Here is a 144,179-nt window from a genome sequence, read left to right as displayed (position 1 = left end):
GGTTGAAATCAAATTTTCTTATTAATAAACCAAATTTTCTGGTTAATAAACAGGCTAAATATCTTAATGGTAATCTAAGATGCAAAAAAAAAAAAAAAAAAAATTACAAAACACGTTTATATGATGGTTAAGTTTAAGGATAGGGGTGGCTATACACTACCATTAGCTCAGAATAAAAACAATATAGGCCTAAATCATGTTCCCACCGTGATAGAAAAACAATCGTGCGTGTGTGGGGGAGAGAGGGAGAGGGGGAAGGGGTCTTCTAATTATATTGTCTAAAACATTTAATAAAACTGCATGTATTAAGCTTTATCCATATACTTATTCTGCGTGAGGGAGCGTTATTTCTACCATCCCTTTTAAGTACGCATCCTTCAATTAGAATGCTGTTCCCGTCGCCTCCCACTACTGCCGTATAATTAGACTTGAGAGATTCAGCTAATTTCTCTCTCTCTCTCTCTCTCTCTCTCTCTCTCGGTTCCATTCTGATCGTCTAATTTCACCTCAAAGGCATATTTTCACGGTGTAACTCGCTGGTTAAACAAGGCCATATCCATTTGTTAATTGATGCAATTACGCATTTCTCGTAATGGTCGCGTAGGTCCCGAGATACGCATCAATCAGTTTTCTGTTGACCTGCCAGAGGTTCTCTTCACGTCTGCCGGGACTGGCCCTCTCTCTAATAGAGAGAGATGGAAACATCATCGTAATTAACATCAGGTCGGACCTCTGATCGGTCAGACAGATGCGAGCAAGGGTCCTGCAGATCCCTCCTTCAGTTCATTTGCTCATCATCAGGGTAGTGTCTGAAATGTAATAATAATAAGAGAGGAACCGAAAACATAATTTTATAGATAAAACAGATAAAAGACAAATATATTATTATTTATATAGATAAAAAATAAATTATAGTTATGATTAAATCTGATATATTGTGATATATTAACTTAATAAACCTGAAAATATTTTGCATGACTAAAATATTGATATGGACGGAATTAAGGAGAGCACGGATATCTAACAGGTAATAAAGCGTTATTTGACATTACAACCTAATTTGTATATGAATATCCAAAATAATCTTGGTTGATTGCGTCTTACAATTAATTTGACAAAAATTCATTATCAAAAAAAAAAAAAAGTTTATATTAATTCTATTGCTTTTAGCAAGCCCAGTGATACTTTTTGCTCTCAAATTCTTAAAATACACCACTGTTTAAAAAGAAAAGGAAAAAAAAAAAAAAAAAACAGAGGGGACAGGGGTGTGCAAAACACACCTCAAGAAAAGCGCGAAGCATGACGTGATTGGCAAAGACATCATTCTATCCTCGCCGTCCCGGGATTAGAATGACGTCACACTGATACCCGTGCATGGATGAATTCTAAAGAACTATAGAGGCACAAATAATAGCACAACCACAAGTTCATATCTTGCAAGTCTTACGTTATCCTTTAAGCTTTCTACAGCTGTTTAACAACAATATTTTTGTACTTGATGAAGCTTAACTCTAATTTCTCATTTCCTTAAGGGGATTATCTTATACATATAAAACTAGGGCTGGCGTAAACATCCTCAGTGCTTCCCAGTTAAGTGCAGTCATCTATTATTGAGCGAAAGGCCGAGTGTGGAAATGTGTGTAAGACGGTGGATTTGAAGTAGATTTGGTTTCAATCGATCAGCAGGAGAAGAATATTGCTTATGGTAACAAAAGAAGCAGCTATGTCTTTCTCTCAGTTTGGATATCCTTACAATGCAACTTCTCAGGTAAGCATGAAAATAAGATATTTTTCTCATGTAGACACTTAATGAGCGCGCATGCATAGGCTGTTTTTTCCACATTCTGTCACAGTCTCTGTACTCGGTAACTAACATTAGGCAGCAGCAGCAGCAGCAGCAGAAGATTGTTCTGTCACTAAGTCCTAAACTAAAGTTAGGCGATATCGTGGGGTTTGTCAATATTTATAGTAATAGGTTATTTGAATTATAAATGACCTCACGTGTTGTTGTAAACGTGTAAATTACCTTTACGGTGTAATTGTTTAGAGTGAAAGCGAGACTCCTCCCTTTGCCGGTTGCCTTTGCAAGTCTGTGTGTCTAAACTAATTAGACATTTACAGATAACTGATGGATAATTTCGACATCATGACTTACAACCAATTATAGTTTTATTTTAATGTAAAAAGACGGCTATATTGGCAAAAGAATCCGGGCTTGCTGGTGGATAGCCTAACTTTCCTTCCCTGAAGCAAAACTTAACAGAAAGTTTTACTTTCAGCTTTAACAAAACACTAATGTTGTTGATTTTTTTTATTTTTATTTTATTTTTTTTACACTGAACAAGTAAATCAGCTGGCAAAAAATAAGGTTCGCCCTTTTTTTGTTTTTTAAAGGTATGTTTATATGGATATGTCAAAAAAAAAAAAAATCACAATAAAGTCTTAAATCAAATGAAAGTACACTTCTTATCTTTATGAATAAAACGCATGAACGAGAATAAAATTGAAAACTGTTTCAAAAGGAAGAGTGCAGTTCTACACAAAGCTTCTTAACGTAATCTTACCTTACTTTTGTTTTACTAAGGAAACTGTGCGCATGATTTGTAACGCAAATATAAAATGACATGTCTATCCACAATTTTCTTCATGCAGTTCTTCGTGTCGGCAAACCCCAGTACGACTTGCTGCGATTCGATTTCCAGGTCGGTGACGGAAGGATCGAGCGCGTCTCAGACCGCAGCCTCCTTCTGCTGTCCCTCCTATGAGAACCGGCTGCTGGCGAGCACGCGGACCGAGCTCAACGCCGCGCTCGGGATGTACGGCTCTCCCTACGCAGCAGCGGCGGCGGCAGCAGGGCAGAACTACGCCAACTACTTTCCGTACAGCGCCGACCCCTCTGCCATCTACTCCAGCCTGGTACGTGTAGCACTCTCATCAGATATAGCGCGGGTCCTCCGTTCAATCGATTGACTCATTCAAGTCACGGCTTGTTATTGATTATTTTGGCTTGGTAAGGGGATCAAGCTGTCAAGCTGTCTGGTGAAATAACTTTGAATAATCAGAAGAAATAAACAAATGAATGAAGCGACACTGCATGTCATGTGCTTGATGTAATAGGGCCTATAGTTTAAAGGGGAAACACTAAAAAGAAAAGTTTTTATAGTTTATCATGCAAGTTATATAATTTAGAGACAGTAAGAATGTAAAAGTGCTGTTTCCATTCTAAATAATAAATGTCTTTTGCTAAGTACAGTACCAGTAATATCACATATTAAAGTTTTTTTTCTTTTTAATCTCTAGAACCCACAATATGAAATCAAAGAGGGGTCAGGCAGTCTTCATGGTACTATAACCCAACCTGCCGCCTACTATCCATATGACCACTCACTTGGCCAGTACCAGTACGACAGGTGAGATTTGCATCTGTCCCACCTCTAATATGACAAATTTAAACATGCTGAAAATACAAATGGTGTTAAAAATTCTAAACATGCTGCTTTTTAACTTGATCCAGGTATGGGACGGTTGATTTTAATGGGTCAACACGGAGAAAGAATGCCACGCGTGAGACAACGAGCACTCTCAAAACATGGCTTTATGAACACCGGAAGAACCCATATCCTACAAAGGGTGAGAAGATCATGCTGGCCATTATCACCAAAATGACTCTCACGCAAGTGTCTACCTGGTTTGCCAATGCTAGAAGGAGACTCAAAAAAGAAAACAAAATGACCTGGTCCCCCAAAAACAAAGCAGGCGATGACAGGAAGGAAGACCTTAATAAGAGTGACCCAGACAGCATTACCAAAGGTACTCTTGTCAGCTAATAAATTAAATGAACAATCTGTAAATAAAAACAAAAAGCATTAAACTGTGTTTGCTGTTTGCAAATCCTCTTGCATAGATTCCAAAGACAGTAAAGATGAGCGGGACCTGCAGTTCAGTGACCTGGATGACATAGAGGACGAGGACTGTGACAAGCTGGACAGTGACTGTGAGAAATCAGGTCAGGATGACCTCCCGACTTCCTCCCCTCTAAAGAGAGACTGTAACCCTGACCTCCCTCTCCACTCGAACTTCCCATCTTTTCCCTGTGGTCTAAAGGGTTTGGGGCCTCTGAACCCCGATTACCTGGATCCTTTGGGATCCAAACAACAGCAGCAACAGCCCTCACCTCAGTCCACCTCCATAAACACTGTGACACTATCTCACTTTGAGTCGTCGGAAAAACCTCGGATCTGGTCGCTCGCACGTACGGCTGTCGCAGGGGTTGTATTAGGCACGCAGAATGGTGGGGATGTACGAACTGGGCCCGTGGACTGTCCGATGCAGGGAGTCAGGCTGCCCACAGTCGGAGGAGTGCAGTGTGGGGAGCTGAAGGGCCTTCAGGACCCTACAAACCTCAGCAATACTGAAAGCCTTTACGAAGAAGGACTGCAGGGGATACACAAGGCATACAGTAGCGGGAGCTACAAAACCCTTCAACTTCATTCTTCATCCTATCCTGGACTGACAGAATCCTGCCAGTACTCCTCAATGGAAGGTACAGCGTTTCTGTGTTTACGGTTCATTACAGAGATATAGAAATTAACGAGTTATTAGCTTTCGTAATTCTAAATTATCATGTAATATTTCAATTATTCAAAAAACCGGTAACACTTTATGTTAAGGCGATGTAGTTACTGAAGTTACATACACTTACTATAGTAATAACAATAATTGATGCATAATTACAATCAACCCAAACCCTATAGTACATGTAGTTAATTAATACTACTCAGTACTTATTTGTGTAATTACACTGTAATAACATCACCTTAAAATAAAGTAACCAAAATACCTAACTAAATATGCAAAATAAAACAAATAAAACATCTGTGTACATGCTAAGTCTGTTTATTGACAGTTGTTGTGATCTTGTGTGTTTGTATGTACTACAGGCTTCCCCAGTGCAGGAAAGACAGAGATAGAATCCAATGAGCTCAATGACACGTGTCCAACAATCCAGAATACTAAGACCACTGCATTCAGACCTGTGATGAAGAGGTGAGGCAGGTGAGCATGAGTGAATACACACGTTAACACATGTACCTATTATGGGGGGGTACTTATATAACTGATATGCCTCACATAATAACAAGAAGGAAAATGATCAACACACTGCATAAACTTAATATGTACTAGGCTTTAAGAAAGATCTGCAAAGAACATGCATGTAAATGTATCTGCAAACTATTGTTTGGCTACAGTTTTTTTTTTTTTTTTTTTTTTTTTTTAAAAGAATCCAATCATCTAGGATTACATAATGTGTCACCCCACAGCCTGCACTCAAGTAATGCCATTACACATACTCACTATAGTAAAGCATCTCTGATAACAGTAAACATTTGCGCTGCGCAGTCATCGGCTAACTGATGAACATTATTGGATTGCTTTGGTTATTTCAACTATACTGCCCAACTAAAAAACAATGATGTATCTTTCCATTTAGTATCTGTGTGATTTGAGGAAATGAGATATAGATATAATTTCATCACACAGTTATCCAATATCACCTGTCATTTTCATCTAGCCTAACTTTCACAATATTGGCTCATACTTGTACATTTCCCTTCTCCCTCTGAATTAGGACTGCGGAAATGCCAATAAACATGGGGACATTTTTATGATCTACATTATGCACTATGGAATGGAGTCAATGAAGAACTATAAGCCCGTGGCAGCAGACACTTGAAATAGTAGCACGATGAGTATGTGTGCTCTTCCTGGAACTGTGAAAACTAGAGGCAGCCATAATTTTGCACAATATGATTTGATGGTGTCAATAACTTTATGCAATGTTTTGTGTATGAGGATAAATTGTGATTTCTTATGTTTGCATTGGCAATCGTAGTTTAGTAATTCTATTTATCTATTTATTGTTTGATTATCCATCAGCTTTATTTATCTGTTACCATGAGTCCTCTCAAGGTTTTGTTGTGTGTTACATTTATTTCTCTGTGGTCATGTATTTAATGTTATGTGATTTACTTTTTTGGAAGCTGGTGTAAACTTTACAGTCAGTCTTTTTACTTTTTATTTATTAATCAAAAATAAATGAGGTGCGATACTGTGCTCCTGAGGTAGTTTATACCAAGAAAACTGTGTATAAATGTCATGTTATTTATAAAATATTTTATAAGAACTAATTTTCTCATTTTTGTTTAATGATTTTTGATTATTAATCAGATATAGCTCTGTACTGTTCAGTTCATCCTCTTGACTCTATGCGTGAACCCGGGACGTTGTTGGAAGGTCATAAATTCAGAGGAGGACGTGAATGGACTCAGCAAGGGTGTGAAGAAAGGGTACATCCGTTTCTCATTGTCATTATTTAATCGGAATTGGCATCAAACACTTTGTTACTGTTCAGGCTCAGAGCGAGGCAGGAATTGGTTATGAATGCAGCTTTGTCTCCACTGCGCGCGAGCAGGTTCATCATCATCCAGTTCTTGTGTTAACAACGAGGTCACGCGGGAGCATCCATACCATGAAACGCGCATCAAGTGTTTTGATGTTGATCAGTCAATTGCTCGAACTAACATCCCTGGGGATTTTTAAGCACCCAATTAAACTTACAAAGCAATTGCTGGGCTGGTTCAAAACCACAGAGAAACACATTTAGACTTACTGTTTCCGTATAGTGTAGATAAATGACTGGGCGTATAAAACAGTGTGAATTTATTTATCTTATTTCGATTTAAATTTCCATCTGTCACGCTACTAACGCAAGATTTATACCGAGTATTAGTGAGAAAAATAAAGCTCGAGTCCTCAAACTTTTCTGTCAGAAAACACGAACATGAAAAATAAAAACTAGACTGGAGCGATGATCTGGTCATGGTCCAGTAAATTAAACCGTCGAAAGAGACATTATTTTTGGACGGATTTAAAGATTAAAGCATGTAATAAGAGTATTAGGTCTATTCAAAGGCGCTGTGGTCAATTTGTGGGCGAACTGAAAAAGGGGTCGCACAGACGGTCGGTGTCACTTGTTTGCGGTGCAGAATTCCTCATTGGAAATTTAGGGTGACAAAGATGGTCATAATATTATTATAAATAATAATTTAGTTAATAAGAGTTCAATTAGAAAAAAAAGAAAAGAAAAAAAAAATCAAATGTCAGTAAAAGATATGGCCATAATATAAAATGAGCCAGTCCTTGCGTTTTTAAAATATGCATAAAATAATAATAATAATAATAATAATAATAAAATAGGCATGTCAAATACGCCATAATGCGGCAACATAAATGTTTGCATTTCTTTCCTTGTACGAATACATTTTTTTAGGATTCTGAAATCTGTAGACTAGATTTGTTGCTAAAAAAACGAAATACAAAAACTGCATATCACAGGCCTGACACCATGCAGGTGCCATGCTTTCCCTCTTAGTCCAGTAGTTTTGTTTTATTAAAGGTCATCGGACTATCATATGGATTATCCCCCAGGATCTCCACTACCAAGCAATCTGTCCAACAGGCGAGATCTATTTCTATAAATCTCCCTAAATATAATCTCTCAAAATCATATTCTGAATACTGTTTTGATTAAAAAAGGGGGGGAGGAAAAAACAAGGACTGAGATTGGCATGATGGAGAGTAACTTGGAAGATTCAAAACACCGTTGTGTAACGCTTAATAGCAAAGACCAGCTTGCTGTCCTGCATTTACATGATCAAACATCTGACCTGCAACACAAATTCACATTGTAAGATACAAAGAAACAATGCAAAAAAGTGAATTCACAATAATGTGAATTATGCACCGTCTTTCCCAGTATAAAAGCTTATTTTGAATCGACAAGTACCACACAGCGTGCGAGCCGACCGCATAAAGACGTTTGCCGTGTTAAATATTTAAAGCAAAGGTAATTAAAATGGTAGCTGTAAAGAAGAGCTGCCAAACATTATTGAAGGTAATGATGCATGTGCAATGGGATTAGTGCGGTAGCGCTATACCTGAGGGAGCCGGCAATAATAGCATGGATTCCTGCCACAGAGCATCAGGCTCATACTGCAACTAATAGATCAATTAAGAGCCTGTCTTACAACAGGTTTACTCCATATTAAATCTAGACCAACGAGGGCAGAATAAGTCTAAGAGATAGCGTTGGTGCTTTCGCGTTAAAATGGTGACGGTGGAAATGTGTCCTGTATGTCCTACAATGTGTTATTCCCTTCAAAGAACTGGATCCCTGGGAACGTGGCTGTTGTTCAGACTGTGCATTAGTCTAATGGATGGGTGCATGGGGACACATGCTATGCATTATGCAGAGTGCATTGAATGTAAATGGCATTACAATAATGGTCCATAGGCCTACTGAAAATGCCGAATACACAAAACATTTAAACTGTTTATATGATCAAAATTAAATGATAGATAGATAGATAGATAGATAGATAGATAGATAGATAGATAGATAGATAGATAGATAGAATAAACACAAGGCAGTGTCATAGCTATCGTCATGTCATCTCACTGTGCTAGTGTGCTAGTTTAATTACGGGCTGTTGTAGCGATAGCGGCCTAATCCAAAACAGATTCCCGCTAATCTCCAATAATAAAGACGCAAGAAATAAACACCACTGCATGACGGATAAACAAAAAAGCGGAATGACTAGGCCATTAAGTGTCATTTTTAACGAGGCACTAAATCTTATCACTTGAACCGTGAAGATGAAATGTGTGTGGTTAAGGTTTTCCTTGGGCTACAACGTAGGCCTATCACCTTTACGGAGACCAGCCAACGTTCACAACGAAGAAAACTGCTTAATAAACATAAATGCCTTGCAGAGAGGTTTGTGTAAGGGTTAAGGAATAGAAACATATCAACAGTTCATTACAAATACAACAAGTCAATGGAATGTCCCACCAAGAAGTGTTTGTGGATGAGACGCGCCCCCTGTCATGACGGGGCACGACACAGCTATGATCCGCAAGTGTGCAGCCAAAGCTCCCGCTGACAGTCTTTCTTCTGCTCTTCAGCTCTTTTCCAGTCCCGTCGCCCTCGCGTCCAGTACACTGCGGCGAGCGACGCGACAAAACGACAACACTTCCATTCTAAACGATAAAGCTGTTAACACAATATAAAAGACTGCTTCGTTTATTATAATGTGAGCATAGTTTTTGTCGCAGTGAGTGTTTCCAGCTGAGATTAACTATTAGCCTAGCTTAATCCACCATGGTGTGTTTAGTTTTAATAAAACATTGAGATGACCAAATCGTTATTATATCATATAACCAATATCTAATAAGCCTTCATAGCCACCAACAGTTTAGACTTAACACTGTAACTGACACTTGTAAAAATAAACTTCTAAATAACTTCTATAGTTAGTCAATTACAGTTTATTTCCACCTCCATAGATCCAAGGTTGTCAGTGTACATCTTATGACCTGTGAATGACTCTTGCAAGATGCAATCAGTTTTATGGATTATGGAAATGTGGCATAAATGGTTTAGATTTTGATAAAGTGGACAGATGAGCCAGTATTAATCTTTATAATGTTAATTCAAAGAACAGAGTCAATTTGACTGCTTTTAGCTGGTGATATCCACAGCCAAGGTGGGATGTGGCAAAGATCTGTATCAGAGTATTTTTATTTGCGCATGACCAAAATTAATATATTTCATGACCAAGGGGCACGGCTGCTCTGCTGTAACCCACAGAAGAATATTTTTGGTTTACTGTGGGAGCAAGAGTTAAGTAAAATGTTTCTATGGTTTACCTGCCACAAACTTTATTTACCTGCTAGTTTTTTATACAGCAACATTCTCTGCACTTCATCAAAATGACACTTTATCACTAAAACCACCTCCTCAGACCATAACATAATACTTCATGTAAATAAAATAAATAAAATGTTAAAAAAAAAAAAACAGAAATATAAATATAATTAAAAAAGACATTGATACTATTTCATGACATAAGGAAGTTAATTTAAAAGAAATATATACCTTTTATGTTTCAGAAGCAGTCTGATATATGAAAACAATTTAAAAAATCCTGCAAAATCAAAGTCCTCCTGAAAGACATTTTAACTAAAAAAAAAAAAAAGAAAAAGAAAAAGTTTAGTTTAAATCATTTCTGTCACACAACTATGACATGTCAGCTCACACAATGTGGCAAAGAAATTGTTTTATAATTTCCCTCCTTTTATTAGGTCCTATGAGTAGCCAGAAACCCCAAAAAATGAAAACAAAAAGCTGTCAGCACTATCATTGATTCACTGAAATGACTGCTAAATTTGGAATTATATATATAACATTTGGGACACTATTATTGTATCCTGACTGACATTATACAAAGGAAAAAAAAAAAAACACTTTTTCTGTGAGAAAATGGAAGCAGTCGGAGATACCCAAACATAACTGACCATATTGAACAGATAAATCCCAACTAATTCCTTGGTACATAAACTTTCTATCAATCTATTTATTTATTTTAGTTCTTATCCTAGTACTCAAGAATCAATGATATATCATATTCTCTGCTGAACAGTGAGGAACCTCACTATAAATTGACAACGCCACAATTTAAATGTCAAAGGTCAGCGGAGGGTTAACTATTGAAAATTAGGTTCTGGAGTTTTTTCGCTCTCGCCACAGACTGCTTGCTCACAGAGCATATGATTGTGATGTAAAACCAGCTAACTGGTTCTGACAGAATAGCAATGGTCAATTCATACTAATAAGGCCCAGGATAACAACAACAACAACAACATCATCTCCTACAACAATTTGCCCGAATCCAGACAAAAGAGGTAAAGTGAAGGTGCCATTTGATGTGTCCCACACAGAGCCACAGAGGGCATATGAGAGGATCTCAGTAATGTTGGCTCAGGGTTCAAATGTTGATGAGGGGGACAATGAACACACTTCATTAAATTTTGTCAAAGGGCGCAGTGAAATGTGTGCAGGGCTTTGTTTCTGTGCATGTCTTTCCTCATGGAATTTCTGGTCGCCGATGTTGCTACAAGGTCCTTGCTAATGAGTTTTGTCAAAGATAATTACGGGCTCCTCTTGGTGGCCGAAGAGTTCAATGAAAAGATAGCTTTGTGTGCCTTGTGTGCGGACAGTGCATTTTCATCCCCTTGCACTCTGAGTGACCCGAATGACCTGACCCTGTCCTGGCTGAAGGCCATTGTCCTGCAAGATGGAGTCCTGCCTAATGTACAGGACATAACACAGATCTCAACTACCTGTACCTTGAACTAGACTAATCTTAAACTAGTAGTCTATTACTTCTGTCTATACCTTACGTTGACTTGGCATGAGACAACAGACACAATATTAAAATATGGAGTTCAGATCTTCTGTTGTTCTTTAGCTTAAGCATATAACAGAATACTTTCATCCTCACTGAAACGCTGACACAAAGAGACTTGCATCCTGCACACTTGCCAAGGTTCAGATGATCACATATGCCTAAACCATGTCTGAGATCTGATTTTTGTCAGGAAAGCGACTGTAGGCCCCAGTTTAGCCTCATGTTCTTCTTTTCCTTCTTTATACTTTAAGACCTACTGAACTTCATACAAAGTCCTGTCATCATGTCTGTTTAGTTATTCCTCTTCTGTTTTCTCTCCTTTCTGTTATCTGCCTGGGTTTCTAATCACCTTTCCACTTTTTCAACATCTTTCTGTTTGTTAAGGTTTGTCATAAGGCTCATTGCTCACTCAATACATATCACCTAAGATCTTTAGTCATTCTGTTTGAATGTAAAACCTCCTCTATTATGAGCACTACTCTTATCTCCCCATACACATACTCAAACACACACACACACATATACTGTATACATTGGTGTAACGCATTACAAGTAATGGGAGTTACTTTTATTTTTAAAAGTAAAGTTAAGAGTTGCATTACTTTTAAATTTACAATAAAATATCTGTTACACAAATACACAAGTTACTTTGTTTTCCCATTTTTTGACTGACACCTCTCCTGTCCCCATGTCGAGAGAAATCGTGAGTGAGGTGCAGAGGCGTTGTAAACGCTGTGTAAACATGATTATTGTAGGTCTAGACATAGACGAAATGTAAGCAGGCATTTACTCATCTCACTTTCACAAGAACAGATACATTATTCCTAAAAATTAATAAAAACAGTGAAATGCAAACTCAGAATATTACGCAAACCTGCAATAATTAAATATATTAAATGACACAAAATATACTTTATGTATTTAATCTCACTTTATTAGCCAATGTCTTTGCTGCCGACCTTCGATGATCTAATTCAACCATACTAATAAGCAAAAATGACTTATAAATACAAATATCACATTTGTATTTTGTTTTTATTGCAAGTTTTTGGCCATTACAGTTGCTAAAAACAGAACTTTTTTGTTATTAAGCCCAGGTGACAAAAAGTAACACAAAAGTAACATGACAAATTACTTTCCATAAAAAGTAACTAAGTAACGCAATTAGTTACTTTTTGGGATTAACACAATATTGTAACGCATTACTTTTAAAAGTAACTCCCCAACACTATATATACACTACCGTTCCAAAGTTTGGGAGCGGTTAAATTTTTTTTTTTTTTGAAAGAAGTTTCACCAAGGCTGCATTTATTTGATCAAAATACAGTGAAAACAGTAATATAATCTAAAAGAACTGTTTTCTATTGTTATATTTTTTTAAAATGCAATTTATTTCTGTGATGCAAAGCTGAATTTTCAGCATCATTACTCCAGTCTTCAGTGTCACATGATCCTTCAGAAATCATTCTAATATGCTGATTTGCTGATCAAGAAACATTTCTTATGTTGAAAACAATTGTGCTGCTTAATATTTTTGTTGAAATCATGATACTTTTTTCAAGGTTTGTTGTTAAAAAAGTTCAAAAGAACAGAATTTACTTGAAATAGAAATCTTTTGTTTATTTAAAAATGTCTTTACTGTCTCTAATATCTACTGCAGAATATATATGTCGTTTGAAGCATGTGAACTGTAATTGCTATAAATGTACTCTCTGACGTTTCTGCGAAACTGAATCTTATGTGTATATATGCCTGTACATATTATGTGATAAGAGAGAAAGAAAGCCACTCCCTCTCTTAAACCCCTAATTTAGCTGCCAAACAGCTGGGTGAGAGAGTAAAGAATTTATGGATGATATTCACAGAATGCTTTTTATTTCCCTTTAACCTTTCCCTGGAATATGTTACGTGCAGCATGCACATAACTTCCGAAAATAGCTAAAACCAGACTTTATTCTAGAAATGTGAAACCTCAAAATCCTACCATTGTAATTAGTTACAGTGTGTTCCAATTAGAAGCGACAATGTCTAACAGATAGGAACCCTTTAGAGTGAGGCTAGTTTAGGCCTAATCAATGGTAGTTCACAGCAGGTCTGTGCTACACATGCATCCCTTCCCTCTCCTTGCTAGGGGTCTGCAGCTCTGTGGGAATCTCTTCTGTTACATAAAACTCCACTGTGCAAGGTAGTCAAACACAAATTATCCTGACAGAGAGGAATCTCTGTCCTCCTTTACCATCCATCAACTTTTATTATTAGGAGAGGCTGAGAACGAAGGCAAATCTGTTCCATTAAAGAAATCCAAAACTTTTCAGTAATGATATTCAGTCTGTCTCGCTGCAGAAGTAACACTTCATGAAGTTATAAAACAGTTCTTGACATCCTCATTTCCATAAAACCTCTGGAAACTTTACCATAAACTCGTGACAATTATTTGCAACTCACAGCAAGGAAGGTTTCCAAAGGAGGCAGGTGAGAGTGAAGGGTTACCATGGTAGCACGGCAGTTATGACACTGCTTTAGAACCATGTATTCCAGAACATAGTGTAATCAACAGGGGCCGTTGCAACACGCCTACATACTGTTCTAGCTAGGTAAACAACATATTCCAGCAGCCTTGGGCACTGAATGCAGACCACACATTGTCACAGCTCACTTTTAGACTAGACTATCATAAAAAAGGCCCATTATGTGCGTGTGGGATTTTTCGCCCAGTTAAAAAGCCCTCTGGGCTGTGGCCAATGACAGAGCATCATAATTATGCATTTTATTGGCCATCTCATTCCAGCTATGACTGATTCAGCTCCCAACCCTAAACGTTTCCATTCGCCCTTTCATGTGGGGAGGCTGACAGCGCCACAGCTTGCCTGTTTCAAAGGTGGGCTGACAAATATTTACGACCTGATGTGAAGTCACATATAATCAGCTCTCATAAGCTGTTTGAGAGGAATCGGTTATTGGAACACACTTATCTTTTACATTATAAATGATTCTTCGTAGAAGCCCCAAGCCCTTGATGTGGCTGGCCAAAAATAATAAGTGACACATTTCTTTAGCATCATACATAATGAGGGGTTATCAGCAAAGGTTGCTCACTCTGAGAAAATGGTGGAAATAAACCAGTGACTCACTCCCTCTACTGGTTCAAGTTATAACTGCAACCACAGTAACCACTGTAAACAATCCTCTGCCTTCTACAGGTATTCATAATACTTTGGAACCAAAAAAATGGTGATTATGATGAAATTCTTGGGAGAGAATATTGTGAAAATGTGTGTAAGGTCAGTGACCAGCAAAGGCTGTCATGTATAGTAAATAATACTCATGTCATTTAACATGTTCAATTGTACAATAACAATGAAAATAGTATTAAAATATATTTAAAACTGTAAATTATATTTCTAAGACTGACAAACACAAGGCTGAGGGGAAAGCCCATATTTTAAAAGCTGTTAGATAGAAAGCAATGATGGCAGAGTGAAAATCAGATAACATCATCATAACACCATTAATAAAACAATATTTAAGTGCTCTAAAATAAAAGTTAGCGGCCTGATGTCAATATGTGTCAACTCTATTTCCTGAATTTCATTTTTCTTATTCCCAGTCATCCTTAATTCTAATATCTCCAAGTCTTCTCATGCAGCAGGTTAGAGATGTAGATTTATGACAGTAATATGTTCCTTCCCATGCTTTAACTGCCCATGAGGCCTTATGGCAGGGGTGCATTATCCAAAATACATATTTCCCTCTGTATTAGGAGTTATGGGGATAGCAATCCTCAAAATGAGAGCGATAAATCACTATTATGCCATTAACGCGAGCATGGTTCTGTCATTTAGGTCGCACCAAGTCTGAGAGCGGTGGAGTGGGAAGTGTTTAGGAGCAGCACGTATTTGGTGGTCCTGAGATCCAGCCGGTCTCCTCTCTTTAGATGCGTCTTGCATCTGTTATGCATTTCTCTCCGATTCTGCCTCTTTGTGGTCATTCATCAAGTCCCCACGACAAACTAGAAACGCATTTTCGCAATCTCTGTGGCAGGGGATGCTAGCGTAGAACATATTAAATTTGTTACTAATTTTAAAACTTGGCAGAGCAGGCCACGTTTCTGCCACCCGTTTTCTGTAGACACGTCAGTTGAACCCCAACGTGACCAAAACCACAATACAAACAGAGCAAGCGGAACAGCAGCTCCCTTTGTGCACCACACTGTAAATGTTTATAAAAAAGGGCTTTTTAAAACTAACGGGACATAATGACATTACGCTAAACCCGAGCTCTAAAGGGGTGGAGGTGCATTCGCCCTATTCTCCTCTTGTACCTCAACAGCAGATAAAAATGTGCTGCTTAAAAGCCACAGAAACGGAAGAGTGAGGTCCTGAGGAATGAGTGTCCAAACTCTTAATCTACAGTCAAATAGAAGTAGTGGAAATATCCACGCAATTTCAAAATTGCCAAATAGGATGTACACACACACACACACACACACACACACACACACACACATATATAATGTGTTATTGTTTTAGTATTAATTGGCTATATTTGTATTAGTGATTATTTATTAATAATAATTAGTATTATTATTACTAATACTACATTTAGAGACAAGAGACTCCAAGTTTAGAGATCTGTAAACAACAACAAAACAATAAAAAAAATATTGAACTAATATTATTCAAATATATAATATTCACAGACAGAGCAGTCCAGAGCTTTGAATCAACCACACAGCAGTCCTTTCATTTACATTCATTCATGAGCTCTACACCATCACACACAGCAACATTTCAAGAGACAAGGTCAGGGACCCTAGAGGGCTGTACTCCTCTGTGTGTTTGTGTATCTGTCTGTCTGTGTGTGAATGTGACTGCTTGTCGTGGAAACATATTTGATGCTTGCTTTAATTATTTTGCCCCCCATCCCTCCCCAGGATCATCTAGTGTCTAGGCAGCCATGTTGGCTCTACAGCAGGTCTGTGAGTGCAGCTGTCACTAGTGGAACTGCACTGACCTCTAGAGACCGATCTCTCCAGGCACAACATGGAGTTTCACTTACCTTGACAGCTCTGGCAACAGCCCATAAGAGTGACAGAGAGAACGTGCAGGTGAACCTGCAGTCCTGCACAGACCTGCTAGTCTCATTCATTATCCACACACACACACACACACATAGAGAGAGTCCTAACCACCCCAAAATCTCATTGCACTGAAATTCACCCCTGCACAAAGCCATCGCTGGTCTAATATGTTTAGCATCTTTTTTCTCTCCTCTACTCTGTGACACACCATATATTGTTATCCACGGTTCATCCTCAATGTGTGTTTGTGTGTACTTCTGTACATAATCATGTATATTTGTCTTCGTAAATGTATATGACAAAAGATTATTTTGTTTCCCTGGCAGTACATGAGAAATTAACCTGAAATTTATTCGCCCTATAGTGCAACCATGTTGGTTTTCTTAAAACATGACACATATAAAAACGCCCATCCAACTTAAAAAAATATGAGTCATGGAGAAACTCTTCCCTCTGAAACAAAATATTTTCATACTAAATATTAATGTCAGAAGGAGCCTGTTAAAATCAACGAAATCCTGTAGTATTCTAGGAGAGAAGCCAAATTACATATATATTACTTTTCCTTTGAGTAAACATGACATATTTGGATTAGCAGGCTGATAGATATACAGACATTTCCAGCTTTTTCCAACATGTAAACTTTTCTACTCATGCCCAGGGAAATGCTATTAAATTGCACAAAAATGTTAGTTCTGGTTGTTCAAGTATGTTAAATTATTATTTTAAGGCAGCCTTTTTCTTGATATATATATAATTGATTATGATATGCATTATACATACTGAATTCTTGGTAGGTTTGTGTATGTGCTTACCAGAATGCCTTCTAAAATCACATATCCCAAAGTCCTAGTTTGCAGACGAACATGTGGCATCTCATTCAAAACTATTCATCACTTTAAAGTTTTTCATTTTTTTTTTTTTTTTTTTTTTTTTTTTTTTTATAGAGTTTCACACCATTGCTGCTGCTATCATCATCATCATCAGTCCTTATATGTGATAAAACATGATGGGAAACATAAGTGTCTAGAGCCATAAAGGACAAATTTAGCTGGAGCAGTAAAGTCTTACCCCCCAGTGGAAACATAATAAAATACATTTAAATGAATTTACACACTCTGTGCTAAAGTACTGACTTATGCCTGTTTAAACCATATGGAGGAGGGCACAAGGACTCAGTAATCAATTTCACCAGGCCTGAAAATGTGAGCTTTACATTTTGTTGATATGAGATTAAGACATTTTGTGAGCTTTACATTTTGTTGATATGAGATTAAGACATTTTGGTAGACTAATAATAAAATATTATATATATATATATATATATACACACACACATACACTTATTTTATTATTAGTCTATAAAAATTGTAATTAGCCATAAAAACTAATCTATGGTACATCGTCATTTAGATGGCCAAGTAAATGTGTGTGTGTTAATGTAGAGATGTAGAGATGCACAGATGCACGGCACCATAAGGCAGTGTACTGATTAGGGCCGTGTGTAATGCATGAATCAAAGGGCACGGAAAGGAACCAATCAATCTAACTAATGGGAATCCCTGGTGAGGAGTGTGGGCAGAATTACCCAGCTGTACAATCTCAGCGACCTCCCAGCTTAAACACACACATATATATACAGTAGTTTCCCAAGCCTGTACCTAAATGCACCCACCCTGCCTAAATATACAAGTCCAAAAGTTCATTCTCGATGACATAACATATGCCTGCATAAATAAACACACACAAACATAGCTAATTACAGAAATTTACAAACACCAAATCACCCAATAACCATGTTTATGACCAAACTAGCCCCCTACGACATACCGCAAAACACTGCATGAACTAGACATCTCCGACAATGTTATCTAACCTCAAAAACAAAAAGACAAAAAACAAACAAACAAACAAACAAACAAAAAAAAAAAACAAAAAAAAAAAAAAAAAAACTTACAATTGCACAACAGACACACACATACTCAAAATATGTCCAGCAGCATAGCAGGACCTACTGTAACACATGCAACGTGTCAATGTTTCTGAGCATCAGTGTTTCAGCTAAGGTCTCCACATGTGTCTGCCACATTTATCCGGCCTAGAGGACTCTGACCAAGCAGGGGTCCATCAAACAGACAGATGAAAAAGCAGACGTATGTCATTTAGTTACAGAAAGCTGTGGTGTGTGTGTGCGAATGAGTCAGCGTAGAGTGAGTGGCAGTTAAGTCTTCATTTTTTTAACGGCAGACACCAATGAGATTGCAGTACACACACAGTGTCATTTGTGTATAGTATTCTGTAGTTTTATTTAATCACTATTAGCAAAATACATGTGCTGATTTAATTTGCAGTATCTGTGTGTTTTTTAGAAAAGTTAGTTTAAATGTTTAAAGTTTAAATCTAGATAGATATTATATAAATAATACATACATATTTAAAATAACAACATTTTTAAAACACACACACACACACACAAACCATGACTTGATTTAAACCAAGATGAAACCTTTGACCTCAAGTTGGAGGATAATGTCTAAGTCAAGGGGAATGCATTCATGATATCCAGCATGAATCAGAGCCTATGCCATCGTTTTGGACGTTAGTTTAAGATTGCTCGGTTGCATAGAGCTCCCTTTAGTGCTGAGCGGACTTTCATAAAATTGATTTTCTGAGTACACCCTTTTAGCGGCTATAAGCTTGAAATATGAACCCTTCATTGCTGAGAGCATTTCTTCTCAATTTTTACCCTCTCTCTCCTTTATTTCTTTTTCTCTTTTTATTATTTTTTTTTCACCGCACTCCATAACTAATGATCTGGGGAGGCAGTGTGTTTGAAATTCTCCACAGTAACCATTTTCATAATTAAACATTTCTAATTCTGGAGCTTTGGTTGGCTCTGAGCAAACAGGCAGCGGCAGCGAAGTGGGAAACGTTCGACGCCTTTCATTAGAGCTCTTTTTAAATCAGTGCTCTGGTTAATGCATGCGCTAATGAAGCAAGAGGACATTTAGCATCCCTGCTCATTAGGAGCTAAACTGCGGCCATTTGTTTGTACAGCAGAGGGAGAAGGTTATCAAAGCGTACGGTCAATCACATTTAATAATGGGGAGGTATTACTCTTTAATGAGTTATTTAAAATCTTCCGAAATGTAATTCATCTGAAAACGAGTGTCCTTTGAGGATGCTGCATGATAAAGTAAACACTTTTTTTGGCCTAGTAAAAATAAGGGCTTTATGCTTGGCACAAATTACAAAGCAAAAGCCAGACTGGTGAGCGCGGAGGTGTGGCTGTTCGCACACACTTTTGACAAATACATTCAAATAATTGACAACTTTCCTTTCAGCCTGAGAAAGTGGATGATATATTATAACACGGCTCTTTTAAATCACACGGTTCAGTGGCTTGACACTAGATGTCAATTCATCACTGCTGACAGCCAGCCACTATACAGCATTCCAGCTGAAAAATTATGCATACAAATGATGATAAACATCAACATATTTGTTATATGGCAGAAAATGAGGCAGCACAACACTCAATGCTTTAGGTACCATCGGTAACAGCACTGTTTACATTATTAACAGGACTGGAAATAATAATTGGCCATATATTTCTCATCTCCTGCCAGAGGTGCTTGACATTCTGCGACGGTTTGTAATGTAAATGACAAAAATGGTATTTATTCCATATCTTAAAAGTCAATGAAGTGATGGAGGAGAGAAAATAAGCCAGCTACAGGTGGGGGTCAATTATCATTTGAATAATCGAGGCAGCAGCGTGGCAGACCCGAGCCTCTCTGAAGTGTGACGCGTTTTTATCTTCATGCATTTCAATGAAGTCAGACCTGTACATAAAAGGTTATCACCTAGGAAACATATTTGCCTAAGCACAAGTTAAACAGGCGGGTGAGATCAGCATAGATATTCAATTTAGCCAGCCAACCTTGAACTATAAATATTTCAATAAAACCCAATGAGAGCGTTTTCTCTCTCTCTCTCTCTGTCTATCCCCCTTTCCTCCTCCCGTCTTTGATCCAATTCCATTTCAGCTGTGGGAGATAGGGAAGGAGGAAAGGGAGAGGGGGATGGGATTTATAAAGGAAAAGGAGAAAAGAGAAGAGGAGCAAAGGCAAGGAAGGGGTGAAAAAAACTCAGCGTACTGTAGTTTAGCTAAATGTGCTGTTAGATGCATCTGGCCCCTAAAGCCTGAGGGGGGAGAAAGAAGAATCGAGGGAGGGAGACAGACTGACAGCGAAAATATGAAAGAAAGAAAGAAAGAGAAACAGGGACATGAATTTAACAAGTGCGCTGCGGGCAATGGTGGGCCCTACATTCAGAAGATATTAAATAATCTATTATTTGTTGGTTTCTCTCTCTATCTGTCTTCAGGTTGATCATAATGTCACTGTAGCATGATTCACCACACGTTACAGACTCTTTTTCACAGGTATTCTCAAGCTATGTTGAGGTTCAAGTTTAAATAAAGATTACATTTGAGCACAACTGTCCAAAATTTCAGCTTTTGGCACAATAAAGTCTTAATCTTATCAAAATATCACTCTTATTCTTTCCGATGAAAACTCCAAAAAGGCATTTAAACACAAGTAGTAGTTTCTAGTAGGAGTGCTTTAAAAGTATGACATACAAAAGGCCCAAAATGTCATCGTCATTATGTTTTTATGTGGTAAAATGTACATGAAATTAAAATGCTAATTTGTTATTGTATTATTTTAATTTATTACAATAATCATAAACACACTGCTTTGTAGTGCAAATAGTTTTACAGTTCACTGCACTTAGTTTTTTTCTGGTTATTTACCTATAGTGGCTAATTAATCAGAAGTTTCATAGGTGTATACGGATAAGGTGGACACGGATTCCTGTGTGTCCTGTTTTGAAATGATAGTCAATAGTAGTATTCGGCTGATGGCTGATTTAAGGGCAATACAGTTTAACAATGAGATGTACACAAACATGCTGACATGAAAACCTACTTTTAAATTAAACTGAATACATATTGGCAGAATATGTAACTGACTAAGTGTGGAGATAAAAACTGTTATTAGCCCTAGTGGATATACAGTAGTGGAGGCCAATAATCTCAATCTGGCCTGGCTAATTTATAGGTCTGTCATTAGTCAATAGTAATGCTCTATGCCAGAGGTCTTCAACCCTGAAGACCTGGGGAACCCACTGTCCTGCAAAGTTTAGCTTCAACCCTAATCAAACACACCTGAACCAGCTAATCAAGCTCTTCAGGATCGCTTAAAAATCACAGGCAGGTGTGCTGAAGCAGGATGGAAATAAATTTTGCAGGACAGTGGGTCACCAGGAGCAGGGTTGAAGACCTCTGCTCTATGCTTAAAGTTGGCATGAAACGGAAGTTGCGATAATCTTCCCCATTTTGATGTATCTTAGTGAAACAGCTTCTTGAACAAGACAAAATGTAGGACGGAACGGGACTTAATTTTGTTCATTGGGAATTGATTGGATCATTGTCCTTGGCTATTAATGCAATCTCATGTGAGAATCAGAGAAGAAATTTTGATTAAATATTACAAGAGCACTTCAACATTCCATAAAAAGAGTTTTGATTTCCTGATGACTCATTTTTTCACAATTTAGGCTATTACATTCACTTCACATTTCTTGTCATTCTCTAGATATTTTATACAACCAGCGCACACCCACCCACAAACACAAACATGTTGACTTATCTACATATTAACTATATAAATTTACACCATATAAACATCTATTGTTATAGCACATAAAGCGAATTATAGTTATAGACAAACACAAACTCTACTCTAAAATAATTTTTAGGAGGGTTTTGTCAGATTTAACTAACTTCTGGGGATAATTTTCACAATTTTGTCCCAAAAGTGTAGCCAAGTAAACACACTCTCGCACACTTCCTCAATGCACCCACATCACGCTCTCTCTCTTTCTCACCTCCATTCTATGCCACACCAACTGACAAGCTGCTTAACTGACTCTCAGTGCATTATGAAGAGAAGAAAGAGCCCCCTCCTCTGCAGGACTAAGCCACCCATAGAGACCCCGATCAGTGCCGTGTTGTGACAGAGGACCTGTCAGTGGGGCCAGGCTACAGTATCACTGGGCTGATTTAGCACAGTCCAGACAGGGTGACAGAAGGTGAAAGCTCCAGCTATTTGTCACTGCTGTGCCCGTGTCAAAGTGTCAGGTGTGGGGACAGAGGGGGAGTGCAGCTGGGCTGATAGTGGAAGAGACAGGCCCGTATGGTCCGAGACCCAGCAGCCTGTCAAGCAGGAGTCAAAGTCTGGTGTCTTCTGGGGAGCTAAACCCCTCCTATATGCTTTCTTCCTTTCTAGCAAGCTGATCTTTTATTCTTCCCTGCCCGATTCTCACTATGCCTTCCTACATTTTCTCAGCATCTCTCTGGAGGAAATCTGCTTTTTTTTTTTTTTTTCTTCTCACTGTCTCTTAACACATCTTAAAAACATGCCCGCCTAAAACCTAATCTTACTCTCAGTTGTATTTCCCAAGACACAGATCAGAAGTGCAGGTTAGGACAGCTGTACAGATGCAAGTCCTTGCGAAAATATGTCAGAACACAGATAAAGACTCCATATTCTGAGTTTAGAGACCAAAAGAACAACACAGCGCTACAAAATATTTTTCACAGTTTAAGCTACTTTGTCTTTGGGAAAAACAACTGTAGTTTAAATAAGAAAAACAAGTGGAATAAAAGTGTAATATTGTGATTACACCACAACAAAGTATCCACAAAGTACTTTAGCCAAATAGTCACAGTAAAAAATACATTTATCCTCGAGACTTGAAATCCATGGAGATTAAGTGCAAAAATAACAACAGCAGCAAATCAAATCAAGCAGCATATGAGGACTAAAAAAACAACATTAAATGTGTTCATAAGTCACAAAGTAATTCATTTCTTTATTCTTTCTTAAGCCTCTTTACTTGGATATTTATTGGAGGGGGAGCATGAGCGGTGTTTATAGTTGGGTCAAACACAGGCTCTCGGGCTTAATAGGGGATTACGGCTCTCTCCCACAAAAGAACACTAACTGACTTTAGCACAAGTGTAACTGCCATTTCTTCCGCTGGATATCCAGATTCATCTGAACGAGTGTGATGACGTGATAAAGGATTAGAGGATGAGAGGAGATGGGAGGAGGGAGGAGGTGCATCCTGACAGTGATGCGCTCGGTTGTTTGTCCCCTCTACACTTCTTCTCAGTCTTTGCTTTTTTGTCTGGTTTTGTTGGCTTGTCTTAATGCCAGCCCCCCCTCCCCAAGTCCATCTGGTACCTTTGCTTGCCCTCAAAACAACCCACTGGACTAATTACGAAAATGCGCGCACACACACACACACACACACACACACACACACACACACACACACACACACTCACACTCTCTCTCTCTCTCTCTCTTTTGGAAAAAGAAAACATATTGAATTAGCCAGAAATTCATTTATAAGTTAACAAAAAATCCATATGTCAGCAGTCATTTAGAAGTGTTGGCATGTTGTTTAGGAAATGTCACAACTTGAGAAGGACCCTGTCACACAGCTAAACAAGCAAAACAAATCATACTGCCAGAATCTGTGTAGCAGGGTTAAAGTGTTTGTATTTCTAAACTCTTCATGAGGAACGCATTAGAAAAAAAACACTTTAAGCTGAATAACCGTAACAGTGATGTAAACTATCGTTAAAATTTTATACTCTACCATAAAAATGTTTTTGAATTAAGCCTCTTATGCTCACCAGGTCTGCATTTATTTGATCAAAAATACAGGAAAAAGGTATAATAAGGTATGAAATATTATTACAGTTTAAAATAACTGTTTTCTATTTTAATGTTTTAAAATGTCATTTATCCCTGTGATGGTAAAGCTGAATTTTCAGCATCATTACTCCAGTCTTCAGTGTCACATGATCCTTCAGAAATCATTATGCTGCTCAAGAAACATTTCTTAGTTAAAAACAGTTCTGCTGTATTTTTGTGGGAACCATGACATTTTTTTTTTTTTTTTAGGATTCTTTGATGAGTTGAAAGTTGAAAAGACATTTATTTGAAATAGAAATATTGTGTAACATTAGAAATGTCTTCACTGTCACTTTTGATCAATTTAATGCATCCTTGCTGAATAAAAGTTATAATATCTTTAAATCTTACTGACCCTAAACTTTTGAACGATTGTGTAGTTCTGCACAATTTTTAGACTTTCAAGTGTTTCGCAAACAGGCTACTTACAATGAGTTTTCACATCAAATTTTGCTTTATTTATTTTATTTCAAAACTTCTTCACTAGTGTTTTTCCCTAGCATGGGTGACTTCATTTCTTCCACAGACAGATGATGTGCTAACCAGAAAATCCACAAGTTCATTTCTCATATATTACACAAGTCTTCCAACCTTTCCTCACCTGATATTTTAACATACCATTAACAAGCTTACCCTGTTTAACTTCAAGAACAACATAGGAGCACATCCAAAAGTTCTTCATCCCAAGATAAGGACAGAGGAATTAAAAAGATTGATGGTGAGAAAACTGTTAAACAGCGAGAGAGAAGAGTGGAGTAGATGGACATGCAGGAACCCATTCAAGATACATATTGTAGTTGCCAGTGCATTAAGTGAAATGTTTTCAGAAATTTAGTTATGGCACTTCTCCAGACAGTTGGTCTTCTGGAAGCTCAATTTTTCATGTAAGGGCCGAGATAAACCGTCGGTGAGCATCTGTTGGACTAGTTTACGGTGTGTTCCACACGTCTGCGGCAGTTCGCCCGATCCAGCATGTTGAATCGGCGCTGGGGCCATCGGAGAGAGAGAGATCATTCTGATTGGCTCAGACAAAAGGCTGATCTAATTTTACACCATCTTACCTGTGCATTCCAATACACAAATATTTTCATAACAACATGAGCTGCCTGAAATGAAAAAAGTGATCAACATTGTAGTCAAACGCTGCTTTGTTTACGGTTTGTATGTCTGCAGTCCTAGCTTCTGTTTCTCTTTTTGAATGAAGAATATAGACTATTGAGACCTGCTGATATAGACAGTAAATTCCTTAATAAATTGCATTGTATTTCTGATGTTGTAGTGAAGTTTTACAGTATAGGGCTTGATAACAGGAATTGAGTCCTGTATGTAAAATTTCTTCTGGGAACTGTTTTTTGATGTGTATCTCTTGTGAGAAAAAAAAAGCACATTTTAATGGTCAACAACTGATTATGGAGAGACCACAGTTTGATCCTATCCAGTGGAACAAACAGATAGATTTGGGCTGAGGCCTGAACAAGCCGGGACACAGACTGCATGTTTGTGAGTCCTGGCATTCCATCAAGGAACATGGAACATGGAAGAAACATCCACGTATGGATCCAAAAACCAGGAGGCCAGAATCGAATAGGATCGTTGCCACGGGAACAGCCGGTTCTGTTCACACACACACACTCGTTTGACACACTTTTAATGGGGCCACCTCAAGAACAGTTTCCTCAGTATTCAACAAACATCCTGCCAGCATTTTGCTTGAGTGTCAAAGGGGAACAGAGGGTCTTAACAGGCAGCACAACAGGGTGCCAGGCAACTGAGCCTGGCATGGGATCAATATTCTCTTTCATTTTCCCTGTCAGAGTGCATTTGTGCACTCTGCATAAACACTTATAAACGCTTTCTGCATCACTGTATGCTAGTGTCATGTCAGTTCCTAGAATAGGAAGAGAAAAAAAGTAGGAAAGAACGGACAAGACTGGAACATTAAAGCTGCCACAGTCTTTCAATTAGCCAAGTTCATCAAAACTGTCAGCAAAACACACACACACACACACACACACATTAATAGATACAGAAAGAAAATGTGTTTGTTTTTTTTTGTTTGTTTTTTTTAACTAAAATTCTGGCCAATAACCCAATACTTGTTTTCATGTTTCTACAAGTGAATTTGGGCATCAAAAAATGATAATGTACAGTAATGAACAATGAATAATAATTTTAAGATTTGTTAAAGATTACATTTTGTTAAAGATTACAGTTGTTAATGATTCTCTAGGTAATCTAAAAGGTGATCTAAATGTGAAAATGAGCATAAACTGAAATAATAACGTACCGATATATAAAAATATCAATAATATTGGCTAAGAAACAAAGTATCATGCTTCCCCATATTTCAAGCATAATCATAACAATATGGTGTCACTCTTTATTTATTCTACTTTTTTACATTACATTGGATAAAACCATCTGCTAATTAAAAAAAACAACAACATAATTTCCTCCCAGTTTTAGTTATCCTTGTTTTCTCTTTCGTGCTGTTTGAGATTTAATAATTGTATTTCATGCTTTGCTTTCTTTTTATCTGGCAATTATGAAATAATATCACAGTGGGAACCCAGTGGTGAACAGAGAAGAAAAGGGGTACTCAGAGACAAACATATTTTAGATTTCTTTCAGTGTAATGTGTCAAACACATACACACACCAGGAAACAAGACAGGATGATTCTGCCTCAGGCCAAACAAACTTTTGTTTGTTCTATGCAGGGATAATCAGAGATAAAAAAGCTACTCTTTTTCACAGCTTCTAAAGTTACTCCCTCTCTCTACACAAAACTAACTACACAGTGAATAGAGTTGTGCTTCAATTAAACTTTTACAAGTACCCCTGACTGCTAAAAGTCCAAATGTAGTGGGTTTTTCTGCAAAACATGTACTTCACTTCTTTCTGAATTCCTCACTTTCCTTCTCCTCCCTTTCGTTCTTCTCTCTCCATCCACACGTCAGGTCATGCATGGACATCTGACCTGTATCCTGAACAAAGTGGGTAATTGGAGAGAGAGAGGGGGAAAAAAATCAAAGTGAAGGCGCAACAGAAACTCAAGGAGATCGAATGTTCATTTATTGCAGGTTGGAGCCCCACTCTGGGTGTGAATGAAAGGCTGTTCTGTCCTGGACTAGCCATCCACTACGACCAAACTCCACACGCAGGCAATGCTTCTCTAAAGAGGGGCTTCACACAGTCACCAAATCTCCTAAAGCACACACACATACACTTAGTGAAAGTATATCCACTCTACATACACAAACCGAACCACTGAAGCTTCTAAGACACACTTACACTGACTGGATCTCCAGTTTCCACACACACACACACACACACACACACACACTCCTGTCTTTATCAACACTGGATTCTATCAAACAGAGTCCGCTGGCATCAACACACTTGCATACAATGAATTTAGTGCAATCTTTCTACAACTAGTGTTGCTATAAAAGACAAAACTCAAAACTGCAAAATAGCCAATCAATGGCCAATCAATAATTAAGATCGACACAAAGCCACCCAGACACAGAAGGACACACAATAATAACAATCCGATCTTTTCTTCCAAAGCCTTCTTTTTTATGGAAAAAAAATGGCACTGCAGCTCAAAACTCCATGGCTACTGGGCTGTGCCAATTTCAAGTTTGCTTATTTTATTTTTTTATTACTACGAAATGCCAAGAAAAATTGTATTTACATGTTATGGTGGAACAGTAGCCAATGCCAGCAAAGCATCATTAGCAGAAAAAGGGATGTGGGAGCAGTGCTTCTTGAAAAGCTCACCTCAGCTGCATTTTTAAATAAGGTCCTTCATGAAACCATCGTCATGGGTGGGCCGAGAGCCTAAGGTGCTTGGCCATGAGACAGCTGATCACTAGAGTGGGTGTAAAGCAAGCCCAGGGAGGCCACTCAAATAACTGCTTTGTTGCGGAATAAAAGTCATTTGTAACTGGGCTTTCAAAGGGCCATTTGTCAACATGTTTACAGCGACAATTCCCGACAAACACTAAAGAGAGGCGGGTGTGCTGGAAGATGAGAAAGGGACTTAAAATAGGGAGGAAAGGATAATAAATGAGGGACAATGATTCTGATTAAACATTTACGAACAATTAAGAGCTTATTTGACAGAGGGCTGCTGGTACAGATGGAGATTTCTTGAGGCCTGAGTGAATATAATCTTCATATATGTATACATCTGCATAAAGTATAATGTGTGTGTGTGTGTGTGTGTGTGTGTGTGTGTGTGTGTGTGTGTGTGTGTGTGTGTGTGTGTGTGTGTGCAAGTATTTGCAGCCAAGATGGACTAACTGAGTGCAATTAAAATTCTCCAAACATATTCTTATGAGACATTTGTGTCATTGTTCAGTCAGCACACCATCAGATCCTCTTGAAATCCTCTTCATAATTTTATTTATGTAAACTGTTGCATGCACTGCTCATTCAGAGTCTGTCCTTGACTCATTCCCTATTCTGCACATATAATTCAGAGCCAAACCCTGGTCATTTTCATTTAGTCTTAAATTACATTACTTCACTCCTTATTTCATTTGCTCAGCAAACACATAAATCTGGACTAACTAACCTACAAACTGTGTGTGAGGTTATATTTTCCTTTCTCATGTCTATCCAAAGTATTCTTCTTGGATAAAAAACACATCAGGGTGTAATAATAGCAGCAGTTCATGGGGCATAATTTCTTATAATATCAAATTAACCAAGTTTCTTAAAAAAAATGGTGTGTCTGAAATCTAATGATTGGCAGCTTAAACCAGAAGGTCAGTTGTTAAAATGAAATTCAGCAAATCTTAAAAGGGGCCAAAACAACAGAGAATCTTAAGCCGGTCTTGGCCTTGATCTAGTCTACTGTGACCATTGACCATTTTGGCTGTAATTAGAAATAATTAAAACAGGGATTAGAAATATCTTAATGCTGGAACAAAGTACAAAGATGTCCCGATCAAGATAAATCCTTTTTAACAGCTGCTGTGGAGTATGTAAGATGATATTCGTGAAAATGAATTCAAGAAAAAGTGCTTAATTAAGCAGCAAGCCCTGCACAGCAGCTTTTACAAGGCTCGAGGGATAAATTGATTTATTTTGCTGGGCTCACACTCATGAAGTAGTCAAACTTATTTACTTCGACATATAGTGCAGCCATTCTTCAATCTAACAACAGATGTATTACTAAGACAAAGTCTGACTGATGCTTATCTTGGGGAGGACAACCTGCAGAGTTATGAACGTGGATTATATGATGTTTTCATGCATAAACAAGAGAGTGTGAAAAGTAAAAAAGTGCATCTTGCTGTGGGCCCTCCATATGAGTCTGTTCAAGGCCTGTTGCACGAAATCAGATGTAACTAAACAACAACAACAACAACAACAAGTATTAAAAACAAACTTGTGCGGATGAGCAGATTTTAAAATTCTGGCAGCTTATAATTACACTGATAATTATTTTCATGTTATGGCCAATAAAAATAAAACACTAAAATCAATAAATTTAAATACTATAAGTGGATTTAGGAATCACATTATAATATAGAGTATGAAATATATTAATTTTCAGATTTCCAAACTATTTCATTTAACTGTTATTAAATTATTAGTGTTTTTAAAAATTAAATGTAATTCTGCATCAGATGATAGCAAAGGTAATCTAAATGTAAAATAAACATAAGAGAAATTAACCTAAATGAACTGCTTAAAAATTGGTCTCAGAACAAAATGGCAGATTGTCAGTTATATATTTTGGATTTCATATGAAAAAGTGCTCAGGTGGCCCCACCTGCCTGATACTACAATGCTAATAGTTTAACTCTCTTCATTCCCACTTTCCTATCTTCTGAAAGGACTGCCTCAAAAAATCTATGCAAATGTAAAACGCAAACATACACATGCAAATACACACATGTACACACTGATTTGACTGACTGCAGTCAGAGCGCATGTGAAAGATGTCCTGTGATAGCACTGAACTCCCTCCTCCAGGTAAACAAGGACAAAGCTCTGCTAAACGCAACACTTCTCTTGGTAAATGGTTACTGAAAGACAAGACAGTGCAGTAGACAAAATGATTCCTCGGAGGAGGAAGAAAGGGAGTTTTCTCTGCGAGACGAGAACATGTCTCTTGATGTCTCTCAGTGCTCAGGTTTCCCATGCACACAGAGGTGGAGATGATGAATGACAAAGAATTAAATTAATATTTCACCCCAAAATGAAAGCTCTGTCATAATTTACTACTCACCCATATAACTTTCTTTCTTCAGTGAAACACAAAAGGTACAGTTTTGAAGAATATCATGGCCATTCTTTGGAAAGAGGGCAAACACCACACAAACACTTATAAATGCATATTATAAGGTGGTCCACATGAATTGAGAGCTATGTCTTCTGAAAATGTCACTTGAAATTTAAGTCTAAAAGTACACAACTGAAATAGTTTTAAAGGCACAATATATAAGATTTTTGTATCAAAATATCCAAAAGCCACTAGCAGTCTTATATATTTTGTTTGTTTACTTGTGTACATTATCCCAAATGTTTCCAACAATGTTTAAAATGAGAAATTAGCAATTTTAACCAGTGTAACATCCCTCTTCATTGTGTCACCTGTCAATGGCGTCATGTCCGCGTTATCCTTAAAAATTGCGGAAGTAGTATTTGTAGCATCTAGCATGCCACTCTTCGCACAGTCATCATGGCCCACAATTATTCATCATTGTTTGCAGAAGTTTCTAAGGTTCTGTACTATTTCTATGTTAGCCATTATGAAAATTTAAAATATGTTTATGTGTATTTATACATATGGGATGGTGGTGGCGGCATATGGGTTGTGGCACAGTGATTTAGAAACTTGGAAACTTGACACTTCATGACAAACAGGTTGCCAACCCCTGTTCTAGTTCAACATCCCAGGTTGGGTTAAGGTTTTGATAAACATTAAAGTGACAAACTTTGGTGGATCCTGAATGATTGTTAAGGCCTCAGGCATTTCTGTGGAACTGTCTGTCCTTCACCACAACGCATCTCAGCTGCTCTTTTACACGCTGACCCTAAAATAGCAGTCATCTCCACAATCTGCTGAGGCGAAGTGAAAGTGGCAAAGTAAAAGAAGAGGATGAAGAAAAGGAAAAGACACTCGCACAAGGATTAACAGTCCTGTCAAGGATTTGAAACTTTCCGTCTGGAGACACCAGACTGATGCTCCGTGAGTGTGTGTGGTGGGGGTCACAGGAGCCACTGGGAGAAAATGAGGGGCTCTCCCCTGGGCTTAGTGATCTGGTGTCCCCCTTCTCTTTTAATCAAAGTCACACAAACCCACAATCAGGGCAGATTACATAAAGGGGAAGAGCTTGGTATTATTGTGTGGTTAATATTCCTGATTAGTTTCAATAAGGATATCTTTCTATCCATCCTTCTCTCTCAGATTTTCCCCATTTGTTTAGAAATAGCTCCCCTTACAGGGACCACAGTGATAGGGAACATAACCCCCCAATAATTGAGACAAACAGGCCTGTGCATTTGTACATAATCTTAATTTGAAATGTTTCATTACATTTTGAATAAATATGACAGCACTGAAATAAGACTCCTTATTTGTCCCACAAATTAGGATGGGTGAATAGATGTAGGCCAATTCATGTTTTAATGCAAACACTGTCAATCCCAGTCCTTTTTCCAACAACACAAAAGTTACATAATTTCTTCTATTATACATTGTCCAAAAGCTATGAAAGCCCATTGTATATAATTGTGAGTATATAAACAGATAATTGTGAAAAACATAGTTGTAATTGTGATATACGCAGTCACATTGTGAAATGCAAAGTTAGAGATATACAGTAGAGATTGTAATTGATCATTTAGAGCGAAGTTGCAGATGTAAATTCCTCTAATACACACCTTTTTTTGACTCTGAGATGGAATCAGGCTTCCATGCAAAGACGGTAAAATATAATGTGCACAAATCTGAGAGCAGGAGTATACATTGTCCAATATAACCAAGATAACAGGAAAAAATCAGCAGACATCAAAGAGGCCTGCAGGCAATGCATAGTTGTTAATTTCGTAGAGTGAGAGAAAGACGAAGGGAAACCGAGGGAGAGAGAAAGTGATTCAATCACTTCAAAGCCGGCAGAGGCTTTAAAAGGACGGTTTGTTTTGGCGTATAGAGGTGAATGAGAATCAAGCGGTGAAGGCAAGACCACTTCAGATGTCAGATTCATTCTTACCCGCCTCCATTCCGCTCTTTCCCTCTAACACACACATGCACAAAACAAAAAAGAAAGAAGAGAATTCAATAATGCCTTGGAGAATCAGGATTATCTGACAAGAAACACAAAGAGAAAGAAAGTGAAAAGAGAAAAATTGAGAAATCTCCTATGCTATCAAACTTGAATATTAACAGCTTTCTTTGAGGAAATGGCAAGTAATTAACCCATATAGTTCCAATTCCAGAGATTTCTGTGGATATGACACTTTTTTGGCAAGAGACAAAGACTGATTCAAGGCGGTGTATGTGTGTGTGTGTGTGTGTGTGTGTGTGTGTGTGTGTGTTTGATGTGTGTGTTTGTATACCAACAGGCTATTCCATTCAATAGAGTAATGATGATAGTTCCCTTTTTGAAAGAGACAACCTATTTCTGTCAGTCTGAGGCTAAAGTAGGCTAAATCTCCAGAGAAGAGGGCAGCTGTGCAACGCTAGCAGGGTTAGTATAGCGCTGCTGGAGCCGCTCACTTCTGAGGAACAATACTGCTGTACTAAGGGAACAAAAGAGAGACGGTCTCTGTGTGAATTTTAATTAGGCCATGGGTGAGGCAGTACAATACTGAGGTCTTTCCCCATTTTGGATGTGTTTGTGTGTCACTCCTCCCATCTCAGTGCTTTGCATAAAAACAAAAACAGAAAGAGAAGAGAGGAGATCTCTCTCAAGACATCACAGAGCTAAGACGCTATTGTGCACTTTTCTAGACGGCTCCTCATTTTCTGAACCAGGACAGATCTCAGATCTACGCCAAAAGTTATTTAAGGTACTAATTAATTTACCGTGTTACCACATCAATATGACCAAATATCCTAGTATTCACATACATGTAGAGCGGCAACCAACAACACCAAGGTAATGGGCATGACTTATATACCCGTCTAACAAATAACTAAACTAAACTACAAATTAATGTTTTGAAAAATGAACAATACTTTTAATCAAAACTATTAAATTATGTAAAGTTATTTTCTACATGTCTGTACGTTGTAAAATTTAACATTAACATACACTGCTCAAAAAAATTAAAGGAACACTTTTTAATCACAGAATAGCATCAAGTCAGTTAAGCTTATGGGATATTGTCAGTTAAGTAGCAGAGAGGGTTGTTAATCAGTTTCAGCTTTAGTGTTATGAAATTAACAACAGGTGCACTAGATGGGCAACAATGAGACAACCCCCAAAACAGGAATGGTTTTACAGGTGGAGGCCACTGACATTTTTTTCCCTACTCATCTTTTCTGACTGTTTTTCACTAGTTTTGCATTTGGTTAGGGTCAGTGTCACCACTGGTAGCATGAGGTGATACCTGGACCCTACAGAGGTTGCAATACATGCCATTGCCAGAAGGTTTGCTGTGTCTCCGAGCACAGTCTCAAGAGATTCCAGGAGACAGGCAGTTACTCTAGGAGAGCTGGACAGGGCTGTAGAAGGTCCTTAACCCATCAGCAGGACCGGTATCTGCTTCTCTGTGCAAGGTGGAACAGGATGAGCACTGCCAGAGCCCTACAAAATGACTTCCAGCAGGCCACTGGTGTAAAGGTCTCTGATCAACAATCAGAAACAGACTTCATGAGGGTGGCCTGAGGGCCCGACATCCTCTAGTGGGCCCTGTCCTCACTGCCCCGCACCATGGAGCTCGATTGCCATTTGCCATTGAACACCAGAATTGGCAGGTCCGCCACTGGCGCCCTGTGCTTTTCACAGATGAGAGCAGGTTCACCCTGAGCACATGTGATAGACGTGAAAGGGTCTGGAGAAGCCGTGGAGAAAGTTATGCTGCCTGTAACATCGTTCAGCATGACCAGTTTGGTGGTGGGTCAGTGATATATAGCAAAAGTAACACAGTAATTAAAAAACTATATGGACTTGTGACAAGGCCCCTGAAATAATCAGGCCTTCATTTTAAGCTTCTTTTATTTTTATTTTTTGCTAGACAAAGAGCAGGAGAAATAACAAGCGATTGTCTCAGAGCCAGCAAAAGCTATGAAAAGAGTGACTGTTTATCTCACAGAGTAAGATGCAGCCTGCAGAAGTGACATGCATGGTTGTTGCTCACACTGGAACTACCCACTGTAGCCAAAGCACAATAAAGTCAATTAGCCTTTTCCAAGGTCCATATTTACAAAATATAGACTGGGAATCCACACTCTGGTGTCATGAGACTAAGTCAATCATTTTTTATCTAACAGTATCCAAAATGTTATGGTGTAGTTAGAGAAGGAGTACAGTAAGAAGTGCTTGGTTCCCACAGTGAAGTTCAGTGGTAGTAAAGCAGTTATATAGGGATGTATATGAGTGCTTAACGTGTGAGGGAGTTGTGCTTTATCAATGCTGTCATGAATTCACACACCACTGTGTGATGTAATACAAAAAACTGAAACAGAAGATGCTACTCTCTCCTCATTTTTTCAAAATGACAATGACAATATGCATTCTCCCAAGGTGAAAAACCTTCTGTGGACACGTATTTCACCCAATCTTAACATTCTCTTCTGTAGAGACGAGTTGAGCAACACTCTCCATTAAAGATAAGGGCATTTAAGGAGGTCATCATCTAGGAGTTAAACAGGACAGATGTGACAATTTGTCATGAACATGTACACTCCATGCCAAGAAGGGTCAGAGCAGTATACTTAAAATTATGGAGGACAAACTAAGTACTAGAATATTATACATTTGTTGAATTAAATCTAGGGTGTACTCATTTCCGCAATGCTGCATTTAAACAAAATTGGCTAATTTACTTATTTTATGGATATTAATGACATATATTTCTCTGTTTTTATTAGGTATACAGTGCTTCCTACACATAGACTTTACTTAGGCGGGCCGCCCAGGTATATTAACGGCCGCCCAAGTATATTTGGAGACACATTTATGCTTTTATTATTTTTATCCTCTTATACTTTTGTATCCGCCCAAGATAATGAAACAATCGATTAACGCGATCGATTAACTAGTGGAAAATCTCCCCTGGCCATACGCGTTTCATACCTGCTCGTTCTGTGCGCAAGAACTGTTTACTCCCGCTAATTGCCACGTGCGCTGCAGAGACATGGTGGATATTTCACAAAGAGCGTTGCATGTTGCAAAGTCAAAAGGCGGCGCTGTTGCGCGTTCTACACTTCTACAGGCTCGCGCAACAACGCTTCAGACTGCTTCAAAGTGATTCTCAATCAACAAAAAGCGCAGATGTATGCCAAACGATTGCTAATGAACTCAAGTCTACTTTATGGCCTTTATATAATATGTTTTAGACGGTTGTAAGAATCTGAAGGATCAGCCCGCAATTGTGTAGACATGTCAAAATAAGAGTCCTGGTGTATTTCAGGCTTGTTTATAAATAAAAGTCACACGCTAAGTTATTTTTTTTCTTCTTTTTCTTTTGGGTATTATTGGTATTTTGGTTACACAATAAATTGTATTTATTGTAGTCTGCACCACAGGAAGAAAAGACTAAGAACATTATTTGACCCATATATTATTCATTATATACATTTTACTTGTAAAATCTATGTCCCATTCACTGAGAGAGACACTATATGGCATAGCAAGGAGAACATAGGAAAAGGATAACCATTTAAATGCTGTAATTTGAAGAGAGTCGATTAAAAGCCGATCTCACACAATGCTCCGTTAAAGTCTCTGTAATGCTGTAACCTTTAACCTAAATTAATAAGCTCAATGTTAACAAATTTAACCTTACTGTAGTGTCACAAGCGTTACCTTTTCTCTTTAAACTGTTCTAATTAAATTGTATTTAAAGCCAAAACAGGTTATAAGAATAAATCCCTTGTGTTCATTTCATAAAATCATTATATCAAAATGAACACTTCTAGGGTGATACAATATGACCCGCTGACTGTACATGACCCCTTTCATAGTCTTCATATTTGATACACATTCCACCAACCCATGAAAGGCATCAATCCCAGTACAGAAAAGCTTCTTGCAACATCTTGAAATGGATGTTGGAAATAATACCCATCAGAAAACAGAGCTGTACCTAATCTGAGCTGGTGGGATCTTGCAATTACATTATAACAAAGCTAACACATATATATACTGTATATAAAAAATAAATAAAAAAATAAAAAAAAAAAAGGTTTGTCATTTTTTACAGAAAAATATTGTAAAAATGCTACAGTAACAACCTTTTAACTGTACGTTACCTTGTAAACGTAAAGGTAAACTGTAAATGGTTTAAAATCATATATGTCATTTTACTATAAAATCCATGTCAAATGTATGACTTTTGCTTGTAAAAACTCTAAATTGCCATATAATTTACAGTGAAAAACAGTAAAATGACTCTGCATGACATCACAAATGATTAGAGTTTATATATAGTTCTGCTTTTTATTTTTGCTCAGTAATGCACATTAGGGGGGGATTTCTGTTATTTAGTTAATATTTACTGCATTATTTTAGTCACACGTGTTACCCTGATGGTGTTTTATTTTTGTGTAAAACCCTGTGCACCTTCTAGGGTTGGTCTTGTTTTATGGACAGGCCACTTAAGATGAAATCTGATTCATCATGTGGTTTTCTATTGTACCACCTGTATAATAATGGTGGTTATAAGTACATTTTAAAGTAGAAAGCAGATTTTGGCTTTTTAAGCTTGGTATATTAACATTATACCACTGAATGAAAAATGAAATATATGGTTATAAGTTGTTAAATATACAGGCACCAGTATGCCATCCTGTAATATCTAAAACATTGTCACCACATTTTCTTCTGGCAACCACAGCTGCCAGTTTTTTATTATAAATTTAACAGGATATTTTTTACAGTGCCACTCCAGTGAGTAAAACCACCAGAAACATATATAATACATGGCTGAAACAAATGAATACGCAGCCTGTCCAACACACAAAAATCTCAAAAATAGACACACACACATACTCCTAAACTTCACCAGTCACATCAATGAAGTTTTCACAGATGTCAGAATGGCAAGAGACAAATGTGCAAAGTCGCTTCAAACAAAACCACAAACAAACATTATGATCACAACATCTAAATGGAGGAACTGTGCTCCAAACATCACACTTTCAATTCTGTGTCTTCATCTGCCCAAGAGCAATGGCTTGACATTCACAGAAGAATCTCACAGCTTTTCATTACCAAAGAGAGTAGAAAGAGTTTGTGATCTTGGCGTGATATTGTTGTATAAGGGGATTTCACTCCACCCTCCCCTGGCACACAGACAGATTACACAGTGATTATACGCAACTCAATATTGCATGACAACCTCCAGCGCGTGAGGGGTTTACCATCATGTTTCATTCATTTGGCTTGAATGAAGCCTCATTTGAAGCATCGGAAAGCTTAAGATTTATGTGAAATTCATAACGGAACAGATGTCCTCTCGAATTTGCTTCTCCAGAAGGAAAATTTCAGAAAATAAGCCTTGATTGCCTCAAAAACTTAAACATGTTTAGGTCTTAACCTCAGAGGGCTTAGAGGTTATTTAGTTGCACTAAGAAGCAAAGCACCATGGGGAATATCCAAATGACAGATTTATATCAATGCCCTTATTCTGCCCTGCCTCAGTACCTTAATCTGATTTTCATAGTGATTGTGTGTATCTCCATGTGTGTCTTTGACTACAAAGTAATAAAGAATGAGAATCAATTAGTCAGTGTATCTTCCTCCTCCCTGTTTCAACAAATGTTTTCTGTGTTCACTCTCTGCAAGAATCAAACTCGCTGCTGCCGAGGGCCAAAACCGAACATTAGTTCTTTTTATAGCATCTCCAGAATGTGCGTACTGAGAGTTTGACACTATGACATCAGACAGGATGAAGCCGAAACTAAAGACTGATTTTTCCTTCTCTTCCTTTATAACACATCTACACAAGGTGTCATATCTCTCTAATGATTATAGTAACTTTGAAAGAGTCAATCCCTTTGGTTGGATTTTGTTTCAGCTAAAATCCTTCTGTCCCCTTTTCTTCTTGCTAGTTAAGTGTGACTGGCATTTTAATTACCTGCACAGACTGTTTTGCTCATCAATCATCTCTCAGCAACCGAATTGCGATGACATCATTGACAAATCCCCAAGTATGAGATTTTCACTTCAAGCTTCATAAAGTCCTACATCAAAAGATGATATGGTCAGTGCAAAAAAAGGAAACAGCTTTGCTCGGGAAATAGATAAGAAACATCAATTTAACATGAAGAATGGTCAGTGACAAGTGTGACCACCCATACTGTACCTTCAGTTTAAAGCCCAACACGTAAACAATGAAAAAATGTGTGTGTGCACGTACGCCTGCTTATATATGTCTGTGTTTGGAAAACAGCGGAAGCTAGATTAGGAATTTGAAGGGCATATATTGTGTTGAAAAAATGACTAATACTTTAAATAAAGGCAGGCAGTGGAAGGGAACAGAATGTAATAAGCAGTAGAGATAGATTTATGCCTATTCCAAGAAAGGCTGAAGGCTCTTATTGAGCACATTAAAAGCCCTTTTAGCCTATATCTAATATGCAGTCTCTCCATAATTAATTTAATCCAATAAAGAAAATGATTTAATATTTTCTGCTGCTTTCCATGAAGTGAACTATGAATCCAATTTCAAGTCTTCTGATTGAGGATTCTCTGTATTGCAGCTAGCACACCGACCTCATTCTGGACGTCTTTGTTAACACTGACTGTGGAAAGAAATGCATCTTTCTCTGACTATTAAACAGCTAGCGTGCGCCTAAGCTCCGGAAAGGAGTAGAATGAAAATAGAAAAACAATAAAAGAAAATGTGAGTTATTAAAATCACATACTAAAGTAATGTATAATCTCCGCTTGTCTGGTTGGTTCCTGCCTGAATATCTTTGTTTAGCCAGTGTGTGGCTTGACTCCAGTAATTGAAAAACCAATTCAGTCTTTTATTTATTTATTTATCTATTTTCTAATGAAAGCCAAAGTCTGCTTGAATAGTGGGTGGATAAACGAATAAATGAAAGGTGATGAGGAGAACCAACATTAATCTTTGTAAAATTACAAAGAAAAATGAACTATTTATCTATGCAACACCATTAGGTCCTACATCCAGTTTGCACCCAGTTTTCAAAGAAAGAAAAAGAAGTGTTATCTTAAATGATATCTCCTTTGTGGACTTTAATAGTTTGTAATTCACAATGATCTCACAATCTTTCCACCTCCTTTTCTCGCTTTCTTTCTCACTCACTGGTTCTTTCATTCGCGGTGAAACACTTGAATGAACCCATTAGCCTGGTCGGCTCTAGTACTGAAAGGAGCCGGGTTGAATTTAACGGAGCATTGTGTGAGATCTGCCTTTAATCGACTCTCTTCAAATACGGCAGCTGTTTTCACTGTGTCTAATTCATAATTACATCTTCACAACAAGTGCTGCACATTCTCTTGCACTCGTTCATCTAAACTCTGAGCATCACATCCAGCAGAGGTCCACAAAAAATTAATTAAATCAGTCTTTCAAATACCTTGTAAATGGTTATTTTATTATTTCGCTCGCCCTTTTGCTAAACGAGGCAGCAGTCGAAGGTACAGCGACGCATAGTGATGAAGGTATGTGTGTGTTTCCCTTTAAGGGTGTTGATTTCCTAATAAATAGAAGTGGAGGCAGGGTCAGGAGCCGGGGCAGGGTGTGTCGGCTTGAGTTAGGCCCAAAGGGTGAGGTGAGAGGAAAGGAGACTACAGGCCTTGGCCCAGAGCCAGGGTTAACTGTACCTCTCCATTCTCTTCAGACCAAAAGTCATCCATCTCTCCCTCTCTCCGCTGACACCCTGTTTATTCCCTCATTCATTTGTCATGTCCCCAATCAGCTGGATGAATAGAGGCACTGCCTCGCTGATGTATGGTCTTTCTAATTAAGACCAAAAGAAAAGATGTGTGACTCAACTTCTCTTGTTTTTCCTCAGTCTCTTCTTTTCTAATCACCATGAGCAGGTTTTTTTTTTTTTTTTTTTTTTTTTTTTTTTTCCCTGACCAGGGAAATGTACTTTTCGGGCAGGATCGGGGCTGTAGGTCATTTACAAAGAGAAAAAGAAAGAGAGAGAAAGAAAGAGCGCAGTCTGGCATTCAGGATGCTTTTGTTTGCTTATTTGCGGTGTTTAAAACAAAGACGGCATGGCGTTGAGAATCTCATCAGCAGGAAACCCCCTTAGAGACAAGCAGCATATTCAAAGGCATGCAAATGACAGCGCTCAGAGCGGGGGCTGGGTTCATTTTGGAGCTGCTTAATTACCTCATTTCTAAAATAACTTGTGCCTTGTTTACGAATACAGTGCATGTAGGTAATGGCTCTGGAAATTTTAATTTTCTTTTTTTTTTTTTTTTTTTTTTTTTTTCACATGGTTACACTATACAGTCAACACCCACTTCTGCCCTGGCGCTGACACCAAAAAAAAAAAAAAAATTAACAAGGAGCTGGTGAGGGAAAACCATCATAGATAAAAATGAAATATTATTGTATTTGGGTAAGGGGATGGAAAGTTTAGGGAGCACTGACTGATGGAGAACTTACTCTAATTACACTTACTCTCATGATTCTTTTGTTAATAATATTTGTCCAGATCATTCACAGGATATACAATAACTCATAATAAATCTGCCAGTAAATGAAGATTCTTTAATTATTTACTCCCCCCTCATGTCATTCCAAGCCTGTATAACTTTCTTTCTTCTGTAAAATACAAACCAAACCAGCACTAGACCCCACTGATTGTTATTGCATAGACAAAAATACAAAATTACATTTTTCAAAATTTCTTCCTTTGTATTTTACAGGAGAAAGAAAGTTATACAGGTTTGAAATGACATGAGGGGGAGTAAATGAATACAGAATTTTCATTTTAACTAGCCATTAGGAGTCAAGACCTAAAGAAACAGGCAAATGTATAATATTAAATACTGTTACACTCCATTGCTTCTTAAAAATGCTCGAGAGAGAATGTGCGTGTGATATAGAGAGAGGGAGGGAGAGAGAGAGAGAGAGAGAGTGTTCGGCAGAGCGAGCAAGGTGGTGAAAAGTGAGAAGACACCTTTGAAAAGAATCAATTACAGTAAAACGCATCAGAATCACTCGTGCATTTAATACATCTCATATCTGAGCGTTTCAGCCCGTTCCCTCACGCCTGCTGCATCAGGCCGGCCCATCTGCGCTGCTTTGCAAAGTAGCAATATTTTAAACTAATATCAATGCATTATGAGCCAACAAATCCTTTAAACAGCACATTAGGATGAATTGTTGCAAGGCTGTGATATCAAATAACAGGTATCAGCAGCACAGAAAGCCCCTCATTTCTCATCTCTGCAGAACACAATAGCACATTTGGCAAGGTGAGTCAAAAAGACAGAGTGAGAGAGGCAAAAATCTGGCAGTGAAAGTAAAGTGATCCTTGTTTTTGCATTAGCAAAACCGACAGCACTTGTAAATGAGTCACATGGGTGCGGATTATCTTCCAGTGTCAGGATGTGTTTACAAAATATGTTGTGCTATCTGCTGTTTACAATACGTTTGATAGAAGGAAAAAATCCTTTCGACTACCAAATCGCCAACATTTGTGGAATTTTCCCCAACATCCCAAAATGACATCCACGGTGTCCACGGTGACCCCAATCGGCTGAAAAGACATGTTATTTAAACTAACATCTCTAATCCAATGTCAAAAAGAAATAACACATTCGAATAATAAAAAAATAAAACCCGCAGCTGCTGACTAAATCTTCCTTTCCATGTCATCTTTTAGTGAACAAGCCATGTTTATTACAGACTAACAAGGACGAAGACAGGGATCAGAACCGTGGCCTGAGAGCAGAACGACTGTTTTCATGCTGTATTCACACTGTAGACATGCTGTAAGCCTGTAGGGTCCCTCACCAAAGGCCTACAGGAACACTTGTTTGTTCTTACCCACGTCCCTAACGACACAAATATTTACCCTGATATACATTTCAGACACTTGCTAACAGACAATGTCGACACATGTACGACAACCATGCAAAAAAAGGGAAAATGTGATATAATAGCATCCCCTCTGTAAATTCCCTCTGTGATGGAGTGCACACGACATGAGACATACAATTGCAGTACAGAAAAAGGACGCTAGCAACTGCCGCCTAGCGTCCTAGCCGACTCACACCGCCTCAAAATTAAACTACCTGATCATTCGTTACCTGATTGCAGCTGTCAAAGCAAACAATGAATGTACAGCTGAGAATTGATGACTATTTGGAATGCATATAGGCAAAAAGGCTTCAATTTAGTGCTATGGTGTACGTGGATGAAATGACAGTTGTGATTGATTTGACACGACAGTCCAGATTTATCTTGCAAATGGAGAAATGGCTGCTGAACGGTAAGGACGGCGATCTGGCGCTGAGCTGATAGCGCACAGAAAGAACAGAAGAGCCGAGTCCCAGTGGCTCTGAGGCACATCATGAGGAATCTTCGCTAAGTGTCGTTGAACAGATTGTCTTGGTCAAGGTTATGATGCACTCATAAGTCTTAAGGAGTGTGTGTGGCACTTGGCTGCCTCCCCCCCCACACACTCACCCAACCGCCAGACGACCCTCCTTACAAGGTGACCTGAAGAAGGGGCTAGAAAGTAAAAGACTAATCAGCATTTTCCATGGGAGGCATTGAAATTGGGACGGAGAAAATTAAGTGGATGCACAGAAGTGTGGCTCGAAGCAGTAAGGAAAAAATGCATCCAATATAAACAAAAAAACACCAACCGTATTTCATTCACTGTTCACTGAACTAACTCTGCAGGGCTGAGGATTGTGACATGGGATGCCTTTTTTTTTGGATAGAAGAATTAACACAAACACACACTTTCAGACAAAAGCATCACATGCAAATGTACAGCATGTCGTCTCAAAAGAATGAATTTCCATCACACACCATCGCCCCCTAGTTCCGCTCAGTGAGTTGAACAGGCTTCTCTCAATACATTTATAATTGAGGGAGTGTTTCTTCACGAAACGGCACAACAAAAAATCTTCTCCTCGCTACATTTTAGCCTTCTTCCATGTTTTATTGAATAACGGGGGGTGGGGCAGAAATGGCAACACAAAAGAAAAAAACAGACGATGGCAATCCACGAGTGCAGCCATTGATAATGTTTTGTTTACGGCTTCAGCTCCTTGAGAATAATCTCAGGTGTCTGAAGCGAGAGTGAGTTTCACTGGTATCTGTCATTCAGGTGTCAATCCAACTGCCACATTTTACACTCCGCTGGAACACAGGACTCACCTGCTGAGACAAACACACACACACACAGCACCAAATGACTGGCAGCATTTACACAAGAGCATGCTCAATCCATAAAAAGAGCATAAGAGAAAATAAAGAAAATGAAATAAATCATAGGTGGGTTTTGGTTGAGAACATTTTCAAAAAAAAAAAAAAAAAAAAAAAAAACTCAATATCCTTTATTGAACTATCATGGTATAAATTATGTAGGCCTATTTGTTTAGAAATTATAATGTACCGTTCATTTTAAACTAGAGGATAGATGATCTGTAACAATCGGCCTGCAACATGTAAGGCAAAAGAGGCAAAAAGGCTTTTTTGCGGCTTTTTTGCACTGTTACACCAGTAGACGATGTAGGCGACAAGTGGCTGTTTTTATGAATTAATCATTGAACCATTTATTAAATTTATTCATTCAAACACAGTAAATCATTTAGAAACAAAACAACTAACTTTCTTTATCACTGAATCATTCAACCAATTCATTCAAAACACTGATTTATCAAGGAACCACAAACTACAACTGCATGTTGCTCAAAGACAATTGAAAAAAATAGACAACGTAACTGCCAATATTGTGTTTATAAATCTCATTTGTGCTGTTGTTCTGAATAGCTAACCCAATCTGATGAGAAAATGTAACTACAGTATTTTAAGAGCTTGCATATGAATATGTACAATGTGATACATACAGAAACTTACGATTTTTAGAAAAAAGTACGAATTAAGGTCCACCCATAAACGTCAATGGGGCGTGAGCAGATCGTACAAAAACGTAAGAATGAGTATGAATTTAAAGCATTTTCACAAGCTTTCAGAAACAAATAATTCATACTAAGAATATGAATCAGGTTAGTATAACACGTTGTTAACATATTAACGCGCATGATAATATGTCATGAGAATCATAAGGGTGATTAAAGGAAAGGTTCTCAAACAGACTCAAAGCTCTACAGCAGGCTGTGTCGTGATAGGTTATCCACTGATATGAGGCCCTGCATGTTGCCTGCTTCAGTCTTTCTATCTGTCTACCTGTCTACAGAAGCCTTTAATGCATAATATTCAGCCTCTCAATGAGGTGTGCAGGCTTGTCTCTCTCTGTCACACGAAGCGGGCACACAGCTTAACCAGGCCAACTTAAACCAGATTTACTCCTCCTTAAATTTCCAATGCAGGCACTCATCATGCCAGTGCTTTCAGTTTTCTCCTTGTCTTTCTCTCCTCTATACCTCCACACTTTCATTAGCTCTGTTTATGAGAAATACACCATCGGAGACCTTGCACGATCGCGGGTGTTCCTTAAAGCTCTACCGCGACCTGTGATTTTCTCGGTTGGATTTTCGAGTGAGTCAGGATATCTACTTCTGCATGAATTCTGTGTAGTACACTTAATTCCCCACGGAACACGGCGAGCAGGGGCGCTTCGTCAGGGGAACAGAAAGGCATTTGAGAGCAGATTAAGAATATGAACAGCAATATTCCCGTCGCAGCATCTGCATACGCCCAGGATTACAGGGTTCTGAGGAGATTACTGGCAGGGGAAGAGAGGTTACAGGTTCTGAAAACTTTTCATTTTCACCTATGGAGAACGCACCACGCACACAGACATCCACGAGTTTCATTTTCATATTCATTTGGGTTTGATTTTAATTATTGAGTTCGTGCACTCATTTTTCATACCTCATTCACATTATGATTTAGGCCCCATCCACAATACGATATTGGCCTCCCATCCACATATAAACAGTGTTTTAAGTCACAAAAAAAAACAAAGACTTTTCAAAACAGTTTTAGTCATGCTTGTAGGGTTGCAATGGATCACATTAATTGCTAAGTTTAACCATCAAAGAGTGAAAGTTTATCATTTGCACATGCTTTTTTCTTGACAGTTTACACATTCAAATGATTTCAAACCAGTGCAAGAAGAGGCTGTTATCTGAGTGTAAAGCTGCACACACCCGAAGCGTGCACACACACGGACACAAACACACAAAATTATGTTAAAATACCCGTCTCGGCAAGTATTCTCATACACATAGTTGGTTATGACTTAAATGAACGTAAACAGTTAAGAAAGAAACCGGATGCGTATCATTATATTGCATCCATTCATTAGGTATTAAAGTGACAACAGCCTAATAAATATCTGCTGCTTTTTATGTCATTAATGTTAATCAAACAACAAAACACATCTTTAACAAGATTAATCTATATTTAACTTATACGGTGAACACTATAGTGTTATTTTACATCTGAATACTGCTGTTAGCCCAGGTGAAAAAAATATTATCTTAGTACTTCTCAAGATAATATTAAGAACATCTAAGTGTACTCAACTGTGCTATTGTCAGACACCATGAAATATGAACTAAAATGTGCTTTTAATATACTATCTTTGTATTTAAAAAAAAAAAATGTATTTAGATACCACTTATAGTACATTTGAACCTATAGTGTGCTACAAGTGGTAACTAAATATATTTTTTAAATACAGAGATAGTATATTAAAAGCACATTTTAGTTCATATTTCATGGTGTCTCAAAATAGCACAGTTGAGTACACTTAGATGTTCTTAATATTATCTTAAGAAGTACTAAAGAAGAATTTTTAGTATATTAAGTACGAAATTAGTGCGCGAAAATAGAGCACTTTAAGTAGACTACAGAAGTGTACTTTTTTTCACCTGGGAGACCTTACGTTATTTGTAACTTTGTTATATTGTATTTATCTATGCTTGTATTTTGTGTATTTGTTCTTATTTATTACTGACTGTTCACTTGTCTGTAATAATGTTTAATTATTAAAAGCTAGATTTTTGCTGTGGTATTGAAGTACTTAAAGTGGGCTTTAAAAAATAAAAGAAAAGCAAAGTTACATTAACCCGCCTCCTTTTTTAATTTTTTTTTTACAATTTTTCCAAAAAATGATCCAATCCATGACTCATAACCCATAATATGACCCAAATGTTGAGTTTAGTGATCCGTTTCACTACTAGATGCTTGTGGACAAATGAAAAAGAGATTTTGGAATACAGTTATCATGAAAGCAATTTGCACAGAGCAACAGTTGTTTATAAGTAACGCTCCGGAGTTTGACAGGCAGGAATTTGTAAGTGACCGCGAACACTGGTTTGTTTTGTAGTGGTCAACTGTCATAGAAGCAATGACGTTTACGTGACATCACTACACAGACATGTAAATAACATAATAATAATGCTGGTTTTTGACATGAAAGCTTTAGGACACAATAATGCCAAATTCTGGTCTGGAATGGTTACGTGAGCGTTACTTGGAGGAACAAATTAATGTGGCCTTAAATTGTTGTGGAAATTAAAAATTGTGTGAATGAACTGTTAATTTGTGGCTTTTTAAATTACAAAGGTAAATATTAAACTATTCCTCAGTTTCTTTTCTTTTTACAGGTTTGCTATTATTTTGTAATTTCTTGGTTTATTACTAAAGATAAGTTTTCTACAGAACCATCACATTCATAGCTAATATGACTTCACCAAAAACATCTGTAAAAGTGGTGATATCTTTAGATAGTCACTTGACATACAGATTAGATGTGGTTTCAAAAGAACTCTAGAAGATCAAATTTCAGATGTGGCGATTACTTTCAGCCATCCGTCATCTCACAGACAACAAAGAGTTTGTGTACATCATGGCGTAATTGCATACACATGTCCAGAATGAGCAGTTAGCCGATCTGTCGGCCTCACTCTCTCTCTCTCTCCGAAAAGCCATTGTTCTTGTTTTTCACCTTTTCTACTTTTGCTTAAACTCATTTTATAGGTATGAAAAATTATGAGTAGATGGCAAGTGACAGCTTTCTCGTATTCTCTTATGTAGATGATGCCCATTTCTTCCATTAACTGTCAGCCTTGATTTTATCTTCTGGCATGTGGCATTTCCCTCACCACTGGCCCATCGCTTTGGCCAACAGCATGCCACGCGTGCAAAGCAAGCACAGGAAATCTGTCCCCCCAGGAGACGGCTAACAATGCTACGACCAGGCAATTCCCCTCCGCACCTTTCGTGTGAGGAACATACACATATCACATATTCAGCCGCCATGTGCAATCAATTACAAGCCTTAATGAATGCCAGCCGGGAGTCATGATCCGCGCAAAAGTGTGGGCGCTTGCCTTGTACTGTATATGTTTGAACAAACACTTTACCATGAAGTCTGTATGAAATTTAAGGCCCCAAAGGCTCATAATTAAAAACGTATTACAAGGAACAAAAAGAAAACTAGATTACGGTCTTTGCTCTGATTTCCAAACGATAGAGGCGAGAGAAAGAAACAAAGACACAAACATAGGATTTCAGCATGTATCAAGACAGAAAGCAAGCACTGCCACTCCCCAGACACAAGTGTTAACCTTATTGCTGGTAAGGAGGCCATATGCATGCTGGGAGGAAGGAAGGAGGGTGGGTGTAACCCAGCCACTTCATGCAGGGTTGAAGTGTCCCTGCCAGTCTTTAAGTGTTCAATGAGAGGCCCAAGAGACATACAAAAGGGACTTTCCCGAGGAGTTTCCGTGCCCTTGGCTTCCGAAATGCACCCAGTAGTCATCAATTAGCCTGACAGGCCAGATCTAATCTTAAACACAGACACAAACTATAACAGTGTTCAACTGTTCCTAATGAGGTTTGATAACCTTAATGGATATTATATATATATATATATATATATATATAAAAATTGTATAAATTGCTCTTAACAATTACAATACAATTCTGTGATGGTGACAGCCCCCCTCATTATCCGTAGGATTAGAGGGCAAAAGTGATCCAAAACCCTTCCTAAATAACAGCCAAAGCTCCATCAGCGGATACATCTCTACTCATAAGGCTACGAATTTATCATTATTGAGATAATACGGAGGATGAATTACCAAGCGTGCATGAGCCTTGTGGGGGCTGACCCGAGATCAGTCCCAGATGAAGGCAACTGGAGGGCTCAGGAATTCATTTTCATATTGCAAATGGCCATCCCAATCAGAATGCCTAAAGTGCCTCCAAAGAGATGTGTATATCTGAGAGCAGCACACTGCAATGAGAATATGTATTATATTAGTATACGCACAAGATACAAGAGACCAGACTTTAACAGATTTGACTGATGCCAGACTTATGCTGATACTCGATCACATTATGTTGTGAATGAGAAGCTGATTTGCTAATCACAAAGGATTATGTAGCAATAGATAGAGGTCACATTTGCATTGACCCTTGCATTCTCTCTTTAAACAGTTCCCTTCAGTTCCCCCATTTCTTACACATGCACACATATATGTATGCACACTTTCCTGTCAAGACGGATAACATTTCAAGGGGAAGGAGCTTTTAAATGATTTAGCACTATGATCCGGAGACATTCCAAGCAATTTCATACACCACTGATATTCACATGATGCTCTTAGGAAATGTCTGGGCATATGCTACCCCCACCGTTCACATACACATGCACACACAATAGAAATTGTGACATTGGCGTGAGATATAAAAAATAATGCAAGGGATTATGTCCTGATACTAGGCCTTATTTACTCATAGATGTATTAGGAAAAACACCTGCCTCCTACTCCAATAGGATCAAGAGATTAATCTTACTGAGACTTAATACATACAGATGGTCAGACAGGAAAAATTAGAAAAATATGAAATATGAATACATTCGTCTTGTATAATATGAAATATGATTCATCTATTGCAGAGATTATAGCTTGATGCATTGGTGTACTTAACAAGGAGACAAAGTTAATTTCTTTATAGGCCAAATGTTGCTGGCAAGATCCCTAGAATAATAATGATTCTTTGGGGAATATTATATAAATTAAACTTAAGCCGTCTTCCCTGTTTGCATATTAATAGCTGCTGGTGCAGGGCTGCTTTTGATTCATAGGCTGTCAGATCTTTGTGGAGCTGCCACACAAACATCTGACAGCTCACAACACAACATTTATTTATTCAACACAGAAACACACATACCTTTAATGCTGGAGAAACCCTACACAGCCTAATAACAGGGGTCTTTCTCAATCTTGGTCTTTATTGTAATTCTAACAGAAGATTACAGTTGAAGTACCAATCTCCTTTACTTTGCTGATATAAATATAAGATGCTGCAGTGACGCTGATCTACTGACATTGCTTACAGTGTCTTATCAGTGGAGACTCACTGAGAACTGAGATTTATTAAAGTACTTCTTCAATAGAGCACCTATAGTATTAGTAGTAGAGAATATTAAATTTATTAAGGCAGGCGTTTTCCAAGGACCCCAAAATATGATGACCACAGCTACAGTACATACTGTCATATAATGACCCATATATATTGAGTGAGAAAAAATATTAAGAGTTCAGAGATGCTCTTCTACATACCTTGGTTGTATCGAGTGGTTATTTGTGTTATTGTTGCCTTTCTCCAACCAGTCTGGCCATTCTCCTCTGATCTCTGGCATCACCAAGTCATTGTCGACAACAGAACTGCCGCTCACTGGATATTTTCTTCTTCTTTTTTTTTTTTTCCGAGACTATTCTCTGAAACACTAAAGGTGGTTGTGTTGTGTGAAAATCCCAGTAGATCTTGCACAATAAATACCCAGTAATCTAATATAATCTAATATAAAAATATTCCAAAATATTTTTTAAAAGAATAGTGAGCTTGCTGTGACAGTGGTGAGGAGAAAGTCTGCAAGTTACACAAATACAAACTTTTTTTGAATGTATTGTAAATAATAACGTCGCAAGAGAGATGAAGATTTTTTACCTCTAATACACCACTATGTCCAACTGCCTTGAGCATCCGGTGTGTGAGGTCTGAAAACGCGCTCTGATGACGGAAGTGATCTCTTGCGCTTATACTTCAATGAGTGCGAGAGATCACTTCCGTTGTCAGAGTGCGTTCAGACCTCACAAACCGGATGCTCAAGGCAGTTGGACATAGTGGTGTATTAGAGTTAAAAAATTATATAAATACTGTTCGGTTTCTCGCACAAACCGATCGTTTTGTGTCTTAGGACATCAATGTGTCGTCACGAGCCACAGGGTTTAATTTGGATTTGTCTGTGCATGTTTGTTTTTTTTACTCTTATAGACGAAGTTCCCATTGCCAAGCATTATACGACTGACAGACCGCAACGGTTGGAGTTAAAAATCATCATTTGTGTTCTACTGAAAAAACAAAGTCACCTACATCTTGGATGCCCTGGGGGTAAGCAGATAAACATCAAATTTTCATTTTTGGGTGAACTATCCCTTTAAGCAATCAATGATCATCTCACATAAATTATAATTTATACTTAAGGTTCTTAAAGGCACTGAACTTTCACATTTCATGTTTACATAAACACCATCAAAGTCACAATAAAATACCTCTCATTACAGTCATTACAAAGCCACTCTATCAGCACTCTTTCACCCAAAAGTCTCTGGTACCTGTGGTCTGAAAATTTAAGTGTGCATCTGTTTTACCTACATTCTGAAAGGTGATCCACTAGCCTTGCTTTGTGTCTCTCTACCGCCCCAACACCCCATGGGCCTCTACTTCCTGACAAAGGTCCTTCTAAATATCCTGAACAGAGAAGGAGAGGGGTATGAGTAAGTGAGAGAGACAGAGAGAAATCAAGAGAGAGAGAGACGGGGAGAGGAAAGGAGAGAGATGGCGTGCCAGGTAGTGCTTACAAAAAGAGAGGAGGCCATTTAGATCACAGGCAACAGGAATGAGGGGAGGCAAGACGTCTGTACCCGTATAATCAACATCCTAACTCCCTAAACACATGCACACATCACAACAGAGGTGCTAGTTTTATGCAGAAACACAGACGCCACACTGCTGTTTTCAGTCCACATATTCATGAGAAAACCCACTAGCGTGACTGACTCTGTCCTGTAATATAGAAGCCCCCAAACTACAGCCTGTGAGCTGGATATGGAACAAAAACTTAGTCTGGTCCTATTTAAAAAAATAAATAAAAAAAATTTGCCTAATAAAGTAATAACTAAGAAACTTCCAGGAAACAGAAACAAAAATATGATTGTCGCTAGGGGGCAGCACTCTCATTCAATGACCTTGACTTGCCAACCAAAGACCAACATGTTAAAGATCAAATGTGATGAAGAAAAACACATGGCACAAAAATCAAGTGTTAGAAGTCAAATATGTCAAACGAATTTTGTTAGGCCTCGTGTCTGTTCCTTCTTTCTATCACAAATATATATATTTTTTGTTTGTTAAATTAAATGTAGTTTGCATATCTCCATAGTTCTTACAAATCCATTTTTTTTTCCTTTAGTTGCATTGTTTATTTGTATGTGAGTTATGCGCAATGTCATGTAAATAGTTCTTTATAAGCAACTTAAAGGCAGGGTAATTCTGAAAACACTGTAATAAAGCTTAAGTGACAGTACGAACATGCAATTTTGTGTTTAATCCTGTCAATTTCCTGAAAAGTAAATAGTTACTGATTTAGGTAATAATGTAAAGAAAATAAATGCCATATGCAGTCAAATCCATATTTGTACACATTTATGAAAATCTGCTCTTTGGTGTAAGGCCATCTGTGTGACAGATACAAATATCAAATGAAATCCAGCTCTTACTGAAAGCACACAATCAAAGCTGATTAACTGTGTTTACCTGAACACATTACAACAGCACTCAATTAAGGACAGCAGGACTAAGCAGAAATAAGACATTTTAATCTGTGTGAGAGACAAATATGCTGCAAACTAATCTAATATCACACATAAACAGTAAAGACAGTTCATGTGTGAATACTTTAACATCAGGTAGGTATTAATGTCAGGTAGACATTAATGTAGTCATAGCCAAATACAAGTCCCTGTTAAGAGAATACACACCTCCAATTCATGCTTGGAGAAAGATTTCTGAGCACTGGAGCACATCCATCCCTGGTTACACACAGAGCTTCTAACACAGCTCTATCTGAATTAATATCTTTCACTGATTCTTGAGTACTAGAATACAAAACCATAAAATATAAAAATAAAAAATATATAAAGTTTGGGAATCAAGGAATTATATTCTATTTGTATAGTCAGACACCAAGATAATGTTAAATATTTATTATAAATACTCAAATATTTAGTATAAAATGACTATTTTCACCTGATATTTGGAGCCAATTTAAAGGGGTGTAAAAATGACTTTAGAAAGATGGCAGCATCATTTTATTTTTACACAGAGATTGGTTGGTCTATTAGTAAAATCTGTTGACTTTTGACTTTAATCTTTTTTCATTATATGCAAACGGTGACAGTTCAAAAATGGCAAAAAGCACTTCTTGTGTTTTTTTGCCTCAAGTTTGCATGCATGTAGCTCAAGAAGTTTTAAAGATATCTTAATATCCTTTTAGATTCTGGATCTTAACAAACTTTCCTTTTGTTATCTTCATTTTAAAGGCCCTCGATAATTTAATCCCAGAGATATGGAGATCTTAGTGTGGCTCCAAGAGTAAATTGGTGATTGTATGTTCAGTGGTCAAAAACCAAATGTGGGTCACTTTGCATACAGCTGATACTTTTTTTTTTTTTTTTTTAAAGAGGAATATCTAAAGAACAAATAATGTTAAAACTAGGAATGTATCTCCTGTTTTTTCTATCAACTCAATTTCATAGAACATACCTGTTTGAGTTCCATAAATATTCCTTTTCCAAAGTTTGCATGCCTGTTACTCTAAAGGTATATCTTAATATCCTTCTAGATTCTCATTCTTAATAAGCTTTCCTTTTGAAATCTTCATTTTCAAGGCCCTATCTAGTTCAGTCCCATAGATATGGGGATCTCAAAGCAGCTCCATATTCGAATAGTTGAATTTTACCCATTTTCAGTGATTGAAAACCAAATGTGTTTCCCTTTGCACACAGCTGATACTTATTGAATTTAAAGAGGAATGTCTGAAGAATAAATAATGTTTAAACTAGAAATGTATGTTTTTTCCCTCTATCAAAAGAACTGCATAAAACATAACTGAAAAAAATCCACTGAAATGGTCAAGTTGAGGCACATCAACTTGCTCTCAAAAGTGTATTTATAAGACTTTGTCCGTTTTAACAGCTTCTGAAGCAACCAAGAGTTCAAATGCAGTATCGTAACTACACTTTACCACAATGACATCCCTATATCTATACTGAACCACATAGGGCGTTAAAAAATAAAAGTTGCGCCCCAAATGACACACTATACACTATGTACTTATGCACTGTTCATCCATGTAGTGTGTGAATTTTATAAGGTTATTTTGTCAGTAAACAACAGAGTCTAATCCCCCCTACCCCTCCACAACGTAATTAAAGCTGAGACAGTTGAGTGCATGAAGCGTCCAACATTCCACACTTCATTTCTTCTGTCAATTTAGTGCATCATCCGGGTATTTAAAGTGCACTTCTTGACCATTGAAAATGTGTAAAATTCAACAATTTGGGCATGGAGTCACATTGGGGTCCCAAGATCTATGGGACTGAACTATATAGGGCCTTAAAAATGCCAAAAGAAAAGTTTATTAAGAATGAGAATCTAGAAGGATATTAAGATATCTCGAATACTTTTACAGTTACAGGCATGACAACTTTAGAAAAGGAATATTTATGGCACTCAAACAGGTATGTTCTATGCAATTGAGCTGATAGAAAAAAATGTGATACATTCCTAGTTTTAACATTATTTGTTCTTTAGATATTCCTCTTTAAAAGAAAAAAAAAAGTATCAGCTGTATGCAAAGTGACCCACATTTGGTTTTTGACCACTGAAAATGTGTACAATTTACCAATTTACTAATGGAGCCACATTAACGTGTCCATATCTCTGGGAATGAACCATCGAGGGCCTTTAAAATGAAGATACCAAACGGAAAGTTTGTTAAGATCCAGAATCTAAAAGGATATTAAGATATTTTTAATACTTCTTGAGTTACAGGTATGCAAACTTGAGGCAAAAAAACACAAGAAGTGCTTTTTGCCATTTTTGATCTGTCACCATTGGCATATAATGAAACAAAGACTGCTAAAGTCAACAGATTTTACTAACAGACTTACCAATCTCTGTGTTAAAATAAAATAATGATGCTGCCATCTTTCTAAAGTCATTTTACACCCCTCTAATTTGGCTCCAAATCTCAGGTGAAAATTGTCATTTTGACCCCCCTTTACAAAATAGTGGATTTACGCAGTAAATATACATCTGTGTCATTTAATATTTTTGGCTTTCATCACTATTTATGTTTGTCTTTCTACAGAAAGAAACATTAACAAAATCAAAAATTTGAGCTGGGGCTCCATCTGAATTGTCACAACTGAACTGTTTTTGTTTTTTGTTTTTTTTTTTTAATTAGATTCAAGAGAAAATCAAACAAAATTGTACATTTGTGTTAAACACATTAAAATTTTAGAACGGAAATGTTAACATTTGCTATTTAGTAAACTTGGGAGACACATTTTAATCGCCTTTCTCAAAACTATTATCTATGGCATAATAGTTTTCCCTTTACACAATTAATCTTCATAGGATATGATAAATGTATATGAACAGGTCACTCTGTCAGCCTCTGTCAGGGGGGAAAACAATAATATATGAATATTTTAAAGTAACTAAAAGCAATTCAAGGTTCTCATAAATATTTGACCTGAATGTTAACACACTTCTTGATATCTCTTAATTTGCTATTTCTACAAAGCTTGTGAAAACATCAATATTTCAAACTGGTAAAGTGTAAACAGTTTTTTCAAAGGTAGAGGTGATTTGGGATGGCAAACCCATTCACAGCACATTCCGCACCTAGTATGAATATGTTTAGATGAAGTGTTGCCTACTAATCTAAATGTCAGTTCCAGTCTGATTGCTCTGTAATGGATATGTATGTGTGCACGTTGTGTGTTCTGAGCAAATGCATTCACTGCAAACGCAAAGCAATCAATCGAACTTGTTTCCACATGCGCACGAGGAGCGCGCTTACACCAGTAGAGAAAACGCACACGCGTGTCCTATAAAAGACACAAATCATTTACATGCTGGTCTCATCAAAGACAGCACCGAGTCCGCTCATCTCCACCGAGAGTTTCCGCTGATCAGAGTGCTCTGGTTGCATCTCCAAACGCGACGGGCTAACCTTTGCGACTGCCAAGAAATGTGATTAATTTTTTAAATACAGCTGTTGACCTATTATTGAGACGGAGAGGCGCCACATGAGACACTCTGCACGCCCACTTCGTCTTTATGGAACGTGTTATTCCATCAGTGTTTACAAGATCACGGAAAAAAGTGGTAAATCAAAATAATACAACAAATGCTGTTCTGGGCCATTTTCATGAACAAAACGCCAATCAAACAAAAGCCCATGGAATCACCATTCTTTCAGAATTTGCTTTTGAGAGTAAAATAGCAACAACAATAGAGAAACAATCATTCCGAAGTGTTTGAGTCTTGTTAATGCGCTCATGAATAAATTATGCTAGAGATAATGGGTTTATGATCAATAATTCATCCTAGTATTTCCATCACCGCGCTATAATATGTGTCATGTAAATGTAGCAGCATATACTTCACGAAATGAGCTTGACAAAGGTAGTTAACAAAATAAGGCAATACTGTGTATATTAATTCAGAAAATTCATTCTCAAGTCATTCTTTTTTAGGCAACATACAGTATTTTCTTAATGAAAAGCATCTTTCACACAGACACAGCTCTTTGTTGGCTCCAAATTCTGTAAGACACATAAATGCCACATAAAAGCTGTACTGAAAGAGTTTCGTTCAAATGTATTGCTATAAACATACAAAATTTAACTTGCAAATATGTTCAGGCCAGTGGTTCTCAATCAAGGGGTTGGGCAAACTAGGGCCTACAACACTCTTCTGGGGTCTCAAGATGATTTAAAATAAGAAAAAAAAAAAAAAGAGGCTAAAACAGCTAAAAAAAAAATCAGTATTTTTAATATTTTAATTCACCTCTTAATGATTCCCACATTTTTGTAAAAATCTGAGGTATAGCCTAATTTTAAAAGTGCGATTTCTAGACTTGGAAAGTAAATAAAAATGTAAAACACCATGGACATTTTTATACATTTCATAAATATAAATTTTTCTAGTTATGCCAAGCTCTAAAATATTTTATTGGGTACACTGTAAAACCCAATGAGTTAAGATAATTTCAATTGAGGAAACTGACTGCCTAAATCCATTTAAGTTTAGAAACCAATAGCTATGAGTACACGGGAACTTATTTCATGTGAATTCACTAAAAAAAAAAAAAGAATATTTCTTAATATAGCCTACATATACTTTGTGTAACTGAAACTTCACTGTATTGATTAAAACCAATAAAATTACTAACATTAACTCAAAGTTCTTGCAATTAGCTAAAAAATAGCACGTGTTAATTTAACTATAGCAAACAGACTAACACCCATGACATAACAGAAACCCATTTAAATTCCAACAGAACATTAAACACTAGAAATTGTGTAATAAATATATTTTTTAAATTCTTATCTAGTTAAATCACAAATTACTAGAAAGGTATTCAAAGGGGTCTTTGAATAATGGGGGCCTTGCCATCAAAAATGTTAAGAGCTACTGCTTTACGTGTCCTCTGTCCAAGATGAAACAGTCTGTGTACATGACAGTATAACTGCGGTATATATGCAAATTTATATGCAAATTTACTGTAAAATGCTCATTGAAGTGAGGAAGTGTTCTAGTCCTTCGTAGTGCACAAAACCCTCTCAAAATCAACATGATTTGTGAGTGCACTGCCCTGAAATTCACTTTGTAGGTCAGACTTGTACACTTGCCCTTCATCGAAAAATTAATTCACTCTGTTGTGAGCACTTGTACACTTTTTCATCCAAATTGGAACAGGACCACAAGTGTCCAGTGTAGCAGGGACAGGTCATAGCTCAGTGGCACATATGAACACGGTCAAAACATGTCCCAAATGGACTGATGTGTTGACAGATCTTCTGACATGACCCAAATGAATCCCCAACACCCTGCAGTACCCAAACATACACTGGGCCTGTTGACTGGCCTGATTCAACCAGCTGGGAGTTCTGGAGTCAAGAATCACACTAGTGGTTCAAGAGGAGAAGCAAGGGCCAGCTGGATGTGAGAGAAAGAGGGGAAGAGGACAGTCACCAGCCTCATGTTGCATTCCCCTTACACTAGTGACAACATGGAGAATGTGAGAGGAAGAGAGAAGCGAGATGGCCCTGGAACAGACACACTGACTGGCCCAGAGGAACTAACTAGAGAGAACTGCCAGACAGAGTGAAATATGATGTTTTCACTTTGTCAAAGGATTTTCCGACTCCTACAGAGTCATCTTATGAATGTAGCCTATTTAGTTTTAAACTCTGCCAGGGATGTTGATTAAATGTTTTATCAACCAACAGATGAATCAGTTGTGCATTTGCATTCTGGTGGAGAAAGCGTGTTTGGGGGGGGGGTTGAAGAGCATCAGCGAGAGAGACACAGAAAAGGAGAACAAGCTATAAGTAAAAGATTTCTGGCAGCCAACAAATGCAGAACAAAAGAAACAATTTGCATACAAATCAAAGTTTATCATCTCAAGTCTCCCTATGCCTTATGTGCATTCATAAGCACAGATGCATTCAAAGCCCTGAGAGAACAGGACACCTCTTTTCGCTAATACAGGCCAAATATTCTCTCCTACAAGAGCAGGGAGAAAGAGGTGTGAGAGACAGAGCCAGGCAGACAGAGAGAAAAGAAGAGAGAACAAGACAAGTGAAAAAAATGCTTTTCTTTCTGTTTACGGTCCTGAGCGTGAAATGAGATGAACACTCGCACATCGTAGCCAAATGAACAACGCTCTCTTTCCATCTGCAAACACTCTGCGATAAAAAAAAAATTAACTCCTCTCAGTGCAAGGAGAACTGACAGGTGAGATATGCGGTAGAAATCTTTTTTGAGAGCGTTCAGCCTGTTCGATTTCAATGCTAAGTCTTCCAGCTTTCTCCTATAAAGAGCCCACATCAATACACTGTCGACTTTAATCCCTCCACTGGAGGAAAAGAGAGACGTCAAGAGGAGTTAGAGGAAATCCAGGGGCGAACTGTGGGCCTGCTGAAGCTCAATAAAGCCCACTGAGGACACATCAAAGTATGCAAAGGCTTATCTCTACCACCAGAGGGCACACTTACAAAGATTGACTTATTTCAAAGACGCAGACAGATGCTAACATATTTTCATCTGCTGTATTTACAGCAGATTTCTTATCTGTCCCGTCATATTTACAATATCAATGCAAAATATCTGCAAAGAGATTTTAATATATGACGCTGGCACATTTTTTTTTTTTAATTTAGCTATTTGTATGAGCTTCATGTATTTAAAAACAAATCCCTTGCACCACTATCTGGAAATATTGAAACTGATGTTTAAATCGTAAGATTACCATTATTTACTCAGTCAGTAAGAAACATTTGAATGCAATATATGGAGGACCACAAACTATGAATGTTGTACGAAGTGGTGCACTGCAGTATCAGAGAGACTGAAAATATATAGAAGATGCTATACACAAAAACTTGCAACAAATGGCTTAAAATTACAGCTCTTACACAGACTTAAAAGTCACAGAGAAAGAAGTTTGTTAGACTCTTAACTGTGTGAGAAGCAACTGAGAGGGCATAAGCCTGCTGTTGTGGTAAATTATACAATAGCTTTAACCAAGCTACACAAGTGCCAGCTACATCTACCAAAATTAATTAAAAATTTGTTAAAAATTACAGTCAATTACAACACCCAAGTTATGGAATTTTAAGTGTACTAGTGAAGGTTAAAAATGGGCTTAGGAAAATGAGATTAATTAAATAACACTGAAATGACAGTGTCCACCACATGTTTAGGAAACGAGGGAGTAAATGGTAGGTTTTCATAAAGACTGTCAACTGTGTGAGAGATACAGGCCCAAATTGGTTTAGTACAGCAGATGGGATAAAAACAGCAGGTGAGATGGAAGATCTTTTAACATCAGTCTTACAAATAAATACATTCTTAAAATATGAAAAAAAGGCTGTAAAATGTAGGCCATTTTAGAAAAGCGGTGTGAAACTTTTAATTTCATCATGTATTTTCATGACTACACCACTAGAGGGAAGACCTTTCCTTTTCTTTGAGTCATTAGACTGTCAAGGCTGTCAAAATCATGACATTGAAGTACACAAGACTACTACAAGTTACAGTTTACTAAAAAAAAAAAAAAAGATTATTTCTATATAGCAAACAAAAACAAATTTACTTGCATATACAAGGGAGAGCAGGGTAAGTTTTGCCATTTTACTTACTTTACTAAGCCTATTTGACCTCTAGGCTTAAAAAAGTAAAATGGACATAAAATACGAGTTCTGAAAACAACTTTTGTTGATAAGTCGAATCATTAATTTAAAATATGAACATTAATAATTAAAAACAGTTAGTTAGCAACTATAGGGCCCTTTGTAAACACATGGTTTCATTATAAAAACTATGCAAAGTGTACACATCTTATCCTACGATCCCCTGTGCCAATCAGAACATGAAAACAGAAGTCAACTTAAGGGTTAGTTCACCCAAAAATGAAAATTCAGTTGTAAGACTTTCGTTCATCTTCAGAACACAAATGAAGATCTTTTTAATGAAATCAGAGATTTCTGTCCCTCCATAGACAGTCTACACAACTGACACTTGTCTTTGACACTTCAAAACGTTCATAAAGAGATTGTAAAACTAATCAATGTGAATTAAGCAGTTTAGACCAAATTTTCTGAAGAGACACGATATGATGAACAGATTTAATTTAGGCTTTTATTCACATATAAACACTGATCAGCGAACATAAACAGAAGCTCAACCGAACCTGCTTGATGCGCGAGAACAAACCTCATTGGTTGTTGCAGAAGCTCAATCGTGCTGCGTAACACAAGCTAAAAAAGTGAGCCAATAATGCAGGGTGTCAATATCTATCTGAGATTTACTCTGGTTACCCAAATTTCCTTTTAAGAGCAATCTTTTCACATAATGTTTTAACCCACAGCTAGCTTAGCCCTGGGGCCAGTTGCATAAACGTAACCATTATGTTAAGGCTGTGTCTAAAGCCTGGGATACACTGCACGATTTTAGCAATCCTATAAGATCATTACTTTATCACACTGTGCGACATGGATCTGTTAAACTTGGGTACGACATGCATGTAGATTGTACGATGATGACACCTATTGACTCGTAGGCTATACGATGCAAGTTTCTATAGAAGAATAAAAATCAGCATGCGCTAGTGATAAACAAAAATACCATGTTGAATCACACTTTGGCAGTTGTAGTTTTTATGTGTGCGGAAAAAAAAGGAAGCGGCGAAAGAAGAAGGGAAAAGAGCTTGAGGTAAGCAGTTTTAAGTTTTAGCTTCATGTCGCGTTGATTTCATGTCGCATTTTTATTGGCTGGTAGGTAGACGTAGGTCGTAGCAGCAAACACACTGTGCGTTGATCATACTGAATTTCTGACACTGTCAGAAAATGATCGTAGGCTATCTTTGGGCGCAAGACTGGGAAAACAGCCGTCTTTGAACCTCTCTCACTGTACGACATAGGACCACCGATTAGGAGCCACGATCACAGAAATCGCCACGATTGTTTCACGATGGCAATCTTTCATCTGGGACAGCCAAAAATCGTGCAGAGTATCCCGGACTTTAAGGGCACAGCATGCTGGTTTCACCGCTAGAGGTCGCTTATTCAAAACAATAACAAAGGCGTAGCTTGATGATGCCATGAATGAGCATGGAATCATAGGAGTTCCCTTTCGATACTTCACTTGTACTGCGTATGGGGAAAGGTCTCCTTTTTCCCTGTTACTGAAGCTTTTTTCAATAACACAGTGTAACTGCATCATCATTGGTTCACTCATGGAAAGTTGTTGAACCAATGACGGCGTGGCATATCTGCGCGGCCTATGGCGACAAGGCGCGCGAAGAAGCCCGCCAAAAGAGGCGGGGCTTACGGCTATATAAGCAGGCATTTCGCCATAGGATTTCAGTTCTCTCTCCTTCAGCGACGACAACGCATTCCTTGCTGATCTCCGAGCTGAAGCCTTCGCCGCTCTGAAGAAGCTCTCGCCGCCATCGAAGAGGCTCCCGCAGCGGACTGAGCTGAGCTCGCTGGACGAAGACAGCGCCGGCGCCCTCGCAGACTGCCGCCTCGAGCGCCGCTCTCGAGCCGCCTGCTTCCCGCTTCCGGCCGCCTCTCAGCGCGTCTCCTGCCGCCATCCGGCGCGACTATTAGAGCTTTTTCCCGCGGTTTTTCGCCGCTCTAAAAGAGCTTTTTCTCGCGGCTCTCGCCGCTCTAAAAGAGCTTCCAGCGGCCCTCGCCGCTCTAAAAGAGCTTCCAGCGGTCCCACCGCTCACGCCCTCCCGTCTTCTTCCTCCCGCGAGCCGGCTAGGAAGAGACATGTCTCTCGCGGCCTCTGAAACGGAGGGATGGGCCGGTGACTCGGAGGACCCCGCCCACCTACCCTCGCTGGAGCCCACTGACTGCAAGCCGGGCATGGACGCCGAGCTTTTCCGCGTCCTCTCAAAGACAGTGGAGGAACTGGACCTCGAATGGGCCCCGCCAGAAGAGCCATCGCGGAGCAGGCTTGATGAGTGGTTCCTGCCGGGTCGTCGCCAGGCCCCTCGCCAACGCTCCGCCCCGTTTTTCCCAGAGGTGCACGACGAGCTGACGAAGTCGTGGCGCGCTCCCTATTCTGCCCACCTACGCACTACGCACCATTCAGCTCTCACCACTGTGGACGGCTCTGAAGAGAAGGGCTACGAGCACCTACCGCCCCTGGATGAAGCAGTGGCGGCTCACCTCTGTCCCCCCCGCGGCCGTGGGCTGGAAGACGAAGAGGGCCCTTCCATCCAAGCCCTGCAGGACCACCTCTGCCCTGGCTGGCAGAGCCTATGCGTCCGCAGGCCAGGCTGCCTCAGCGCTGCACACCATGGCAATCTTCCAGGTGTTCCAAGCGAAGCTCCTCCGCTCCCTGGACGAGTCCGGCATTGATGCACCTGCCTTTCGTGACCTCCGCAGCGCCACTGACTTAGCCCTGCGTGCCACAAAGGCCACAGCCCAGGCCATTGGACGATCCATGGCCAGCCTGGTCGTGCTCGAGCGCCATTTGTGGCTCAACCTGACCGAGATAAAGGACCTGGACAAGACGGCCTTCTTGCACGCCCCGGTCTCTCCCTCCGGTCTCTTCAGGCCAGCGGTAGAGGGCTTCACGGAACGCTTCATCGCAGCACAAAAGTCGTCCCAAGCCATGCGACACTTCCTGCCCAAGCGCTCCAGCTCTGCTTCTGCTTCCAGCCGCCCCAGGCCTGCGCCGGCTCAGCAGAGCAAGACTGCCCCCTCTACCTCTCAGGCAGCACCTCCCAAGGAACAGCGCCAGCGCTCACGCCCCGCAAAGCGCGCCTCCTTCCCGAGACGTCAGGGACCCCGGCCTAAGATTTCGCTGGACCCGATGCCTCCTAAGTCTTCCTGATCTGCCAGGAAGGAAGAGGATGGGGCTAAGTCTCGCCGAGGCCGGACCACCCCAAAAGCTCCTTCGTTCAGTCTCCCCTCCGCCCCGTTTAGTTCCGGGCGTGGGAGATATGTTCAGTGTTGCGCTAACTGGGCCCACAAATGTTGCGCCCATGCAAAACGCCGTTCTCATGGCGAACACTATAAATTTTTTACCTCCTCAAAAAAGGAGCAAACTTCCTCTTCCATTCTTTCCGGTGTACTGGCCCCCGACCGGCGGTCCGTCATCCGATGCCATACAACCCCTTGTCACGCGGGCCGAGGCCTGGCAAGCCATTCCCGGGGTGTCAAGTTGGGTCCTGGGATTCATAAGTCGGGGCTACTCGCTTCAGTTCGCCCGAAGGCCCCCGCGCTTCAGCGGGGTGCTTCAGACTTCAGTAAACACGGACGACGCTCATGTCCACCGAGCCGAAGTCATGACTCTACTGAAGAAAGGAGCTATAGAAACAGTCTCCCCCTCAGAGAGCGTATCGGGGTTCTACAGTCGTTATTTCCTGGTTCCCAAGAAAGATGGCGGTCTCAGACCCATCTTAGATCTCAGAGTCTTGAACCTCTCCCTCATGAGACGGAAGTTCTTCACTGGTTCTGCTCGCTGGACCTGAAAGATGCTTACTTTCACATCCAGATAGCCCCTCGTCACAGACGATTCTTGAGATTCGCATTCGAGGGCGTGGCTTACCAATATACAGTCCTTCCCTTCGGGCTGTCCCTAGCTCCTCGCACTTTTACCAAGTGCATGAACGTGGCGCTTTCCCCACTGAGACAGATGGGAATCTGTGTTCTGAATTATCTCGACGACTGGCTCATTCTGGCCCAGTCTAGAGCCGAGCTAGAACTCCACAGATCCGTGCTCCTCAGCCACTTGGAGTGCCTAGGACTCAGGGTCAACTTTGCCAAGAGCTTGCTGCTTCCCAGCCAACACATCACGTTCCTGGGTGCAGTTTTCGACTCAGTCCGTATGACTGCGGTAGTCTCGCCAGAGCGCGCCCTGGCCATTCAGCAGCTCGCGGTTTCAGTCACAAACAGAGCCTACCGCCCTCTGAAGTTCTTCCAGAGGATGCTAGGGCTGATGGCTTCCGCCTTCCCGGTTCTGCAGCTCGGCCTTCTCCGGATGCGGCCTCTGCAATACTGGTTGAAGTTTCGGGTCCCTCCTCACGCCTGGCGGCACGGCAGCCTGCGTCTCAGGGTCAATCAGGCCTGTTTGACAGCTCTGAAACCCTGGACGAACCCTGTATGGTTCAGTCTTGGAGTACCCCTACAGGTGGTGTCCAGAAGGACAGTGCTCTCGACAGATGCGTCCAACATGGGTTGGGGCGCTCTTTGCGAGGGCATACCGGCCTTCGGCTCGTGGTCTAGCGAGGAAAGCCATCTGCATATCAACTGCCTCGAGATGCTGGCAGTGTTCCGAGCCCTTCAGGCGTTTCAGGCATACCTGACGGGACGCCACGTCCTAGTCCAGTCGGACAGCATGACAGTGGTGTCATATATAAATCACCAGGGTGGCCTTTCGTCCAGCCGCTTATGCGCACTGGCAAAACGTCTTCTGGAGTGGGCATTTCCGAGGTTACAGTCGCTCAAAGCGACTCACATACCCGGGAGAACAAACTTGGGAGCAGATATGCTATCTCGGAGCAACGTCCCCTCAGACGAGTGGATGCTCCACCCCCAGACGGTTCTCACGATCTGGGAGTTCTTCGGGAGGGCAGAGATAGACCTCTTCGCCTCAGAAGACAACTCTCACTGCCCAATTTATTTCTCGAAGGAGGAAGATGCTCTGGCCCACGACTGGCCCTGCACCCTCCTTTACGCTTTTCCCCCGATCGCTCTGATCCCTCAGGTTATCAGACGAGTCAGGGAAGACAAGCACAGAGTCCTTCTAGTGGCCCCGCTCTGGAGGAGCCAAATCTGGTCCTCAGAGCTGTTCAGGCTTTCCACGGAAGCCCCGTGGCCGATCCCCCTGAGACAGGACCTCCTTTCTCAGGCGAACAGGACGATCTGGCATCCCCAGCCAGAACTCCGGGCTCTGCACCTCTGGTCCCTCGATGGGAGCCTCCAAACCTTCCAGGGGACGTGCTAGATACCATCTCTCAGGCGAGAGCCCCGTCCACAAGACGCCTCTACGCCCAGAAATGGTCGGTCTTTGTTGACTGGTGCTCTGCACGCAGCATAGACCCCGTGGAGTGTGACGTATCACAGATACTGTCGTTCCTCCAGGAGCGTTTAGATATGGGTCGCACCCCTTCCACGCTCAAGGTTTACGTAGCAGCCATCGCAACGTTTCACGCTCCTATCGCTGCCAAGTCAGTGGGACGAAACAGCCTTGTGGCGCGTTTCTTGAGAGGTTCTAGGCGATTGAATCCACCTCGTCCTCTCACCGTTCCCACCTGGGACCTCTCTTTGGTCCTCAGAGCTCTCAAAGGGCCCCCCTTTGAGCCACTGCGTTCAGCTGACCTCAGGCCCCTGACACTCAAAACCGCTCTGCTGCTTGCACTAGCATCGGTCAAACGAGTCGGCGACTTGCAGGCCCTCTCTGTGAGCCCTGCATGCCTTGAGTTCGGGCCCAACGACTCCAAAGTCGTTCTGAAACCTAGGCATGGCTACGTTCCTAAGGTGCTCTCGACTCCATTCAGAGCACAGGTAATTTCCCTCTCAGCGCTTCCTCCGCCGTCGGACAAGCGAGACCTGGAATTACTCTGCCCTGTCAGGGCATTGAGGACCTATGTTGAGCAATCACAGCCTTTCCGGCAATCCGATCAGCTCTTTATCTGCTTTGGCGGCCGCACCAAAGGGTCTTCGGTCTCAAAGCAACATCTTTCGCGTTGGATGGTCGACGCTATTGCTCTTTGCTACTCCTCTATGGGCCTCAACTGCCCCATAGGAGTTAGAGCCCACTCCACTAGAGGAATGGCTTCCTCTTGGGCATGGTCCAGTGGAGTTCCTATTAAAGACATCTGTGAGGCGGCCGGCTGGTCCTCACCGTCCACTTTTGTCAGATTTTATAACTTGGATATCCCGACCTTACAAGCTCAGGTCCTCTCGGTATGATACGGCGGCCTCTATCGAGCTCCGCCTCATGCCACCCCGGGAGTTAGCTCCCCTCTTGCAAGTGTAACACATGGGTTCGACGGCTCCGGCCCTCTCACTTGTCCACTGGTTCCCTCACTGTGTCCAAGACAAGTTCAGTCATTCCCTGCCGTGGCACGGCGCGGTTGAATTCGTTCCCCATACGCAGTACGAGTGAAGTATCGAAAGGGAACGTACTCGGTTACTAACGTAACCTCGGTTCCCTGAGATACGGAACGAGTACTGCGTTACATGCCGTGCCACGAGGCTGCGGCTTCAGTGTCGTCCCTTCAGTCGTATGACCTGAAATCCTGTGGCGAAATGCCTGCTTATATAGCCATAAGCCCCGCCTCTTTTGGCAGGCTTCTTCGCGCGCCTTGTCGCCATAGGCCGCACAGCTATGCCGCGCCGTCATTGGTTCAACAACTTTCCATGAGTGAACCAATGACGATGCAGTTACACTGCGTTATTGAAAAAGGCTTCAGTAACGGGGAAAAAGGAGACCTTTCCCCATACGCAGTACTCGTTCCGTATCTCAGGGAACCGAGGTTACGTTAGTAACCGAGTACGTTTTCATCTTCACCTCCAAAGCCAATGGAAAGCAATCCGACGGGACTCGGGCAGAAATAGTGTTCATGGATGAGCTAATGTATTAAAGTTTTATTAACGTTACTGTGGTATGAAGCAGGGCAGGGCAGGGCCGAGAGCCTGGGCCATTTTACGTTGCCCTTTTTATTATGCTTACAGAATATGCTGCAGTTGGCCACTGCCATTCCTTTCGTTTTGTTTATGCTATTAAAGTTATGATCAAAGTTATGTTTAAAGTTTGCCTCCATCATCCCTGAACTTGAACTTTGTTTCAGTTACGTTTGAACACTTAAATTCACATTATTTTATTTAATTCGAATGAAACAGCCGCAAGTGCTGAATTACTACTCAGGTTTATTTGACAAATTAAAATTTTGGGTAACGCAGAACAATCCTACTAAAAATACATTTGAGTGTGTTGAAAGTTATGTTAACGTTACTCTGTGCGTTAACCCAGTGGTAGCTAGCAGTAAGCTTGATCGATATTAGAATATAACATTAATAAAAGCTGGGTGACTTGTGTTGCTAAATGGCATGAAATTCTAACCGTGTTGAGCTATAACAATGATTCGTTTTCTGTCGATAAAGGTACCCAAACAGTTGCTCACCTGTCTAACAAAACATAATATATTAAAGCATCTTGGGTTTTCCATGGTTTCTACATAAGTTAAAGGGGGGGTATCACACACAGTTTCTGCCAATCTCATGTTAATCTTGAGTACCTATAGAGTAGTAGTGCATCCTTCATATCTCCAAAAAGTCTTTAGTCTAATCATATTTATAAACGATACATACGCTGTACCGAGTATTTCCGAAAACAGCCGAGCGCCTGGAGGCGTATCTTGTAAGTGGAGCTAGAGTCACGAGAACGCGCAGCTTTTGTGTAGAGATCGTCTGCAAGCTATCAATGGTCAGCTAAACAACTGTATTTAAACACGCAATACACCATCGCATTATCCATGGATAACTTTTGAATCACTATAATGAATATAGCGTATGAATGATGAATAATGAATTTACTCACTAATTTACTGAATTAATTCACTATGTTCCTGTTGTTTACATTATATGCACAAACAGACATTTGATAGTTTTACTCACCACCTGCTGTTCCGACTCATGACCGGGATCATTATCGCTGTGACCGCTCCATCTTTCAGTTTCAAACGATCTGTAAATCCAGCGTAGAACTGGGCCTTGTTTATGAAACCATAAGCGCCGATCCTAAGGGCTCGAGCAGCCACGGAAAAACAGAGATATTCTCCATTCATTTTAACCAATAAAAAGTTGATTGTAACTATCAGTTTCTATGGTTATTTTAATAACAAATATCGAGAGCGCATAAATGTATTGCGTGAGATCAAATCTCTAAACTCCACTGGGTTCTTTGGGAAGAAAGGTTATCTTTCCCTCACAACCAAAAACACACTTCTTTGGTGACATTGCTGATTTCGTGCAGTGCTGCCGACGACTTCCGTAAACCCGAACGCGCGTTGATAGGCGTGCTTTTGCTCTCTCGCTCTGGTCGACGTGTGCGCGCGCGCCCTTCCGGGAGAAGTGCCCGTACAAGGAATTCCGCCCCCGTTGACGTCACTCAGGCCGATACTCGAAAAAAAAAAAATCGAAACCTGTGACAATTTGGAAAATAATTTTTGGAACAGAAATACTCCGTCATACGTCCAACTCATGTTTTGAAACTTTGGCCATGTTTAGCATGAGAATCCAACTCTTTAACAGTGTAAATAAGTCAGAATACATGACATAGCATTATACCCCCCAATTAACCGGAAATCAAGTTTAACACTGATATGACATCGTTGACAGGCAACGCAATGACACAGGATGTTACACTGGTTAAAATAGCTGATTTCTCTGGATTTGAAAATTGTTAGAAACATTTGGGATAATGTAAGTACACAAGTCAACAAAATATATAACATTGTTCTGGTGGTTTTTGGATATTTTAATGCAAAAATCTTACGCAGACGTTGGAGATTATTATTTTGTTAATAAAGAAATAAATTATGTTTTTTGCGCAAACAAAGCACTCGCGTTGCTACATAAAATTGAGGTTAAACCACTGGAGTCACATGGATTACTTTTATGATGTCTTTACTACCTTTTCTGGGGCTTGAAAGTGGCAGTTGCGTTAGTGGTCAATGGAAGGACAGAGAGCTCTCAGATTTCATTAAAAAGACCTTCATTTGTGTTCCGAAGATGAATGAAAGTCTCACCGGTTTGAAAGACGTGGGTGAGTAATTAATGACAGAATTTTCTTTTTTTTTTAGGGGTGAACTAACCCTTTAAGGCCATGTTACAGCCCAGTTGTTGAGCAACAGACAACCATAAACGAAACAAAATCTTACCTCATTAAATGTTATTGTGCTTTGTACAATCAGGGGAACTTCTACGCGGTTTAGCATCTGACCAACAGTGAGGGAAAACGCGTTTACTGGAACCAGTAGACTAGGCCTATTATTTGGTTTTGCTTAGTATGTATGCATTTACAGCAATTAATGCTGTGTTCCAGACGAGGTTTGACGTGGGAATATCCCAAATTAAATGCCCCACCTCAGACCTCAGTGAGCAATCAGACGTTCACATGTTGACCATATGATGTCACCACGACACAACGGGAGCATATACAGCAAAAACAGAATAAAACAAAAAATCGCTTTGAAAACAGCTGATGAAAAGCAAAAACTAAGGTATTATTACCTAAAAGTAATATCTAATGTTACAGTGTGTTTTTACGTTTTTTGGCGTCATATGACGCGTCTCGCTGAGGTTAGGGTTGATCGATGCATAGACACAATGGACCAAGTTCACACACAGGTCGAATGTCTACTTTGAGTGGCGTTCCAGACGTCCAAGAACAAAGAAAAATCCTAATTCCGAGCTGTCTGGAACGCAGCATAAGTCGCTAGAAGTCGTTGTACTGTTTGTTTTCTAGCTGCTTTGTTTTTCAGACTGTATCCAATAGAGTACCTCAGGGATGACGTGTTTTTGTAGGCCAACCCGGAAGTTAGCGGCGCACGGGTTCCCTCGATCGAAAGCCTGTGCATTTTTCCCATAGACTTTTGGAAAATCGCAAAAAATAAGCTCTGTGTTTAACAAAGGGTTATGACACACGTTTTTTCTATCAAGATAATCTTTACAAGTTAACACAACATTTATACATTTTGAAGCCTAAATAAAGTCGTCAGATATAAAAAGCTAACAGTAAGCTATAAACGGACTACAGCACACCATAGTCGCGGATCAACGTCACCACCACCAAGCTTCCTCAAACTTTATTTAAAAAACAACTTTATTTAAAAACATGCTCGCTGATTATGATCTGCGCTGTGTATGAATACTTATCCACTTTTTCATGAGAAATGCTGTCCAAATGTCCTGTTTGTCATGATGACGTCTAAAGTCCCCGCCAAAGGAAGTAGTCCCTTTTAGCAATTTGTTAGCAACCGCCGTTTTTAAGACACAATAAAGGTTTAAAAAAATCACAAGCGGGTTATAACTGGTGTGTTTTATGTCATAGATCAAAACGTGAAAATATTTAGAGGCTTTGTTAACCACAGACCTTATTTCAGGCGATTTAGCAAAAACCCATTGACTTCGGGGCGATGGAACCGGAAGTCCTAAAATGCTAACTCTCTTCCGGGTTTTGCCTACAAAAACACATCATCCCTGAGGTACTCTATAGTATCAGGCGGTAAATCACTTTCTGTATTCCCATAGGCCTTTTTCACAGACTGTGATGACGTGTTTTAACGGCCATCAGCATCGTAAATCCTGCAAAGTTTTTATTATTTTCATTTTTAAAAATTATATGTACATTTATAACATTATACTTTGTATTATATTAGCTTTGCAACAAATTACAAAAAAACTTGTTAACGCTGCTGTGAGGGTGCATGTAATACAGCGGCTGTGGGAGTGACGGTCAAATTGACATTTTTCTCTCCTGACTGCCGTTATCAATCTCTCTCTATTTTTTCTTCTTTTAAAAGTTGTGAAAACACTATTGTGGAGTTTTTCCTTTTGCTATTTGAGCAAATGGGAACATAAAAAAATTTCATGTAGTCTCTTACAACAACACTTAAGTTTAGACGTCGCCGGAAGTAAATTTACCTTGCGATGCCGAGCGCCAGAAACACGAAACCCGGAAGTGTGAAAAAACCTAATTAGGCCCTGTCCCAAATGGCACACTTCATGTGCACTTTCGGTCTTGTGGACTTACAATGGCCGCTGCGTGTGCGTGTCCATTAAGTCCACAAGACCGTAGGGTGTCTCATTCGTCATTTAAGCTTAAAGAAGGGTGCTTGTGAGCGCCCTCTTTGCGGCTGCTATGCGCCCTTGAATTCTGCTGAGCCTGTAAGACTGTGAGGTACGCAGAGGACTTTACCCGGCAGTCAAAGCGGCAGTACGCCGTGAAAGTGAAGACTCAGAGGAAGACCGTGAGGGTTTAGGGTGCCATTTGGGACAGGGCCGTAGTTGTCCCAGTGTCATCACTGCTCATTTGCATACATTTAAGCGCCACTCATTAGCCTTGTTCAGATGCATCGGCGCTGCGCAGACCAATCGGCATATGACATCAAAGTACCGTGAGAGCGATTCAAAAGCATAAGGAGTCGTATGCTCTCCAATCGCTCTCACAGTACTTTGATGTCATAATCCCATCGGTCTGCACAGCGCCGATGCATCTCGAACAAGCCTTGTTAGGCTCGTTTGAGATGCGCCTCACCTGAAATGTAGGCGAGAGTAGGCTGCTGCAGTGAGGGGAGGAGTGAAAAAAGTGCAGCCAAGACGGAGGCTGCGGCCAAAACCGCATACTTCCCTACTATATAGTAGGCAAAAAACAGTAGGCGAACATATAAGTATGTCCGAATCCTAAGTATTCATAAAAGAGTAGGCGAGAATTACCTGAGTGATGTACAAATTCTCGCAAGATTCGGATGTGCGTATACTTAAGTTGCATCCAAATATTATATAGCCTACTATATAGTGGGCAAAAACAGTATGTGAAAAGAGTAGTATGTCCGAAACCTCAGTGTTCAAAAAAAAGTAGGCGAGAAATACCCCAACCTGGCCCACATCCAAGTGTGAAGTCAGAAGACTGTTCTCTCTTCTCAAATCCACCTTATTTTTCAACTCGAAAGTAAGGTGTTTTCTCTAATGTGCGAGACTTCTGATTTATTAGCCGCTATAGGAAAATAACGAGAAGAATTTTAAAGTGTAGTAAACTGCAAAACTGTTTGCGCTACAAACCAGCGTGTTTATAATTCAGACAATACATTAAAATAATATGGTAATAATTTTGTACAGCTAAAAATGACTGGAAGCCAATGACACCGGAAGCCAGGCACATTAAAGGGATAGTTCACCCAAAAGTGAAAATGATCCCATGATTTACTCACCCTCAAGCCATCATAGGTTTATATGACAATCTTCTTTCAGACGAACACAATCTGAGATATATTTAAAAATATCCTCAGTGGTTTATAATGGTTGTGAATGGTAACCAGATTCAGAAGACAGAAAAAAATGCATCCATCCATAAAAAAAAGTAATCCATACGGCTCCAGGGGGTTAATAAAGGCTTTTTGAAGTGAAGGGATGCGTTTTTGTAAGAAAAATATCCATATATAAAACTTTATAAATTCTTACTCCAAATGAGTAACCCGTGACGCGATGTATGACGCAGGATGTAGGAGTAGGGCAACAAACTCAAGCTCCTCTTCTCTTATATCGAAATCCTCTGACATTTCTCTTTAAAATTTCTCATTTTAGACTTCTAATTTGTGACCAGTGTTTTGTTTTGCTCTCTTTTGTTTGTTTTGTTTTGCGTCATTGCGTTTGGCTCAAAGGTTGCTCTTCCGCCCAAATTGACTTGCGCAATATGCGTACCGTTTTCTGCCAGAAGCTTGTATATTTTAATTTATAAAGTTTTATATATGGATATTTTTCTTACAAAAACACATCCCTTCCCTTCAAAAGGCCTTTATTAACCCCCTGGAACCGTATGGATTACTTTTTTTATGGATGGATGCATTTCTGTCTTCAGAATGCGAGTTACCATTCACAACCATTATAAACCTTGGAGGACTAAGGATATTTTTAAATATATCTCGGATTATGTTCGTCTGAAAGAAGATTGTCATAGGATGGCTTGAGGGTGAGTAAATCATTGGATAATTTTAATTTTTGGGTGAACTATCCCTTTAAATTTACAAATGGCCGCACCCGCTCAAAAAATAAGGTGGATACTAATTTGTCTTTCTGACGTTGAACCTGTAAGCGCTGAACTTAAGCAGCGTAGCAGAAAGACACGGGAGAGAAGATATTGTTGAATAAAGTCGTTATTTTTTGTTTTGTTTTTGCGCACAAAACGTATTCTCGTCATGAAGGTTGAACCACTGTAGTCACGTTGACTATTTTAACGAGGTTTTCTACTTTTCTGGACCTTGAATTGCGGTAATTACGTTGCTTTCTATGGGAGATAAAAAAAATATATATATATTTAATCAAAAATATCTTTATTTGTTTTCCAGTGATGAACGAAGGTCTTGCGGGTGTGGAACGACATCAGGGTGAGTACGTTAATTAATGACAGAAGTTTCATTTTGGGGTGAACTAACCCTTTAAAGAGTCGTATGCTCTCCAATCGCTTTCGCGGTAGGTCTACTTTGATGTCATACGCCGATCAGTCTGCGCAGCGCCATAAATCGCGTTCGGTATGAACGCCCCTCAACGATTAAGAACTGTAGGTGGCTTTTGAGAATGACCAAGGCTGAATTATTAACCCAGGGTAAAATGTGAACAGTGTATTTCATGGTTAAGGACCCAATTTGAAGTGTTTAAAACCCAATGGACAATCTTAAACTTAAATCTTCAACTTCAAGCCTCTCTGTGAATGTTTCCATGGTGCGCGCGCACACACCCTGCTCGCTCGTTCCCGCTGGCGTCTCCTATTTCACTGCTCTCCCAAATTCTTGGATCTGGAGGCTGCGCAGTCACAGCTCAAGCCCCAGCATCAGAAAAGTGCGTGTGCAAGCAGAAACCTTTTCCACAGACCACGAAAGCAGGATGTGTCGCTAAGGAAAAGAAAGAAAAATTGCAGTTCAGTCGGAGAAACTTGGAGCTTGGAGAACACGTCGTAAAGGCCTGTTCGCCACCTTATTTTCAACAAAAGGACATCAAGGAACCGGACCAAAATGACGTGCTTTAAGATTTTCAGCTGTAGGCATTTTGTCCTTAAAGTTTTCCTTGTGCAGTTTCTTGCTTCCCTGCAAACTTTTGCTGCGCCCTCACCCATCATAAAGTTCCCAGGCGATGATACTTCTCACACAGACAAAGAAGTGGCCCTGGTGAGTGTACTTTTATTTAACTGCAAGAATTAAATCAATTAGAATTTCGTTAGCAGTGACTGCCTAAGTTTATTGTTTGTTATGGATGGGCCTATAAAAATTATTTTCCTTAACAAAAGAAACATTTAAGAGATGTTTAAATAACATTGGAAATATTATTTGAAGTATTTGTGCAGTATTTAAATGTTAGCCTTTGTTCACTGTTGGAATACATGAAAAATTTAAAGCACAATAACATATGATGGATGTGGAATGTGGTAAACAGTCCAGTTAAGATCTCTCTCTCTCTCTCTCTCTCTCTCTCTCTCTCTCTCTCTCTCTCTCTCTCTCTCTATCTCTCTCTCTCTATCTCTCTCTCTATCTCTCTCTCTCTCTCTCTCTCTCTCTCTCTCTCTCTCTCTCTTTATCTCTCTCTCTCTCTCTTTATCTCTCTCTCTTTCATTGTATCCTTCTTCATCTTTTTCACAGCACTACTTAAATAAGTTCTATGGCTGCCCAAAAGACAGGTGTAATCTGATGGTGTTAAAGGACACACTGAAGAAAATGCAGAAGTTTTTTGCTTTACCAGAGACAGGGGAGATTGATCAGAAGACAGTAGAGATCATGAAGAAACCACGTTGTGGAGTTCCTGATGTGGCCAATTACAATTTCTTTCACAGAAAGCCCAAGTGGGGACAGAAAAACATTACATACAGGTGTGTTTACTTCAGACAGTGCAGAGCGAATGCTCCCCACTGTTTGTCAGTCACTCAACCCTTTTAAACATATTTCACAATTCTTTCAAGACCAGTTATTTAATGTTAAAAACACGATCTTTTATTAGCTTGAGAGTCAGCATGAGAGTGCTTACTAAACAAAAAAAAGATATGTTGATTTAAGTGAAGATTAAAAATGGAATCCGTTTTTTTTTTTTTTTGTACAGTAGAGCGCATTTTTTGGGAGTCAGTAAGCCAGTCAAAAATACAGAAAGAAAAATCAGCATATCTTTCAAAAATGTTTATTTAATGTGCAGGGACCTTTGTGGCTATGTTGGAGGTGGAACAACATATCTAAATTTATTTGATTATAAAGTTGTGCTGACTAACAAAAGTTTGGCCTTTGAACACTTGCTATCAGTAAAGGAATTGGCCAGTAATCAAACATAATACAAGTGGTCAGCAGTCCATTGTAACGAAAAGAAGGACTGAGTCGGGATCCTGAGGATATTTACTGGGCTACATGACCTGACAGTGTTTCTGTTTAATGAGTCATGACCACAACTATGTGGTTTTACCAGTATAAAAGTTTGCAGGGCCGATGCAGATTTATGGAAGAAATGGCTCAGCCTTAGATCTTCTGCCAATGTCAGCTTTTCTAATTTAACAGATATTTAGATTTAGTATTTTGTCATCATCTTAGAGAAATTTATTTAGGGGCTAGGCTTAATATAAACAATAATTAATATTAAGCAACACAATGTCAATAATAATTGTAATAAAAACTGTATCACAGTCATTAAATCTTTGCTGAATGGTGTGCTGTTCTATATATTATGTAAAGTGTTACAACTTACAACCTACTTGTGAAACTGTAACAGACTATGTCACGTTTTGTTTTTTTTGTTTTTTCAGTTTCAAAACTCAGGATGTTCCCTTCAGTATGTCAATGTTCAACATATTGTGCTGTATTAAGGTCACATCTATCTTTCATATCTCATGTTTTCCAGAGTTTGTTTTCAGCATCCACTGGAATTTTTTTGGAAAAACATATTTTCAGTGTTTCATCAGCTGAACAGACTGTACTATCTCTCACAGCTTCCTTTTCATTCATATAAAATGAAATAAGGCCTACTCTGACTTAGGTCCATAGCCGCACTATTTTTCCATTTGCTGTAGTGTCCTTGTAGATTGCGCTGTGGTTTGGCTCTAGAAAATAGAATAACTTTTACTGAATATGTCTGAGAAAATCGCTACAAGCACAGTTAGCATTTGCTAGTTGCTTTGATAAGTGTGCACCTCCAATTGTTTCATAAAGTTCTTTCATTTAAATATACAACATAGGCTGCCAAACTATGGCAAGAGTTCTGTTGATCATTCGTCCTTGTGGATTTTTTTTTTTTTTTTTTTTTTTTTTTTTTTTGTGATGAAGGCTGAGTGGAAGGTTCCTTGTCATTGTACAATGTAAATGGCTTTCTGTTGTCAGTTAGTACTATCACCAGCGTATTTCAGGGTGGTCAGCATAACAGTGTTTCACCCCATGCTGTTCTGGGACTATTGGAGAGCTTTGAAGCCTCTTTTACTGATTTTTAGTAGCTAGCCTTTTTAGGGTGTTTGTTTTTTTGTTTTTGTTTTTTTTTGCACTTGCCAGATTTGTTTGATGTTGCTCCATTTTTCTGTAGGGACCATTTCAAGCTGCCTTGTAATGCCAGAACGGGTTTGGATTTGACAGTCCTGGTTTTGGTTTGAAGCGGAGCTCCCTCCTTAAGAGAAAGAAACCAGACCATGCTGCAAACCAGCAGGTTATCAGTGTAACCAGCTGTCCTCTGATCGCTGTGTGTGAGTGATCTGTAATAGCTTGATGATTATTGGATTGAGCTGGCTCTAATGGTTGGACCCTCTGCATCCTCATGTCTCTTTGTGATGAAGAAAGAGGTGGTGGCAGACCATTTTTGACTATTTAATAATGGGGGAAAAAATAAGCATAGGAAGCATTTCTCTCTATGCATCCAAAGGCTTACCACATATCATACTTACCTGAGTTTGACAATGTCATTGTGGGACATGACATGACTTCTGAGAGTTTTTGTCTGGTCTTCTAATCCTAACCTGATGCATTCTTGAGCCACTCTAAAGACAAAAGGCAAATGCACAACCTCCCGACCAACTATAAAAATAATAATATGATAATTAGTTCTGTAAAAATTAATATCTTAAAATATTAAAATTTTACATAAATGAGCAATGATAAATACATATAGATTAATAAATGTATCTGTATTTCCAGAGAATATGGAATAGTCAATTGGGAAGTATAGTTAAACACATTTTCTTCTTCCACAGGATCTTAGGGCACACCCCGGATCTGGATGAAGAAACAATTGATGACGCTTTCTATCGTGCATTTAAAGTCTGGAGTGATGTCACACCTCTGAACTTCACCAGGATCATGGATGGAGAAGCTGACATCATGATTAACTTTGGCCGAAATGGTATTCAAAAAGTTTCTAAATTAATGTGTAAATTTTTGTAGTTTATTTTTTTCTTAATCACAGGATTGAAAGCTCTTAATTTTTGTTAAAATACTAAGTCTTATACTAACCACAGTCACTCTGGAAAATCTTTAGTATAAAGATTCTTAGACTGGAGATTGATTTACTTTGTGGTCTTTGGAAATGCTGTCATGACAAATGTTTTCTGAGCAGGCTGTAAATGACAAATTGCGGACAAAATCTCAAGAAAATTAAACTGAACTTTAGACCTCTATTAAAACTGTGCAATTATCAACCCAAAATACTAAGCCTGGTGCATTGGATTTAAACAGATATTTAAGTTAAAGGGTTAGTTTACCCAAAAATGGAAATTCTATCATTTATTCACCCTCATGTTGTTCGAAACCCGTAATCTTCGTTCGAATTCCATTCATCTTCAAAACACAAATAAAGATATTTTAATGAAATCTGAGAGATTTCTGTCCCTCCATTGACAGTCTACAGAATTACCACTTTGATGCTTCAAAAAGTTCATAAAGCGATTGTAAAACTAATCCAAATGAAATGAGCAGTTTAGTCCAAATTGTCTGAAGATACACAATCGCTTTATATGATTAACAGATTTAATTGGGAGGATTTTTTGGGAGGGGTGAGCTAACCCTTTAAATGTGTTGTATTTTCTGTAGAACATGGTGACGGTTACCCATTTGATGGGAAGGATGGTCTGCTGGCTCATGCCTTTGCCCCTGGACCTGGTATTGGAGGAGATTCTCACTTTGATGATGATGAGCTGTGGACATTAGGAGAAGGGCAAGGTATCTCAACTGAAAAAAAAGTACTGAATTTGTTCATCAAATGTCATAAGTATAATGAGCTCTTTTCTCTCTCTCCCTCTTGATGTAGTGGTAAAGGTGAAGTACGGTAATGCTGAAGGGGAGTTTTGTAAGTTTCCATTCTTGTTCATGGGTAAAGAGTACACCAGCTGCACCACTCAGGGTCGAGATGATGGGTTCCTTTGGTGCTCTACCACATACAACTTTGATGAAGATGGAAAGTATGGCTTCTGTCCTCATGAGCGTGAGTACCTTTTGTGCTGAGTTTTACAGTACAGTAGAATTTGAGACTGTTCCCATCCAAAGTGATGCAAAGTTCAGGCAGTTACTTCTCAGATATAATTTGGGGAAGAAATGGCACATGTCATGACTGTAATACTGTATGTCATAATCACGGACTCATTGTGTTCCTTCCTGTGTTGCAGTCTTGTTCACATTGGGTGGAAATGCAGATGGAGCGCCTTGTAAGTTCCCCTTCACTTTCCAGGGAGATAAATATGATAGTTGCACCACCTCAGGAAGGGATGATGGGTACCGTTGGTGTGCCACCACTGAAGATTATGACCGTGACAAGACTTATGGATTCTGTCCTGAGACAGGTCAGTCTATAAGTCTCCAATCCAGAGAATTATTTTATTTATTTATTTATTTATTTTCACTTCTTTGAAAAACAAAAATAAATCTAACTTACACTACCGTTTAAAGGTTTTGGGGTCTGTAAAAAAAAAAAAAAAAAAATGAACTTTTATTCAGCAAGGATGCTGTTACAAAAATACATTTCAAATGCAGTTCTTTTGAAATGTATATTCATCAAAGAATCCTGAAATTCTGAATATCATTGTTTCCAGAAAAAAGTTAAGCATAACAATTGTTTTCAACATAAATAATATTAATAAATGTTTCTTGAAAATGAAATCAGCATATTAAAATAATTTCTGATGGATCATGTGACACTGAAGACTGGAGTAAAGGCTGCTGAAAATTCAGCTTTTCAATCACAGGAATAAATTACATTAAAATAAAATGGATACAGGAATAAATTACATTAAAATAAAATGGATACTTTAAATTGTATTAATATTTCACAGTATTACTGGTTTTATTGTATGGAAGATCAAATAAAAGCAGACTTGGTTCAAAAACGTTTAAAAAAAATCTTACTGAACGGTAGTGTATTTTATGTCAGTAAAGTAGGCGACACTGTATATATGTGAAGATTTATAGTTGGCTGTCATATGTTCTAGTCAGGTTGTTTGTTTCTGTTGAAAAAAAATTGTATTGTACAATGAAATTTCATAATGAATACACTTCCTAATAGCTTGACAAAAAATAGAGCCTTATTAACTTTGCAATAAACAAGCCAAAGGGGACAGTGGCAAGGAAAAACCCTGATGTAAAACAGCAGATGTTTAGATGTTGCTCAAGATGTTGCTCAAGTCTTTGCAGTGGCTTCAAATCAGTGATGTATCTGTTTATGTATTTGGTTTTTAAGGTCAGTCAGAATTTAAAGCAGTGCTCCATTCACTCTTCAGTTTCCAGCAAACTAAAAGTTTCTCTTTTTATCACGGTGTACTGGCATAAGCAAGCCAGAAGCATAGAAATTCTCATCTGGTTGTAATTCCCTGGGAATGCAGCCCTCTCTTCCTATTTGTGAATGTGTGTGTGTGTGTGTGTGTGTGCTGAATAAAAGAGTCAGAAAAACAGTCCAGTGTGATGCAAGCCATCACTTTAAATTGGAGCTTTGGACCACAGTCCCATACTTTAGCTGAACTTTAACAAAACACAGCTCTGTTTATGCCATGAAACTGGTGTGACCTTCATTTTGAGCCTGTTGAGTCAGTGTGATTCAGACTGTTGAGTCTGTGTAATTGAGAAGTGCTCCTCCCTGATTATTCTCTCATCTCCAGTCCTTTAGTTTTTCTTTAGGTTCAAAAGCTATGATCTAATATATGGGTTTACCACTAATTGCAGCTTGTATTATAGCTTGGCATCATATTTGAAAAACAGATACACACTTAATGGCAACAGATCCATATCTTTACTTATTTTGCCTCTCTTGTTATTTCAGTTGTTGTTAGGCACTGTTGTTATTTCATTTAGTTAGTTAGTTCTAATCAAGAGCTGACACAAATCTCTGGCCCTTTTTAAATGTTTAGAATGCATCTAGAATGTTTAGAATCAACTGTTAATAATTTTTTTTTTAAACCCTCCATTTTGTATTTATTTTAAATGATGCAGCAATGTCAACGGTCGGAGGAAATTCAGATGGTGCACCCTGTGTCTTCCCCTTTAAATTTCTGGGCAACACATATGACTCCTGCACCATATCGGGACGCAGTGATGGAAAGATGTGGTGTGCCGTCACCAAAAGCTTTGATGACGACCGCAAGTGGGGTTTCTGTCCTGACCAAGGTGGCATAGAGATATTTTTGATCTTTGTGTGTCATTTTTTTTGTATAATGTGTTGCTCGCCAAAAATATTCTGTTCTTGTGATGGCACAAAGAAATCTTTATTTTTTGCTTTCTCACCCAGTCACTTCCTGCCTCTGTCTCTTTCTTTTCTCTGGCTTACTAAGTCATGTTGTGATGCTATACTTTTATGTAACTGGTCAGATTAATAAATCTGCTTTTTTTCCTCAGGCTACAGTCTATTCCTGGTGGCGGCCCATGAGTTTGGTCATGCCCTGGGTTTGGAGCACTCTGAGGACCCTGGAGCTCTTATGGCTCCTATCTACACATTCACCAAAACTTTAAGGTTGTCTGATGATGACATTAAAGGCATCCAGGAGCTGTATGGTAAGTGTCAAAGATGAAATTCAGATGATTAGCTTCAACTAATCATTTGTTTAATGCATTTTAGTAGTTGCATAATGTTCATAATATTTTTTTGTTCTGATGGTGTAAAAGTTATTATCATATTTAAAAGATTATCTTAGTCTTCTTTATTCATCTTATCACTTCTCTCTGTATAGGTGTGGCAACAGACAAACCATTGCCCCCTGATGTCCCACCGGTCACACCAATGGATGTATGTAATGAAAACATTATATTTGATGCTGTAGCCCAGATCAGAGGAGAGATCTTCTTCTTTAAGGACAGGTAATTCATTAAGGACACCCAATTCAAAAGAAACTCTTGAATGAAATTTTCACATTAACCTTATTCCGAAGGTGAATAGAAAACCAACAGGGAAAGCACCTTTTGGAATATATAGGCAGGATCACAATACTGCTTGCTTTTGCCTTTTTGTCCACAAAACATCTATGCTATAATCTGAACAGTCAAAGAGAACACCATGATTCACAGCAGAAAATACCAGGCACACAACTGTGGGTAGCAGTTATTTCTTTTGAGCATTTCATTTGGCAGGCAATGCCCAATTCATCTGTTTTCAGTGGTTTCAAAATCTTTGTACTTGCATGCACAGGAAATGGCCCCATGGCCATCTGGGGAAAACTTCATGACCCAGTTTATCTGCCTATTAAAAAACTTCAGCATATCTTTTTAAAATCATTATGGATAGGAGTAATTGCTTTATAGTGGTTGAAATAACAGAATGACGATTTAAGCAGGAGAAGAATCATGCTGATACTTTAGCCACATTGTTATTTCAGAATTCAAATAAAAATAAGCGTGGTGGTGGCGAGACTGGGTACAGAAGGGAAAGTCCAAAAATCTGATACCACATCCTAAAATCAAAATAACTCAGCACAAACATTACCATATCAGGGGCAGTTTTATTCCTTTGAGCACAGTGTTATTGTCTAAATGAATTTTACTTGGAAAATTTAGTGGGAGCCTAAAATTGCTGACTGCTTTAATGTATTACATGATCATGACAGTTTCCATATTGCTGACTACAGACTTTTTTAAAAGCATTTTTTTTATAGGAGACTTAAAATTTGAAAACACATAATATTTATATTCTAAATTTAACCCTTAACCAGTATTGTTACAAATTGTTTGCCTAAAAAGTCTCAACTAGTCAAGAAACTCTGCCTTCTCTCTTACAGTACTATTCAGATACCTCTACTACAGTATTTAAGTTGCTTGGGCTAACCCTCTAATTGTGTGGGTACCTAAGAAACTAAAAAAATAAATAAATCCATAAACATGTATTACATGCATTTAAATATCATTTACTGTTTGATTTGCTTTAAAGCTAATTTATAAATTTTCAATTCATGCTCTACACTTACTACTCAGATAATCAGAGGTAAGCTTCATAAATTTTAACATTTTGGAAGAGTGTCCAAAGCAAATATAAGAAAAATATAAAGAGTGCTGTCATAGATTTTCACCAGCATGCTCATGGATCAGTAGCTCTGGAACGAAAAATAACCACCCACTATCCTACACACACCTCCAGTTTTAAAGCTGACTGCTATGCAGTCACAGAGATCACAGGACCACACACAAAGAGTGTATGCAGAGTATGAGTGTACGTCTGTATAGCACTCATTCAGCTTTTATAAGAAAGATCCTGAAAAAATAATCCAAAGGATACAGATCATGTTCATTCCATAAATCTAAATAAAGTGGTTTCATTTGATTATTTAAATGCATTATAGAACCCTTTGTTTCTTCTATGCATAAAACAACATATGAAATATACAATAATACTATATATAGTACTGTTCAAAAGTCTTAGGCCACCGCCAGCTTTGTTGTTTTTGCAATGTTTTAATGACCATCCATATTTATTTTTCAGTCTCTTTATTACGATACCAACAGAAAATAAAGGAAATGTGTACACAAAATGTAAAAACTGGACAAAATGGCTTCTTTAGGCAGAAATCAGTATTTAGTGTGACTTCCTGGACTTCTTCCAGTTTCTCAAAGGAGAAACTCTGAGAAAATTCTCATCATATTTTGAAAGTTTTCTTGGCCTTCCAGTCCTTTTCCATTCCATTTAGGTTTTAGAGAGCTGGTTCCTGCAATTGCTCAAGTGTAAGGGGAGGTCACTAAATACTTGCCACTTTAGCCTATACAAGGTTTGTTTTTGTTTTGTTTTTTTTCCTCCTGTTTTGGAGTGCTGCATTCAAATGTATGTATTTTCTAGCTATATTTCTCTCTAAGGCAGTAATTGGAGATGAGGGGAAATGTTATTCTCAATTTTTTCCTCATTTCACAATGTTTATATTTATTCATTTTACCAAATGCTTTTACCAAAAGTATTTTTATTTATTTATTTGGTAACACTTTACAATAAGGTTCATTAGTTAACATTAATTAACTACATTGGTTAACATGAACTAATAATGAACTGCACTTCTACAGCATTTATTAATCTTTGTTAATGTTAATTTCAAAATTTACTAATACATTATTAAAATCTTGTTAACATTAGTTAATGCACTGTGAACTAACATGAACAAACAATGAACAACTGTATTTTCATTAACGTTAACGAAGATTAGTAAATACAGTAACAAATGTATTGCTCATGGTTAGTTCATGTTAGTTAAAACATTAACTAATGTTTAACTAATGAACCTTATTGTAAAGTGTTACCATTTATTTTAAATAAATATCTAAATGTTAGAAAGTACTGTAATATAAATTACTTCAATTTCAAGTCTTCTGGATTTATGACAAAAAAAAATGCTAAATGCTACAAAAAAATTCCAATTCACAGTAAAATACACAATCCAATTATTGATATAATATTGTATTGTGGGATTTCTGGCAGTTCCTGCCTATGGGAGTTCGACCGAAAAATCAGTCTTCTCCAAGTGTCTGAACCTCTCCATATTTTCGCTGATGAATACTATTTGTCTGTGCAGGCTAGGAGTCAAACAGTTCAGCAGTGGAAATGTCATTATCATAAGAGTTATGATCAAATTACAGTGTAATTCTGTGAATCTGAGGATCCCTGGAGCTGAAAGTCTCACTTTACTTTGTGGAGAGGATGACTTGAGATCTCAGATATTCACCCAGCTGGATAAATGTGACAGCTGTTTAAGCCATTCCACAGAGAAAAAGGGAGGAAAAGAAAGAAGAGAGTAAGGCCAGAGAGCGCACCCCCAAAAGGTTTACCAATGTTTTGTTTATTCAGCTGCGCCAGAAAATCTTTATTTTATCTAATCTTTGGCTCAGATTTATAAGCCACATCTGAGGCATTTGGTAAAATGAATTCTTCGTCTGTCTTGTATCGTTTCGTTCATAGGACAGCTGCAAAAAGATCTGAACTGAGAACTCAACTAGTGTTTTAACTACAAGAGTGTTCTGTTATAACACGTTTAATAGCATAGACAGAGAAGGGAGGGATCTTCAGAAGTGTTTGCACAGCTGAAGAAGTGAAGATTTGGTGCAAAATGTGTGATTACGGTTTAACTTTAACCTAATGCTGTGATCTTAATGGTGCACTATGTAACTTTTTTTTTTTTTTTTTTTTTTTTTTTTTTTTAAATTAACAAAATTTACACAAGTCAATATACCATCAATCCTTTTTCCAAAACATGTTTTTGTCTTACACTGTGTCTACACCGGACGCGACGCATCAAAAGATAATAGAACCCGTTCTAATCAGTGATATTGTCTACACTGGATGCGGCGCGATGCGACACAACAAATTCCCGGCAGTAAACGGATTCCCCGTTCTATTACTGACGTAGTCCAAGTGCTTTGCAACGGTCGGTTTGTCGCGCTCAGTGTAGACAGCTTTTAGCTGTTGTGCCATAATGCGAAAAAAGTCGCGTCTGGTGTAGACACGGTGTTACCCTGATTCACTATTGTAAGCCCATTAAGTGTTTTAATTTTAGACCAAACTGGATACTTTTCACATGAAATTGCGTACTTGCATCACCTGTCTGTGCGTGTCTCATCTGGCTACTTTGGGAGTGCAGCTCTGGCTCTTGCTACTTTGGGAGTGGTATAGGTTAGATGTCACAATGAGCGAGAAATGTTGACAGGGAACTGCTAAATCTCGAACCCCCGGGGAATCACCTGACTTAAAAAACGCCAAACAGAGGAGAGTCCGCTGACAAAAAGAGAATGTGACAGAGCTCATAATAAAATGAGAATCAACAGTGGCTTGGCTTTTCAGAGATAGCGAGAACTGAGGGATTTAAAATGTTGTAAAAGCGTTTTTATTACTTATCAGGTGAGTAAGTTATTTTATTGATCAGATAAATTGCCGTATGTAGCTCTCTAACAGAGTTCATTGTAAAGCATTATCTATTGTGAAGGGTCATTTCATTATGGTTGTTGTAGCGCTGTGCTGGAATTTATTTTGAAGGAAGTACTGTGTCTATTAATGGGTTTAGCTCATAGACCTGTAAAAAAAGATGGACGCTGCTTCCTTCCATTGTAATGAACTGAATGTAAAACATACGACGATGGGCGTTGACATGTTATGCAAAAACGTCAGTTTGGAGCCTGGGCATGCGCAGAAGGAATCATCAGTGGAGCCTGGAGGCGGAGTCACGGTTTTAAACTTCCGCCCAGACGTCTGCGTCATCTGCGTCATCATTGATGTATTTTAAATAGGCTATATAAATTATACACAATTTAAAATTCTACCTATAAAGTAATAGGCTATTCTGTTTCTAGAGCAATAATATTTTTGAAACGGCAAATTCAGTAGATAAACTCAATAAAATATGCCACTAGAAACAACTCTAAAATGTCATAAACGGTCCTGCCATTTTAAATAAAGTTGAACTAACGTTATAGGAGATCAATTGCTGTAGACAGTGCTCTATAATTAATTAGAGTAGGCTATCATTAGTTTTGTCCTGCTAATTATTATTTTATACCGATAAAAATAATTAGTAAGTGCCAGATAACGATCATCTGCTTTTTCCCATCATGGCTAACGCTAGGCGTGTTATCTTAGCTAATAATATTTATTAATTAGCTTATAAAGCCCACATTTAACGTTACCGAAAAAAGTTCAGTGATCCGTCAGATCCTGTAGGTCGGTTAGTACAGTTTACTGCTGAACAACTCATTTTGTCAGTGTGAAATAACACAGAAATCGAAAATTAATAGTTAGTTATATATCTTCAATCTTCCCTCGAAGCTCCGACAGTCCTTAGAGTAGCTGTCAGTCACAACTGTCAATCATGACGACACGCCCGTTTCTATAGCAACAAATTACTAGCTAAAATCAAACTTATCACAAAAACGAACAATTGAATATATATCAGCGTGATAACAACTACCTTAAATGACCAAAACCATCTTTGGAAAATGTTATTTGAAGTGTAGTTTATTTTTTTTATTTTGACTCAAGTGCCTTTCCTTTACATGGAGAGGGCGGGGTTTATGACCTGTACTGCATCCAGCCACCAGGGGGTGATCAAAGAGCCCGCAGCTTCACTTTTCAGGACGTATGGGGCACACCCGGTTTAGCTAAAGTAAAGTCTTCAGCTAGTCAGCTTGAGATTCTTTACATCTAAACACTTGAGCCTAGTAGTGAAAAGTAGTGAAATTTTATGAGCAGTAAGGATAGCTATTTTCATCCGCACAACCAAAACAAAGTTCTTCAACAAAATGCATTCAGTTTTGTTTTTTAACTGCTAGAGGGACAAAAGTTACATAGTGTACCTTTAAGTTTAACATACGATCAAATAACTGCTGACAGAGGTTGTTTGCTTCTCACAGAAGCTTTTACTTCATTCCAGTGAGTTGTAGTCACTTGAAAGTCCTGAGTTCTCTGTCTTCTCCTCTGAGGCTGAAATGTTTTGGCCTTTTGAAAAATAGGTCAGTGGAAAGAGTTCTGGGGTGGTTGGTATTGTTTTTGTGGTTTATTCTGGGGCAGCAGGCAAGTTTGGACATGTCCAACTGCCTCTTAACTCAATCTTCAACCATAATAAGAAACATCTGCTCAGTGAATCACCTCATTGTAGCTAGAATGCGGTACAGGCTCTTCTTTCCTTCTTACAGTACTTATCTCTTTCTCATCTCTTCTCCCTTCTCTCTCTCTCTCATTTGCTCTTTCTCTTTTTTTACGTGCACAAATATAGTGTTGCCATTTTTCTTTTTCTGTCTCTTGTTTGTCTAACTCTAAACTCTTTTGTTACAGATTCCTTTTCAGGTCTGCTGATGTCAGAAGGAAGCCGACAGGCCCCATGCTGGTGGCTACATTCTGGAGTGAACTTCCGGAGAAGATTGATGCAGCTTACGAGAATCCTCTTGAAGAGAAGACTGTCTTCTTTGCAGGTAAAGCAGAACATGCCCATTTGTTTTCTAAGGGCAGAACAAAATAAGCAGGTGACACTTAACTTTTAGCCATCTACATTAAGTCCTGCACTCAAGACCATATTCATCTGTTTTAGTCATGTGACTTTACGGCTCATCTGCTATATTTATCACTACCAGCGGGGCAAGGTAATGGTGGTAAATACAAAAACACATGAGCAGAGATACCAAAAATATGTTACGAAAAATACGAAACGTACATATGAAAAATATGTAAAATAATAAAGTAGTGTTGATAAGCTGCTTTGTATTAGTGGTTACTGGGGAAACCGCTTTATCGCTGCTGTTCCATAAACAGCACCTACTTTCAGAGAATGAATTTATATATTTATTCAGCTTTTCTGCCATTTTTGTTTAGACCAATGTGAAAATCGGACTGAATTTTTATGCTCTGTTTTAGATTGTAACCAAAAATAAGCTAATGTGCATTCTAAAAATCTAAACAATTCTGCTAATAACAAATCTAGAATTATTCCTAGAGCAGATAAAATACCTATCATTTGTCATTCTGACTCAAACTAGAAATGTATTTTATTTTTTTTCCTCTATCAAATCAATTGCATACAACATACCTCTCTGAGTGCCAAAAATCCACTGAAATGGTCAAGTTGAGGCACATTAACTTGCTCTCAAAAGTGTATTTATAAGAATCTATATTTGAATCAGTTTCAGGGATATTTGGAAGGAATTTTGTTCATGTTAACAGCTTCTGAAGCTACCAAGAGTTCAAATACGCAGTATCGTAACTACATTTCCACATTCATCTGTACTACGTTACCACATTGACATCCCAATATCTCTGGGATTGAACCATATAGGGCCTTAAAATTAAGATTCCAAAAGAAGTTTCATGGGAACAAGAATTTAAAATTATACTAAGATGTCTTTAACGCTTCTTGAGTTACAGACGTAAACTTCAGAAAAATATTTTTTGGCATGCAGAGAGGTATGTTGTATGCAATTATTTTGATAGAGGGAAACAATATACATTTCTAATTTCAGTATTATTTGTTCTTCAGACATTTCTCTTTAAACACAATAAGTATGAGCTGTTTGAAAAGTTACCCACATTTGGTTTTTGACCATTTAAAATAGTCGCATTGGGATCCCTATATCTATGTGATTTGAACCATGCAGGATTTAAAAAATGAAGATTCCAAAAGAAAAGTTTATTAAGAATTGGAATCTAGAAGGATATTAATATATCTTTAATATGTTTACAGTTACAGGCATGCAAACTTTGGAAAAAGAATATTTAAGGCACTCAGACAGGTATGTTTTATGCAGTTGTGTTGATAGAAAAAAACAAGATACATTTCTAGTTTCAACATTATTTGTTGTTTAGATATTCCTCTTTAAAAAGAAAAAAATATCAGCTGTATGCAAAGTGACCCACATTTGGTTTTCGACCACTACAAATTGTACAATTGACCAGTTTACTCTTGGAGCTGCATTAAGATCTCCATATCTCTGGGAATGAGTCATATTGGGCCTTTAAAATGAAGATACCAAAAGAGAAGTCTGTTAAGAACCAGAATCTAAAAGGATATTAAGATATATTTAATACTTCTTAAGGTACAGGCATGCAAACTTGGGGCACAAAACACAAGAAGTGTCACCGTTGGCATATAATGCATCAAAGATTGCTAAAGTAAACAGATTTAACTAATAGACCAACCAATCTTTGTGTAAAACTAAAATAATAATGTTGTCATCTTTCTAAAGTCATTTTTACCCCCGTTGACACAGAATGACCCCAAAGATAGACAAAAGACTATGGAAACATGAGGACTATATATACTCAAGGAATAATGACTAAAAACATACACCTGAGAATGATCAGGACAATGAACCAATGACAAAACAGAACTTATAATCTCCTGACAAAACAATAGGCTTGTTCGACTTCATGCAGCGCTGCACAGACCGATCGGCGGCTGACTTGAAGCAGTGCATGCCGGTAAGAAATTTTGTCCGACTTAAGACAGCACCAACGGCATGTGACTGTGATGTATGGCTTCAAAGTACCGCGAGAGCGATTCGAGAGCAGCCGGCTGAGTCAGCCAGCGCAGTTTCTCAAGAGCAGCTGCACAAGCTCTGATGATGACACAGCTGTTCTACGATTGGCCGGATTCACCACATGACAATGATCACGTGTGTTTCGTGCTTATTCTCACACGTTCAGTTCCACTAATGCTAACAAATCTGTATTTTTATGACAGTTAAAGATGTTTTCATGTAGTCGCGATGTTGTATTGTGTCAGGTTTATCAAAATAAAACTGATAAAAAAAAAAAAAAAACGTAGACCCCACTACATTGGTATTTAAGTTGCAACCTGGTCTCATAGGAAAGACGAACCTGTGGGAACGTTTTCGCGAGTCGCCAAAATATGTACCAATGCGTACATATCACTGCAGTTTCCAACAGAAACGAACGCTAGAGGCAGTAAAACGGATAATTTTCATACACAGTTGCAATTACAGGGTCAGATTATGGATTAATAAACTCGTTTTCACGTCTCCTTGCACAATATTATGTTATGACTTCAAACCGCTTTTTTACCACAGTGCATGATTTATAAATGAATATATTTTGGACTTTGCATCGCTTAACCAGCTCCATATGTTTCGCTTTTCTAACATAACAAGTTTGCTCGGTAGCTCAGCTGGCACAGCGTTGTACTTAAGACGAGGAAGCCCTGGGTACGAATCCCTGTGAAAGGCGAGTCATAGTAAGAGAGCTCAAAGAGAGATCTAAACAAGCTAAAACGGCATGATTACGGATGCTTTTTGTCACATTTGCTTTTGTTAACACTATTGGGTAGGTTTAGGTGTAGTGTTGGTGGTACGTTATTTTTAAAACGCAATGGAGTGAAAATGTCAAATCAGAACTGCGGTGATTCGTATAAAATCTAACGTCATAAAAACGTACCATATTCACGTTTATCTGTTCCGGCAAAAAAAAAAAATGAACACGCTTTTAGCGTCACTCAGTGGACATTTCACATCGAAACTGCAGCGATATGTACGTATTGGTACGTATTTTGCGACTCGTGAAAACGTTCCTACAGGTACGTTTTTCTAATGAGACTGGGTTGCAAAATACTATATGCTTATGTTGAACTTTATTCTTGTAAAAACAGACGCTGTAAGCAGTACATAAAGTATTGAATGACAATGTCTCTGAAACATCTGTGTATTAGTCAGATATTGCATTTATTTCACTTCAGCTGTGATAAAGTATGCAAACGCTGCGCGAACATCACTATGGGAAGCAGAAAGTGTCCGATTTCATGTCTCCTCCCTGCCTGCACGCGGCTACTCTCGCCGATCGGTTGCATCCAGCCGCAGCCGATGTTGAACACTTAACAACCACTGAAAACAAGATCACATTATGGGCAAGGGAATCACATGACATGACAGGAAACATGAATATGACAAATTAAAAATGAAAAGACATGGAAACATGAATGTGAAACCAAACTAAAAACAGACTACACCCTAACAGAACACCCATCCAAAACAAAAAACACAAAAAAAGTCCAGGAGGGTGGTGGAGCAGAGGAGGTCCAGGGGAGGGATGGAGAGCCAGACCTGTGAAGAGGAAGAGGGCCTGGATCGTGGCCTGGATCATACATTGGTAGTGGAACTGGACCATGGAACATATGGGGGCTTGGATCTTGACCTGGACCATGGAGCAGTGGCAGGCCTAGACTGTGGAGCAGAAGCCGAGACAGAATGTGGAGTAGAAGCCAAGACCATGAAGGATCAGGTGGACGTGGTGGAGCCAATGGAGATGGAGAGCACCAAGGCAGAGCCGGCAGAGGAGAGGACCTCCTCAGCATAGCAGAAGACCACCAGAGATTAGGAGGCCAAGGCGGAGCAGAGACATGGACAGACCTCCTGGCTGTGATAGAGCAGACATAAACAGCTTCCATGGCCATGACAAAGCAGGTATGGTCAGCCTCTGTGGCCATGACAAGGCACACAGAGAGTTTGTGGAATGGCCTCTGTGGCCGTGACATGGAGCAGAGAGAGTTTGTAGATGGCTCAGAGGGAGCTGTGACAGAAGGCGCAGCTTGGTTTGGAGGCCATGAGAAGACGAGATTCTGGCATGGCGGCCATGATGTGATGAGACTCTGGTATGGCAGGTGCTGTAAAAAAGAAGGGTCTCTCATCCGCAATTCTCACAGTAAATGAGGAACCGTTCAGTAACAAGGCATAGTATGTATTGAGCAAGGGAAAATGAATTTTTCCCTCTGGCATCTTAAAACGAATGGGATCATTCAAACCCACTCAATAAATGAGTGCCATATCATTAAGATTACACGAAAACGGATAAGTCCGAGGACGTGAACAGCTCCGAATATAACGTCACGTGTTGTCATCTCAAGATTACGGTAATTATGCGGTGGTGTGGATGCAGCATTAGACCATCTCTGACATGGTGCTGCATTATGTCGAACTCACCTAATGACTAACAAGATACACCTGAGAATGATTAAGACATGAATGTGAAACCAAACCAAAATCAGACATGACAATAGTGCTGCTAATTTTATTTGTTGGTTTTCAAAATAAAACTTGGTGAAATGATTTCAATATGTGTGTATCAGTATTTTTTTTTTAACATTTCCGGCACATTCAGAAACTGCAACGCACAATACAGAAAACTACCTGCCTTCTAAGTAAAAGAGCCAATCGCAGATTGGTAAAGTCATTGCGTCACTGCAGCTGCCATTAGAAGCTCTGGTTCCCATAGAAACCTGAGACTCGTGCTTAGGACTGCACATGAGCACTGACTGGTCTAGCCTAAAAAATAAGCTTTTTTAACACTATTTGAGCATAAAAAAAACAACATTTATGGGACAGTTCATGTCAGATTTTGTTACTGATTTGAAATATGTTATTTAATTGTGAGTTTGGCAAGCAGTTTTTGAGATTTCAGGATTCCCCCATTCAAATAGATAGGACTTGGTCTTGGATGCCCGAAATAGCTGCCTGGAGGCATTGCAAATATGGCCGACGAGTGAACAGACTTTCCTTGAAAGGGACTTTGGTTCAAGTCACTTTCGTCAGAGTAAGATGGCGGTTTACCTTCTCTTAATTAATTACACAAATACAGCACTTCTATTTCTAAAAAATAAAGAACAAACAATGTGCATCAGGTGCGTTTTGCTTTTTATGTTGTTAATGAATTTATGAAGCCACTGTAAACTTTGTTACATATTGTTATATTATAATGCTATCATTTTGTGTAGGCAATTCACTTACTTCATTGTAAATAGAAAAGCCTGACAATGTACTTGCTAAATACCTATAAGTATAGTTGTATTCCGCATTGTTTCTCACTGACACGCCTCCAACTCCTACAGATCGGGGCTTATAGAAAATCCCGAGCTTCCCACTTGTATTTACGACATTGTGGTGGCGTTCATGTGCGTTCAGCTTGTAAATACGATCTTTCTGACATGACTTGAACGCACCATTAGTCTGCTATCAATGGCTCAAGCCTCCGTTACTAGTTCATGGAATGACGTTTTGGAATTAGCAACAGAGGCTTGGGAAGAAATTAGTCCCACAGGACAAAACCTGACAAATGAGAAATTTGTCAGGTTATATTATGTCAAAATACGTTTTATTATGTCCTGAAAGCACATACTCTCTTTCTCCCGCTCTCTCACTCAAACGCACACACGCATACAGTACGGACACACACTCACACAGAAACATGTTGTCCGTGCTGCTTTTACGAATTAATCAGTAAAATAGTTTAGCAACTTAAAAGCTACATGACATTTCTCACCAGCGAGGTAATAACTGTGCGGTTCTTGAGGTAGATAAACTTAAAGTTTCGCTATTAGTAGAGACACTGCTGCTGAACACTGTTGACAGACGCACAGACTCAGGTAGGCTAATTCAGGAAGGCTTATTCTCTCTCTATCTCTCTCTCATAACTGCGTTAATAATTGTATTAGTCTGCTATCAATGGCTCAGGCCTCCTTTACTAGTTCTGAAATGATGTTTTGGAATTGGCAATGGAGGCTTGGGATGAGATGCATAAAAAAATTAGTCCCACACACAAGAGTATTTTAAGGACAAAAACCTGACAAAACATCTGAACGGTGTCTTGAGGTGTGGTAACATTGTATAAGCAGAATAATTGACTCTGGGGCATTGAATTATTAGAAAATAATGCACCCCCGAGGTGTAATGGTCACTCCGCGCATTACCACCTCAGGTGTGCATTATTTTCTAATAATTCAACAGACTGGAGTCAATTATTCCTTACTTATACAACTTTGAAAGATCTTCATATTAACTTGAATGTTATCACTTAATACTATTAAGATTATAATATTGCAAGTTGATGAGGCTACAATGACTATAAATTAGCTTATAAAAAGCTAAAAAGAAAAAGGACCAAAAAGGACCACCTGTCTGGTCGGTTAGCCATGCCTTTCATTATCATATTATAAAAACAAAACATTTTATTGGTTTAAACCAAAAACCATGTTTTCCAATGGGTGCAGGGTCTGAAGGGTTTAACACATTTATTCAGCAAGGATGATTAGAAGATTGATTGAGAATGATTTCTGAAGGATCATGTGACATTGAAGACTGGAGTAATGATGCTGCAAATTCTGATTTGACATCAAAGGAATAAATAACATTTTAAAATATAAAACAGGGTTGTATTTTATTTTACAGTACATGCAATAGTACTTGGCAATATAAGGTAACTACATGGGTTATAGGTTTAGGGTTAGGTTCAGGGTTAGTAACTAGTTATTACCCAGTTATTGTAATTACACTAATAAATTCATAGTATGTACATGGGGAATAGGACTATAAAATAAAATGTTACCGAAAACAATTATTTCAAATTGTAATAATATCTCACAATATTACAGCTTTTAGAGTACACTATAGTATGTTACCGTTGGAAAGTTTGGGGGTATGTAAGGCTGTTGTTGCTGTTGTTGATGTTTTTTGGTGAAAAAATATTGTACGTGTGCATTTTTCTTTGTGTGTCCAAACAAAATTTGTATTACAAGTATTTTAATTGTTTCTCTAGATGATGAGATGTGGGTATATTCTGCCAGTACTCTGGAGAGAGACTATCCCAAGAAGATCTCCAGCATGGGTCTTCCTTCAGATTTGCAAAGAATTGATGCTGCCTACTCGTTCCACAAGACCAAGAAGACTTACTTATTTGCTGGCAACAGGTTCTGGAGGTAATCCTTTTTTTAAATATCTCTTAACATATGTGGGCTATATAAACGCAGGTGCGCATGCGCGGTAAAAATAAACGAGGCGCACCAGAAAACATGGAGGGAAGCGCTTTTGAGTACCAACATTTTTGAGGACCGGTTCACAGGGACACGTTTACTTACTGAAGTACGATTTTTCTCTATGTCTGGTAAGATAGCAATCATGATGATAAGTGTGTTCTTTAATTATTAGGTGTGCAATGGATCGCAGTTAATCCGTGATATGTACGGATAAGGTCCAACGGTTCGGCACGCATGTGATTCGCGGATTAACTACTAAATTTAACCATCATGGAGTTAAAGTTTATCTTTTGGACGTGTTTTGTCTCACCAATTAACACATTCAAACGATTTTAAAAGCAGAAGAAGAAGCGAAAATCAGGACTCGCGAGCTGTTATCTGTGCGCACAGCCTCACACCCCCGAAACGCAGAGAGAGAGAGAGAGAGAGAGAGAGAACACCGGATTAATTCCTCTCGGCAAGTATTCTCTCTGTTATGTCATAAGTGAACAGCTGAGAAAGAAACCGGATGTGTGTCAGTTATTCGGTAGGTGCTTTCCTTCTTAAAGTGACAGCAGCCTAATATTCTTGCTGTTGTCTGTGTCATTAAAGGTGCAATATGTAATATTTATATATTTTGTTCACTTGAGTACTTACAATATCCCAAATGTTTCCAACTATTTGTAAATCGTGAGGAAAATTGCAATTTTTAAGCAAGGCTCCGGGACGTGTGAGGAGTCGCCTGTCAATTGTGTCATACCCGCGTTACCCTTGGTTTCCAGTTTTATTTTGTAGAAACCATGGAAACACCAAAGACGCTTTAATATATTACACTTTTTAATAGACAAGGCAACAACTGTTTTAATATATTTATAGACAGAAAACTAATTGTTGTTATATAGCTCAACACGTTTAGTCTAATTGTTTAAATCTAATTTTCTTGATTTTTTTTTTTTAAGCATAATAAAAGTTCCACTGCTCGTGAGGCGTGTGTTGCGCAATCGCTCCAGCGGCCTCGTTCAGCTCCCACAACACTCGGTCCTGCTCTGATTTATACTACAATAACGTTAATAATCGCATCCACGAACATGATTTCTTCCCGAGTCCTATCCCTATTCTTTTGCACCGTCCGTTGAGGTGAAGACCACATGTCCCAAGATTCCGCACTCAAACTTGCCTTCATCAAGCTATGCCTTTGTTTTGTATAGGCCTCTAGCGACCTCTAGCGGACAAAATTTTTAAATATTGCACCTTTAATGTTAGTAAAATAAAAAAATCATTATCATCATCTACCATGTTCGAGAGAAAAGAAAATAGTGAGGAGAGCAGTGTGAGTACCAAGCAACATCTCCAGGTGCTCCCTTGAGAACCAGACCAAAAAAGTTATGTGCACCCCTGTATATAAAGCATGTGTTCACTAAGATTAATGAACAAAATACACTTGTTCTTTGAGAGACTATAGTAGAAGCAGGCAGCTGTGAATTATTAATTTATTTTCCTAAGTTCCACAAATGTTAAAATTGTTGAAAAAAAAAAAAAAAGCAGACTCTGGAATAATATTCCTAATGTTTTAGTGAATATTCCTCCTATCAAAGTTCTTGTGAAGCCTTTGTTTCTCTACTAATGTATAGCCAAATGATACTGGATATAATAAGGTTAAGGTTATATATAAATCACACTGTTATATACTTGAGATTTACTGGAATTTACACGTGCTTTTAAAACTACAGACATACTGAAGGAGTGTCAGAGAATTTTGAAGTTAAAGAAATGTAGAAATGTGTTAGTGTAGATTGTGACTGTGCGGAAGTCCGCGAGCCTTCCAGCCATCCATCCATGCCCATATCGGGTGTGAAACAATTAAACAATTAGGTGTAAATTTATAAAAGGGAAGTAAAACTTGGAGAGAGGATGTGAAGTGGTCAAGGGAGGAAGTAGAATCGACTTATCTGTTGAACCAGCTCCAGCGCTTCCGTGACGCGGCTCGCAGCATCTGCCGTGGATAACGAGAGTGAGACCAAAGCAGCGCTTTACTCCTGATACTGGCTACAGAGCAAGACCGTGCCATTTCCCTGCAGAAGAGTGCTGAAAACTCGTTCCAGCTCTTCCGTCTCTTTCTTTCTCTGAGTTTAAAATTGTGATTTGTTGTGAGAAATGCTGATTTTGTCCCCTGATTACTTGATTTTTGCAAATATATTCTATTGATCTGCATCCAGTGTTATGTTATGATTTAAAGTGGTGTGTTTTCCTTAATTTTATGTAACTGGTGGTATATTTTGTACCTTTTTGTGATAGGATTCAACCTATCTGGCGCCTGAATTTAACATACTTAAACTAAAAGATTATTTTGGACGGGCTGCCACTGTTACAAGATGCTCACTTTTTTCCATGACTTCTCAGATACAATGAAGCCAAGAAAAAGATGGATCCAGGCTTCCCTAAACCTATTGCGGATTCTTGGAGTGCTGTTCCTGATGACATAGATGCCGCCCTCAGCCTTACTAGTGATGGTAAGACACTAAAAGTTGCTTGGTTTCAGATCCAGCTTTGTCTGTGGTATTCCTCTGCAAAGAAGTAAAACGTAACCTCTAACCTGAATTAACCTATGTTCTGTTAGCCCTCACATATACATCTGATTTGTTTTAATAACCATTTGCTGTGTAGTCAGTGTGTGTGTGTGTGTGTGTGTGTGTGTGTGTGTGTGTGTGTTGGTCTGGTAAAGAAGTGGAGTCTAGTAGAGAATTCTTGGCAGTTAACTCCAACCCAATTACTGCTGGCATTAGGCCTTCAACAACAACAACAAAAAAAATCCAGCTATATGGTTTCCCCCCCCCCCCCCCCCCCCCCCCCCACTCAAGATGAGGAGTTTTTTCCAGTAACTGCCTCTGTCTGAAAAGCTCATAAAAACTCTAAATGAAAGAAAAGCTTAAAAGAGAGAGGGGTATAGGATTTATAATGGTTTTAGGCAAGGTACTCTGGTTTCATTTAGATTTACTGGAATTTACTTAACGTGCATGCTTTTTCAACCACCCAACTCTTTCCTCTGCTGTCACTAACACACATTTACACTCATACAGGTATACACACACACACACACACACACATATACATACTTCTTAGAGCAGGACTGTGTGGTGTCTGAAAGGTTCCTCTGTGTGTGTGTTTGTAATTAGGCTGTTTGGAGTTGAGCAAGCAAAAACACTCCAAGACCCCATACTACAAAATTTTACAGAAAAATTATCACTTGCATAGAGCCATTGGTTAACCAATCTGTACTAAATAGACACAATTTAATTTACCTCAGTTATGATGTCTCATGTTGTTTTTAATTTACACTAATTATTCTTCACTATTATTACAAAAGTGACAGTAAAGTTGTTTGTCGTAACAAAAAAAAATATTTCAAATAAATGATTTTGACCTTTCTATTCATCAATCAAAGCGTTCACCACGCTCTCCCAGTGCTGGGACCTATACATCAAATTAAGAATACAAAAAAGGTCTGCACTCCGAAGCACTTTAATCATAATACACAGGCTCTTTGCCTTCATCAGTGTAACAATTTCACTCTCTCTCTATAATAATATAGAAAATGCACTACAAATCCTCAGGTGATCATGATCATAATTAAAGCAATCAGATAATCAGTCCACAGACTCCAGTTTTAGTCCATCTGAAACAACAAATCACAGTTAAAGACAATACTAGGAATAATCACACACAGAAAAATCACACACAGTTAAAGACAATACTAGGAATAATCAATGTTTGATTATTCCTAGTGTTGTTTCAGATGGACTAAAACTGGAGTCTGTGAACTGATTATCTGATTGCTTTAATTATGATCATGATCACCTGAGGATTTGTAGTGCATTTTCTATATTATTATTGAGAGTGAGTGAAATTGTTACACTGATGAAGGCAAAGAGCCGAAACATTTGTCATCTTATCTCCTGTGTATTATGATTAAAGTGCTTCAGAGTGCAGACCTTTCTATTCATCAACAAATCCTGAACAAAAACTGTATCACGGCTTCCACAAAAATATTAAGAAGCAGCAAATCAGCGTATTACAATGATTTCTAAAGGATCATGTGACACTGAAGACTAGAGAACATGTTGCCGAAAATGTAGCTTTGCCATCACAGGAATGTTTAAAATTACAATAAAATAGAAAACAGTTATTTTAAATTGTAATATTTCACAATATTACTGTTTTTGTGTATTTTTGATCAAATAAATGTAAATACATTTGTTTGTTTGTTTGTTGTAGTGAAATGAGTACATTTGTATTTAACTTTAACTTTTAATTTACTTTCATTTGGTATTTACACTTATTAAATGTTTTCAGGTCACAGCTACTTCTTCAAAGACTCCCACTATCTCAAAATGGACGACAGCACTCTGAAAATTGTCAAAGTTGGGGAGGTCAAAAAGGACTGGCTACGTTGCTGAACATCAGCAGAACACTCAGCCCCTGGCACTCTGTGATGACCTTCATCACTAGATACACAAGGCCAGTGGTAATGTGCCAAATGACAGCACTCAAATTTACCATTCTGCCCCTCTTGGTTAGTCAGAGCCTCTTAGATTATAACCCATCCTTAGCTAACCAGAGAGGCCTGGTAGGTTCACTGCCAGGACCATTTCTGCATGCCAGACATAGGCAAACAAGACCATAATTTTTGCTGTTTTGTCATAACGTGTGATATTTCTTGTTTTTAATTATGAAAGGGTTTAGTGTCGCTCCTACCCCTTAATATAACCTACATGTATATCATCAGTTTTAAAAGGACTTCTGACATTTCCCATTTACATGTAAATGTGGTAATGGTGTCAGTGAGATGTATCTCCTTTTTTTTAAAAAAAAATTGCACAGAATAAATCCATCCAGGCAGTATGTAAAAAGCACAATTGTAATATTTTGCTAGTACTGATATGCAAAGATTAAGGACTTAATTCTTGTTTTATTTTGTAGTAAATACTATCCAATAAAAATTACTGCATTTAATAAGAGGACACATTTTATACATGATAATTGTGTACAAACACAGAGACCAAACAACTGTCAAAGCATATTATTTTTAGTCTTGTTTCTTTCGTCTCGTGGTACAGAGAGATTCATGGCACGGGTTGCCTGAAGACTGTATAGGGTTTGTTGCATGATGGACTCATGTCAAGCAAGTATCATGAGAATACTGATTAATAATCATTTGTACTCTCTCTTTTTCTTTTTTTTTCTTTTTTTCTCGTAGTTTTTGAATTGACATATACAATCTGTTTATATTTGTAATGTTTTATTTTTATTATTTTCAATATGCTTTGTGCACTTTGTCACTGTCTCAAAATAAATATTAATTATTCTTTAAATGGATTTCTATCATTCAATTATTCGATTTAACATTAGTTTTTAAGAAAGCATTGTACTACATCCTAGTGATGATGCTTTTGATGATTACTCAGATGTCACATATCTAGACAAACAGCGACATCTAGCAGTTCATTGTATAATAAGCGAAGTTCTCTATCTCTGTACCGGTATATGTGCCATGTATTTTACTCTTTATAGTCTTGGGTAAAACATGGTAATGTAATTGTACTTCTTTAGTACTTTAAATGATATTTTGTTAGTTTTTTATGCTCTTTTGGTTGGAAAATGTCTTTACTGCAGTAGAGCCTTTTAAAGCTGAACTGGTTCATTTAAAAGAATCGACTCAAACGAGTGATTCCTTCTCGTGTCGAGCTTGCTTCCAATTCTAGACCGACGGCAGAAATACTGGACACACGTATTTGCTGGAATATGGTCAAAGAAAATGTTTCTCAGCTCGGTGCACTCCTTCGTTAGATAATGATTTATCAGGAAGATTTTATTATGGCGTGTCTCCCGGTAAAAAAAAGAGTCTAGCGACGCCACTTGTTCAAACGGTTAACCTATAGAGGAAAAACAGCGAGGGCACCTTTAGCCCTAGTGATTACTACAGGGGCTTAATAGGATTATTTCCGTAAGAGCTGGAGTGTGTCTCAAAACCAACTAAACTGCCTATTTAGACAGCATTTTAGGATATTATGCGCATTTTGAGTCAGCTAGTGCATGCACAGAAACTGCTCTGACACCACACTCGTGGGAAGCACAAACTTGCCGAAAAAAGATTTCTATATGGGAGGTAGCTCATTTGATTGTGAAACACATCCGCTGACCGCTAGGGCTCGAGGCAAGGTGGCGTGTCGCGCGTGTGATAAAGAGGAAGCGCGTCTTTCAGCGGTTTGGACACAAGAAGACTGCTCTGCTGTGATGAGTGAAGATGCCTCCGCAGAGAGTGTTCGCGCTGCCCAGACAGCATTCCCTGCTGCTGCCCGCCGTCATCAACCCATTCCTACACGACCTTAATTTAACCAAAGCCGATAAAATCAAAGTGAGTCCATACTCTTAATTTATGACTCGACTGTCAATATTATTCTTCACTGAGGTCATTCAGTTCTTCATCGTATTAATGTATCGACATCTTATTTGATTTGCTTAATATGTTTCCTTTAAGCTACCTTATTTCCTCCTTCCTTCCGTTAGTTTTGACAAGCCTTACCATAACTTGGGGAACAGGGTGGAAAATTGAGAATTTTTAATTTCTAAATGATTGAAAATTTCTATCTTTGCTGTAGAAAGGGTCCAAATGATATTTTTTGGATGTTACAACTGTAAGCAATCTTACAGCTTTTGTAATAAGGGAAAAACATGCAGTAACAAGAGTTATGCACAACATGTGGTAATGTAAATAAGAGAATATTTACATTTCTGAATTTACAGTCATTAAAATTAGTTAATAAAAATGTTTATACTACAATTAATCTGAATATAAATCCAATAGATTATGTTGAAAATTATGGAATTGTATGGTTTAATGGTTGAAAACAATTAAGAAGGTCAAGACCTCTGACATGCTAGGTCAGTTTTTTCTAAACTTTTTTTGTCTCGAAGGCCACCTGTTGTCCAACACAATATTTTAAGCACCCACCCCGCTTATGTGATTAAATATTTTTGGTCTTTCTGCTGTAATTATGACAGATGCTTTTTCCAATTGAATTTTGTGATTCCAGACTTTTAAAGGACTGCAGTACTGTAGAACTCTAATAGCTATATGAGGAGGGCAGGGGGAGTTTAGTTTACGTCTTGAATTGATGGGTTTTATTTAGCATTAGTTATTTAAGAGTTTGTTTTATACATTAATTCTTTTTTCTCTTAAACCAATTACATCACAGTGTTGCTCTTAAAAAGGTCTTATAGAAACATCTGTGAGTTTGAATCGCTGCAGATGCCTTGAATAGAAACATAGAAAGTCATTTGCATTGTGTAGATTTATTTGATGTGATTGTGTCTAGTTTTTTCTCTTATGTCTGTGTTTAGTGTTTTCTTCTAGGAATCATCCTTGTGCCGCTCCGTGCCATTTTCTTGCTTCTCGTTATAATGGTCATGTGGCCGGTTTCTGTCATGATTACATTCAGACAGTCTCTGAAAGGAGCGGTGGAGCCAATGACTGGCTGGAGAAGGTAAACGCCACACCTTGTACACTCATGTTGCACACAGAGACACCACCTCCTACATTTCAACACCAGATTAAAATGCACCTTTTTTTTTTTTTTTTTTTAGGTTACAGCTTGTTTAAACCATAATAAAACACTTATACTATTGGCCTGCTGACTAAACCTGACAGCACAGTGCCTTAAATCTTAACCATACAGATAACACAACCTCCAATTTTTTTGATTTTGTATTAGTTCCTCATTTGTATCTTTTGCTACAGGCTAAGGGATTGTTAAATGTGAGTTAATATTAATTTGTTAGGTCTTGTGTGCATGGGAGTCTGTGTATTAAGTGTGTTTTGCTTCCTCTGCATTAATAATAGAAGTGTGCGTCAGTGATGTGAAATTTGTGGTTTGCATATCAGCCGTTGCAAATATGTTGTGCATTACAGAGCCCTTCCAGTCTGTTTAATTCATGCTTCTCTGTCAAACAGGCCATGTGGTTTCTTGAGAAATGGATCATTTTGTGTCTCGTTTTTCCTCGTACTGACCACACTGATCAGATTAATTAAGTCTTAGCGAAGGAGGCTGCACGGCTGTTGGAGGGATGTGGTTATTATCTTAACTGATGCAACAACATGCTGATCTGACACACGATGAGCACACCATGTCAAAGCCGTTAAAGCAAGCTTTTTGAGCTTGTGTGTATGTGTCAGTATGTTTGATAAATCGAAGTCATTACCCAGTAGGGGTGCAACGGTTCAGATTACTCACGGTTCGGTTTGTATCACGGTTTTAGGGTCTCGGTTTCGGTACGGTTCGGTATGTGCTATGTTCAGGGAAAATAGGACAACTGTCAAATAAAAATAAAGATAATAAAAACATAATCTAACTACAACCAACAGTACAAATAAATACAATAGAGCAAATATTTAAATAAAATAAACAGTGCTTTTCAGGTCTCTAACTGTAGTTTTCAGGTACAGAAAATAATAAATATAAAATAACACTGCATATTATCTTCACTGTATAAATTAAATAAAGATTATTCATTATTGAAGTTACAAAAGATATTCAGTCAAGAGAAGTGAGTGATTTCTTTGTCATTTGTTGTTTAACATTAAAAACACAGACAGTAGTAATAGGCTTCTTTCTCTTAGCCTACTGTTATACATGCGTTGTCTTTCTCGACCATTATACGTTCACTTAAGACATAACCAACTATGTTTGCTAGGATACTCGCCAAGACGGGCATGTTGACATAAATTTTGTATGAATTTGTCCGTTTAAGTGCACTTGAAAGAGAACTCGGTATTTGCGCGCTGTCTGAGATAAGCGTGTGCGTGCTTCGGATGAGCGCACACACAAATCTTCTCATAGCGCGCACGAGTTCTCTTTCGCGTCTTGCTCTTGAATGTTTAAATTAGCAAGGCTTAAATGAGTTTAGTTTAAACACAGATAGCAACTTGTGCTGTCCAGGTCTCACCTGCGTTCGCGTGCTTTCAACACCCGGTTGATGACGGCTTTAGTGACTGGTCATAGAGCATACGGCACTCGCATTGAACAAAGTTTTTACAAAGAGTGACTGTTTGTCCACGCTTTTTGATCATCACTGTTGTAACGTATTGGGAATCCAGAATGCGTATTCATCGACTGAAACATACATTATCTGAACTCTGTCTGTTTTCCACGTTGCTATTTTCCACAAACCATATTAGCCTATAGATGTGTCGTCATTCGAGATGAACCGCGGTGCAAGTGCGTGCCGAACCGTAAGTGGAGAACGGTACGGTTCGATTGTTTTACCGAGAATCGTTGCCACCCCTATTACCCAGTATAATTCCTCATGTTTTGTGTGCTTGTATATGTGTTTGTGGGCAGGTTCTTGCACAAAAGGGTGATGACCTTTCTAGGCCGGATGTATTTTTTCGGGATGGGTTTCAGGGTGGTGGTGAAGGGGAAGCAGGCTAGCTGTGTAGAGGCCCCCATTTTAGCTGTGGCCCCTCACTCTTCTTTCTTTGATGCCATCGCCTGTATTGAAGCTGGTCTGCCCTCTACCGTATCCCGCTCAGAGTCCCTGGAAGCACCAATCTTTGGCAGTAAGCATTGTGGTTATTTACTTCAATATTGGTCTATAGAAAAAGAAACACAAAAAGCAAATGAAATGCCATAACATTTTGATAACGTTCTCCAGTAGCTTTTGAATATGGACACATTGTTGATCAGTTTGGTATTACTGCAAAATTGTGAATTACTGCTAATATCCCAGAAAACAAATCAGAAAATCAAACCTAAATGTGTCATTGAGTGGCCACCACTTATTGCTTAATTTTTTTAAAAATTATTTTTATGTTTCCCAGGGTTTTTGCGCTGTGTGCAGCCAGTGCTTGTTTCACGCAAAGATCCAGACTCTCGTAGAAACACTATACTTGAGATTGAGCGGAGAGCAAAGTCAGGAGGACACTGGCCACAGGTGAGCGCCTCCACTCCTATTTTATTTTATCGTGTGACATTAAAATGGTCAAAAATAAAACACATTTTAAAAACGTTTAAAATTGAATTTCACAATGTGAAACCAAGTTAAGTGTGTTCCATCTTTTGAAAGCAGGAAATTACTCTTAGACCCATACTTCCTCAAATGCAGAATATCCTGTTCCTAAACAATGGCCTGTGTCAACATTGTGGATTTTACAACATGGTTTCATCAATTTTCCCAATTTTATTATTGAGAAGTTTCTTTGTTTGTTTGTTTGTTTGTTGTTTGTTTTTTGTCTAACAAACCGGCACCACTGAAAATAATCCTGGTGTTAATTTCTTTTTTAGGTGCTCATTTTTCCTGAAGGAACATGTACAAACAGATCATGTCTCATTACCTTCAAACAAGGTTAGCAGATTGTGTTTATTTTTGTTTGTTTGTTATATAGAAAGGTTAATTATGATATTGGACAACATAATAATGCAGAATTAATATTAAGATCCAGTTAAGATGTTACAGATACAGTATACTGTAGCAAAAGTCCGTAACTCGGTAGATAATGAAAGTTGTGTATGAACTGGACCATATGAAAATCTTCTTGTCTGTTACTAGTAAACTAATTTACCTAATGCAAATGTATACAAGTAAAAGGGAAGATAAACTATCATGGAATTAGGGGTTTCCAGTGCCGACAGTTTGTTTTGGTGTACTAAAGAAACTAGAATGATGTCTGCTTAGGCCAGCAAAACCAGCAGCACATAAAAGAGAGTGAGCGTTGTCTATGAATAGGTATTATCCACACGCCAAGATTTTATCCATTTGAGTCTGTGACATTTATTTAAATATATTTCAAAAACAAAATCTGTTTGTAGTAGGCTTGTTAAGTTAGCTGATCAGAGTGAGATTTATTGTTGTAATATGTAATACCTTTAGGTTTTATCTACATTCAGGTCATATAATTTGGACAGTGTTTGCTTCATTGATAATCATTGATTGTCCATTTGAGAATCAGTCAAATAGCTGTGACCTGAAACGTAGCACATGGTGTGATCAATAGTGTCAGACAGGGATTTAACTTCATTCTGAAATATATTTCTCCATAAAGAAAACAGATAGGATAGTGGTACTGAGCAGTTTTCAGGAGGTATGAATGTAGCTAAAAGGACAAAAAGAACAAAGAGAATGAATGACAGGTGCTTATTTGCTGCTCTCTTTACCTCCATAGGTGCCTTTGTCCCAGGGGTCCCAGTACAGCCTGTCCTTATCAGATACCCAAATAAGTTGGTCAGTATAAATTCAACAGAAGTCTTGTTTTCATGATGCAATGGAGTAACAAAATAACATATGTAAAGTACAAATCCATAAATAACCATAATAACCAAGTAGAGAGGACTTTAGTAGACCAAACATAAAATAGCATGCATTAGGCCACCTGGCAAAATTACATGCAGTGGCTAAAGGCTCTCTATGTCTGTCAGTTGTGCTCAAGCTGTAATGGGTTCATGCCTTTTAAAGTTTTTATTTTAAAATTCTTACTTTGTATTTTTTTAATACTTACAGGACACAGTCACATGGACATGGCAGGGTCCAAAATCGTAAGTAATATTAAACATAAACAAAGCCAAAAGCATTTACAGTATCTCACAAAAGTGAGTACACCCCTCACATTTCAGCAACCATTTTATGATGTTCTCAAGCGACAATACTATAGAAATGAAAATTGTATATACTTTAGAGTAGTCAATGTGCAGCTTGTATAGCAGTACAGATTTACTGTCCTCTGAAAATAACTCAACATACAGCCATTATTGTCTAAATAACTGGCAACAAAAGTGAGTACACTTTAGGTGAACATGTCAAAACTGTGTCCAAAGTGTTAATATTTTGTGTGAGCACCATTGTTATTTAGCACTGCCTTAATCCTCCTGGGCATGGAATTCACCAGAGCTTCACAGGTTGTTGCTGGGATCCTCTTCCACTTCTCCATAATGACATCACGGAGCTGCTGGACGTTAGACACATGGCGCTTCTCCACCTTCTGCTTGAGGATGCCCCAGTAGGGTTCAGGTCTGGAGATATACTTGGCCATTCCATCACCTTCAGCTTCCTTAGCAAGGCAGTTGTCATCTTGGCGGTGTGTTTGGGGTCATTATCATGCCGTTCAGCCCAGTTTCTGAAGGGAGGACATCATGCTCTGCTTCAGAATGTCACAGTACATGTTGGAATCCATGTTTCCTTCAATGAAGTGTAGCTCCCCAGTACCAGCAGCAATCATGCAGCGCCAAACCATGATGCTACCACCACCATGCTTGACTGCAGGCAAGACACAATTTTCTTGGTACTCCTCACCAGGGCATCGCCACACATGCTGGACACCATCTGAGAGAATTGTACTCAAAGCACCAAATTTTAACTGCTCTAATACAAGATACACACATTTGTATGGTCCTGTCAAGCAGACAAAAACATGAACATGATGAATAGGACATGTGGCTTTGCATGGTTAAACGACATACAACTGTTATCACTTAGGCTGTACTCACTTTTGTTACCAGCTATTTTGACAATAATGGCTGTATGTTAAGTTATTTTCAGAGGATAGTAAATCTATACTGCTATACAAGCAGCACATTGACTACTCTAAAATATATCCAAGTTTCATTTCTATACTATTGTCCCTTGAGAAGATATACTAAAATGGTTGCTGAAATGTCAGGGGTGTACTCACTTTTGTGAGATACTGTATACAACTGACAAAATGCTTCTTCAGTTAGGCCTTTTCCAATCACTGTTACAACAAAAAAGTGATCAGAATTCAGATTCAAATGCCAGGATTACGTATATAATGCTGCAAGAAACACTCTGGTGAGCCAAAAAGGATGTTTCATTAGTTTATTGGCATGTAAGATAAGAGAAAAATAGAGCTAAATGTCATAATCAAATAAAAAAGGATGACTAAATTGCTATCTTCCTCCACTCTGCAGTCTTGTAGATCACTTTCTTAGATAAGCTTGGTCTTGAGACCCTTTTTGCACAGTCATGCATACTTTATATAAAGAGCAATGCTTCCTGAAATGCTGTTGGTTTGGTGTCTCACCACCAGTTCCTGTTTTAGGGCCAGATTACTGCTGCTCACACTCTGCCAGCTCTATACTACAGTGGAGGTCGAGGTCTGTAAGAAATATTTGCATATTTAAAGATAATATTCTCTGCTTTTTGCACCTTTGATGTAGAAACATGTCAAAAGAGCATCATAAAGCTGTGGAGAACAATGATGATAAAACAAATGACTTAATGAACTTAATTTCACATTTAGCTAATCTTCAAAAATCTTATATAGTTACAAATTATTTCAGTGAATATATGTATTGTGTCTGTTTTAGTTTCTGCCCCCTCAAGTTCCTACTGAGATGGAGAAAAAATGTCCTACCAAGTTTGCTCAGTCAGTGAGATCTGTCATGGCTATGTAAGCTATTTATTCTTCCATGTCTTTATAAGATTTTATTTGGTGGACATTTACAATGTGTGTATAATTCAATATTTCACTCTTAAGAATTGTATTGCAATTTCTGACTCTGTTACTAGGTCCCTAGGCCTGCCGGTCACGGACCACACTTATGAAGATTGTCGTCTGATGATTGCAGCTGGAGAACTGACACTGCCTATGGAGGCAGGTCTCGTGGAGTTTACCAAGATCAGCAGGAAATTGGAGTATGACTATTATTATAAAAATATAAAATAAGTGCATAACCTTGTTATCATTAAATATTGTGATACTCGTAGCCCAAATTACTACACAAAATGAAAAAAAAAAAAAAAAAAGTCATTTAAAGTCACCATGAAATTCTTGTTCTTTTATGGAAGATTGCAGTATTTATTATAAAATGAATTCAAATTCAAAACTCGTGTGCCATCATAATCTTTTTATCAAAAAACTTCACGTCACTCACATGAGATAACAGCAATAGCAAACCACAACCATCCAATCAAGTCTTGTCCGTTTCACTTGGATATACATCACAATAGGAATAAAAAGACTATCGCAGCTTTTGTTTTATACCAACTTTAAGCTTGAAATCTCTGTTTCTCTGTTGTAAATTCAGATTAAAATGGGATAACGTGAAGAAGGAACTGGAGAGTTTTGCCAACATAGCCTGTTCTTGCAAAGGTGGGAGGATCACAGTTGAAGAGTTTGCCAGCTTCCTCAAACTACCTCTCAGCCCAGTTCTACATGAGCTCTTCGCTCTGTTTGACAGGGTGAGTGTGTCCATAACTAACCATGTGGAATAAGATATGGAAAAGAGCCCCACTAAGATACAAAAAATAAGCTGAATGTATGAAATACTCTGTTATCTGCTTTAAAATCTACTCTATTTTCAGTCCACAGCCAATATAAATCTCTGGGACTGGATGACTCAAACAGCATTATATTTTATTCACAGTGTGGCCTATATAAAGCAGATAAAGCATATGTTTTCTGTGTCTCTTTGTAGAATGGGGATGGCACCATTGATTTCAGAGAGTATGTCATTGGTGTCACAGTTCTGTGCCGACCAGCTAATAATGAGGAAATCATTCAGACTGCTTTTAAGGTAATGATATCACAGATTGCACTGATGCTATTATGAGAAGACAATTGCAAACCATAAATTCTCAAACTACTGTATGATTGTAAAAAGATAAAATGAAGATTTAATCTGGTAAATAGTTAAAGAAGACATTGTAATGTGGTTATGAATGTAAGCCATACAAGCACTGTTGGGTCAGTGGTTGTTAGTACCTCGAGGTGGCTTTCAAAAATCTCTAACTACTTGACAAAAAGAAACAAGTCAGCAGCAGAGCATATGGATGGATTACTCTCATTTGATTTGTTGTCAAAATTGGTTCATGTATATGTATAAAATGAGGTAGATTGTCCAGTTGTGTCTGTGAACTCTTTCTGTAGCTGTTTGACATCGATGAGGACAACTGTATCACACAAGAGGAGTTTAGCAGTTTGATACGTTCTGCTCTTGGAGTGTGTGATCTTGACGTCAACGGCCTCTTCACAGAAATCGACGCAGATGGATCAGGACACATAACTTATGGTCTGTATGCCAACTGTATAGCAGCTACCTCAGTGAGATAAGACTGTCAGGCATGTTAGAAATGCTATAATTCAGAGAATACTTTTTTTTTTTTTTCTATGAAATTTAGCAAACAAATAACTTACCATTAACAAATACATTACCATTACCAAGCTAGTTCCATTTTCGGTTATATAGTCTGTGGTCAAATGCTTTTCAACATGCCATTTAGTATTTTCATAATCATATCTGTATATAGACACAGGCACTGTGCCAGTGGTTGTCTTGTTTGGCAAATTAGATTGGGTGATGAGATGAGAAAGTTGTGAAACCACATCTATGATTGTAAGACTAAACTGAACTGAAATTCAAACACAGGCCTGACACTGGCAATGTTAACTTTGGGTGCCAGTTTAGGGTGTGTTAAGTTAAATGCTCATTTCTGAATTGCATTGTAGTAACATCATCTTTAATAAACAACCCCCCGGTTTCAGAGACAAGGCTTAAGCTAGTCCTAGACTAAAATGCATGTTTGAGCTATTTTAACTGAAAGCAACTTGCACTGACATATCTTAAAATATGTCAGTGCCATTGTTTTGTCTCAAGATGCACACCAGTAATGTTTTTTTTTTTTTTTTTTTTTTTCTAGGGTACGTTTATAAAAGCTACTTAAATGCCTTAATTGAACTAATGCCTAATCCTAGCTTAGTCTAAGCCCTGTCTGTGAAACCGGGCCTTGATCTTATTGATTTAAAAATATATTGAGGCATAATTCTTCCAATGAACATTTAAATACCACTGATCAATGAGTACTTCACAAAAACTATTGGCAAATTAGATTGAGTGATGATATTACAGATATTAGAGTAGTATTTTTCCATGAAGCTGCTTTTTTAAAAAAAAATGGATTTAACTTGATTTATGGGTCAATGATGTGACGCTAATTTTTTTTGTGTCCATATGGTTTAAATAAATTTAAATGATTGCAAAATAGGATGATTGCAAAAATGTGGTTTAACCGTGAAAACTTAATACCAAATAATTGATCTTGTTTAAAAAAAAAAAAAAATCCAAATAATAGGTTAGTTTATATTACATCTTTAATCAGCACCATAAACTTGGGATATTTGACTAAATTATCCTCTAACAGAAAGGCTTATAATGAGTCAAATGATGTAACCGGTTACACCACTTGACATTTCAATTTAAAATCAAATTTTACAGGCATTATCATGGACACCTATGTAAGCACATGGCCTTGATGGGAATATTTCTAAAAGTTAATACTCATGTCACATGGTCTTCTTTCTTAATTTTAACAAAATGTCTCCTTAAATAGTGGTTACACAACGTTGACACTCCAGGAATTTTACATGACTCACATGATTCCCCAAATTAATTATAATATCTAGAACAATGGTGTTCCATTTACATTTATTTACTGAGAATTATTATTGAGATTTTATTTATTATGAATTTCACTTTTTTTTTTTTAAACAAGATCAGTTATTTGGTACAAAATTTTTACGGTTACACCACATTGACATTTTTGCAATTATCCTCTAAATATTCTTCAAAATGAATAAAAAAAACTGAAATTTTAGACTTGGTCCCAAAAAAAAAAAAAAAAAGGGAAATATGCAAGTAATTTGGAATTTTATTTTGAAATTTTTAATAGTACAGAGATCTTTTCATGTCAAGGTTCTTGATTTTAACTTGTCTGAAGTAAACCTTGACTTTGTTGTATTTGTTTAATGCATTCAGCAAGCAAGAACTAGCAGATTACTGAATGCTGTGTTATTGCAGTAAATGTTTAATAGTCCAACAAAAGTTTCCACGGTAATTTAAGGTAATTAAAGAATATCACCCAGAGGCCCAGGCTTTTTTCTGCACATTAAAGCATCATGGTCAGCAGCACATGATTCCATGCTGTGTATGTGAACGCCTTGGAAAATATCTGTGTGCAATCTAGAACAGTTTCAAGTGAAGGCTTGTGGTTATTTGTGTAATCTATAAATCAAGGTTGAAACATATCCAAACGATGACTGGTTGCCTTTTGAAATGTGGAGTCATTTTTGTATTACTTGCAGGGAGTTGATTTCAGGCCATCAGCTGCATTTATTGGATAGTAACCTACTCAAGTGTCCAAAATAAAATGAATATGTCTTTAAGGCTTGTTTTTACCCAGCGCCTTATGTGAATATGCTATTTAACATACATAATTTCATTACTGCCCGTTAGTTACCTCACTTGAGTAGTTCGGTTTCCTTTTGAGTAAACACATTTGTAGTAACTTTCCGATCTCGTTTTCTCTCTCAGATGAGTTTCGTTCCTTCGCTCTCACACACCCGGAGTATGCCAAGCTCTTCACCACCTACATCGAGCTACAGCGTTACCAGGGTCTCCAAGGTGGGGAGCCAGACTGTGACGCCTCTTTGTCTTACTTCTGTTCTGCTTCTCATGATGAAGACCAAGAGGATAGTACCTCTGATAAGAAAGATGACTGACACAGTTGAAGAAGCATGCAGCTATGAGGTTCATACTTTGCCATGCCATTTGAACACTTGCCTTATACTTGGGTGGAGTGTTTTTGTACACAAGCATATGCCCTATCAGCAAATTTGGTTTTTCGTTTACACAAGGTATTTCATAAACTATTCAATGATTTATTTAAAGGCATTCAGAACAATGTTTACAGCATGTTAAAATGTATAATCAAGCTAAAACACTTCTTAATCTGTTGTAGCTTAAAAAAAAAGTTTATTATTCTTCACCTTTCAGCTTTTAGACATGAAGCTTGTAGTCCCAACTCAGTTTTTCATTCATTTCAATGAAGTCTAAATAATAATTGTTATTTGCTTAAATCTAATTGAGGAAAAAAAAAAAAAAAAAAGTAATTTTATGATTAAATTCATGGAGATCATGTACTTATACACAGGTCTCACTTTATGGAAAATGGATATTTTTTTAGAATTAATATATTGTAAAAGAGTTTCTTATACAAATACAAAGTTTATTTTATTTTAATTTTCTTTTCTTTTCTCTCTGCTCAGGGACTTCTGAGTTTTAATCAAAGGTTTTGCTTTGCATCTTGTTTTTATTTGCATTCCCATTGAGGGGAAATGTTGCTGAGTTAGCATTCTGTCCCTGCTGCTTGTTCAGACTAATACTCTGTTGCATCCACTGAAAATAGGCCAATTTGTGAGCAAACAGGCAACACAACACTCCCACAGTAGCGCACACCAGAGGGCTTGGTTCCAAATTATCCCACTGCAGTGGTATTTATTTAGCAATGCAGGTTGCAATTATGATTTTGTTAACACAGCAAAGTTAGCTTTTTGCCATTAAAAAATCCTTTGAATTTTAACTAGTATTTGTTGTCCCTTTTATGTTTGAGTGCATGAAAACTTGTTAGAAGAGTTTGTACACTCTTGTGAATTATCAGGACATATGGAAGAAAAACTGCTGATTAACAAATACTTTTTATACTGAAAATATCCACTAGGTGACAGCAACTCCCAGTATATAAGCGGATCCTCTGCATAAATCGTTCCTGGTTTCTAAAGAAATCAATCCAAATCTTCAGTGAATGTGCAAACACTGTAAATGTGCATCCATAATAGTGGATATAGTCCTGCTTTTATGCCAATAAGAGTGTGGATACAAGTTTCTGGATGCATGTGTGCAAAATGTAAAATTAGAAATTCCCTTTGTTACTTCTGTATGGTCACAAGTGATTATAAAATATCACTTAACATTAGGAGTGTAACGATACTTATGTCACGATTCGATACATGTCACGATTCGATACATATCACGATACTGAACTCACAATGCAATATTATTGTGATACTCCAAGACATATGGTAAAAGGTTAACAAAAAATGTACTGTTGATTAAAATGCTAAATTTGGTATTACATTGGGGGTGGGAATGAATAGGCTTGGACTTTGTACTGGTAACCCAATGCACTGGACAATTGTGACACCAGAATAAAAATATTCATGATTCTGAAGCTGAATATACAGAATTATTTTTGACGAATATGCTTGCACTCTATCACTGACTATATATATTTAAAATAATGTAGGCCACTTTTTACTGATAACAAGATATTTGGCATTATCAGGACCCACAAATATTCCCCCATTGCATTATTATACGTTATATTCCACATTATATATAGTAGTTTAATAGTTATAGTAGTTATAGTACTGACACTAAAACTCTGTAAACTTGAATTTTTTTGTCACACAGTAATTTTAGTTTTGGGTGAACTATACACAATACATATTGTCACTATGTGATAATGTTCATCTTAGGTAGCTCCTTCAAAGGTATATTGAGTAAAACAGCAATATTTAACAAAGCACATACAAAAGATCTGGAGCAGATGCGATGCAACCTGTTTTTCAGAATACAGAAGTTTGTTGTGCATAACCCATATTGAGGGGGTGTAGTGGCTAAAAAGCAGGGCTACTAAACTCAGTTCCTGGAGGGCCACAATCCTGCATAGTTTAAATTAAATGCACCTGATCCAGCTAATCAAGTCCTTTAATGTTATTTGAGAACTACAGGTATGTGTGTTGGAGCAGGGTTAGAACTAAACTCTGCAGGACTGTGGCCCTCCTGGAGGTGAGTTTGGCACCCTTGCTGTAAAAGGTCTATTTGCCATTTTAAATTTCCATCAAAATGACAAGTGAGACACCCTGGCTGCATCCAAAATCTTAGGCAGTTGACTTGGTGCCTCTCTGCCCTATTGGGCAATGACTTCACAGGCATCGTTTGCATATGAATGTACCTCCCAAAACTGATTTCAGACAGGCAGCATAACATTCTAATGATCTTCAACAAAATAGAGAGATCTTTGGTGACCACTAACCACAACTTTCAGGCACCATTTTTTTTTTTTTAGCTCAACTGTCATTGAGTCGAGTGTGCAGAAAAGTGGGATATCGTAGGCAGTGAAGAATACATCTATTCTGCCTTCAAATATCAATCAGATGAAGATATATCAGTGGAAAGAATGTGACACAACCATAGAATTTGGACATGCATTTTTACCTTCATAACTGCCTGCGGAGGCAGCATTTTTCCAGCTTTCGGACACAGCCCGTATTTACATTTATACATTTAGCAGACGTTCATCCAAAGCGAACAAAAGCAATTTGTCAAGGAGCCAACAATATTTGTAATACACAATGCCAGATTTATTTGACAACTAGATTAGGAAGCAAGCTAGAGACGATGAGAAATGCAGAGAAGAACAGTTTTTGTTTTGTGTAAGTGCATTGTTTTAAGGGTGTGGGGTATGTCTTCAGCTGCTTCTTAAAAAATAATGATGGTCTCTGGTGTTCGGGTCAAGGAAAATATTGTTCCGTCAGAGAGGGTGAAAGTTTTGGACCGTGACTTTTTGCCTTGTGAAGGAACAAGAAGACGTTGCTCATTCAGTGAACATAGCTGGCGGGAGGGATCATACACATGTAGCTATTTCCTCATGGACTTCATAGGCTCATGTATGTGGCGGCCATTACAAGTCCATCAGAGCGCCATTTGGAACAGGGCCTGAGGGAGTACATTGGTTCGTCCTAATGCAAAAACACAGTAAATAAAAACGCAATGCCTTTTCATCAGCATAAGACGAAATAACTGTATGTTTTGAATATTATAAAGAAGGTTGTTAAATATGTTCAGCATTAAGTGGTTTCTATAATGTACGTCTGTTGTGCTGAGCTGCAGTATATCAAAACCAAGTCAGTCAGTAAACGTACTCAGCGAGTGACTTACAGAGTGCTTTTGTCGATATAATATCATCAGAGGGCAGATCAGGGACAATGATGTCTTATGAGAAGTTAATGTTCTCTCTCTTTCTCTCTCTCTCTCGTCTGATACAGCAGGATGAAGGATGGAATTGCACTCACTTCATTAAAGTCCTGCTGCTCCACACACTGTGATAACCAGCTGTGATTTCCACCGTCAATTTGTTTTAACCTTTTCAAACATGAGGGGGGCATTTCATTTTAATCACAATTGATGAGATTGCATGGAATCAATTAAGTCACATTGTTGTTACTGTTTCTCTCTCTTTCTCTCTCTCCTTTCTCTTTCATGCTTTCCCTTTCTCCCTTATTTTGCTCACAATATTGCAGCATTCATTTTTATTTCAGCCTGAGGTGAGTCTGCCTAGTCAAATTGTGGGCAATCAGCCCAAGTAATCAGGTTTTATTTGCACAACACCAAACAAGAGTTAGCTGTGGCTGGGAGGTCTGTGCTGAAACAGATGAGGGGGCTGATCAGGGGCTCATCTGAAAAGGTCAGTGCCGACAGGCTAAATGCTCATTGACGGGTTGCAAAATAGCTGCAAACCAGAAGCCCTTCACTCCCATTGCATGTGTAGACAATACAGCAAATAATTTTCTCTTAGAAGGAAATGTGTTGCATACTTCTATTTTCCTTTTCTTCTCTCTCCCCTAGACTTTAACTTTAATTTACCTTGTCAGAATGTCAGAATATGGCTTTCAGTCATTGTGTTTTATTGTTTTAATTTCTCTCTCTCTCTCTCTCTCTGTTCAAATACTCATGCCCACAAAGCAGGAGGTGGTCCTGACCTTGGCAATACGCAGTTCCTCTCAGTAAGAGCACATATAAACCATGCATTATCCTTGTGCAAACCGCTGGATGAAATCATGCTAATGTACTCAACTCTCTATCAGGACAAGCAAAGCACAACATTCAATTTCATGCATATCATCACCACACCTGCTCTTGTTTTTTGCCTGATGTATTGTTTAGAAAACGATGATGTAATGTAGTGCCTGTAGATGCCTTGTGACTAGTTAAACTGAGTCATTATTAATTAATACCACTGCTAAAAAGTTTGGGTTCTGAGAAGACTATGTTCACCAAGGCTGCATTTATTTGATCACAAGTAGAGTAAAAACAGTAATATTGTGATTTTATTGTATATTATCGTAATGTATTGATATTGATGTGATATTTATTGTTTTTTTTATGCAGGTTGAAAACAGTTGCTGCTTAATATTTTTGTGGAGACCGTGATACATTATATATCACAATTCTTTTATAAACAGAAAGCTCAGAAGAATTATGTACTGTACTTTAATAGAAATATGTACTGTATATAGTTGAGATTTTAGACTACATTATGAGTCACACTGTGACAGGAATAACATTATTGATGATATGCAACAAATTTAATTCCAATTTAGTTTTGATAATGAGGAAATTAGAAGGACATTCTTTACTTTTAATATGTATAACTAATGACAGTTGTTACATATAGATCAATGGTAACACTTTATTTTAAGGTCTTTTAACTAGTTGCTTATTAGCATGCATATTACTAGAATATTGGCTGTTTATTAGTACTTATTAAGCACATATTAATGCCTTATTCTGCATGACCTTATTCTACATTCCTAATCCTACCCAATACCTAAACTTAACAACTACCTTAGTAATTATTAATAAGCGGTAAATTAGAAGTTTATTAAGTGAAAACTGTGTGTGTTCCCGATACTGAAGTGTTACCAGTTCGGGTAATATTGATGTTAGTTAAATTGAAAGCTGCATGCTGCTGGGTTTTGTAGGCGAGATTTTGGGTTCACTGTTCATTCTGCCCAAAACTATTATTGGAAAAAAAAAAAAAAGATTACTCTTAACTTAAGTGTTTTGCTGAAAAGTAGGTTTCCAACTGTCAACAAGTCTGGAAACTGATAAACATTTGTAATTATAGACCTTTAATGTGAAAGAATGTAACGTTCATCAACATTGGGATCAACACTGATCTCATGCTGATATACACAGAAGAGTGACGTTGAGTCAGGGTAGATTTAACCAACATTACGTGATGGAGTGGTGGTTTCCCGGTAATGTAGGAATTATTCGTCAGACTCTATGGCTGCATGACTGGCATGCACAACACTCTTTGCTATGGGATTTCATAAATAAGGACTCTGTTTAACATTCTGTTACAAACCTTAATTTCAATCTGACTATATGATTAGTAAGGATTAAAATGCCAATGACTCCTTTTAAATCATACTATACTGTATTTCCTTAGCAAAATCAAAATGACTAAATTTTTTCATTTTATAAACTATTCTCTCTCAGCAAATGTGAATATGCGTTTAATGGTTAATATATGCTTTGTAAAACATTGCAGATTATGTGTATTGATCCAAGATTATATCCGAACTACATGTAAATACAATAATTAGCAAACGAAAAGGGCAAAACTGATCCTAGCTGATCAGTCTTGTCCTGAATGACACACATGACCTCATATTTGTGATATTGATCTGTCACAGAACTGGGAACAGCATAATTAGGGGATTTCAAGAATACTAATGTCTTGACATCAAGGTCCTTATCTGGTGCAATAAGTGACATTTTGGCACTGTCAGTCAATCTGGATTGGGGTTCATCTAAATGAAATGTGCATTTTACCCAGAACTGGAGTATAGCGTTACTATACAAAATCCATTCTAGGAATTTAGTGGGTCTGAATGATAGGTAACTCTGTTTGTAATTCTTGTTTTGAGGTTTTACAGTCTATGTGAGACTGGTAGGTCAGAGGTCAAGGATTGTGTTTATAACATGATTGACTTGTTATAAAATGCCTTGAGGCTCATATACCAGGTAATACCAGTGTTTACTCCTGTCAAAAGGAGACTAATTGCAATATCGATGCATGTTATGCAAATATCCATCATGCTTCAAGGAAAGGTTGCTTTGCTCTAAAGGTGACCTTCTTTAGCATCACCCTTTCCCACAAGTATGGCAACATCCTGAAATAGAAATTAGAGATTCCAGCTCCTTTGGAGGAAGTATGTGTGTTAAGGAACAAATAAATCAGCCTCTAAAACCCTGTTTCTTACTTTTATTATCTAATCTGAACCAGAATATGTACAAAACTGCACAAAAACAGGCCTGTAAAGGTTTCATAAAAGAAACGCTGGATAGCTTTAAGGGGACATTCATTGACTTTAATGGGATGAACTGATTGCCCATATCTAATAGAAATCATCGCCTTTGGCTAAAGCGGGTGTGGAATTAGATTACACGTGGAACACAATGCTTTTACTGCTTCTTAGAAAACAACTAATTGAATCTATGTAGAAGAAGAGAGAAGAAACAGGCAACTCAAGGGAGGAATAAAAACAGACTTTAAAAAACTGTAGTAGTGATGGGAGATGGATCAAACAGTTGTAATTCATTTATTTTTCTTGACAAATTACTCAGGGTGTAAATTAAGAGATGGATTTGGGGGGATTTGACCTTACTATTGTAGGGGGAAGTGAGCAGTATTTTCTAAACATGTTTAAAGGCATGCACACCTAAATAAGATGATGATTTATAGAACTTAAATCTGTTGTATTTTACATGGAGCAGATCGCCACATGGGGGCCCACATGTTGACATTATATATTGCCAGATGAATAGGCCTACTACGTACTTTTTCTTAGTTTCTCCCAATGCAGCGCCTTTTATTTATTCATTTATTTCCCACTGCAATTTCAAACAACATTTCAGTAATGATTTAGATAAAAAGATTTAGTTAGAGTAAGCTAAAAGACATCAGAGAAGGTGCCTTCCTAAAACACTTCCTGTCCAGAACAGTCTTGGACAAGCATTTACAAAACATAAGGGCTGGTCATTGTTTCTCTTTCTCTCTCTCTGTAAACATGCCTTTGACAGAAGAGTTTTAACATTTAGTGGCATCTTACACTTTGCTGCCATTGGAATATGTAGTTGCATGTTGTTGTTCATCGGGTGACAGATCTGAGTGTGGGTGGCATGTAGTACATGCTGCTAGTTTTTAAAGTATTTACAGGTGGCACAATAGTAATGTGACGTTGAAGCTTGTGCCAAAAAAAGTTCCTTCACTCTTTTGACCATTTCACTGTTGTGTTGCATCTCACTCTATTGTTTTAGCGTCTTGTGCATGAGCACTGTGTTTTTAAAACATTGTGTTACACTAAAAGAGGTTAAACTTTTAAAAACTTGTCTCGATACCCTGCCTTTTTTTATTAATTAGCGCTGTGCCTCTGCAGTTGTAATTTTTTTTTTGTGTGGCAACGCATTCTCTGTGAACGACCCACAAGTCCTGATGTTATTTATTAGGCTATTTGGGTAACACTTTACAATAAGGTTTAATTAGTTAACTACTTTAGTTAACATGAATTAAGAATGAACAATTATTCTACAGCATTTAGGCCTATTAATCTTAGTTAATGTTCATTTCAGTAGTTAGACTACTCACATTATTCAAATCAAAAGTTGTATTTGTTAACATTAGTTAATGCACTGTGAACTAACATCAACATGAACATTTTATTAAATAACATTATCAAAGATTCATGAATACTGTAACACATGTATTGCTCATTGTTCATGTTAGTTAGCCTAATACATTGTTAACGAATGAGATCTTGTCGTAAAGTGTTACCAGCTCTTTTATTATAGAGGCTATCACACAAAAAAATGTGTATGTTTTCAAACTCGTAGTAGATCTAAATGTTTAAAAAAAAAAAAAAGAAAAAAAAAATCTCGAAGGTGCTTATTTTTTTCTAAGTCCAGCGGTGGCGCACCGCATGTTTGTGGATGAGTGTGGCATTCGGGGGCGGAGGGGAAGCTTCAAAAATATTAACAAGCGACGATGATGCTGAACATATAGAAAATATCACGTGTGGAGAAACTGGATTTTGGTTTAAATGATCACAATTTATAGCCTCCAGCTGGAAGGGAGGGGAGAGTAAAACTTCCATGAGAAGCAGCAGTCTCTCATTTTCTGGATCAAGCAGGAGGGACGGATCATGGAGGGACCCCCTCATGTTGACAAGTACAGAGTCATCTTTAAATATTCCAGACTCCAAAAGCGACACTTTATGCAGATATATACAGTTATTCCATGAAGTGTGGCGCGTCCAACAGGAAATGTCGACTGGTTGTCACTAAAGTTTCTTTTCTTCGTTACCAGCGACAAAACGCTTTCGCACATTCATTGATTGTAAATCGTTTTGCGCGCTCGGTTGTTTAACATGTTGATGGTGCATGGGATGCTAATGTCTCACTGTAATAGAAAACTTTCATTTCTCCTCTCTTTCAGCTGATCTCTTCCTCACCGGGAGAGCCAACTGCTGTAGCGTTTCCTATTCATCATCATCATCATCATCATCATCCTCAGCATCATCATCATCATCATCATCATCATCAGCAGCATCATCATCGTCAGTGCGAGCGGCACGCACCTCACTTGCTCCACATCCTCGGGGCCACGAGAGCGCCTGGGCGCAAAGATGAACATCCAAGTCCTGCCCGAGCACAAACTGTCCTCGGTGGCCCCGTTGAAACAGTTTAACGTAGAGAAAAAGGAAGTGGAGCTGATCCTGGTGAAGGAGCAGAATGGGGTCCAGTACACGAACTCCTCTGTCGTGGCCTCTCCGAGCTCCCATGGCTGCGCTGAGGAGGTGGAGAGGGAGACCTGGGGAAAGAAACTGGACTTTCTACTCTCTGTCATAGGCTTTGCTGTGGACCTGGCCAATGTCTGGAGGTTCCCCTACCTGTGTTACAAAAATGGAGGAGGTAAGATTTATTTATTTTGATAGTCACCTTTACTTTGATTTTACATTAATGGCTAATTCTAATGAACAATATGAGTTTTACGTAATATAATTATTTGGTGGAGCAGCTTACAAACTTGTTGTTATTGCCTTTAATATTAATTTGAATTGCATATACTTTGTATAACAGACGCACTGTGTCTCAAACTAATTTTAAAACACATCCTGTGTTTCAGAAATACTTTTGAGTTAAATCAATTTATTGCTGTTCTGATTAGTAAGAGGATCTTAAAATAAATAAAAATGCTAGTCAAACCTGTTAACTGTTATCTTAACACATGAAAAAAAAATATTTTAAAAGATTAAACATTTTACTTTTTAAAGATTTTACTTTTTCAGAAATGAAAAGTATGAATTACCCAATAATTTATGCAGAATATTTTTTATTGTATTTCTGTTTAACAAAGCAATATGTATACTTTTAAACTATAAATGTTAGGTTGGCATATCAACATCATATAATTTAATGGCATGCGTAGCTGTAACATGTGCAGTCACCAAGATGCCGTCCTATAACGCTTACATCAACTCTGAATTTTTACGGTGAAGTTCTGGGAATGTAACCCTTTTTTTTTTTTTTTTTTTTTTTTTTTTTAAAGTGAAACAAACTTAAAGAAGCGTTTTTTAGTTTTTGTTGTTTAGATGTTAAAAAAAAACTTGCTAGGCTCAAGAGGTTTTGACCAATGATACTTGAAAGAGCTCATTTTCTAATGCCACTTTATTCCAATCATTATAACTCAAATCATTCAAGAATTATGAACCAGTTGTTTCTCTGAACAACCTGCCAGCACTTTGTGGTGGAACTAGATGTCAGTGTCAGCGAACTCATTAACTACTAGTGGGCTATTGTTTAACAGTTTTGTTATCTTTTATAATTTATGAGTAACTAAACATATTTTCTCACTCTTTAGGCGTGTAGGTCGGGCTTGAGACAGAAATGCGTTTATGACTGAAACGGACTAACTTTTTTTTGCAAAAGTGTATTCATTTTAAATGCATTATGACAATCAGTGGCCTTTTAGCAAAATAAACACATTTTCTCTGCATAAATATTATGCAGATGACAAAAAGTTTCCTTTTGTATGATAAACAAAGCACCAATTATAATATTAAAACTATAATATTGAAACCGGCTTCAGCAAAGACAAATAGAGCAGGGTAGATTTCTGACATTTCTGATTTTGAAAACATCATGGGTCAAGGGTCAGACAGTTTCATGGAAAGATAACATGTGGCATGATACCATTCACCTCTAATGTAATGGCTACACCATGAATAATTTTCACATCTGAATATATTATAATGCAAACTATGCAAAGTCAGAGTTAAGAACTGTGGTTGTATCAAACTGGCTCTAACTCCACTGCGGACCGACCATTCATTACATTAAATGACAAATCACCACCTTGGATTTACAAGGTTCTATCTGCATTCTGAGCAGTTTTGAGATATTGAGCTTCAAAGTTTTTGGGTAGAACCTTTTTTCTAAATAAAAAGTCCCAAAATGTACACAAATAAAAATAAAAAAAATCACATAATGTAAATAAGTTTTAAGTAAGTAACTCACAGAACAAGAATATGTGAATAACTCAATTTTGACAAAAATGTCAGATAGAACCTTTAATTCCAAGGTGACGAAATGCCTATTGTTCAACTGTCATTTATTCTTTGGCCATCTGTAGAATTCTGTCAGCAATCAAATGTAAAATTCTATAATGTGTCCCTCAGGTGCCTTTTTGATCCCATATATTCTGTTCCTGTTTATTGCTGGGATGCCTCTGTTTTACATGGAACTTGCCCTGGGCCAGTACAACAGAGAGGGAGCAGCTACTGTTTGGAAGATCTGCCCTGTATTTAAAGGTACGTTGACAATTTGTAAACATAAAAGATTTTGAGATGAAATATTCCATGTTCTCAAAACACTGTGAATTGCAACACGTATAACTAGTTCACTACCCAATGTTCCACTGTTCTACAGTAGCCTTTTGGATGTTTCATTTTCACACTGACCTGGCGAACACAAACCGCGTTAACTCAATGATCCATCAAAAGCTAACAACTGTGTTCATTGGGGCAGTGAACTATACAGTTATAAAGTGGCTCTGATGTGACTTTGAAGTCAATGCACACATTTTTAACTTCATATATTAAAGCAAATAGAGGCCTGAAACAGATAAAGAAAAACAAAATATTTGTTTTTCCTCCTCAGGCGTGGGCTACACTGTGATCGTCATAGCATTGTATGTGGGCTTTTACTACAACGTCATCATAGCCTGGTCTCTGTATTACTTATATGCTTCATTGACAAGTGAGCTGCCCTGGCTCAGATGTAATAACCTGTGGAACAGCCCCAACTGCACAGATCCAAAGCTCATCAATGGCACCTTCTTGGGTAATGGAACCTCCTATGCCAAGTACAAGAACACACCGGCTGCAGAGTTCTACGAGTGAGTCTAAAAATTTCTTTTTACCAACGTCTTTTGCTCTATGGCTTTGTAGTTGTAACTGAGTTTTTGTGTATTACTGCACGAGTTTACTTACAGTAGTATGAAAGCAAAGCTTAAGGTGTGACGCAATGTCAGTGTCAGTTAAAAGAATTCCGGCAGACAGCTGATAGGCTTACAATTTAATCCACAGCAGTCAGCTGTTTATAACCATAACCATGCTTATTAAACAAACTCTTTTATTTTATTTTGTCAGTAGATGTTCTAAACACATTAAAACAAGTACATGAAACATCTCCACTAACAAAATCAGTTATGAGTGATATAGCTGTTTCACTAATGAGGTGTTTTCTGATTCTTCATAATATCTGTGATGTTTTTCAACATTGATCCAAATTGTCATGTTGTACCAGTTGCTTGCCGCTTCCTAAGGAGTCTTGCTGATATAGCATGTAATGGAGCTATCACTCACCTATCGCTGTTTGGGATTTGTTTTCTATCTTTTCTTTCATTCCATTGAGCATGTAATGTTTTGCAGGGCTGGCACAAGTGTGGCACATCTGCACAGTATTGGCTTTGTAACTGTGTCTGTCTGTGTGAGATCATGAAAACTTTCTTATAGATATGGATGATTTCTTTTGGATCAGACAGGAAATGATGAAAAACACATTTCAAACCTGGCTGTGCCTGCGTCTCTGTCAGGCTGTGTTGATGGGTTTTGGGCTGTAGTTAATCATTACTGTTATTCAGGGCTGGATTTACCTCGCATTGTGACATACATAGGCAAAAGAAATTTTTGGAACACTGTATTCAAAGTTGATATTGTGGCTTTATATATAGCTAGTCAAACACTTGTATCCGTTATTATAATATTAACATTCTACCATAATCAAGCTCAAATGGAGTTAAAAGTTTTTTGACCAGTGAATGTCGGACATACATGTTTTGTCCATCATTAGAATGGACACACCTGAGGCAGTAAGTGCATCGCATTCCGTTTTCATCAATGTAATAATAAAGTTTATTGTAGCTATGTGGGAGCTCAGTTTTTTATTTATTTATTTATTTTTTTTGTCAGAAATCTCATGTCATAAAAGTTGAAGTGCTTTGCACAGGCTCTTTAAGAAAGTACTGGCTATGACTCGATGTCAAATTCTAGACTAAGACACTCTTCTCTGCTCCTCAAATACACAAAACAATAGCCTTTATATATAGTGTTTCGTATGGAAGCTTGTTTCTGCCATGAAATAAAAAAATAAAAAAGGTAATTGTGACACTTTATCTCATAATTCGGACTTTTTTTTCCTCACAATTGCAAGTTTATATCTCACAATTTTGACTTTATAACTCACAATTGCATGTTATAAAGTCAGAATTGAGAGATATAAACTCACAATTCTGAGAAAAAAAGTGTAGACGCAACTGCAAGTTTATATCACGCAATTCTGACTTTATAAGACACAATTGCAAGTTTATTTCATGCAGTTCTGACTTTATAACTCGCAATTGTGAGTTTATCACAATTCTAAGGAAAAAAAGTCAGAATTGTGAGATATGAAGTCAGAATTGCATGATTTAAAAACTTGCAATTGAGAGAAAAAAGTCAGAATTGCGAGATATAAACTCGCAATTGTAACTATAACATGGAATTGTGACTATATCATGCAATTCTGACTTTATAACTCGCAATTGCGAGAAAAAAGTCAGAATTGTGAGATAAAAACTCGCAATTACATTTTTTTAATTTTAATTTAAACTTCCATAGTTTAGCGAGTAAAGAAAACAATGTTCTTATTCAAAGAATCAGTTCTTTATTTACCCATGCATTGCAAACAAGCAGACGGTCCAAAGGCACTTCGTTCACAATAGAGGCGGGATGGAGTTATGAGGTTTGACTGACAGTTTGAGGATCCAATGGAGATACGAGGTTTAGTCTGAAGCTCTTTTTAATGCTTTTCATTGGTTAAATATTTGCAAAACCCACAGACAGATGTAAAGGCTGACCAATAGTAATGATTTATGGGGAAAAATAATGAAAAATGGAGAGATGAGGTTTCTGCCTGATATTTTAAATTTGGTTCATTTAGATTAATTGTCTTACAGAGTTTTAGCATTAGAATGAAATAATAATAAAAAATTGTAATTGCATCATTGTAATCACACTGGACGTGTGAGTATAGGCATGTGTCTAGAATGCCTATGCATAAATCCGGCCCTGCTGCTAGTTGAATGAGAAGTCAGTATGAAAGAGACTAAACTGGTGAGGTGTGTCATTGCTAGTTTAGTATTGGAAGACAGGTTGATTTCCAGCAATTCTAGCTGGTATCATAATTTTGTGGCTGGATGAGGATTCTTATCCTTGCTGAAGGAAAATTTGAAAGCAATAAGTGGTATAATTTCTTCTAGAACTATGAAGCTAAAACCTGTTTTTCTTTTTTGTTTTTCTCAGACATTAGATGTATCAGAGGCAGCCATTTGGACAAGTTTGTTGGCTTTAGTGATCACAGAGGAATACGAAAGAAAATGTTTTCAGTCTGCATTTATTCATTAGTATTGCCACATTTTAGAGTTATTTCAACTTAGAAGGCCTTTGAGGAAAAAAAACTGGGAACTGAGCAATCATAAGATCTTTCATTATTAAAGGGAAAGGTCAACTATAAAATAAAAATGGTCATCATTTACTCACCCTCATTGCGAACCTGTGTGACTTTCCTTCTTCTGTGAAACAAGAAGTTATTTTGATAGATTTTTGTCCATACAATGGAAGTCAATGGTCACCAAAACTGTTTGGTTACCAACATTCTTAATAATATCTTCTTTTGTCATTCCACAGAAGAAAGAAAGTCATATAGATTTGGAATGGCATGAGGGTGAGTAAATGATGACAGAGTTGTCATTTTTGGGTAAACTATCCCTTTAAATCCCAAGGTATATTGTAACCTGTTGCTGCTCATGGGTAGAACACAGGCACAATGATTATCTGATCGGATGCAAAAACTTTAGCTTAAAAGTGCTCAAAATTAGGTCATCACTGAAACTTTTATTTGAAACTCTGAAACTCCAGTCTACAATCTATGATGTATACAGGGATATGTGTAAAAGTTTTGATGTAGACTGAAAGGCAAGCGCTTGCACTTCAAAGAAAAGCAGTCCTTTTCTGCGTCTAAGGGAAAATCTGGCTCCTCGTGTTAGGGGAAACTAGAAGAATGCGTGGAACAATGAATAATGTACATCACTTGCACAAAATCATAGAGACACATGTCATCAGATTCTAGTGAGTTTTCCTGTGTGTTCATTCCTTCAATTTGTTGCTCAAATCTTATGTGTGAGAAATATAGATGTTTTAGCCCCAAATACAGACACATACAGTATATACACAAACTGTTGCTAAATCATACATTTATTCATTTTTTAAATTTTTTTTAAATAAGCTAAAAATGTTTTGCTATTTTCTAATGTTTTCCAGAAAGTATCATGGATAAGGATAACAAATTTGAATTGCCCTGATATGACACTGCTTCCGAGTGTGAATGTTCATCAATATATCTTGTAATATCAATACAATATTATATTATATATTGTAATTCTTCCAACCCTCAACTTATTTCTTCCCTTTTCTTGTCTTTCCTGGTGATCTACCACTTCTTGTACTTACTGCTTGTCTTGTTCTCACAGTCTGTTTAGCTGTTTCTCTCACTGTCTCCCTCTCTTGTGCTCTTGCCCGCTTTTGGACTGGTTTCCCACACAGCAGTGCTTTGAAGTGTCATTTCCCCAGCTGTCTTCTGTATGTGAGGGGATGTGGAAAGCTGTCATTTCCTCCACTCTTCCCCCCTCATGGCACTCCATTATAATAGTTTTCGGCCACCAGTAATCCTACCATCATGGGACAGCACACAGGACACAGAATATTCATTACCGTCACACATACAGCAGACTCACGTGCTCAGCAGGTGTGCCATACGCTGAATATTAAGATTAAGCAGTGTGTTGCTCAGAATAGCTAAAATGATGGAGAGAGCTACAAACCAATCACAGAAACAGCTGTTGAACCAGTAGCTATCAATCCGGACACCCCAGTCAAATTCTTTGGACTTACACAAACCCTCATGCTACACATCTTTCTAAAACAACCGACAACCAGACAAAAGCAAAAAATGACAAGCTCAACAAAGCAAATTTCATCATCTTGTGCGCCACCCACATATCCTTTCACTATGCTGTCTCTGCTGATCTTGACATGTTCGAGTCAATCACTGTTTGTTGAGAATAATGAACCGTTACTGCTCCATTGTATTGTTTTACACAGCGGGTGTCCTAAATCTAATTATTCCATCATTACTGAAATCTTGTTACATCACACACAGTCTCAGATTTAACACCCGACTGATGTCATGAAGACAGAAATAGTGGATTTCGAGGAAAAAAATATAATCATTTGGAAAGCCAAGACAGAGATTTTTAAAATACTTATTTTGCCTTTAAATAAGAATCAATACAAATCAATAAAATAATAAGCAAACACATAATAATGAACTACTAGTATGTAGGTTAATTATAATGTGCTTGTTTGATTTTGTTTTTTTAATTTTTGCCTTTTTTATCATCATGAAGTTTAAACAAATACCATGGGGTTGTGTTTCAGTAAGTACACTTATTAATCTGATATGAAGGTTATAAGTCTCACTATTTATTTGCAATGCTTGTTTCAATTAATTACAAAAATAAAAAGGAAGGAAATATGAAATATATATATAAACAGCAGTGAACTCATGTCAGCCTGAGGGGTCCATAACCACAACGAATGTGCGGTTTCACAAACACATCTTAGGACATTCTGTTGCCTGTTATGAAAACAAATATAATTTGCTCTAGAGTTAAGCAAGCTGTGATGAGACTTCACATGCCATCAGAGTTCTCTTGTGTGGCCGTTTTCTGGCTTAGGGTACATAGCTGAGGATATGCTGAAATCATTGGTGTTTGGATTTAGCTTGGCAAGGACAGGACATCAGATGAATGAAGAGCTCTAGAGGGAACGCTTGCCAAGATACTCGCCAATCTAATGTAATTATTCAATTAGAGGGAGGCTGTGCTCACATCTGTCCTGACCAAACCACTGTCACACAGATTGAGTTGAAGCTCCAGATCTGCTGCCGCAGAATGAAAAGAGTGGTCTGTTTTTGAATTTAGGAAGATTATCCAGGACGGTTTTGCTGTTTGTGTGTTCTTGGACTATAAATTATCACAGTTGCTTTTGTCATTGTGTAACACAATGATCTGTCATTGTCATTTGCTATAAATAACAAGTCATGGGATCCTTTAAAAGGCAGCATAAAAGTGCATGTGAAAGTCCAAGGTCAAAGAATGAACAAAAGGTGACCATGATGTTTCATCCTTATTACTGTCATATTATTTATTTTATTTTTAATTTTTAATTTTTTTTTTGCTTGTGCATGTTGAAAAGTTCATTAAGACTGAGGTCACATGCAACATTTTGTTATACCTGTAGTCTACTGCACTAGTCAAGCATTTGTTGTGTAACATTTTTTTTCCGAAAGCAGCTTAACATAAAATAGCGTAAAATGTGAGTGAGCTCATTTGTGAAAGTATTTATTGTCATGACAGACTGATCTAATCAAAGAGATTTGTATAGGGTGCAAGTATGTTAAAGGGCCAGGTGTCAAATGAAATGTCACAGAGGGTGGATTGAAGGTCAAGCTGTAGCAGGACAGGCGGGTCAACAAGTCCTAGCGTGATGTCATTGGCAATGATGACGCAGATTGGAAACTTCAAACACTCTGAATGAGTGGACAGGGATTGGACCGTCTCCTGTATCTTGAACCTTGAGGGTTTGTCTGGCTTTCCTTTTCTTCATTAACTCAGCCTAGATGTCTTCATCATCCATGTTTCTGTAGACCTCACACTCACGTTTATTCCCTTATTCCCAGTGCACGACCAGATTTCTTGTTTGATGAGAAGTTGAGCAATTTTCAAGCTCTCTCCAGCTTTAAAGTTTAAAGTGTTACTCCTAAAGACAAGTGTCTTAGTTTGGAATGTCGCAAAACCAAACCTTTACTGAATCCTTTACTGATACTGATTTACTGTCTACATTATAAAATTAAGATGTGGCATATTATGCAGAAACATCACACATGTAGGAGATTAATCAGTTGGGCTGAACAGATGGGGAAAATTTTGAAAAAGGAATCATTTGGGGATGACACGTTATCACTTGACAGCTGTCCTAAGGCTAATTTTCTTGGTCTTCAGTCTTATTTTAAAGGGGTGGTTGATTATGATTTCACTTTTTTAAACTTTAGTTAGTGTGTAATGTTGCTCTTAGAGCATAAACAACATCTGCAAAGTTATGACGCTCAAAGTTCAATGCAAAGGGAGATATTTTCTTTTAAAGAATTCTCTGTTTAAGGACTACAACAAACGGCTGGTAGGGACTCCAACGAGCTTCTTCCCGGGTTAGTGACATCACTAACCCTAAAATTTACATAAACCCTGCCCCGAGAACATGCAACAAAGGGGTCAAGGCCATGTTGGGCTGTTTTAGGGAAGAGCAAGAGTTGTTGTAGTAGAGTATGCCATGCCGCCATTTTATGCTGGACTGCTTCACAAACGAGGGTCAATTCAACACTGCATTTGCACAAAAGATTAACATGACGCCACATGCTAGTCTATGAGTTGAATCAACTCCACAGCAACTACATAAATTTATCCACTAACCATTCAGAAACGTCTAGTTGCATTCTGAGGGGCCCGTTTACACAGAACATGGTTTTCTATTCCATTGCGCTACTTTTCCATTGTTTTTCATGTAAACACGCACTAGACGGACGTGCATGACCGTTATGCTCGCGTCTTGCGTCTTTTGCAGTGCCTCGCACATGAGCGCCGCATTTTTAAGACGCTGTGTCAAGTTGAAAGAATTTCAACTTTTACACCCAGCGCCGCTCATCACTGTCAGTTCCCGTCAGACCAATCAGAAGAACTTGGAGGCGGGGCAAGCGTTGTGAGCTTCTGTTTACAGTAGCAAGTTGGCATGACAACCGTTTTATGTGTCCGTTTTTGCCGTTATTGCATCACGTCTTGAAAGCGCGTCTTGAGACCCTCGCATTCTGCGCTGCGCTTTTTTTAAAACCATTCTTGAGCGCTGCATCTCGCATTTTTAGATGCAAAGACGCGTTCTGTGTGAACAAGCCCTAAAAGTTGTAACTTCTTCCTGAGTCTCTCCATCAGTGTCCGACTCTGGTTTGAACAATGTAAGGCTGAACACAGTTACTGACTATTGTCATTTTGGCTGTGTGAGTTTCTCCAGCTTTGTTGTTGAGCAACTGAAGAGTGAACTGTTAAAGCTCCACCCTCTTCTGGAAAGCAGCTGGGAGCAGCAGCTCATTTGCATTTAAAAGGACACACAAAAATGGTGTGATTTTGCTCACACCCAAATAGGGGCAAATTTGACAAGCTATAATAAATTATCTGTGGGGTATTTTGAGCTGAAACTTAAGAGACACATTCTGGGGACACCAGAGACTTATTACATCTTGTAAAAGGGGCATTATAGGTCCCTTTAAAAGTAAAATAGAAATGGATAAAATCTGCTTCCATTCATATCATGGCTACTAAAGTTGGAACTCATAAACAAAGTGTATTCAAACAGAGCAGCATTCGTTTTTCCTCTACAAGATACCTCTTTCAGAAGGAAAGGCTACAGCAATGTTCTGGCAGTGCTATAGGGGTTTGTTTATAATGTAAGAACAATGGCCTGTACTGTTTCTCCTCTTTGAACCTCACTGGGAGGTGCAGCAAAGGAATCATTTAGATCACATTCTACAGAGACTCTTTTCATGGGGTCTATCCAGACATTTTGCTAGAAACCAGCAATAATATTCATCATTGGATGGTTGAGAAACCTTTGGTCTTAAACACTGTTCACCTCTTTTTTATTCACCCAGCCATAAAAATGTTAGAAACATAAGTCATCCCTCTTGGGGAGCTATAGAACCTGAGGGGAAAAGGGGTTTATGGGTAATTTAAGATCTGGAAAATCTTTTGAAACGATTGACGCAGCACGGTGTGTGTGACATAGACTGAAATTGGCTGAATGGTTATATGTCTGAGTATTTTGTTATGTGGATTTTTAGTTTGTAGTTCTACCTGGTTTCCTTTCTCCTCTTGTTATTCCCTCATTGTTCTTACCCGTATCATACCAATTAGCCCTTGTGTATATACTGTAAGCCCTTGCGTTTCCATTGTTCTTTGTTAGGTCTTGTCCTTACATGGATGTATTGTTTGATGAGCTTATTTCTATTGCCTCGTTTCTGTGTTTCTCCTATATTATATAATTTCATACACTGCATTTAGATCCAGTGCTCCATATTTTATGAGATCCTATTGTTGCACCAGTGAGAGACAATTTTTTTAATATAATATAGTCAAACCTGCCATTTGAAGTGGTCCTCGCTATTTTGAAAGGCTCATAATATGCCTGAATCATGTTTTTCATCAAATTTATAAAAGCTTTTGTGAAGATTAGGTTAATGTTAGTATAAAATAAACATCAGGACAGAGAGGACTGACTAAAGGAAACAGACGTAAAACAAGAGTGAGTGTAAGCATAACATATAAAGCACATAAAAGGGTGTAAGAATGTGCTATAAAAACAAGATATAGTTCCCTAGAAGGAGTTGGTGTTGACTAAAATCTTTGTAGTTGTAGATTCTTTATAGGATCTTAAGTTATCAGGGCAAGGTTTCATCATACATTGACTTGTATGATGAACATCCCTTTCTATTTTATACATTCAAGAGGGATACTTAACCCCCTTTTCCAAGTATTATAAGAGCAGTGACGTCAAGTGACAAGCTACTCCCACATCCTCCCAGAATTTCAGTGGTTTGTAACTCAGTGAGGCCCCCCACACCCCGGTGTAGAGGGTGTTCCTTACACCAATGGACCTGGACAGTATTTATTCAAAAGCAGTTTTTGTGTGAAGATGAATATTTTTACGCTATTCTCTTGGAGCAAAACTAAAAATAGAGTGCATAAAAATAATGGATGTTTTATTTGTTGGAGATTCATTGATATGATTCATCCATAATTTGATAAGGAAAACACTCAAAAGAATCTTGTGGTCCCAGAAGGATTGTGGCCCAGGACTCTTCTTTGAACAAGCCTTTGAACAAGGCGCACAACACTACATTTCTCTAGAAAGAATGTTATAGTATTCCAAAATATTTTTTATTTAAAATGTGTGAAAATATGCCATATAAAAATGCTCTTATCGCAAAATATCAAATTAGGACAGTAATTTTTTAATGTAACTTGCCATTTCTCCTCCTCCAGACGAGGGGTGCTGCACATTCATGAGAGTAAAGGCATCGATGACCTGGGTCTTCCTCGCTGGGAGCTCACCATCTGCCTTGTTGTGGTCGTCTTCATCCTCTACTTCAGCCTATGGAAGGGAGTCAAATCCTCTGGAAAGGTGCAAAAACTCTTAAATGATAATTGCAGTATAGATGATTGATTTTGTCCTTTCTGTCAGTCATGAGTCTAATACTTTTCTCTCTGTATTTAGTAATAATATTTTCAATTTATGTAGCACTTTTCATTGTAAAGCAATCTCAAGTCAATAGGCAAAAATTGACAGAGCTCTATTTGTGTGTTTAGGTGGTGTATATTACAGCTACTATGCCCTACATAGTGTTGTTGGTGTTGCTGATTCGAGGCATCACTCTCCCTGGTGCAATGAATGGAATTAGGGCATATCTCCACATTGACCTAAAGAAGCTCAATAACCCTCAAGTAAGTTCATGCTAATAGGGCTCAACTTATTTGATGAAATAATTTCATATATTTATCATGAACCTTAAAAAAAATAGTCACATGACATACTTCTCTTAGATAGATTGACACTTATTTTTGTTTGCTGCAGGTATGGATTGATGCAGCTACTCAGATATTCTATTCTCTAGGAGCTGGGTTTGGAGTCCTTATTGCCTTCGCTAGCTACAATAAATTTGACAATAACTGCTACAGGTACGACAAATCTTTGATACAAGTGGTAAGTTCTCTAAAAATAACTTCTCATCAGAATTACAGAATGACCCAATTCTTCCTTAGCGGTCACTAAAAACAGGTTCCAATGTGAGTAAAATAATCTTACCTGAAGGCTTATATTATTGATTTATTGATCTGTTAGCCCATGTCCATTCCACACTGCAGCTCAACAATGGTAGTCCGCTGAAACTGTGAAGCTGCGGCTTTGCTTGCTTATGGATTGAAGTTCTCATGGGAAAACCAGCATGCTGTTTCCAGAGACAAAAGTTAGGAAAAATTGTTGGTGGGGCCAGCAGGTGGCAATCACCTTGTAGGCTTTGTGGATAACAGTCTGTTAAGATTCTCAGGAGGTCAGGATGTTTCACCACTCATTCGGTTGTGCACTGAGAATTTAATCTCATAATACTTAATTACATCACAAGACTAGTTAACTTAAGAGTTTTTTATTGCAGAGGTGGAAATTACAAGAGGTGGAAACTGTCAGGGTAAGGATGAAAGAATGAAAGAAGTTTTTCAGTTAATAATCAATTTGTCAGGTACCTTTAAAGTTTAAATTGATACACAGTTTAATTCTTCACAAAAGGCTTATGGATGAGGTGGATTCCTTTCATGTATTAAGAGTTTTAAAGAGGCAAAACACAGATTATACATCTGATCATTGCCCACTTCGGTTTGCTTGTGTTAAATTGCTTTCAATCATGCTTTTGATGCCTAGTCAGTAAAGCACGTTAATGACTTACAGTCAGCAGTATTGATTTCACATCCCAGTATGTTAACGTCTAAAGCTGGAACCCCACTGATCCAACAGGTTTTTGTTCTCCAGGGAACAGATGTTTTACTAAGACCTAAAATCTACAGTCCTGTCAAAATATTTGTTAACAAAATATTTGTTTCTGAAATAAAATTAAGAACACCAATTAAAATGTCAGTTTAAAATATTCATGTTCACATTATTTACATTTAAATAAGCTAGTGCGTATAATATTCCGCAGCATTTTTCACCTTTTCAGTATTTGGCCACCAGGATAATAAGTTGCAAGCAGATGGCTGCTCAGATTTATGTGCTTCTTCACAGACTACACTAAATGGTTCCACCCTAGGTCACACACTTTAAAATGTTCAAAATCAGACATGATTTGTATTCTTATATTCTTTCTTCTTAGACCTGGTCTTTGTTTGGTTATGATTTTGGCTATTGTAATGTCTAGTCGTTGCAACTGGCAGACATTGTGGGAACATGGAAACAATCTTTACTAAACCCTAAACTAAACAGTTTGTGCTCTGCACAGGAACCATCTAAATGAATCTTGATAGAGACTTGAGCGGATCCACAATGAGGTTAAGCCACATCTTTGGCATTGCCTCACTGTGGGTTTTAAGTGTTCATGTCATAAATCCTTCTCAGCAGTTTTGAGACTTAAGGTGTAATGTAAACTTTCATTTTGTGCTTTGTTGCAGGGATGCTATTCTGACCAGCACAATAAACTGCATAACCAGTTTCTTCTCAGGGTTTGCCATCTTCTCAGTACTGGGGTATATGGCTGATCAACATGGTGTCAACATAAAGGATGTGGCCACTGAGGGTCTGTTACTCCCACATCTTCACTGTCCTGTCTTTTTTATGTATTACTCACCCTTTTCATGTTTCTCAATTTTCCACTGTGTATTTTTCTTTCTTTTGTGGTAAACCAGAGTGTGACCCTAAACTAATGTTTTTGTTATAGTACAGTGTCTATCTGCTGATCTGTGTTGTAATTGTTTATATCTGTGTGCAGGAGCTGGACTGGTGTTTATTATCTACCCAGAAGCAATTTCAGCTCTACCTGGATCTACATTCTTCGCGATAGTCTTTTTCATTATGCTTCTGACACTTGGAATTGACAGCTCTGTAAGTGCAAATGAATCTTGTTATTGTCTAGGTTCATATGCTTTCAGATGGTATTGTCTTTTTATGGTAAAGAGCATGCTTAGAGTTCTTTTTGTTAAACACACCGTTTAATTTGCCAGCTCTATCTCACATGAAATTGAATAGACAAAAAATACATACAAATACACTAACAATTAATACTAAAACTAAAATTGTGTGGCTCTAAAATATACTTCCTATCTTCAAAGCTGCAGTCCATAACTTTTTTTGATTAAAAATTATCCAAAATTCATTTTTGAGCAAGTACATAACCAGCCATTGTTCAAAACACTCTCCTTACCTTAGCCCGATTCACAACGATAAGCTTGTAATAATGTTTTATAATAAAATCGGTACTGGTGGGTTTTCGCGGGAAATTTGAGCATGCAGCCGTTCATCTTCGCGTCATTACATCACGTCTGTAAACAGAAAGGAGTCCCAGCTAGTAGGCTATATCTCATGCGAGGATGCTGCAGGTGGCGGATCATTTATAGCGTTTTCTCACAGCAGCTGGAATAATTAAATTTATCATTTTGATGGCGGATTGTAATCCAGAAAGGTCCAAATGACAATCATCAGTGACAACTGGAGATTCACCTGTAGACAAAAGCAAAAGAGTTCGGACTGCGGAGTGGCTACAGAAATTGAAAACTACAGGTAACGCTAATACACACTAAAAACACAGTCACGCAATGCTGATGTTGTTAACATTAACAATTTGAGAACAAAGTATAACAATAATAATAATTTGCACGGTTTGACGTGATCCAAGCTAAGCGATCGTTAGATTTAATCACCATTGGCAGCGCGATTTTTTTCTTTTTTTTTTTTTTTCTTCTCCCTCAGTTGGTCAGAACAATGTTACTTAATTGTTCAGATGACATTTTCCAGTGAAAATTCTTATTTTGGTCATACTTCCAGGACGTAGAATTTGTGTTTCTGAAGTACAGTATCCACACAGATGTTACATTAGATTCATCACCAAACATTAGATTCATCCGCGCTGAGGAGCCGTGCCTATGCACAACCCACGTAAAGATGATAATTATGCAGAACTGCAATTGCAGGTTTCAAACTGAGATGGCGACAAAGAGGCAAAACTTACTGTCTGCAGTAAAAAAAGAGTAAAATATATTCCTTTTATTTGATATAATGTCCTGTTTAGATGGGCGGCATGGAGGCAGTAATCACTGGGCTCTCAGATGACTTCAAAATCCTCAAGAGGAATAGAAAGTTATTTACGTTTGCTACAGCATTTGGGACATTCCTAGTAGCCCTTCTGTGCGTCACAAATGTAAGTCTGTTGGGTCTGTGTCATTTAATTTTAAGTCCAACAATTGCCTGTGTTTAGGCAGTATCACAATATGAAAATACATTTGTTGATATTTGTTTTTTTGTCAAATTATAAATATCAAATATCCAAAATTGTAAATATTTTTCTGTTTTTACTGCACAATATTTGCAGTATTCATTGTATTTAGATTCAGTGGTGTCATCCATGTGATTGCATCAACTGAAGCTACACTGTGGATCATTTCAACATATATTGGCTTATACTCAAAATAAGAACTTGGCATAGTGTTTTTTGTGAATACATTTTTATATGATTACTTAGGCTAAATCCACAATACAAAATTACATGCAAAGAATATAATGATGAATTCATCAATAGAAGTCCTTTATTCAGCAGCATTTGTCTTGTATCTCGGTCATGACAGGGAGGGATCTATGTGTTGACCTTGTTGGACAAGTATGCTGCAGGGACATCCATTCTATTTGGGGTGCTGATTGAGGCCATTGGAGTATCTTGGTTCTATGGTGAGCAGATATAAACTACATACATTCATGTTTATAGATCATCTTCCACTACTGATCCAACCTAATTCACATTTACATAGACTTTACATAGACCATATAATGATGATCCTTCCATGTAATCTGTAAATCTGTATGTTCGTTCATGTTTTCGTTCATGTAATAACATAATTTCTTGCATCTAGTAAAATTATTGTGTTTTACAGCACACTGTTGTTGTGTGCTATAGTCTTCCTGTATTAGTATCTCAGTCTTACTCCCAGGGGTACTCAGCTTCACACATTTTAGATGTTGGCAGTTCACCTCGATGGCTGGTGCAGGATTCTGGGGGCATCTTTCTCCACAGACAACCATTCAATAGTAGCTGTATATTTAGACAAAAATATATGTAAAGTCTGCCCCCAGAACGGTGTAGTTTTTGCATCTTCCAGCAGGATTGAGAAACACAAGCATTTATCTCATCAATGTGGATACATATATCTTTTTTTTTATTTTTTTTTTTTATTTATTTTTTTTTTATTATTATTTCAAAGCATATATAGTTTTAGTTGCAGACAACCCGTGCAAGGAATGGTAGGTCATTTATTATAGTCCTACTATGTATACAGTGAATTTTTAAAATTGTGCATTATCTGTAAAATTCTTTTCACAATAACTCAGGAAAGATCCTTGGCTAATTCATGAATATAAGGATCAGTAACTCCCACTGGAGCAAATATTTACAAATAGTTCAAAGCCTCTGGGTTAAAAAAAAATTCAAGATTATTGGCACTGCATTCCGTGTCGTTGCTTCCTGACATCGAACGCTTCTCATATCTCCTTTAAATTGCATTATGTAACTTTTGAACACAGTTCTGTCTAAGAGTACAGTACAGAGAGTTCAGATCATCATTGATATTGTAAGAAGAGAAGCCACCATTCAGAGAAAGGTCTCGGGTTCCTGTATCTTAAAATGATGTCCAGATGCTGCTAATTTCTTCGTGTATTTGCCTCTTAGGCGTGGACAGATTTAGTGAGGACATTGAACGCATGATGGGCTTCAAACCAGGGATCTACTGGAGGCTCTGCTGGAAGTTTGTCAGTCCAGTGTTCTTATTGGTGAGTGAAAAAGAACGAACACAAGACCTGATGTGACTTTTAGGGATATTATGTCCCATCTCTGCCCACTGTTAGATTACACTTTAAACCAGTTTTGTCAGTTAACTTAAAAATGTACTTTATGTGGTATCTGTGGTTTTTAGGAGCATGTCTGTAATATTTTCTGATATGAGTAAAGGGTGACATATTCACTCTGGGATGTAACCTAACCTACAGTACCACAGCAGTTCTTACAGGCTAAAAGGGGAAACTTTTCCTCATTGTTCAGATAAAACAGGCACCTCATTTGGATGTGAAATACAGCTGATACAATTTAATAGTTTCAACCAAAAAAAATACTTGATTTATTCTCTTATGCTGACAAATCTGATTCTTTTGTACAGAATAGTGAATTACTTCTTATTGTTTCTGTACTTCCTGACTTCTATTTTCTGTGCAGTTTGTGGTGATCGCCAGTATTGTTACTTCCGGCGACCTGAGATATGATGAATATACTTTCCCTTACTGGTCAAATTTTGTGGGCTGGTCCATAGCCTTGTCCTCCATGCTGTTTGTACCCATCTATGCCATCTACAAATTCCTCAGTATGCCAGGAAGCTTCAAAGAGGTTAGCAAACACATACACTCATACATACTCATACAGCAAGTTATTGATACTATAACCCACATCTTAAAGGGATAGTTCACCCAAAAATGAAAATTCTGTCATTATTTACTCACCCTCAAGTTGTTCCAAACCTGAATGAATTTCCATGAATATGGGTAACCAAACAGTTGATGTAGCCATTGACTTCTATATTAGGAAAAAAAAAAACTATGAAAGTCAATGGGGTCCCATCAACTGTTTGTTTACCCATATTCTTCAGCATATCTACTTTTGTGTTCAACAGAAGAAAGAAATTCATACAGGTTTTGAACAACTTGAGGGTGAGTAAATGATGACAGAGTTTTTTATTTTTGGGTGAACCATCCCTTTAAAGGGTTAGTTCACCCAAAAATGAAAATTATGTCATTAATTACTCACCCTCATGTCATTCCACACCTGTAAGACCTTCACTCATCTTCAGAACACAAATTAAGATATTTTTGATAAAATCCGATGGCTCAGTGAGGCCTCTATTGACAGCAAGACAATTAACACTTACAGTGCCCAGAAAGCTACTAAAGACATATTTAAAACAGTTCATGTGACTACAGTGCTTCAACCTTAATATTATAAAGCAACAAGAATACTTTTTGTGCGCCAAAAAAAAAAAAAAAAATAACGACTTTATTTAACAATATCTAGTGATGGGCGATTTCAAAACACTGCTTCATGAAGCTTCGAATCTTCACAAATCTTTTGTTTCGAATCAGATGTTCAGAGCGTGAAAGTCACATGATTTCAGTAAACTAGGCTTCGTTACGTCATAAGTGTTTCGAAATTTCAATGGTTCACATGACTTTGGCAGTTTGATTCACGCTCCATACCTCTGATTAGAAACAAAAGATTTGTGAAGATTCGAAGCTTCATGAAGCAGTGTTTTGAGAGCGTCCATCACTAGATATTGTTGAATAAAGTCATTATTTAGTTTTTTTGGTGCACAAAAAGTATTCTCGTCGCTATTAAGGTTGAACCACTGTAGTCACATCAACTGTTTTAAATACGTTTTTAGTAGCTTTCTGGGCACTGTAAGTGTTAATTGTCTTGCTGGCGATGCAGGCCTCACTGAGCCATCGGATTTTATCAAAAATATCTTAATTTGTGTTCTGAAGATGAACGAAGGTCTTATGGGTGTGGAACGACATGAGGGTGAGTAATTAATAACAGAATTTTCATTTTTGGGTGAACTAACCTTTTAACCATAACAGAAAACTTTATACTTTTTTACTATTTTAAAATTTAGCTCACTTCTGGGTACAAATTTGTCCCCAAAATATGGTTAAGTTGGTACACAAACATACTGGGGAAAAAAAAAAAATATATATATATATATATATATATATATATACACAAACACACACACATTTTCATACCTAGTTCTTATGTTCTTCAATTGAAAAAATACATTTTATAATTATATTTTACATGATGTCAAGTCAGATTATAGTAGGTGTTACATTAGTACACCCCTTCACCCCTCACTAATAAGAACACTTCACAGACAAACTTCCAGCAGAGCCTCCTGTAGACTCTTTGTTTGATTCCCATCTTGTGTTCAATGTCCTCAACAAATCTGTCCTTGACTTAAATCTGCTTCATCACTTTGTGTGGTCCTAGAACTGTGAGGTATTTTCATCTGTAAATGCGTCACTTCCCAAAGCCACAAACATGCTACTGACATCTGGCTCAGTGCTTTTACATTCATATTTTCCACAAGCGGCATTCTACCTTAAATGGCTTCAGAGATCATCTAACATATGAAGAATAAAATGCCACATTGCCATCTGTTTCAAAGCAGATAATTGAGTTTTTGTTTAGGTTTGTGGTTCATTATTGCTTTGTGTTTATGCCTGCTAGTTCACTTTGTTTTGACTCTCTTCCATTGCAGAGGATAGCGTACTGCATTACTCCAGAACATGAACATCACATGGTGGCCGAGGGTAATGTCAGACAGTTCAAGGTAAGAACTGAGTATAATGCAAAGTATAACATTTACAATTACTTGTTTACCAATATTTAGCTAAGAGAGTATAGCCCTTTCGCAAAACAAATGTCCTTACATTTTTCTATTGTCCATTATGTCCTGTTTTTCCAGCTCAGACATTGGTTATCCATCTGATGAAGGGGTCAGGTGGGAATTCCCTACTGCTACTTGAATGCTGGAGAAGATATGGTGTGTGTGAGAGAGAAAGGTTTCTGCAAAGATCTCTTACTGTATGAAAAGTGTCCCCTGAGAAAAGGACAGAATGAAGCGATGGCTTTGTGCGTTTCCCAACCACACACTATACTGTCCAGTCTGCTCCATTTGTGTTCAGTGGTTGACTTGAATTTTTTTTTATATTGTAGGGCAAAATAAATGTTGTGCCTGTACTTTTTTTTAAAAATCACACCCTTATGTTGTATTCCGAATACCTCTCAAAAGACCTCAGAAATCTTCAAAACACATAATTTTTTACATTAAACACATATGTTTTTCTCTTTATAAATCATTTTTTGGTTCTAGTTTTGCGTTTCTTTGATGGTTATAGGTCATTGTTGGTAAAATATTATCCTCTATGGTTGGGCAGTTGAATGTGTGTTTATATGGAATTAAGTGGGTGTGACAGCTTAATTTACACCCTAGGTTTAAGTTTTACTGTAGGTGACACGCTGAGAAATGGAAACGCCCTTGATATTCCAGGAAATCTTTCAGGCCATATAACAGGCTTGGAGCGTTTTGAGTCATTGCTACAGTATATGTTATCGTGCAGCTGTGAGTTTCTCACATTTTACCTTGTTTCCCAAGAATGGTTTGATTGTGCAACAGCTGGCTTACATCAAGGGTCCACCAAGAATTATCTCAAGCACATCTTTTCCCTTTTTGACACACCTCACAAAGCAGACATACACCACTGTGTCAGTGCCTTATCTAGCCATAAACTTCCTGTCATTAAGCCTCTCATCCTTATGAAGAGAGTGCAGGGACGTTCTTCATGACTAAAGCATCTCATTGAGAGAGAGTCTCAATTAACTCCATGCCAAGGGGAATTTATACTCGTAGCTTTCAAAATGAACTGAGATCCAATGATATGCCTCAAGTAGAGCTCAAGAGCTCTTCTTTTGTTATATTTGAATATAAATAAGGGGAAAGGGATTTTTAGTTTTTTGAGTCAATGGATCAATATTTTGTTTTAATTATGGCCTTGGATTAGAGCAACATTTATTTAGGACCAATTAGCTAAACTCGTGACTAAAAAAGATTGTATGTCAAGAATTTTTTTGCATCTTCCAAGAGATTCAAAAACAACAGATCAAACACATTATATTTTGAACTTAAGAACTTTTTGAAGTCCAGATGACCATGTATAGCTTACTAGTGTTTGGATACACTTGGCAGGGGTTTAGCTTATTTAGTCGAATTGTGTTTGATTGGACAAAAGTTTTACTGAAAATCTCTTTAATCTGACAATTCAATTAATTGAGCTTTTGTGGTACAGTCCCATTATCATGTGGTCCCTTTGAACATTTCAAGCCTTTTATGGGTTGTGTGTGTGTCCATGTGCGAGTATAGATAACAGGTTTGGTTTCTTAGGTTTTCAAACCAGTCAAGATCAATTGTCTATGTGGTTGTTTTTGTTTCAAGATGACGAATACATTTTGTGGTTCACCATGGCTTTCTCGCTTGAAGGAAATGTTTTAACATTTTTAAGTGCCAAAATCAACTCCCTGTTTGTTTGTGTTTTATTTATTTGTGTAGAGTAATTTTGAATACAAAAAAAACTACAGATCACCGGTAGGAAGCAAGCAACATATGTGGATTATGAAATATAAAGAGATACAAATATATTCTTTTGTTATATATCTAATATTGTATGTATCAAATTCTTTATAAAACGTGAATGTAAAACATTTTAAGCAAAGTGTCTACTGTTATATCATGCTTTGTGATGTCGGTAAAGATATAAGTATACAGAAATGTATTATTCCGTGTAACCGGGGGTGTCATAGCCACATGAATGTAAACGGAGCAGCTCTGGCATTTCTGAGTGATGCTTACAGAATAATGTGTACATCTACAAACTCGTCCTTTTGATTGTGTGACAAATATATATATAAAGAAGTCAAAATATGCACATTATAACAATAAAGTCCTTTCCAGTACACAAATAAAGTAAAAAAAGTGTTTTGTCTTCTTAATGGAGCATTTCCTGTTGTTTTGTTTTTACCACACACACACACTTGACAGTGCTCATCCATTTTGCTGAGCACAGGCTGACAGCGCTGTTTTCTGTCTCTCAATAGCATTCTGCTTTTTGTGCGTGTTCTGTTTACCTGTCTCTTTGCCGGATGTACACAGAACCTTAGCTACACAGAGGCCGAGCATGTGCCACACAATGCCCCTGAACCAACACTGTAATTCATAACCTGGAAGATTCTCCTCTTCTCTCTTTCAGTACATTCAATGAAAGTTAGTGCTAGATGGATTGGCTGATCCATTATGGTACTTATAATATCCACTGAATAATGTAACAGTCTGTTAAACTGTTTTAAACAAATAGTTTTTGCAATACATACACTAAACCAAGTACTTTTATGAACCAAACTTGATTATTTAAAACTGACAATGGTTTAATTCTTCCTTGGCATATATATTGTCTTTAACTGCTTACCAATAAACCCTATAAAGCCTA

The 144,179-nt window shown here is 38.0% G+C and overlaps 4 protein-coding genes across 7 annotated transcripts; all 4 read left to right on the top strand.

Annotated features, from left to right (window-relative positions):
- The first annotated feature begins 841 nt into the window (after positions 1–841).
- On the top strand, positions 842–6,184 carry irx6a (iroquois homeobox 6a). 2 transcript variants are annotated; one of them, XM_051901645.1, is made up of 7 exons: positions 842–1,768; positions 2,653–2,916; positions 3,301–3,410; positions 3,515–3,810; positions 3,905–4,543; positions 4,941–5,046; positions 5,630–6,184. In XM_051901645.1, the coding sequence occupies exons 1-7, from the start codon at positions 1,703–1,705 to the stop codon at positions 5,667–5,669; spliced, it is 1,521 nt and encodes a 506-aa protein (XP_051757605.1). In that variant the 5' UTR covers positions 842–1,702; the 3' UTR covers positions 5,670–6,184. The 2 variants fall into 2 exon arrangements, with proteins under 2 accessions (XP_051757605.1, XP_051757606.1); XM_051901646.1 differs by having other exon boundaries at positions 4,941–5,055.
- A 67,077-nt stretch (positions 6,185–73,261) lies between these two features.
- mmp2 (matrix metallopeptidase 2) lies at positions 73,262–100,206 on the top strand. 2 transcript variants are annotated; one of them, XM_051898974.1, is made up of 15 exons: positions 73,276–73,443; positions 73,521–73,559; positions 73,649–74,336; positions 74,805–75,031; positions 77,375–77,523; positions 78,210–78,338; positions 78,427–78,600; positions 78,782–78,955; positions 80,595–80,768; positions 80,997–81,152; positions 81,329–81,455; positions 87,388–87,524; positions 94,642–94,801; positions 97,238–97,347; positions 99,188–100,206. In XM_051898974.1, exons 3-15 carry the CDS (start codon positions 74,184–74,186, stop codon positions 99,289–99,291), a joined length of 1,974 nt encoding a protein of 657 aa, XP_051754934.1. In that variant the 5' UTR covers positions 73,276–73,443; positions 73,521–73,559; positions 73,649–74,183; the 3' UTR covers positions 99,292–100,206. The 2 variants fall into 2 exon arrangements, with proteins under 2 accessions (XP_051754935.1, XP_051754934.1); XM_051898975.1 differs by lacking the exons at positions 94,642–94,801; positions 97,238–97,347; positions 99,188–100,206 and adding an exon at positions 88,787–88,923 and having other exon boundaries at positions 73,262–73,443.
- A 393-nt stretch (positions 100,207–100,599) lies between these two features.
- lpcat2 (lysophosphatidylcholine acyltransferase 2) lies at positions 100,600–113,914 on the top strand. 2 transcript variants are annotated; one of them, XM_051898976.1, is made up of 14 exons: positions 100,600–101,249; positions 102,236–102,378; positions 104,233–104,450; positions 104,712–104,824; positions 105,175–105,235; positions 106,053–106,111; positions 106,388–106,422; positions 107,931–107,997; positions 108,211–108,293; positions 108,413–108,538; positions 108,931–109,084; positions 109,321–109,419; positions 109,773–109,914; positions 112,213–113,914. In XM_051898976.1, the coding sequence occupies exons 1-14, from the start codon at positions 101,139–101,141 to the stop codon at positions 112,398–112,400; spliced, it is 1,599 nt and encodes a 532-aa protein (XP_051754936.1). In that variant the 5' UTR covers positions 100,600–101,138; the 3' UTR covers positions 112,401–113,914. The 2 variants fall into 2 exon arrangements, with proteins under 2 accessions (XP_051754936.1, XP_051754937.1); XM_051898977.1 differs by having other exon boundaries at positions 100,603–101,249; positions 107,943–107,997.
- Positions 113,915–120,196: 6,282 nt separating this feature from the next.
- slc6a2 (solute carrier family 6 member 2) lies at positions 120,197–143,685 on the top strand. Its single transcript, XM_051901153.1, has 15 exons — positions 120,197–120,757; positions 121,025–121,500; positions 123,267–123,398; positions 123,748–123,985; positions 133,334–133,472; positions 133,658–133,792; positions 133,923–134,026; positions 135,506–135,630; positions 135,823–135,935; positions 137,119–137,247; positions 137,672–137,771; positions 138,766–138,866; positions 139,306–139,473; positions 141,398–141,469; positions 141,605–143,685. The coding sequence occupies exons 2-15, from the start codon at positions 121,215–121,217 to the stop codon at positions 141,626–141,628; spliced, it is 1,866 nt and encodes a 621-aa protein (XP_051757113.1). The 5' UTR covers positions 120,197–120,757; positions 121,025–121,214; the 3' UTR covers positions 141,629–143,685.
- The last annotated feature ends 494 nt before the right edge of the window (positions 143,686–144,179 follow it).

Source organism: Ctenopharyngodon idella, chromosome 7 (assembly GCF_019924925.1).
Source record: "Ctenopharyngodon idella isolate HZGC_01 chromosome 7, HZGC01, whole genome shotgun sequence".
NCBI classification, from domain to species: Eukaryota; Metazoa; Chordata; class Actinopteri; order Cypriniformes; family Xenocyprididae; genus Ctenopharyngodon; species Ctenopharyngodon idella.
This window is presented reverse-complemented; position numbering and strand designations above follow the sequence as displayed.

What these genes read in the sequence shown, in the direction of transcription:
- irx6a (XM_051901645.1), top strand. Translation starts at nt 1,703, where the DNA reads ATGGTAACAAAAGAAGCAGCTATGTCTTTCTCTCAGTTTGGATATCCT. An exon ending in CTTACAATGCAACTTCTCAG is followed by an intron (nt 1,769 to 2,652) that starts GTAAGCATGAAA and finishes TTCTTCATGCAG; the next exon opens with TTCTTCGTGTCGGCAAACCC. An exon ending in CTGCCATCTACTCCAGCCTG is followed by an intron (nt 2,917 to 3,300) that starts GTACGTGTAGCA and finishes TTTAATCTCTAG; the next exon opens with AACCCACAATATGAAATCAA.
- mmp2 (XM_051898974.1), top strand. Translation starts at nt 74,184, where the DNA reads ATGACGTGCTTTAAGATTTTCAGCTGTAGGCATTTTGTCCTTAAAGTT. An exon ending in CAGACAAAGAAGTGGCCCTG is followed by an intron (nt 74,337 to 74,804) that starts GTGAGTGTACTT and finishes TCTTTTTCACAG; the next exon opens with CACTACTTAAATAAGTTCTA. An exon ending in AGGCATCCAGGAGCTGTATG is followed by an intron (nt 81,153 to 81,328) that starts GTAAGTGTCAAA and finishes CTCTCTGTATAG; the next exon opens with GTGTGGCAACAGACAAACCA.
- lpcat2 (XM_051898976.1), top strand. Translation starts at nt 101,139, where the DNA reads ATGCCTCCGCAGAGAGTGTTCGCGCTGCCCAGACAGCATTCCCTGCTG. An exon ending in ACATGGCAGGGTCCAAAATC is followed by an intron (nt 106,423 to 107,930) that starts GTAAGTAATATT and finishes TCTCACCACCAG; the next exon opens with TTCCTGTTTTAGGGCCAGAT. An exon ending in TCTTCGCTCTGTTTGACAGG is followed by an intron (nt 109,085 to 109,320) that starts GTGAGTGTGTCC and finishes GTCTCTTTGTAG; the next exon opens with AATGGGGATGGCACCATTGA.
- slc6a2 (XM_051901153.1), top strand. Translation starts at nt 121,215, where the DNA reads ATGAACATCCAAGTCCTGCCCGAGCACAAACTGTCCTCGGTGGCCCCG. An exon ending in GATCTGCCCTGTATTTAAAG is followed by an intron (nt 123,399 to 123,747) that starts GTACGTTGACAA and finishes TTTCCTCCTCAG; the next exon opens with GCGTGGGCTACACTGTGATC. An exon ending in GTAATGTCAGACAGTTCAAG is followed by an intron (nt 141,470 to 141,604) that starts GTAAGAACTGAG and finishes CTGTTTTTCCAG; the next exon opens with CTCAGACATTGGTTATCCAT.